Source organism: Gossypium raimondii, chromosome 10 (assembly GCF_025698545.1).
Source record: "Gossypium raimondii isolate GPD5lz chromosome 10, ASM2569854v1, whole genome shotgun sequence".
Lineage (NCBI taxonomy): Eukaryota > Viridiplantae > Streptophyta > Magnoliopsida > Malvales > Malvaceae > Gossypium > Gossypium raimondii.
The window spans coordinates 5,790,611-5,934,789 of record NC_068574.1 but is presented as its reverse complement, the minus strand read 5'-3'; the positions used below and the strand labels follow the sequence as shown (position 1 = coordinate 5,934,789).

The following is a 144,179-nucleotide window of genomic DNA, read 5'->3' as shown; positions in this document are numbered from 1 at the left end:
AGAAGATTCGCTAGTGTGCTGTGAGGAAGCGAAGGATAAGGTGTGAGTCCTAAACTCATAAAATTGTTTGAAAATTTTAAATATCATGTTATATTTGATAAATTAGCTTGATGATTGGATTGACTTACTAGTCGAATTATTGATTTTGCGAGTGGCCGAACCAGGTATGTTTCGAGCATTAAAATATTGACATGTTGACAAAATTGGTAGTTTGATAGTATGAATGTTTGATTAAGTTTGTAATTGCATATTTGAGTTATGAGATATGAGAATGTTTAACTGAATGATATAATGTATTGAGATATTAAGCTTATGTATGATTTAAACGCATGAGATATTTGTAATATTGTGTATTGAAAAGGGTGTTATTTATGCACAATGAAAGTCCGTAAAATATGTGAAATTGAACGATATTGATTGATACCAACACAATGGTAATTTGAATGATTGGAACACTATTTCCATTTACTGAAAATATATGATTATTGAGGACATGCCGAGCATGTCGAAAGAATGTGAAAAGTATTAAGATATGATTATGTATGAGATTGTGTGACATATTGCATATGCATTGGGTTAGGATTTTGTGGTTGACGGAGGAGTTCCGTGGAGTATCGGTGGCATATTAAGTCTGCATTATTCGTAGTCGGAACGCTGCACCTAGAGTACCGAGCAGAATGTCGATTTATCACATTTTTATTGGCAGCTTGTCTGCATTTTTACTAGCAGAATTTTTTGCGTATTGTTATCGGTGGTTTTAACCATAACAAGCTTAAGCCCATAATATTTTAGAGTTCGGATGACGGGTTCTGGGGAACTCGTGGTGTGTAGTGAATGGTATGGGTAGGAACATTTTTGCATTGCATCATGTGTACAACATATTGAAATGGTATTGATTTATGCTACGTATTGTATTTTGTTGCATTTAATGGTATCGAAATAATTGATTGTTACTTAAATGAATGATGACCTATGCTCATACACCGCTTGACATCGATATTGATAATGACTTTGTAATGATATGAAATTCCTATGATGGTTCTGTTTTCTTCTATTAAAGCTAATTTGTTTCACTGTATTCAATATTTATGTTTGTTCAAATAATTGTTCGACTCACATTGAGCTTTTCATAAGCTCACCCCCAATAGTGTTTAACTTTTCAGGTAAACCTTGAAATTAGGACTGGACTCGACATTCAGAGGATCACCTTGGACCTTGAATTATTTTTTTAATAAATATTAACCAATCTCTATTTGTTTTAGTTTGTAATTTTTAATGACTTCTGGTCTGTGGTTTGGAAACTTTTTTTTTGGATTTTTGCATGCATGGATTACTCAAGCATAATAATCGGATAATGCATGATATCGGCCTTAAGTAAAATTTGATATTGTTCTCTAGTTTCCGCTGCATTGCAAATGAACTATTTTTGAAAAACAAATTGATAAGGCAACTAAGTTTTCAAAATGACTTGAAAACTGGTTTTTCCGCTGCATTAGTTTAACATTGAGTTTTTTTAAAAAAGAAGAGTGACTAACAAATGATTTTTCTAAAACAACACCATCAACAATAAAATGAATCCTAAGTATACACAGCCTAATGAATGAATGCTTTTAAGCTAACTCAAAGTACAACTACGGTTTTCTCTTAAATGAGTTATTTTAGGTATTCAAAAGTAACGTAAGTTAGATTAGCCATTTCGGTGGCTAATGTAGCCTTCTCAATCTAGCCATAACATTTAGGCCAGGTTTGGGAGGTCACAACTCGTATAACCGAATTACTGATTGTATGAACCGCATGCTTACTGTTTTGATAATCAAATACAGGACAAACTTGTTCTTTGCTACTGTTGATATAAACGCATGTTAAACATGTTTAATGTTTCTGTACTGTATTGATGCTCATATGTCATACTGCATTTGCATGGGGTGGGACACTTTGAAAGGAGGAAGTACTGGTAGTTTTAACTGCAAACACTGGTGGTTTATCCATAAATCACTGGTAGCTTTTATCTGCAAACCTGTTGTGAATTCACAACTACTGGTAGTGTATTAACTTGCAAGCACTAGTGGTTTATCCACATTTTATACTGGCAATTATTATCTGCAAACCAGTTGTGTATTCATAACTACTAACAGCGTATTAACCTGCAACACTAGTGGTTCATCCACAAAATGGAGTGTCTAGGATATAAGAGTTCTAGGGAAATTTTAATGTGGAGTGTAATGGAAGTGTGGGACCTATCTTTACTGTTAAACTAAACTTGTATTATATTGCATCGACATGCATAAGCATGATCGTTGAACTGCCAAAATACTGTTATATTATATGGTTGTTACTATACTGGATACTGTTATATTTTGCTTGGTTTAATGATTTGCACAAATTTTCTTTTGAAGGAACTCACACTAAGTGTCATAGCTCAGTCATCCTTTAATTTTCATCCTTACAGATAACTCATCAGGTTAAGAAGCGGCCACGACATCTGGAGGTTCTCGACTCGATTTTTTTAATTACAAATTCTTTTTAGGTTCATCATATAATTTATTTTATTATTCTGGGACTCTAATATTTTATTTTGAATTGTGGCATAAAACTTAGGATTTGGGTATTTCTTTATATATATATAGCTTGCATGACATTAAGTTGGTTTTAGGATATCGAAATATGATTATTAAGTTGCTATACATGAACCCCAGTTTTTTATTTTAAACATATAAAATTTCACTTTTCCATTGCTAAGTCGTAATTTTAGGTATAATAAATCGTTATTTAACTAAATTTTTCCACTAAAATTAAACAAATATTTCAAAATAACTATTTTCAAAACTTCAATAGCTTACTGGGTCATTTCGATGGCTAATGTAGTCTTTTGAATCCGGGTCTAACATCTAGGCTGGGTTGGGGAGGTTACAATAATTGTTGTTGATTATTTTTCTTTTTCGAAATTAAACCATCCTCCAATCAATTGTTTTCCTATCGATTTTGGTAATTACTGTCATTAGCATCTCTCGTATTTCCAAGCATGGTAAGTACACCTCATTTTCAATGATTAAATCTTGTATTTCCGCATCCAATGCTAATCTTTTGTTAATTAAACAATCTTTTTCGGTTCTTGTGAAATCTTTGAAAATCTTGTCGAAAACCTGACACCAATTGTTAATTTGTATGTAATGTCGATTGAAGAACCAATTTTAGGTGCACCGAACCAGAATTGAGCATAAGGAATGCCAATCGAACCCTCGGTGAAAGGTGTGTGTCTTTTCCCAAGTGAATTGGTAGCGATCGTGTGTAGGATTAGGGCCACACGGTTTCCCACACGAGCATGTAGACTACATGACCATGTGCCATTGCAAAATCTAGGCTAGTTCGTGAACCACACGGCCATAGCCTTTCCATACGACCTGCCACACAAACGTGTCCTTCTTATAAGGTAAATTTTAGCGTTTGACACACAGCCACAATCTGTTACATGTCTTGGCCACACAACCATGAGACCCTTACACGGCCTGGCCACACAAACGTGTAACCCCTGTCGTATAGTTTTGCCTAGAAATTTATGATAATATATGCAGTTTAGTCCTTGTATATTACCTGAAATGTTTGTAAAGTTTTTATTCGCTCAATTAAATCCTTGATATTGTGTTTATTCAGGAATTTATGATTTAATGACTAAAGTGTTATTGCATATTGTATGAGAAGTGAATCTTACAAGCCTACTGTCAATATAATATTGATAAGTTTTTAGTCTTAATATTGTACCACCGACTGAGTACATGTTATGCATGTCATGGCCAGTGTTGAATTGTATACATGTTTAGCATATCCATTGCTAGTGTTGAACTGAATACATGTTAAGGATATCTACTATTTTTGCATTACTCTGTTACAAAATATGTTATATTGCATTGCATGGGGTGAGACGATATGTATGGAGGAAGAGTGGCCGTTTTATCTGCAAATATGTTGTGCATCCATAACCCAATGACAGTTTTATTTGCAAATATGTTGTGCATCCACCACCTAGTTGCAATTTTATCTACAAATATGTTGTGCATCCACAACCCAGTAGCAATTTTATCTGCAAATGTTTTATCTAAAAATATTGGTGGTTTACCTAAAATTTTTACTAACAAAGTGGCAATTTATCTGTAAATCAGCAGTGGTTTATCCACAACCCGGTGTGTAAGGTTGGATGAGTTCAGGGGAACTCCCAGTGAGGTGTGTAGCGGAGTTGGGTACGATCTTTTGTTTTGATTAACTAAAATTGCATTACCATTCATAAGCATATGCATACTAAAATTGTGAATGCCGAAATATTATAGTGATGTGTCAATCTGGAAAACCGTTATTGTGAACTACTATAAGAACGTAATTGCTCTAAGAACGATTATTCTGCATGCTTTGTCTACTGTTTTACACTGATTTCCATGTGGTTGGATTCACACTGAGCTTCTTAAGCCCACTTCCCTTTTTAATTTACATCTTTACAGATAACTCACCAGGTTAAGACGCGGACATGACATTCAAAAGGCTCAGCTTGGATAATTTTATTTATTAAAAGTATTTTAGACTTTACATTATAATTTTTTTTATTTGGAACTGTATTGATTTATTTAAACTGTGTCATTAGACTTAAGTTCGGGTTTATTTGGCATGCATGACATTTATTTTGATTTAGGTTATTGAAATATGAATTAGTAATTTATCATGCATAAAAATCTAGTTTCCATTAAATTTATGTTAAATATCACTTTTTTCCATTGCATAATTATGTAAATGAGATTTGAAAAGCATATAATAATTGAAAGTCGACTTTTACTAAGTAAACCTTAAATTCCATCGTTTTTTAGATAATTTTGCCTTTTAGTAAAATGAAAATAACACGGTAAGTTTTTCTTAAAAAATAAGCAAATGTCTTAAACAATGGTCTTATCAAACTCCAATCGATACTAGACCATTTCGGTGGTTAATGTAATCTTCTGAATTCGGCCTTAACGTCTAGGCCAAGTTTGGGGAATTACAAATAGAAAAATTGAATTTATTATATAACCTAAATTTTGAGTGAAGCATAAGGAGTAAATTTGAAAATTTACCATTTTCTTATATAATGCAAAAAAAATAAAAAGAGAAGGTAATCATAGTTATATAGATAAGGATTAAAATTTAAAATTTACCATTTTTCTATGTACATACAAAAGAAATGAGAGGCTAATCCACTTGTCAACCAAAGAAGAACTTTTGGACCTTCCTTTTATATATAGTTATCAGTATGGTTTTTACTACGCTTCGTGTTTGGTTAAGTTTTTTTTTATTAATTTATAAAATAAAATTTGAAGGTTAAAATATACTTCAAGTCTATGTACTCTTTGTGCATTTAGAATTTAGCATTCGTACTTTTAATGTTAAGAAGTTAGTCCATTTATTTTTTAATTTAAAATTTAGGTTAAATTGTTAACACCGTTAATTTTTCTATTAAATTTATTGGAATGACATTTTCAAACTTAAAAGAAAGTTACTTACATGTCAACCATGTAACAAAAAAAAACATTGCAATGGAAATAAATTTAATAGATAATTTTAACAGTGTTAACAACTCTTAAAGATTATATCATCAATTTAATCAAAATAAAGTATTTAGGCTAACCAATGACCAAATTATGTCAAAAATGTGAAGTATAAAGATTAAATCTTAAATTTGAGCTTAGTATAGAGACCAAAATTAAAATTCAACCACAGTGAAAAATGGTGCCATACCACTTTGCCACGTTCATAGTCTCTCTTTTTTACCCAAGACGTTCATATATATATAGTTGAAAAAAATCAGCTTTAACAAATAACTTATTTTTCTTAGAGGCTTGTCAGCATACAAAGGATGTGATTGTAAAATAATAAGATAATGATCACATATAAGGACTTAAATTATTTGGATTAACTAATACCATTTTAAAAGTAAATGACCAAATTATATTAAATTAAAATATAAATACTAAATATCAAATGTGAGCATAGTAGAGAAATCAAAACTGAAAATTTACTATTATCTTATAAGTATGACATAGAGAAAAAAATCATGTCATTATTTAGTCCAAATAATTAACCGTTAATAATTTTGGTAATTGATTTAGACTTTTTAAAATAAAAATCCAACTCGTTATATCAAAAGAATTTTTTTCGTTAGAGTAGTATTTTTCTAAGAAATCTATGAAAAAAATCAGAGTAATTAACAATATTAATTATTTGAAAGATTTAATAACCGAAAATATAAAGTTGGTTTCGAATGTAATTTAAAGTTTTAATTGAAAATATAAAATATATGCAAATAAATTGAATACAGTTTAACGATATTGTTTGTTATATAACACAATTGCATAAATATATTAATTTAATAACATTTAAAATAAATAAAGTAATATTATATATTAAAACTATATTTATTTAAAAAGTAAACCTTATTTATACTTAAAATTACTTTATATAGATAGAAACAATTTAGTTAATTTTGTTATGAGGTATACATTAGTGAGTGTAAATTTTTTTTTGAACATCAATTTTAGGTTTTTATAATATTTTCTCTTTTTGATGTAATGCTTAGGATTATTTATAGTCTCTCTCCAACCCTTAAATATCAGGATAATACGTTTCGGCGCACTCAAACTCATGTCCTTCTGCACTGGTAACAATGTCAATGTCAATCGAGTTAAGACTGGATCAACTAAGTGTGAAATTTTGTTAAATGTATAATTTTTTTAAAATATTTATTTATTAAGTTAAAATGTATTATTTTGTTGTTAGAGAAATATTAAATAAAATTAATGCAGATATGTAAAACATTTAAACAACAATGTAAATTAAAATAGTGAATTAATTTTTTAGAGAATTTTAAAAAATAAATGTTTTTAGGAAATTAAATTTAGGATTTTTTTGAAAATGACCATTATTAATATATAAATTATAAATGAAAACTTAGTTAAATAAGTTAGACATTTAATGTGAAATATATAACTCAAACAGCTGTTCCAACAAAGTAAATATATAATTTTATTTATAAAAAAATATATAGTTTTTTTTAAATAAAAACCTTATATATAATATATGATATTAATATTAAAACACGATTAAATTGGTTTTCATATTAATTTTCATATATTTTTATCAATTTACATAAAAATGTTTTTATTTAATGAGTTCGGTGGGCCAAAATTGTATAAAACAGAAGGGTGAAGTCCAGTTCAATTGGACGTTATAGGTCCATGCAAGTCATTTTTATATGAAGGTCTAATTCTACCATTAATGCCTATTCTCTTTACACATTTAAAATTTAATCCCTATACTTTTAATGGCAGGAATTTAATCATTCTAATCTTTTGATTTAAAAATTGAATTCTATTTGTTACCCTTGTTGATAGACTTTTGTTAAATCAAACTATATGGTGTTTTTTTTTGAACAATTTCTTTATAAATTCTGACCATATATGTTTTTTTTTTATAGTGCCTAGAACTACCCATAGTCCTCCCCAACCCATAAATAGAAGGATAATGTGCTTCAGCACACCTGAGCCCACATTCTCTTGCATTGGCAACGATACTCATGCCAATCAAGTTAATACTCAATCGGCATATGTGGTGTTTTAAATATTTCAACTTTTGAATATTATTTTTACGTGTGGAAATCATGTAAGAAAAAGTTTTGTTGAGATAACACTTTGTATTAATATTTTATTTCACCTATAAATAATAGAAAAGTTTTGATTTTATGTAATTATACATGAACTTTGATTTATGTCATACTAAAACCTATCACAAGTGAAGGAGAGACTAGTAATAGTCAATTTTCTTTTCTTTTCTCGATTGTGTGTATCAAAAGATTTTTAGTGACTGTTGCTGATTTTACAACTAGTTATTGTAAAGTGAGTATTTGTATATTTTTAATATTATTAAGCTATTTTTATTAATTTTTTTGATATTTTTATTTAATAAGTTTTTTAAGGTATTTGGATGAAGGAGAGTGAGAAAAGAGTTGGAGAATGAAGAATTGTGCATCACCTTGTAAAGCTGCGGCATGGGATGTTGGCATCGTGACTTGGACCCGAAATCTGCACTTGAGGGCAATGGGATGTTTTCACCTTGAATCACGAATTTTCACTAGAAAACCTTGTATACAGTATTTCTTTAGCTCTAGAAGAGAGGATGCAATGTTTAGATTTTTAGGACAGTTTCTTAATTTTATTTTTCTTTTCATAGTTAGAATTCGCTTGTGGATTGCAATTAGTCTTATTTTCATATCTCTTATGTTAATGACAAATCTACAACGAGCTAAATTGTTAATATGATTGTGAGATAAATAAGTTAATGACTAGTGATTAAAATCTTATCTAAAAATGATGCTTCTGGTTTAATTTCATTTACTTCCATTTTATTAATTGTTGACTTATAGTAATTGGGTCATTCCACACTTTTTATGAATTTGATCTTCAAAATATTTTTCAATAAATTTATTATAAAAATATAGATTAAAAGTTTTAATTGAACACAATGCACTCCTTCATAATGTATATATTTTTAATTCAATTTTTGAACCCAATGCATCCAATTTTGAATCTATGGTCATGCTCCACTGCTTTCAATACAACAATTTCATTGTAAATTCATTTCTCTCTACTCAACTGCCTTATAAAAACATCGATTAACCTACGAAATAGACTCACACAAACACAGAATTCGATCGGGATGTATGCATATTTGATAGTTATTGCAACCAAAATAATAAAAAAAACCTTCTTTTAAGGTTTCCATCACTTTGTTGAAGTAACTAAAGGAACCTTTCTTTCACAATAACCAAAACAAAAAAGCGGTTCACCTCCACAACTACAAGTGAGCATTGCATCTCTTGTGATGAAAATGTTTTGAAAATCTCTAATATTACCGTTTTAATTCGTTAGTATTATACCCGCAACTAAATTTATTCACTTCATCTATATTCATATTTATAAATATTTTTTAAAATGCAAAGATATAACATCAAAAAACATATTGTTGGGTGGAATAGTTACATAAACTCTAAAATTATATCAATTTTTTTTCTCTCTTCTTCGTCACTTCAATTCCTCTCAACGATTTCTTAAGTAGGATTTGAATGAAAAAAATCAATTTTACTAGTCAAGAAATGGAAAATAGAGTTAGAATTAAAAATATAAAATTCAAATATGCGAAATGTAGGTGAAAGATGTTATATAAATCTAGTGTAAGGACATTTTTTGGTTTATCAATGTATTGATTCTTCGATCTGAAGTACGTAAGCAGCAAACCAAACTTTTGATTCTTAATTAAACAAGTTGAATAGACTGATTGAAATCGATATCTTCGATATTCTCCTAAATCAAGTGGAATAACAAAACCAAACAAGGAAACTAAAGTATTGCTGGACACGTACGTTTTTATTCCAAAACCAAGAAGCAGGCATGGGCAGTCATACATCTATCTATAAAAGTGAAAACTCACGCAAGGATAAACTGACTGTACCATGCCCACACTATTCTACTCTCCTTGTAGCAAATGCGTTTCAACAGGTTGGCCAAAGTCACATCCCCTGATTAATCACCTGGTTCGAACAGAGTCATCCAATCCAACCGGTGGTATTAGTTATGCCAAAAGAATAATCTACACTACGAGGAGTTTTTTTAAAGATTAGTAGGTTAGGTTCTTACGGCCTGCCAGATTCCAACATAACTATGAAAATTAAATACCGCATTTCTAACACCTCAAACTTAGCTAGGATATTATAGTTGAATCTGGAAAAATTACACAAACTCGTTTGAAAACCTAAAAAACCTCAGAAACCTAATTTGAAAATGTAAGGTAAAAACAGAGTTTAACTTTGATAATTCATTTCCCGTTTTAAGGAAAATTTTTTGTTAAAGCCATTTATATTATTATTTCGGAAAACCATTTAAGTGATCGTTTCAATTTGTAGCAGATTTTCTTTAAGTTATAAAGCTTTAAAAATTGTGGTTTGATTTGTACACACATTGCAGTTTAAAATATATTTTAGTTCCAAACACGGTAAAACAATTTAAAAACGAGAAATAAAATCCAAAACCATTCACAATCTAGAAGTCTTTTGGGACTAAACAAGCAGGCGTGTGACTTTTGGGACTAAACATGGTTTTGGATTTTATTTCTCGTTTTCGAATTGTTTTACCGTGTTTGGAACTAAAATATATTTTTAACTAAAATGTGGATACAAATCAAATCACAATTTTTAAAGCTTTATAACTTAAAGAAAATCCATTGCAAATCGAAACGATCACTTAAATGATTTTCCGAAATAATGATATAAACGACTTTAATGAGGATTTTTCCTTTAAACTGGAAATGCATTACTAAAGTTAAACTTTGTTTTTACCTTTATTTATTATTTTATTAACTTTCGTGTATATGTAAATAACTCAAATTGAAGGAATTTTTTTTTTTTTTGGAATTGGTTGAGCTTGATATGATAGTATGTCTATAATATGTTTTGATTATGTGTATGTATGATATGTGATATGCATCTAATGTATGTAAGATATGTCAACATTTTATATATGTATGTATGTCATGATATGCATGTAATAGACTTTAATATATATACATGATATGTAACTAACTTTATTAAGTATGTATGATATGTAATATGCATGTAATGTATGTATGATATGTCAATATTTTATATATGTATGTATGTCATGATATGCATGTAATGAGACTTCAATATATATGCATGATATGTAACTAACTTTATTAAGTATGAATATGAATGATATGTGATATGCATAAGATGGATGGATGGATGGATGGATGGATGGATGGATGGATGGATGGATGGATGGATGGATGTATGTATGTATGTATGTATGTATGTATGTATGTATGTATGTATGTATATGTATGTATGTATGTATGTATGTATGTATGTATGTATGTATGTATGTATGTATGTATGTATGTATGTATGTATGTATGTATGTATGTATGTATGTATGTATGTATGTATGTATGTATGTATGTATGTATGTATGTATGTATGTATGTATGTATGTATGTATGTATGTATGTATGTATGTATGTATGTATGTATGTATGTATGTATGTATGTATGTATGTATGTATGTATGTATGTATGTATGTATGTATGTATGTATGTATGTATGTATGTATGTATGTATGTATGTATGTATGTATGTATGTATGTATGTATGTATGTATGTATGTATGTATGTATGTATGTATGTATGTATGTATGTATGTATGTATGTATGTATGTATGTATGTATGTATGTATGTATGTATGTATGTATGTATGTATGTATGTATGTATGTATGTATGTATGTATGTATGTATGTATGTATGTATGTATGTATGTATGTATGTATGTATGTATGTATGTATGTATGTATGTATGTATGTATGTATGTATGTATGTATGTATGTATGTATGTATGTATGTATGTATGTATGTATGTATGTATGTATGTATGTATGTATGTATGTATGTATGTATGTATGTATGTATGTATGTATGTATGTATGTATGTATGTATGTATGTATGTATGTATGTATGTATGTGTATGTATGTATGTATGTATGTATGTATGTATGTATGTATGTATGTATGTATGTATGTATGTATGTATGTATGTATGTATGTATGTATGTATGTATGTATGTATGTATGTATGTATGTATGTATGTATGTATGTATGTATGTATGTATGTATGTATGTATGTATGTATGTATGTATGTATGTATGTATGTATGTATGTATGTATGTATGTATGTATGTATGTATGTATGTATGTATGTATGTATGTATGTATGTATGTATGTATGTATGTATGTATGTGTGTGTGTGTGTGTGTATGTATGTATGTATGTATGTATGTATGTATGTATGTATGTATGTATGTATGTATGTATGTATGTATGTATGTATGTATGTATGTATGTATGTATGTATGTATGTATGTATGTATGTATGTATGTATGTATGTATGTATGTATGTATGTATGTATGTATGTATGTATGTATGTATGTATGTATGTATGTATGTATGTATGTATGTATGTATGTATGTATGTATGTATGTATGTATGTATGTATGTATGTATGTATGTATGTATGTATGTATGTATGTATGTATGTATGTATGTATGTATGTATGTATGTATGTATGTATGTATGTATGTGTATGTATGTATGTATGTATGTATGTATGTGTGTGTGTATGTATGTATGTATGTATGTATGTATGTATGTATGTATGTATGTATGTATGTATGTATGTATGTATGTATGTATGTGTGTATGTATGTATGTATGTATGTATGTATGTATGTATGTATGTATGTATGTATGTATGTATGTATGTATGTATGTATGTATGTATGTATGTATGTATGTATGTATGTATGTATGTATGTATGTATGTATGTATGTATGTATGTATGTATGTATGTATGTATGTATGTATGTATGTATGTATGTATGTATGTATGTATGTATGTATGTATGTATGTATGTATGTATGTATGTATGTATGTATGTATGTATGTATGTATGTATGTATGTATGTATGTATGTATGTATGTATGTATGTATGTATGTATGTATGTATGTATGTATGTATGTATGTATGTATGTATGTATGTATGTATGTATGTATGTATGTATGTATGTATGTATGTATGTATGTATGTATGTATGTATGTGTGTGTATGTATGTATGTATGTATGTATGTATGTATGTATGTATGTATGTATGTATGTATGTATGTATGTATGTATGTATGTATGTATGTATGTATGTATGTATGTATGTATGTATGTATGTGTATGTATGTATGTATGTATGTATGTATGTGTATGTATGTATGTATGTATGTATGTGTGTGTATGTATGTGTATGTATGTATGTATGTATGTGTATGTATGTATGTATGTATGTATGTATGTATGTATGTATGTATGTATGTATGTATGTATGTATGTATGTGTATGTATGTATGTATGTATGTATGTATGTATGTATGTATGTATGTATGTATGTATGTATGTATGTATGTATGTATGTATGTATGTATGTATGTATGTATGTATGTATGTATGTATGTATGTATGTATGTATGTATGTATGTATGTATGTATGTATGTATGTATGTATGTATGTATGTATGTATGTATGTATGTATGTATGTATGTATGTATGTATGTATGTATGTATGTATGTATGTATGTATGTATGTATGTATGTATGTATGTATGTATGTATGTATGTATGTATGTATGTATGTATGTATGTATGTATGTATGTATGTATGTATGTATGTATGTATGTATGTATGTATGTATGTATGTATGTATGTATGTATGTATGTATGTATGTATGTATGTATGTATGTATGTATGTATGTATGTATGTATGTATGTATGTATGTATGTATGTATGTATGTATGTATGTATGTATGTATGTATGTATGTATGTATGTATGTATGTATGTATGTATGTATGTATGTATGTATGTATGTATGTATGTATGTATGTATGTATGTATGTATGTATGTATGTATGTATGTATGTATGTATGTATGTATGTATGTATGTATGTATGTATGTATGTATGTATGTATGTATGTATGTATGTATGTATGTATGTATGTATGTATGTATGTATGTATGTATGTATGTATGTATGTATGTATGTATGTATGTATGTATAGATTTTAGTGAGGGGCTGACGGTCTGCTCTGACAATTCATTATTCATAGAGATGATTAATCACCTTAGAAATCTAGGGTCCACACATGTATATGTTGAATACGAGGTAGACATACTTGAGGTGGTTGATGATATGATGTTACTGCCTAATACTAGGGAAGGGGAATTAGATTACTAAACTGGGGAACCAAGATCTAGTCTAGAAGTAAATATTGGGGTTGGGGAACTATTTAATAAGTTAGGAAGGGAATTTAATGTAGGACCGGAGTTGGGTGGCAATAGTAATGCATATGCTCAGAGTGGGGAACACAACGCTGATATTGGTGGATCCACTGATGTAGACACTCCACTGGACAATGATGAGATTTTAGGCAAATTCTGAGGATGAAGAGGTTAGAAACATTAAGGCTTGGTACAAAAATTATAAAGCTAATAAGAAGAAATAAATACTGGGAGTAGATGAGGTTCACATTAAAGGTTTAAACGTAGGTCAAGGTAGTCAAAGGAAGAAGAAAGGTCATTTTAGGAGAGAAAAATGTTGAGTTATCATATGAATCTAGGGGCACAAATTATATTGATTTATTATATTTTGGGTTTCATGGAAGTGATTCATAAGGTAAGGTAATTTGTAAGAGAGAAGCCAATATGTATTTTTTTTTATCTTACTAACCCAGTCATTCATTTAGAGCTTGGTATGGTGTTTGATGGACCAGAGGAATTCAAGACTGCATTAGTAAAATGTGCAGTAAACAAGAGGTTTGATATCGTCTATAAAAACTTTTATAGGAACCCATGAGTGTTCAATAACCTTTAACAGCAAAAGGAAACTTACAAGTTTATTAGGAAACATTTCTTAAGTAAATTTAGGGTTATTCAAAGAAAAAGTTAATTGAGATCCAAAACCTAGGCAAGGAAGGTTAAAATTTGATCTGAGTAAGGGTCTATGCAATAGGTGTAACAACCCGTTTTTCACCGATGTCAGAAAATTAAATTTTGAGGTCAAATTTTTTAAACCAAGTTGTTTTGAAAAATTAAACCGAGACGTTTTTGAGGCGAGAACAAGTATAAATAGTAGAATCATTAAGTGACTTATTAATGGAATTAGTAAGTTATTAGAGAATTTAGTAATTAATACATAAGGACTACATTGTCAAGTAGCTAATTTAAGTGGAATTAGATGATAGATTAAGAAAAACCCTTAAATGCAATAAAACCATCATTAAAATTTAGTTAATGGAAACCCATGATCTAAGCCATTAGCTTCCATTAACCATCCCATAATCTATTAGTAGCCATTAGATTTATTTTATCAAATTTAATTAAACTTAATTATAAATGAAATATGAAAGAAATATGAAAGAGTTAGTGGTCCTCTTTATCTTTCCCAGATGACAACAAGAGAGAAAGTAAAGAAAATTTTAAGGTTTTCATCATCCATTGTCGTGAGCTATCTTCAAGGATTGGTAAGATTTTAGTTAAATAGATAGGTTAAATTGATAGATTAAATGTAGCCTATTCAATTAGAAGTAGAAATTGTTAAGATTATTTAGATAGTCATTGATAAATGCTTAGGAAGTTAGAGAGAGAATGACAAGGACTTTGAATAATAGGTGTGTTTTTGGATATCTTGAAGTCCTTAGATTATATTTTTAGAGTTGAAATTAAATTTGAACAGGAGAATTGTGAGTTACGTAAAAACCAGACATTAGGGTTTTAAGTGTCAAACATAGGTTAGACATCTCATGTTTAATTTTAGTGATTTTCTTGTTTGAATATGTGTGTGTAACTAAATTCATGTTAATGTTTGAATTATTGAACGTAGCTAAAGGCATGGTTGAGACCTTGAAAGACAATGGAAAAGAAAATGTGATAGACATGTAACGAGTACAGTTTGTTCTAACCTAATTTGTTTTCTTCACATGAGATTATTAAGTAGTTAGGCTTAAGGCATTATCATGGTTGGTTTGATAATTTGAACTTTATTACTTTAATTTAATAATTTCTTAAAATAAATTATATATGTGTTAAACATAAATGTGTTCAAGTAGTTAAGCTTAAAGAATTAAAAGTAATGATTGAAGGTATGAAATGTGTGACTATGCTTTGATTAATTTAAAAATGGTTGGTATGATGTTAAATGTGTATATGTGATTTTTGTTATAATACTATGATAAAAATTATAATGATTTGTGTTTCGATACTAAGATACCAAATTGGTACCAAGTTAGAAACAACATCCTAAGGTGTTTTTCATGTCATCAACATTCCTTGCCCAATCCACATCATTAAAGTCAACCAGTTTCATATTGGTGTCCCTCAAAAACCAAATACCAAGAACAAGAATGCCATTAAAATATTTAAATACACATTTAACTAATTTTAAATGAGACTCTTTAGGTTCAAATTGATACTCGACACACACCCTCGTGTTATAGTGCAAATATGGTCTATTGGCAGTAAGACAAAAGGGATTACCTATAATACTCATGTAGTTGCTAGAGTCAATTACAACTCTCTATGTATTTTTGCATAATTTATTTGAAACTCCATAGGTGTTCTCATTAGCTTTGTTCCATCTAAGCGAAACTTTTTTACTAGGTTTTATGCATACTTTTCTTAAAAGATGATATCCAAGAACTTGGAAATCCTCTCATATCATGACATGGAGCTTATTTCGGTCTATTTAGGGTTTTGGTGAAGTTAAACAAAAGGTTAAGATGCCCTAGATCAATAAAGCCTTTGGTATATTCCACAAAGACTTTTTCATTGATGAAACCAGTCAAAAATGTGTTCTTTAAGTGCATTTTACACGACTTGATGTTCAAGTAACTTGCCACTGCTAGAAGCAATCAAATAGCCTGAAAATAACCTATAACTGCAAAGGTCTTGTCAAAATCTATTTCCTTCATTTGTGTGTAGCCTTGAGCTACAAGTTTGCCCTCATTTCTTGTAATCTACCCATGCTTATCTATTTTGTTCTTTAATATCCATATAGTTTCAATCATATTATTGTATTTGGGCCTAGGAACTTATTATCATACATATTTCCTTTCAAATTAGTTTAATTTCTCCTACATATCTTGATCTAGTGTTCAGCTTTAAAGGTTTCTTCCTCATTTTTTACCTTAATAAAGGATGTGTACCATGTCAACCTAACCATGTCTCTGTAATTTGGTTTTGTATTTTCCCTAGTCGTCACACCGCTATCAATATTGCCAATAGTATTACCTAAAAGATGATTTTATGAACCCTTAAGGATGGTTGGGGCTAACGCAAATCAACATCAGTTTCTCTTCACTTTTCTCTTGCTTAACTATTTAATTAATTGCAACTTCTTCTGTAACTAGTTAGATTACTTCATCTTCTAGAAACTTGTTAGATATGAAGCTTGTTGGTTCATTACATGTCACTACATTGATAAAAAGTTATCATAGGTTTAGTTCCTTTGTTGAATAATTTGTAGGCCCTACTATTTGTAGAATAGCCAAGAAAGATACATTTATCAATACGAGGGTCAAATTTCCCTTATTGACTTCCCTCCCTTTTAAATTTTGTCTTTAAAGACATAAGATAAACTTGCAAACACATTAAAGTAACCATTGTTGACTCCTTCCCTTCTAAATTTTGTAGGGAATCATTATGGATTTTGACCCAAAACCTATGAGAGGTCCTTTTGCATTGAGCTTCACCCGAGACATATCTTGAATGGTTCTATTATTTTTCTTAACAACATCATTTTGTTGTGTCATTTTGGGTGTTGAAATTCATGCTCTATCTTATATTGATCATAGAGCTTTGAGATTTTACCATTTTTAACTTATTTCCACGATTACTCATGATCTTGACAATCTTCCCAATCATATGTCATTTTTCATTCATGATAAGTTTGCAGAGATTCTTAAAAGAATTAAAAGTTTTAGGTTTTTCTTTTAAACTCTAACCTAAGTGTACCTAGAATAATCATCTATACATACAAATACATAAGTTTACCTTTAAGACTCTAGTCTTAATTGGTTGTATCAAGTTCATGTGCAAATGTTCCAAATGACTATTTTTATGAAGAAGTTTTAACTTATGATGTGATTCATGTTATTTTGTTGCCTCTCAAACATTCACCACGATTTTTAGGAATTGTTCCCTCTAACTTGAGTAAACCATGAACAATATTGTATCTTCCATACTTTTATAAGCCTTTGAAATGTACATGCTCGAGATATTCATGTTATAGTTTATGGCGTTATGTATTGGATCTATTGCGATTGAGAAGGTCCACCAATCTATAGCAATTATCAAACATTCTCACACCGTTTATGATTAATTGATTAGTTTGATTTTTCCTTTTGCAATTCTCTTTGGTGAAATTGACTAACATGCCTTAATCATATAATTGACTTATGTTGATTAAATTTGTCTTTAAGCCCTTCGCAAGGAACAATTTTTTTAAGTTTTGACATACCATTAATGTTGAGCACTCTTTCGCCTAGGATCTTGCCCTTTCTCCCATCATAAAAAGTTACTCTGCCCTTACGGTTTTCTTGAAAGTCCTTGCGGTAGCCTTTATTTCTAATCATGTGTCTAAAACATTTTCTAAAAAAGTACCAAATATTATTAGTGGATATCTTTTTAGAGAGTTGTGATAAACTAGATTTTATTTTTTATTTTTTTTTCTACAGACTTATTTCTGTTTGTATCTCGTAGAAGTTGTAAAATAAGTTGCAAATGAAGATACAACTATTTTTTTTCTTTTAATATGCCCTTAAACTCCACAACAGTAGCACACATGTCTTTTTTTGTGCTTATGAATCTTTTCTCAATTTGGACAAGTGCTATTTTCTTGGAACTCTCTGGTTTATCTAAGCTTTCTTTTGCTTTAAAAAGCATAGTAGGATTGACTAGCTCCTCTTCTCTATTAATATAGTCAAGTCCTTCATATCTTGATTCACACCTACCAACAAAAATAATTATGTCTAAATTCTAACTTCTTGATCCCATGTTTTCAGGATAGACTGGATTGCTACAAGATCATTTAAAGCATCACTAAGTTTGGCTTCTTTTTCTTCTAATGGAGAGTCTTTCTCTTCAATATTATCTAATAGTTATATATTTTTCTAATTTCAAATAAAATTTTCATTGACCAATTTTTCATTAATTTTACATACCATATCATATTTTTATAGCATGGTCTTATATGTCTTTATGCAGCCCAATGTTGATCCTGTTTCATTATCACTTCCATTTTTTTAAGTCGATTGTAATTTCTCTCACCTTAGTAGCAAAAACAACATAATTGCTTAGGTGCTCATAATCTTCATTCTTTTCATTTGTTAAGTATTCATCACTATATTTCATGCTAAATGATTTCTGTTTTTTAGTATATTTGTAACACCCTAGGTAAACCCCATATCGATAAAGCAAGAGAGAGACTTGGACTATATAAAGGGGTAGCAACACTTAAGTGGTAAGAGACCTTTTGGGGGAGTATAGGAGCTCCTAAGAATAAAGTCGTGAGGGCCATGTGCGCCCAAAGTGGACAATATCTTACCGGGCTAGGTGTTGGCTATGAGGGGTAGCAACACTTAAGTGGTAAGAGGCCTTTTGGGGGTGTATAGACCCTCCCAAGAACAAGCGAGGATGCTGAGTTCCTAAAGGGATGAATGTAACACCCTAGGCAATTCCCACATCAACAAAACACGAGAGAGACTCGGGATATATAAAGGGGGAGCAATAAGAGACCTTTTGGTGGTGTATGTGTGTTTCCAAAAATAAAGCCGTAAGGGCCATGTGTGCCCAAAGCAGACAAGATCTTACCGGGCTATATATTGGATATGGCATTTATATGTAACACCTTAAGAAAATCTCACATCTGCAAAGCATGGGAGAAACCTTGGCTATATAAAGGGGTAGCTACACTTAAGTGGTAATGGGTCTTTTTGGGGTGTGTAGACGCTCCTAAGAACAAAGTCGTGAAGGCCATGTGCGCCTAAAATGGATAATATCTTACCAGGCTGGGTGTTGGCTATGACATTTATTGATATCAGAGCCACTAGTTGTGCCTCTTAAGCGATGGTGGGGTAAAACCTCAGTGAGGATGCTGAGTCCCTAAGAGGGTGAATGTAACACCCTAGAAAAATCTCACATCGGCAAGCACGGGAGAGACCTGGGCTATAAAAAAGGGTAGCAACACTTAAGTGGTAAGAGGCCTTTTAGGGGTGTATGGACGCTCCCAAGAACAAAGTCGTGATGGCGATGTGCGCCCAAAGTAGACAATATCTTATTGAGATGGGTGTTGACTATGACAGTATTTAAGCAATCAGCTTGTATATGGCCCCACCCCTCGCATTTGTGACATTAAATGCATTTCCTTCTTTTTTTTGGTGTTTTCTTCATTCAAATTAACTTTTCCTTTGCCTTAGTTGAAGTCTTGACGTCTATCGTTTCCCTTGTTTCTTTTTCAAAACTTCTTAAAAAATCCATTGAAATTTTTAGTAAGAAAGGCCATCTACTTTTGTAGATATTTGATAGTAGTCTCTTTATTAATTTCAACTAAAAAAGCAACATTCAAAACAGTTTTTTCTCTAACTTAACTTTATCCCTTCTGGCTCCTTTCAATTTATCTTAAAGGTTTGAAGTGACCCAATCAATTCATTTATCCTCAAAGTATCGACGTCGTCGACCTCCTTAACAGTTGTTACTTTGATAAAAAAACCTTTTTGGGAAGGATCTCAGGACTTTGCAAACCATCTTTACATTAGAAGGCTTTTCCCTAAGGGTAAAAGCTTTCTTAGATATGTCATATAACTTAGTATAACAATAAGAAAGAGTCTCAACTCCATAAATTCTCAAGTTTTTAAATTCAATGGTTAATATTTGGAGTTTTAACTGCTTTAGAGTAATTGCTCCTTCATGTGCGATTTCAAGGATTGTCCAATCTTTATGAGTTGAGACACACTTGAAAATACGTTTGAATTTCTAGAGGTCTACACCATCTAAGATTGCATTCAAAGCCTTTAAAACTAGTTTCTTTATTATCATCAATTGTCTATGTGGTTTCAAATTTGGGAGTGTGAATACAACCAACTTCAGTAATTAGAGGATCCCAACCTGTCAAGACTGCTCTCCATGCCTTCTCATCAATAGACTTTATAAATGCTCACATGCTTGGTTTCTAATAACCATTGTTTGAGCCATTAAGTATTTGGTGGCTTGGAGATTGAGCTTCCCTACATTATTCAGAAATCGACAACAACATCTCACTAAATTTTGTTGTTGTCTAACTCTGATATCAATTGTAAGATTAAAGTTGTTGAGTTAGTTGCTTGTTTAGTTGCAACTTAAGAAATAACTTAAAATTGAAACAATGAACAATGAACACAAATAATTGTTTACATGATTTAGATTCGATCCTACATCTGCAGAGGCTTTCCTGAAAAGAAATTGACTATAATGTTCACAATACAAGAAATTAATTAAGCCCAGCGACACTCACAAATGTTGCAACTCACTATCATAAAATTACAACTAAAACTCTCCCTATAAAAGCTTAGTACAAACAAATGAAATTGTTTAATTACTCAAAATTTCGCACTACGAAAGTTCCTCTCAATAAACGAATAAGTGAACATTCAATTTCACACATTTAGCATAAAATGTAGCTTCAATATATAGAGATTTCAACCTAAATGCATCCATGTAGTATGGTTAGACTAATAGCTTAGATAATATTAGAAATAAATATAATGATTATTCACATCTTTCTCAAACACCTCTCCTTATATATAAAATGATAATCATAATCATATATACTAATTTCTTTTCTATCAACAACAACTCCTTTAAAATAGCTATGTGAGATCACAAAATTTGTTGTAGGGGGTTACTTAATTTGCTACACAAAATCATGTGAAAAAATTCAACATAAAACAAACTAGTCTAAACAAAACTAGTTGCATGATGAGTTGCAATTTAATTTGTGACTTGTTGCACCAACAACTATAAGCACAAACACAAATAATGCATGTTTGAAGAACTACAACTAAAATTAAATTATTATAATGCACAATCATAATATATCCGAATTTAGAAAAAAATCTAAACAAAAGTCTTGTATGGTGGGACTTAAATTTACTTAAGACGGAACTTAAAGTTAATATCTCAAAGTTCTAAAGACATTAACCTTAATATTGAGTCAATACTTCCTGACTTATCAAAATTTATATCAACAAAAATAATTTAAAATTATTATTTTGTCCACTATAAACGAAATAAAGAAAATAGAATTATTATTATTATTTCACCATACACTAAAACAAACTACTATGTGCAAAAAATCCAATAATAAATATATACATGTTATGACTTGAGAGACTATAAACCAACACAAATACAAATACACGTGTAATTGCTATAGCTAATGAAAACTCGTTCACGTAATATTCCTTGGAAAAAGATTAGAAGAAAATAACCCTTTGTTTATTAACTGTTCATTCATTATTCTACACATGCAAATACCCTGTTCTTTTTTTTTTCTCTATATAAGAACCCCTAATTTGTTACGTGACTCTACACCGAAAAACATTTTAGATAGTTCTTGAGCTTTCTTCCATATTTCCCGAAAGCAAGGAACATATATTTCTTTCCTTTGTTTTCCAATCTTGTTTCTTTTTGTACTTTGTTCGGTTTGGTTTGGTTTTATTTCAGAGAGAAATGGCTGGGATTGTTGTGATTTTTGATTTCGACAAAACTATTATTGACTGTGACAGTGATAACTGGGTTCTTGATGAATTGGGTTTCACCGATTTGTTCAACCAACTTCTTCCTACCATGCCTTGGAATCCTCTCATGGTATACCATAACTTAAAATTTAGACAATTTAAAACTAACTAAAACTTCAATGCTTAAACTTTAGACAATTTCGTGTTTTGTTTATGTGGTATAAAATTGCAGGACAAGATGATGAAGGAGCTTCATGCTCAAGGAAAAACCATTGATGACATTGTTGAGGTTCTGAAACGAGCTCCTATCCATCCTAGGATAGTCCCTGCCATTAAAGCAGCTCATGCTTTAGGGTATTTTTTCTTACTATGCTTCTTCTTCTTTTTTCTCGACTATAAAACCATCGTTTGGTGATATAGGAATTTAGAATGGTGATCAAGTTGTTGTTGCAGGTGTGAACTCAGGGTTGTTAGTGATGCAAACATGTTCTTCATTGAAACAATTCTGGAGCACCTTGGATTGAGGGAATATTTCTCAGAGATTGACTCCAATCCTAGCTTTGTCGACGAAGAAGAGAAACTAAGGATCTTCCCTTATCATGATTTCACCAAGAGTTCCCATGGCTGCAATCTCTGCCCCCCAAATATGTGCAAAGTATCATTCTTTTTTTTTTCATCACTAATGGGAATTAATTTCATTCCTAGTTTAAAATTACCTCCAAAACCATCTATCGGACCAAGAGATTAGTTTTAATGGACTCCTGAACTTGCGGGTGTTAAGATTATGCATATGTTCTCTAAAAGAACATAGGATCAACCAACTGAACATAACCTGATTCGTTTTTGGATTTGTTGACACCACTTTATTAAAGTAATGTTCCATATGGAAAACATAATCTTGACATGGTTAAATAAATTTTCTTAATTATGTGATATTCACAAATATGATGCCAAAACTTGTTTTCAACATTTTTTTTCCTGGTTTGTGGTTGGTGAAACAGGGGAGGGTGATTGAAAGGATTCAAGCTTCTTTAGAAGGAAAGAAGAAAATCATATACCTTGGAGATGGCAGCGGAGATTACTGCCCAGGCTTAAAGCTTGGAGAGGCAGACTACATGATGCCAAGGAAGAATTATCCAGTTTGGGATTTAATTTGCAGGAACCCAATGTTGATCAAGGCTGAGATCTATGAATGGACCGATGGTGAAGAGCTAGAGAAGGTTTTGCTGCAACTAATCAACATGATTTCTCTTGAAGAAGACGATGCCAATTCTTCCCAATTCATCTCCGTTGACTGCAAATTGCAGACCATGTCGGCATCCAAAAGTGCCTTCCCTCATGCCCTCCCGGTTCCCCAGTAGATCGTTGCCATTGCTCATATATATTATAGCTGAGTTGGTCGAAAGGGTTTTCATTGTTCGGCTGCTTTTTTTTCTTTTTTTCTTTTTAAATATGAAGTGTGTGTTTTGAGATAACTCTGAATAAACTTTGCGAATATATGATTGCAAAGTGTTGCCAAACTAAAGTTTCTTATTACATGTGCTGGCTGTATCATTGAGTCGAATCGAGGTGTAACTCGTGAAAAGTTATTTGACCCAAAACTTAATATTTGAAGTTTCGTTGGAGTTAGTTAAGTCAATAAGTTGGACTTGTTTTGTAAATAAGATTTGAAATTATTATTAAATAAGTTTTTTTTTCCGAAATAATTTTTTTTCTGATGAATAACAATAACAGGGTAAAGTTTGAGCAACAAATGTGATTAACGAGACTCAAACGCAAGTCACACCTAGAGCAGTCAATACCCTTGATCATCAAGTCATCACATATGAGATTCTTCGGAATAAAATTCAAATCTAAGTATTATGCTTTATGTTTAAAAATATCCATTAAAAATAAAATATAAGTTACTCTATACCCAACATTTTAAACTCAAAACTCAAGCCAGAATTGGTAATGATAAAGTTGAATTCCAAATAGGTGCATGGTTTACACCCTTAAATGTCGATGAAGTGAAATCATGAAACAGCACTGACTAATGCCGGGGGATGCTATAGTGGGACAAGACGATGTGATTAGTATAGGACTACATTAAAAGCAAATTAAGATGATACTTTATTATTTCTTTCTTTTTAAGTAAGATACTTTGTTTTACACTAAAAGTAATAATATATGGACTACAAACCAAAAGGCAACAGCAAGCTTTCCCCACCGTTCTGTGATTATTGATTTTGTAGCACTAGTCGTAGCTTCACATATATGGATAGCAACAGGTCGATTTTTATCCCTTTCACTCAACTTCATTTCCAACCTTAATTTATATAATTCTTTTTACAAAATAAATAAAATTATTATAAAATCTTAAAAGTGTTCAAAGAAAATAATAAAATATATATTTAGTTAAAAATATATATTAATAATAATTTTATTTTTTTGAATTTATATATATTAATAACATTCTGGACAATTTTTTTATAAAATTAAATTTTGAAGATTATTTTGATTATTTTTATTTTTTATAAGGGCCAATTTACATATTTTTAAAACTATCAAGGACACAAGGGTATTTATATCAATTTATTATTTAAATTATTCAAGTTGTAAAATTCAACTCGACTCAAACTCGAAAAATTGAATTATTTATTCAAGATGATTTGAAAAATTGAATGACTAAATTCAACTAACTCGGAATTAAAAAAATCGATTTTTGGAATCAAATCAAGTTTTGTTCATCGCTAATTATAGGACATGAGATAGTGGAATAATGGATTACTTCGGGAGTTTTTTTAACTCAAAAAAGGTGAAAGTTATCTCTTATGTACCAATTGGCCTACTAAACTCTGAGGAAAAAAGAGTTTAGCACTTTTTGAAAGATGGGAATTAGTGTCAAATACAATTACCATATTGTTGTTAACCACTTGCTTTCTACACTCACGAGGAAACTAGTAAAAACCATGAGTCATATGGGAAGCTTTTTGAGGAATTGTGGTAGGTTAAAGGGACTCTTGAACTTTCAAACTTCATTTGGAGGGCTACATACAAAACCCTTGTTACTTTCGAGAATCTTCGACTCTGACATTGTCATTTTCTGTCTAAGTGTGCTCAATATAATTATTGTGAAGAGGCATTAGAGGTTTTTCTTTTCTTTTGCCCTTTTGCTCAAGTTGTGTAAAATGCATATTTTTTTACCTATTGTCCGAGCCTTATTGATTTTTTTAAGCTTTCAGGATTGATGGGTGAAGGCGTGCAAGCTTGTCCTTAATTTAGGGCCTTTTTTGTTATAAGAGTAATTTGGTTTGAGTGTGTTGGCATTTTGGAAGGCTAGAGATAATTTTGTATTTAAGGGTTAAAATATCAATCAAAAACTAAAAAGAGATAACAATGGTGTTTGGCAACTAAGAAAATAACAAATGAAAAGAAAACAACAATAGAAAATGAATAATGAATCATCTTGCATTTGCTTTCTAATAGAAAACACTTATATACAAGCCTTTACAAAATCAATAATTGTTGTGTAACAGCAACTCAACTAAATGGCAACCATTCCAACCACTCTAACCAATAACTCTCTAATTGCACTCTAATAATATACTAACAACACCATAACAACTTCAAATGTTACTGGAGTTTAGTACTCTAACATCCTCATGGTCTTTTGAACCTTGTTGATCTTGATTAACATTAGAATAAGTTAACACTTTAATGTGCATCTTGAAGAAATCAAACCGACTTGGTGTAACAAGTTTAGTAAAAATATTAGCAAACTGTTCTGTGGATCGAATGAAATTCAATTACAAGTTCCATCTAGCAATTTTTCACTGACAAAGTGCAGGTCGATCTCAACATACTTAATCTTAGCATGATGTGTAGGATTAGCAGCCATAGAAGCAGGAGATGTATTTTTCTCATACACAATTGGTACTTATGAAAGTTGCATGTCAATCTCTAATAGTAATTTTTTTAACCCTCAACAACTCAGCCACAACTAAGCCTCGATGCTTTCCTTCTGAGGAAGACCTGGAAACACACATTGTTTCTTAGCACACCAAGCAACATGATTATTGCCAAGATACACACAGTAACCTGATGTAGAGCTCCTAACATCAATAGTCGATGCCTAATTTGCATTCGTATAACAAACTAACCTAGTGGAGCCATGCGTATAATGCAACCCATAGTCCAATGTACCATTGAGATATCTCAAAACGCGTTTTACTGCTTTCCAATGAGTGTCCAATAGGGAGTTCATTTTTTGTGTTGAGTTTATTAATAGAATAAAAGAGATCAGGCCTAGTAAGAAAGATGTACTACAAGGTCCTAACCACACTTTTATAAAGTTGATTGTCTTCAAATAGGCTTCCATCAAACAAGTCAAAAACATATTTTTTTTGTCTAACTAAAAAAGAGACCTTGTGGTAGTAATGAACTTTAACCCTAAGGAAAAAATGAAGGCTACCAAGATATTTCAACAAGAAATTGGCATTGAGTTGTTGAGCAACTTCATTAATCTCATCATAAAGCTTCCAATCAACACAATATTTGTCGAATAAATTTAGTTTGAAAATGATTTTCTTGCACAACCGAAAATAAAATTTTTGAAAATCGAGCTAATTTTCAACCAAACAATCTTCTCTACTATTCTCGTAACATTAATTGCTTCGAATGTGGGCTCGAACAATTCAAATCAAACACATAACTAGAAATAGTTTTATTTACTTCTAGTGTGAGAGCAAAATCTCTCTCAATAGAAACTGGCAGAATTGTTATTCCAAAAAATAAAATTAATACTTAGAGAATAAACTCTCAATATTTTAAGGAAGAATAACAATATCTTAAAGTTGTGTGTCTAGCCCTATAGGTGCCATATATTTATAGAGAGAAAAGGCAAAACCCTTGTTGAATTGTAAAAGTCTATTTCAATAGAAAAACATACTCCTAGTCTAACTAGGAATATGTGGGGCGGCAACCCTAGTTAAACAGATTAAGGTATACGAGTCACACATACATAGCCCGTCATCCATTTAATATTAAGGTATGTCACACTTTGAACGTACAATAAATAAATCCATAAACGGATTCGTGATCTATTTTTCTTGGGTCCAGTTCGATATACTATCAGTGTAGTCAGTCACATCTATGTCTATCTTGGGAATCATCTGCTCCGATGCCCAAGACAAATCATCTTCCCAATTGGACTTAATAGACGGCATATTAGTCTTTCAATCGGTTTGCCATTTCCGATTAATCTATGGAAATGATTAGGTCCGTCTACTAACATAAGTTATCTTTCCGTATTATGATTTGATCACGTAATACCGCTTAGTATTAGTTTAAACATTAGACAACCAGTGAGCCAATATTTTCTTCTACTTTGCTTTGCATCCAAAAATCACATGAGGATATTATGCAAATTATATTCATGTAATTCATGAATTATTTTAACCAATCTGTTCAAAAAAATTACAAGTATACATTGACGAAATTACTACACTTAGGGCACCAGATCCAACAATATCATCTACATATGTCATAATAAGGAGCTTAGAATCTACTAAAGTTCGAACAAACAATGAGGGATCAACCTTAGATGGTTGAAACTAAAGCTTATTTATTAGAAACTCCCTAAGTATATGAAACCAAGCTCAATGAGCTTGGTGAAGGCCATATAAAGCCTTGAGCTTGAAAATTAACTTTTGATTATTGACCCCATAAACCTAAAATCTTGATGGCTGACTTATGTATATCTCCTCAGTCAGTGTGCCATTGAGAAATGTATTGTTGACATCAACTTGCCTTAAGGGCTAGCCATTCATTATAGTAAGAGATAGCATAGTTTGAATGGTGTTGGCTAGAACTACTAGACTAAATGTTTCCGTAAAATCAGAGCCAACATGTTGAGAATACCCTTTAGTGATGAGCCTAGCTTTGTATATCAATCTATCGGGCTTTCCTTTTACCTTGAAGAGTCATTTACATCCAATAGGCTTTTTGGTAGGTGGTAGTGGACAAAGACTTTAAGTTTGATTTTCAAGTAAAGTATGAAGCTCATTATGAATTTTCTCTTGCCAATAAGAGGACTTCATAGCTTCATGAATGTTAGCGAGCACTGAATCAAGAGAACAAGCTATCGTTGCTAAGTAGGTCTTGGGTTTAAAGATGCCAAATTTGGTTCATGCAACCATGGATAAGCATCTGAAGGAGGTAATGGGAAAATATGGGAAGAAGGTATAAAGCAAAAACTTAAAGATGGATTAGGCAATAAGGAATTGATAGAAAAGTTAGAATAGGTGGGCATACACGAAGGCAAATGTGGTGACAAAGAGTGTGACGAAGGTTAGCTAGAGGACGAGACAAATGTGTTAGGGAAAGAAGATGAGCTAAGGATTGAATGGGTAGACACAGTAGGTGACAAATAAGATAAAGTAGGGGGAAAGTTAAGGATGTGAATGTATGAAAATGAGATAAGAAAGATGAATGGTGAGTAGGTAATAGCTTACTAAAAGGAAACACTTACTCATAAAAAGTGACATGTCTTGAAATGTAAACTTTACCTGTGGAATCTAAGCATCTATACCTTTTATGTGTGGGGGAGTAACTAAGGAAGATATACGAGAAAGACCAAAATTGTAATTTATGATTGTTGTAGGGCTTAAGATTAGGAAAACAAAGACAACCAAAAGCCTTAAGAAATTAGGTTTAACTCCATATAGTTTTTTATAAGAAGGCACCATCTAAATTTGTTGTGGGCAACTTGTTCAACAAGTACACAGCACTGCTAAAAGTATCATTCCAATAGTGAAGAGTCATTAAAGCTTGGGTAAGTATAGATAACCCAGTCTTTACGATCTGTCTGTGCTTCCTCTTAACAAGACCATTATGCTCTTAAGTTTAGGAACAAGAGGTACAATGAACAATACTATAAGTGTGCACATATAATCTCAATTCCTGCAACTCACCACCCCTATTAATTTGGAGAACTTTGACTGAACAATCCAACAACCTATCAGCTTGTCAATGAAAATGCACAAAAATAAACAACACTTCTGATTTTTTCTTCAAGAAATATACCCAATTATATCGAGTGTATACATTTATAAAGGCGAGATAATATCGGGAGCAATTAGAGAACAGAGGAGCAAGACTTCATACATCAGCACCTACCAACTGTAAGTGTCACGGGCCACAAATCAAAGCCTATGGCAAATGCAAAAAGAGTGTCTCATAGAGGTCAACTGATTAAATGGGGCTCATTTGACCCACTTGAACTGACTTGGTTCATGGATCATGTAGAAAAACCTATTTGCTTGAAGCCTTAGTGGCCTAGTGAAACACTTAAGGAAAATTAGGGCTACCTTAGTAAATATGGAAAATAATCTTAGAAGATATGTAATTTGATAAGATTTTATTTTGTAATCTTAAGGGATCATGTAAATCCCTTACGAATCTCAAATTGTAGATTGGCTTAATCTCTTCTGTCGATGTAACTAAATTGTATTGTTGGATCTAGGGGAGTTGCACAATAAATAAAGTCATTCCCCTTCATTTGTAATCATCCCATTGTATTTCATTCAAAGTTAGTGAATATACTTTGAGAGCATTTACTCAACAAACACCTTGTGAGCGTTGCTTTCTTACGACTTTTCCATTTTTCCGTTGCTCTTTTGTCTTTGAGTTGCTTTCGCTTTATTTTCGGTGCCTTAGAGAATTTCTATCGAGAATTCTCACTTTACGAGAGCTAGGCTGACTTAGGCGGGTTAGAACCAAAGAAATCGCCTAAGGCCGCACAGGTTGCAAGACTAAAGTTCTAGCCCCATGACATAAGGGTGCAGTGCAAATAGTGAAAGACTTGGTGAAAGCCAACTTATGTCGTTTTCCAAGATGACAGGTAACACAAACAATCTCTGTTTTATTTTTTTGAAAAAAAATATTACAATTGTATAAAGCCTTCAAAAGGACTAACTGACATAGGTGACCTAATCGATTGTGTCATACATCAATTGGAACCAATTTCACAAATGTGTTACCAGCAGCTGAAGAAGCAAACTCAAAAGAAGCATCAAGAGGAGCAATGCCTTGCTTTTTAACAGCAGACAATTTATAGAGACCATTACGAAAGGGGCCTTGCAAGAGAATCTATCTAGTCTACAAATCTCAAACTTGGTAATGAGCGGGCAAAAGCTCAAAGAGAACTTGGTTGTCCCTTATAAACTTAGACACAAACAACAAATTCTTAGTTATTCTAGGAACATGAAATAATGATTTCATGTAAAGAGGCCGTGAGGCTATAAGGAAGACTAGCCAACATGTACAACAGGTAAAGCAGGTCCATTACCAACAAATTTTTTACCTGAATCGCTATACCTTGTACTATGTTTCACTGCAATTGCACTGTTGGTAAGATGGTGAGTAGCACCTAAATTCGGGTACCAAGCATTATGAGCAAGAACCTCAGGTGTAGAAAGAAAAGCCTATAGAGAAAAGGCTTGAACATCCAATAGAGAGGACTGAGAATCTGTAGACAAAGAGTTTGTAGGTTGCACACGCCACATTGACTGTCCTGCAACCTTAATGCACTTCGTGACTTCTAAGACTTCTATGAGAGCAACCACCCCACCCTCGATTGGACAAAGAGGATATACAAGGATAGACTCTTTCTCCCTTAATGTAGTAAAAGAACAATTGTGATACTTCGTATGATAGTTTCAAGAGAAAAGGGAAATTGTTGTTGTAAACACCTAATTTTATTAGAGCTTTATATTTACAATGGTTGGACCTTGAATTCATCAAAAACGAGTTTTTCATATGGGTCTTCATGGCTAAATTGAAATTTTAATTTAATTCAAGGACTAAATTAATTTTTTAAGATTAAATTGAATTTTAAATCTTTAAATAAAGACCAACCAAATTTTATTATGTTTTGATTTAAATTATTTTTTGAATTTGTATCAAATTAATTCATATTTAAATTAATCATGTTACAACGCATTTGAAAAGTCATATAGTAATTGGATCTAATTGTAATTGTTTATAAATATACATTTGTGGCATGTTTGGTTAACCATTGTAATTAGTGGATCTCACTAAATTGAGTGTAATTCTTAAGGGAGGGTGGGAATAGAAGTAATTATACGGGTAATTACAAACAATTACACTTAAATTCAATTACCCTATGACTTTTCAAATATGTCTAGACATGCCATAAATTTAAAAAGTTATTTTTATACAATAATGATGGTCTTTTTAATTTTAGGATATATTTTATTGTTAAAATATAATTATATGTTATTAATGCCTCGTTTGGTTACTAATATAATAATTTGAGGGAAAGTTTATTTATTACAAGAGTTAGACCTAAAAAAAGAATAATTAGTACAAATATGAACTTGAAATTAGAAAGACGAATAATAACTCTTGTTAAAAATAAGACCTCTTCAAAATAAGCAAAAATTTGGCCAAATATTATCAGTTGCATTAATTTATTGCTAACCCATATACTAAAACATATGTAAAAAATAATACTCCTACCAAACGTAATATAAAAGTTTTATTGATGGGAGATAATTTTCTATACATTTTAACCTACAAAATAATTGAATAAATTTAATAATATTTATTAGAAATTATTTATACATGTGAATGACTAATGGATGATAACAAAGAGTATATGTCTAATATTGGGGAGAGAATAACTCATCAAATATGAAATATTAGAGTAATTAAATAAAATTGTATTAGTAACCTGGAGTATTTAATTTTAAGTTTTATTAAAATTCCGTATAAAATGATAATTACATATTCATCCAATTCAATTACTGTATGATATGAAAAAATATTTTCATCGAACTACAGTATGATATCCTAAACCTCACTTAATAGAACCCTTAAAACTCCAGCTTGAAAGAGAGACTAATAACTCATCTTCCAAATAGGAATTAATTTTTTATTTTAAATTGATAATTAGTTAATTGATTTAAGGGTCCAAAATGTACAATTCAAGTCCAACCGGTCCAAGATCCCATATCAACGGGGTCCAATGATAAAGTCCAATAACCCAAAGTCGGGTCTGATCCAAGGTCCGAGTGGGAGTCCATATGTGAGAGCCTGTGTATTTTAAGCTTAGGATTAAGGTTGCTAATGCCATAGGATTTAGTTCTTATTTATTACACATTCATTATTTATTTATTTTCCCAAATAAATAACAGAAAAAAAAAAAGGACAAATCGGGAAAAAATGGGTTGTGGTCGGTTTAGAAGGCGGATTCCTAAAAATACTGAATCTGCAGGAAAGAATAGAAGAATCAGGATTAAATAACCAAAACTTGAAGCACAAAAACAAAAATAGATCTCAAAAGATTTGATTTTTATTATGAGATCCATCGGAAAAGAACACAGAACCAGATCCTGCAAACAAGAAAGGAAAAAGGGGAGCACACATAGCATTCAGAGAGAACACCTAGATTACAACCAAAAACCCAGGCCAAACAAAAGAACGGAAATCCGAACTCTTAACAGTGCACAAACACAAAAACCCATCACATTCAAGATCAAAATAAAGCTATTTTTTTGGTGTTATGCTTTTTCCCATGTTAATTCGAAAACCAAAACAAAGCGAAAAAAAAATCATCTTTCTTTTATCGAAATTTTTACAAAAAAAAGGTGAGGAGAAGAGACTTCGGTGACTTAAGTGTTTTATTAGGTTTTAAATCCCTCACACCGAGAAGACTGACTTCTCCAACCCATTAAAACCCTTATGAACAGTTTTTGGGATTTTGTTTTCCCACAAAGGGAAAGGGAAAGTTTTGCTTAGTTTGAATTTGCTGTGAACGAAAGTTTTAGTCATGGTGTGAGAAGACATGGAAGAGAGCTGGGAAAGTAAAGGGACCTGGAAAAATAATTATGCAGAGAAGCAAATAAGAGAGGCACGGGAGGAAATGAAGGAGAGTGTTCCCAAAATTTTAAGGTTAGAAATGAATTTAAAGAGATTGAGAGAAAGAGTAAAAGGTTTACATCTGTCATTGGTCCTTATACTCTTAAAATTTCAACATTTAGTCCTTATACTTTAATTTAAACAAATTTTACCCTTTGTAGGAGGGTGTTTTATACGTGACAATTATAGAAAATGGTAGAATAAGCTTTTAACTCTCAATATTTGTAGTTATTGTCAAATTGGTCTTTACTCTTTCAAAGCGCATAAAATTTATAAAATAATCAAAAGCTTTTATATTTTTAATAAAAATAAAAATGTTTGAATTATAAATTTGGAAATTTTATAAAATTTATTTTTATGAAAATTGAAAACTTTTCATTTTTAAAATTATTTTATATACTTTTAAAAATTAATGATCAATATTTTTTGACTTGACATCATAGGTGTTTCTATTCTTAGGAAAGTTATAGTATAATTACTTTATATTATAAATTAGCAAAAATAACTAAAAGAATTCTTCTACCACTTTATAATTTCCATGTCAAAAGTACTAATAGTAAAATTAGAAGAAAATATCAATATTTTAAATAAAAATACAAAAAACTTAATCTACAAAACTAAATTCTAAATTTTTAAAGAGAAACCAAACTGCATCGTATTTAAACCAAAATAAAAGGTATAATAATAATAATAATGAATTTTACTAAAAAAATGCAATAATTTTTCATTGGACAAGTGAAAGTTGCCGCCCTGCCAATTCACGTGGGATGGCTTTGTCCTTGGGGGCTGTTGTGGTCATCCTAGAAAATCTGTGGACGCGATTTGGGCGGAGTTGGAAGCCTTGGTTGAAGGCTTAAATTCGGCCTCTGCTAGGCTTGTCAATACGGTCAAAAAGAGAGAGCAGGAGGTCACTATTCTGGCCCAGTGCGTGAAGCAGGAATGCAAAGCCTTTAGAAATTTTGACTCGGTCCAGATAAATTGGATCAACCGTAATAGCAACAATGCTGCTATTAAGAACAGAACTAATTTGTTTTTCAATATGGATTATCTGTTGGAAATCCATAACATTATTATTCATGAAGCAATAAATTGAGGTTGACCTCAGGGTCGTTTTCTATTAAAAAAAAAAGTTTGGTCTAATCCATTCTTTTAGTGTTTTTTCTTTCTTAATGCACACCTTAGCCGCTTAAGAATATCGCTTTCCCACTTTAGTTTTAAAGTATTTTTGCCCCATTTTAGTCTCTTATGTTATTAGACGTTAATGTTATCAAACATTCCTAATTCCATCCTTTTTGGACATTAAAAAATTGGGTTAAGTTATTTATAGTCATAAATTGTCATGTGACATATACTAACATCATCATGATTTCATCAGCAAAAAACCTAAAAAATCATTAAAAATATAAAAATAGTAAATATAAAATATGTATAAATCTATTTTTTTTAAATTAGAAATATGTTAGATTTTTTTAAAATTTGTACAAAAATAATTATTATTAAAAATTTTATAAAATTTATTAGAAATTGTAAAAATTGTAAAAATTATTAAAATTAAAAATAATAAAATTGTTGTATCTTGGAGTAAAGTATACCTTCGCTAATCATAATTAGAATATAAAAAATTGATGTAAAATTGTATTTCATTATACAATCAATTTTCATAAAATTATATTTTAAAATATTTTAATAAAAATTGAATAATTTTTATATCAATTTTTAATGGTGTAAAATACATCAATTTTAGTACTTTATCAATGTTACTGGCAACATGTTTATTTGACTTGACTCCTATTTAATGTCTGAAGTAAGCTTTCTCCATCCATCATGAGCACATGCTTTTTTTTTTTGTATCAAAGTTCTTTATAATGATCAAACACTCGACAATAGTTCTTAAGATATTGGTCTAGAAATAAATAATTTGTCTTGAGTTAGTAAAAATATTTATCATAAATAAAAATATTGTTTAAATTGTTATTTAATTGAAATAACATCATATTTATTATTTAAATAATTTAAATAAAACTTATCCAAATTTATCACCTAAAAAGATCTACCAATTATAAATTTCGATTGATTGAAATAAAATAATTATTGTACATGGTATTCTTCCAATAGACAACAATATCACATTCAAGCTCTAGAAAATGTGATTTATAAAATTTTAAAATAATATTTTTAATATTTTTTAAATTTTACTAAATTTTAAATATATTTTATATTTTTGTACATTTTTATTTTTAAAAGTTTTTTTGAATGATGATTTCACTTTGTCATCATCGTATGACACATTGAAACATATGATTGGTTGGATACCTAATCGTTAATTTTAATGTCCAAAGAACTTAATTAGGAACGTTTGATAACATTAATAAAAATAAACTTCAAGCTCACTTTTCTCTAATTATTCCTAAATACATAATGAATAAAATATAGGTATAAATAATATAATTAAGAACATAAATAGCATAATTCAAAAGGAGAAATGTGACAAATAAATGAGAAATTACACATTTATCACTGTCTTAAAAAGCCAAGAACCATTCTCAAATGATATAAATGATTGTGTCAAATATCTTAATAGACTAAGATATCATCAAAACACTAATAAGACCTCCTTAAAAGCCCTTTCAACATTGAATTCATCAAGGCTTTAAAGTTAGAATGAGCATTTGCCAAACCAAAAGGCATACAAGAAACTCATAATTACCCCATTAGCCTTGAATGTTGTTTTATGGATATTTGGCTCCCACATCTTGGTTTGATGATAGCTAGACTCCAGGTCCAATTTAGAGAAATAGGCAGCTTGTCTCAACTCATCCAACAATTCTTCAATAAAAGGAATGAGAAATTTATCCTTTACAAACTTGATTCAATTGCCTATAGTCCACTCAAAGTCTCCAAGATCCATATTTCTTTTTGACCAATACTATTTGGGAGGCAAAAAAAAAAACTATTATTGCCTATAGATCGCTTGTGCTTCATTTACCAAAATTATCTTATGATGGAGGAGATAGTCTTGTAGGCTTCCTAAACACATTAGCAAACTCTTCCAATAATGTTTGTAAATCCTGATGAAGCTGCAAACTTGTTTCTCCTAACAACTTAGGTTGAGCATCAATGGTCATTACATAAGCACAAGGTTGTTCCCACTCAACTTCAACTGCAGATAAGAGTTTGGAGCTCAGCTTGGCATCAATCAATTGTAAGGAACCTGGGGTCAACCCCTGCAATAGACAAGCTTGATTGCCCCCATTGGAACTTCACGGTAAGAGCATGAAAATCCCACACAATTAGCCCCAATTGTCCCAACCATTGAACACCTAACACCATATCATAAACTTTTAAAGGCAGAACCATAAATTCAATAGAAAAACGAATACCCTAAGACTCCCACTCCAACTGCTTGCACAACCCTTTGGCATACATGAAGCCACCATAAGTTATAACCACTTTCAATTGATATTGCTTCAAACCACAACTCTCGTTGTCTTAATGATGATACTATCCACAAAATTATGGGTACAATTAATAAGGGTTACCTAATTACTCTCGTTGTCTTAATGATGGTACTATCCACAAAATGAGGCCGCATAAGTGAATATTATTATAAAATTTTAAAGTTAAAATATATATTATAATATTAAAACTTAAATGTTAAGTATATATATTATATTATATTATAATAAAACAAAAAGAAATTGAAATAGAAAGAAAGAAACAGAGAAAGCCAAACGAAACAGAATAGAAAAAGGAAAGAAAAAGAAAAAGGGACAAAGAAGAAAGGAGAAAGACGAAGGGCCTTAGGGGTTTCAAAGTTCAAAGCTCAATTGGTGAGTCAATTTAGTCCTTTTTTTGTAATTTTTATGTTTTTAGAATTTCGATATTAAATACTACTCGACCCATGTCAAAATTTTAGAAATTATTGAGTTTTTAAGTGTTTTTTATGTTGAATAATTTTAGTATTAGGGATTAAATTGATAGATTTTTAAGTTAGAAATGAAAAAGGATTGAATTGTAGAATAAATTGTAAATTTTGTGTATTAGGGACTAAATTGTGAAAATTTGAAATTTAGGGATTTAAGTGAAATTAGAGAGTTAAATCTAGTCTAAAGTGGAATTTGTATGAAAATATAAGATTGATTGTAAAGAAATAAAATTAGTCTCAATTTAGGGACTAAATTGAAAATTAGGAAAATATTGAGCAAAATTAAAATATTCAATATGAAATTGAATTGTGTTGTATTGATGAATTTTAATTATTTTAATTCCGTAGCTAACGTTTTACCAGAATCCTCGACTAAAAAGGGAAAAGATAAAGTCGACAATGAATAGCTTGGAATTTCTGGTTTGTATTTTTATAATTGAATCTAATTATTAATTGTTGTATTTTGATTAAATGTTATGGTAAGTGATTAAGGTGAGAATTATTGTGTTTTACAATTGAAATGGATTGATTTAGTATGTGATGAATTTATTGAATTTATATTGATTGAATTGGTATATATATATTGAATATATTGATTATTTGAATTGAAATGAATATTGGTTGTATTTGGAAAGTTAATTGAAACCATATTAATTGTATCGGCTTGAGTCGGATATAGATGAAATGCCATAGGATTGGAAGAGTTCAGAGATTTCTTCGACTTCGAGTCGATGAGACATTGGGTGTCAATTTACTATTTCGAATTAATTCGATGAGGCACTAGGTGCCAATTTACTTCGATTTAGCCGATGAGACACTGGGTGCCAATTTATTACTTCGAATTATCCGATGAGGCATTGGGTGCCAAACTGTTGTGTTTTGGTTGGATCCGTATATCCATCCGAATCTGAGTCGTGTTAATAGGGGTAAATGAATAATAAAGTTTTATAATTGATATTGAAATGGTATGGTATGAGAAATGGAATTGAGATAGCGAACTGAAAATAGAATGTGAAATATGTTGTAAATACATGGAATACACTAGTTATATACTCATGAATTGAATGTGGAATGGATAGTGTCGTTGTTTAAATGATATGTGAACAAATTATGGAAAGCTATTATATATAGCAAGTGATGAAAATTGAGTATTGTATGGTTTTAAATGTTCAATTGTGCTTAACATTTTATTATACATATTATATTGTTTTATTTTTAAATATTTAGATTATAGAAATACCACTGAGTTTTTACTCAGTGTACGGTTTTATTTTCCATGCGCAGGTTAGGTACTTAATTTTGATCACCGATTCAGCATCCAACTACGGTCCCGAACTCAAACATTGTGATGTTTACTCTTTTGTGTCGGCATGTACCTAGGATGTCTAATTAATAATTATTTTGTGAATTGATTTTAAATAAGATTATAAGTTAATATTGGTTGGTTATATACATATAAATATGTATTTATATTTGAGGTCATATTATGGTATGTTTAAGTTAATGTTTAAATGAATATGAAATAGGCAAAATAGATTGAAATTGGCATGTTTGCATATTGGAATTATGATGATTGATCGGTAATATTTTGTTATCTTTGCAATTGAGTCTTGATCTTTATGTTATCCAATTGAAGTCCCTAAATGATATGGAATGACTTCAAAATTTGCATGATTAAGTATTATTTGGATAATTCCATAATTTTACTCTCGATTTCACAAAAGGTTTTAATAAAATTACGATTTAGTCCTTAAACTTTGCTTTAAAAATTAAATAAGTTTTACTTATCGGTTCTAGAATTTTTTAATTATTGCCCTTATTAAATTGTTTTATCTTGTACATATGATTTGATTGTTGAATTACTGAATGTTACTTATGTTGTGTGTTAAATAAGAAATGAATTTTAAGTTTGATGGTTTCCGTGTACCTAAGTCGTTTTATTAGAGTTTACTAAGGGTGAAATGAATTAAAATATTAATATTGAGACTTGACTATGAGTATTAATTTTATTATATATACTAAGATGGAATAAGTTAATAACTTTAATAATTATAAAACAAAGTCAAAATTCATGTTCCCACCGTCCACTAAAATTAAAAAGTGGTAAATTGTCACTTAAAACTTTAAAAATTTATAATTAAGTATTTTAGCTAATAAATTTCAATAGCGATTAACTTTTGTTGTTTTTATAATTTAGTCCTTGTACCTTAATTAATCATCCAGTCACTAAAATTTTTGAACAAAATTCAATTCACTTATATAACAATTCGTAAATATTATTTAAATATTTATGGGCTCGATTCTGAAAATGTCGAAACCTCATTTTTCATAACCACTGACTTTAAGGTCAAACCACTTATACTTTAACTAACTATCTAATTAGCAAATTTATTAGATCAAAATTCAATATAACTTTATGATAGACTTGTAAATATTATTAAATAATATTTACTGGCTCGATCATCAGAATACAGGGTTCCAAAATCATCATTTTCGACACCACTAGCTTTTGGGTCATTACAAATTACGCATAACAAAGCCCACTTTTGTTTCTTCAGTCAAAATATATATCCATACACCCCAAGAAAAATCATCGAAAATGGTTAAAAAATACGAGGCACCACAAGAAGCATTAACATGATAAGGTCCCAACAAATCACAATGAATTAATTAAAAAATTCAATTTGCTTTAGTGTCACTAGAAACAAAAACTGCTCTTGTTTGCTTAGCTCTTAAACAAAAGTCGCATGGTTTATTATTCACGAAGCTATTACTAAGTTTAATATGAAGAAGAGATTTTACTATTTTTGCAGACAGATGCCCCATCCTCCTATGCCATAATTCAAAGGAATCTACATAACTAGCCTTGCATGCTTAGATTAATATTGCCGACTTCAGACAGTAAAGCCCCTTGCATTGTTCACCCGCTCCAATCACCATCCTCGAGGTGTGGTCCTGTATAACACAAATTTTATTAGTAAAATGGACATCAAAATTAGAGCCATCAAACTGTGACACATATATCAAATTGCAATTCAAATTTGGAACATAAAGAATATTGTCTAGTTTGATATGTTTTCCCAAACAAACTGATCCCTCATTTAACGCCATTACCTTTTCCCCGTTAGGCAATCCAATTTAACATGCCTTAATTTCTTTTAAATTTTTTAAACATTCTAAAGTACCTATCATATGTTGGGAGGCACCCGAATCAATTATCCAACTCAGATTACTATCCAACTTTTCACTAGTACCCGATTTGTACGTGTTCAACAAATTGAGAAAGAGTGTTCATTGTTCAGCTGTCAAGGCACCAAAAGTTATACTTTCTCTTGTTATCATCATAGATGATGATGGTTGCCCAATTACATGTTAGGATCATCGGTATGCCCCGTGGCACAGCGGAAAAATATTATGGCGATCCTTAGCCATGAGTCCATGTACGAGGAACGAAATGTGTTGTAATAAGGTTAAAGATATACCTTCTTAATTGAATAACAATGAAAGGATGTTGATTTGATGTCGATTCAAAGCCACAATGAAAATGTCCTGGCCTCTACATAGTCCACCTGGTATTAAAAAGAACGGCAAAAACTCTCTTGTAACTTTTCTAGAGAAGAATCTCCCAAAAAAGGCTACTGGACCTTTTTCTTATTTTTCTTTTAAAACACACTTAACCTTAATTTTGGATTTTGGGTATCTATATATTAAAACAAAATCAACCTATAGAGAATATATGAAAAGCATTAAAAACATTATATTATTTCCAAAAAGAATTAGAACTAACATGTTTCAGTGTTTGACCGAAATCTTAATTATAATAATTTTGGTAAACTATATCCTATAAAAATTTTATATGAATCAAGTTCATATATTAATTTTAACTATGTTCTCTATTTGTGTACAACAAGCTTGTACATTTAATTCGTTTAATATTTAATTGTCAATAATTAATTTAATTCATGTGGCAGCTAAACACAATATCAACTGTGTTTGGATTTTGTTCGTTTTAACCATAGGGTGTGACCCTGTATGTTCTTGTAACATTAGTAGTAATATTAGAAGATTTCTAATAATACAAGTAATAAGTGGCATCTAGCAATGCATCATTACTACCTAAGTTACAAGAAGTCGTAATTTGACATAACATTTCTATGATAAACCTTTCATGTATTACATCCTTTTGTCCTTTATATCTAGATTGGACACAAGTCATCGAACAGTCACACTTGCATAATCCAATCTCATGTTTATTGATATCTCGAGTAGACTATAATAAATAAATAAGTATGATATCTTATATCAACTTATTCGAGCATGACCATGCATTTTTAGTCTCACTCAATCAAGTGGCCTAAGATATTGCTCTAATTATGTAGAAGAGACAAATCCTATATTGGTCAACCATATCCCACTACATAGATTGTGGCATATCTAACATCAATCTTTTTAGTACATAGATTGTGGCATATCTAACATCAATCTTTTTAGTACAACATGTTACAAAAGACATTTGACTGTATCAAAATATACGACTCACAATGTTGGGATAATGATGATCTCAAGTATGAGAATCATATACATAGTTACCACTATGAGTAATGTTGTGACTATTACATAATAATCCAAGAAAAACATACTCATAGCGGGTTAGTCCAATATGTTGTTCTCTAGCACATACTCATGTATTGATTTTGACGTCCCTATGTCAATGACAACACTTTGTCATCAATCAACTACATATTAGTCTTAATGCGTTATTGTTTCTTAAGCCCGCAATAATACTTTATTAAGGACCTTTTAAGAATAATCATATTTTTCTTAGGATTTTATTACAATTCAGTTTATTTATACTCAGAAAAAAACTAAAATAATAATGACAATGCCTTATATTAATAAACAAGGTAAAACAAGTATGTAATTACAATCATCTCATGATTGGTCTTTGGGCATACTATAACATTACATGAGCTGTATTCCCCTTTGGTGCATTACTATGGTCTCGCATTGCACTCTATCCCACTTGTCCATGTCCAGTCCATTTGGATCGATCACCCTGCCATTCCGGATAACCAACAAGCTGGAAATAAGTTTCAAAATCATGTCTATTTTTTTTGCAATGTGAGCAAACAGTTTATTTGTCTCTTGTTTCTGTTTTATACTTCTAGCCTCCCGTATTGACATGCACCGCAAAACTCACAACTTCTCCATGTTCCTCCTTCCCTCATGAAATTTTTTTAATGCATTCTTCTTCGCACACCAACGAGTATGCCTTGTTTAATTTTGACAATGGATTTGTGCTTTAAATCTTGGAGTGAACAACTCCATACAATGCATCTTCCAACCTCATCAAAAATTGATGAAGCCTCTCTTCTTCTTATTTCTTGCTGAGTTCAACTGCAATGCTACAATTGCATTTTACACAGTGGCAGATGGGAATTTGCTCATAATTCGCAAGTTCTTCCCATTGTTGTTTCAATTTCCCATAATAAGCCACAATTGAAAAACCTCTCTGTTTGCAATTGGCAAGTTCTGCCTTGACCTGCTGAACATAAGGTCCATTAGCAATAGAGAATCATTCTTTGATATCCTTCCATTTCCAATCTCCATATGAGTTATGGTAGATCGCAAGGTTGCCTCGATTGTGTTGAGCATCCATGAAACCAACATAGAATTTACAGTCTACCAATCCTCTAATTCAGAGGAATCATCATCAGGTTGTTCAATCGTTCCATCAATAAATCTGAATTCCTTCTTGGCTTTTAACGAAGTTCCCGTTGCTCGAGCCCATTCCTCGTAGTTGTCTTCTTTCAATTGCACCTGAGTAATTATATTACCAGGATTATCACTCGAAGTCAACACGTAGGGGGAAGTAGGTTTCTTTCCCTCGCTATTCATGACTTTTTTGTTTTTCTCTTGCTCTGGTACCATGTAAAAACTTTTGAGACGAATGTCTATTTTCTCTTGTGTTAACAGGCCAAAAAGAGTCATATATATACATGATAGGCGTGGAAGATAAACTGCCCAATAAATCTATGTAAATCCCCGATTTCTAAAACAAAACTTGACTTTTATGACAAATTTCCTAACTTCGTTCCTAATAAATTTCCTAAATATATTATTTACATATTTGACAAATATTTGCATATCATAATATATTCCTTGACTTCTTTCCTAATAAAATTAATAGCGAATTTAGCTTAACGAATTTAATTGCCACAGTTTTATCAAGATTAAAATTTTAAAATTAAAAAACACATAATCTAAAATTCATTAATAAAAAATAAAAGTTGTATTTGACCCAAATGAAATACAAAGAGTAAATGTACCATTTATGTAAAATACAAAAACTAATAAAAATTTTGACATAGAGAAAAAATCATTTCAAGTTGTTATCACTAACATGCAGTTTGCTTTTAATAATACTCAGAAACCTAAGTAATATATCTGTTTTGCTAAAACAACAATGTTGATGATGGCTAATTTAATAATCTAATTTTGTGAAAGGTGCAATTACAAAAGAAATTATTTATTTATTTATTTATTTAATTATTTAAACCAATTAAGTAAAAGTTTGGTATGAAACGACATTGACTAATAATAGTCAATGTTATATTGGGACAAGACGAGAGGATGTAATGGGTACAAGACGATATCAAAAGCAAATTCACATGTTACTATTACCATTATTATTTAGAAATCATAACGAATGGACTATATGCGTTTGCCACAAACACATGGCAAGAGCTAGCCTTCCCCCACTACCTTCTCAAATGATTTTACTTTTATAACACTAATAGTCGCTTTAGAGGCAGATACAGGGGAATGGCAGGCCCCCTAAAATGGAAAATTTCTATTTAGGCCTTTAAATTTTTTTAAAAATTTTAAATTAGTAAAGGTAAAATTGTACTTTGGCCCCCTTAAAATTATAAAAATTTAATTTAATCCTTTAAAAATTATAAAGATATAGACTATACAAAATTAAAATTTCATTCGGCCCCCCTAAAAATTTGTTCTGGCTTCGCCCCTGCGTCGCTTCACACTAAATATGGTAACGGGACAGAACGGAACGAATTTTTACCCATTTTGAATTTTACAACCATTTTTCAACCCTGACATGTTTCACTATTTTAACCATATTTAAGTTATACAACTCCAATTTAAGCTTATAGAAAGGAGAAGGGATTGTATGAAACTGTAATTCCATGCCATCTCTATCCCTTTTCAATAGGTGTATGATAAATCAAATTTTTTTTCTGATATTTATCATTTTTAGTTGGATTTGAATTTTGTCAGGAGTAAAAATCTGATTTGTTATACTCCTATTATAAAGAGATAGGGATAACGTGAAATTATAATTTCATACAATCATTTTTATATAGAAAGATCATTGAAGGTTGTAATCAAACAAAATCCTCAATCTGATAGGAAAATGTAAAAAACCACATTGAAAAATGTTGTGCAAAAGTTAAAAAGGGGTACTTGAGTGTTGAAGCAATTGTGGATTTTGACATATACCAATCTGCTTCAATTTTGCGAAGCCTGTTTAGATTATTTTTGTCATATAGATCAAACCCTAATCTTAAAAATCATCCAAGGATACTTATATATAGTTAGTTTTATAAGAATTAAAGATATTGTGTTTCTCTCAACATTTGAATCTTAATTACATCATTTACGATGAAATTGGAGTTTGTGGAATATTAATGTTTTGAGGCTATCATTCATATATATGGTTGCAAAACTTTATTTCAGTGTTTGGGGTTGTTAACTAGTTAAATTAACAAGGGTTAGATGGTGAGTAAGGCGGAAAGCCACTATCAGTAGTATTTTAATTGTGAGGTTTAAGAAAAGGAATATGAGAGATGGAAAGGAGTCCCATGGGAACTTGGTTGAAGAGAGGGAGAACCCTTCTGTCGTTATTCTTGTATGATACCCTATTATTAGTGCAGGTCATGTGGATGCAATGGAAATAAACATGTGTAATGGAGATAGACATATGTGTAACGATTGCCTCATTTTAGTGCTTCTTTAAAGTGGCTGCAAACCTCACACCTCTTTAAGGTGGACTTAAACATAATACTCACCTTTTTAAAGGTGAGCTTTGCCATAACATGTACATATATTTAATGTGAACCTCGCCAATTACTAGTAAATATATCCGTCTATATAGAAAGAAAATTAAAGTTTATAATTATGACGAGGCATTACCAATTTTAGCGAGGCATTAATCTTGTTTCGTCTTACTGATGCCGTCGAAGCATGTCACACTATACTCGTCCCTGCAACAATATTGTTTTATTTTTATTTTATTATTTTTACACAACCAATACATAATATGCACTGGTACAAGTTTAACTTAAAAATATATATATTTAAAATGACTAATAAAATTACGTCACTTCATGCATTTAGCAAATTATTAATATATAGTTGTAGATAACGTGACTCACATTAAATTTATTTTAAGTGTGAAAATTAAATTATAAATTTTAGGGTTAAAGTATAATTTTACTTATCATCACAGAAATTTTTAAAGAGGTTAAATTAAAAATTTATGATTTTGGAACTTAACTTAAATTTTACTATTATATTAACTTATATTTTTTACAATTTTTAAAAAATAAAAAATTAAACATTTTAGAGGAACCTATGCTGAAAAAAATTATATAAAATAAGCCCTAACATCAAGTATTGAACCTACATAAACAGGCTTGTTATAAAAGTAGGGGGTAGGCGGATTGTGTTTAGCTTTGGAGATGGGCTTTGCAGGCCCTTTCGTTTGTATTGGGTCCTGCCATCACTTTGCCTTTGTTGTCTTCGTTTTCGCCTTTTTAGGTATCTGCTTGCTTGGGAGAGTAAGGATCGGGAATGACTTCAAGAAACTTTGCGTTTTAACCCCTGACCTTGGCTCTGTTTCCTACTTGCTATGCCTGATTTGGTGAAGGTGATGACCCTCTTCCTTGTAGAGGTGAGAATGGAGGGGTTTGGATTTTTTAACTAGTGGACTCTGACGAATTTAAATAATTTTAAATTTTGTAAGTTTTAAATATTTAAATTTAAATGTAATAATTTATTTTATTTTTATACAATGATAATGAAATTTAAATTTATCTTATAAAAACATAAATTAGAGATATTTAATATAGTTATTTTATATGAAATTATTAAATTGCTAATTATATGTAAAATTTATTATACGATGCGTATATTAATTGACGACAATATTTTTTATTGTTCATTATAATATATTGATAATTAAATAGTTTTATCGTTCTTATTAAATTTATAAACCTAATACTGTATTCTAAAATAATTAATTATACTAAGCTCAAACTCAAAGAATATACCCATTATTACCCAAAGTCAAAATAAACTAATCATAAACTAAATCTTAACTCTAAAATAAAAAGAAATTAAACCCAATACCCAAATACAATTTGTAAAAATTAAAACTCAATTTAAAATCTAATTTAATAAAAATAATATTTTATTAATATATTAAAATTTTAATAATATGTTAATGTATTACTAGTTATAAATATGTATTGTAATATACTAAATTACACATAACTATTGATGTCTTTTATTATAATCTATAATTAATAATAGTTATATTTATATGTATTAATAGTTTTAAAACTTATCATTGCATTATGTAATATTATATCGCATGGTGTAATAGTAATACATAATACATAATATATTAATTATTATATATTATTATATTGATTGAAATATGTTCTAATTTCCCATATTCTTCACACATTGAAAGTTAGCCCTTCTATTATGTTATATAATATTATAGTATATAATATAACATACGTATAATAGTTTTAGTAATAGCTATACACTATGGGCAGAATCCACTTACATCGGTGTAAGACTAAAGTAGTTTTACACCTTTTGTATTTCTTTGTATGATTAATATTTTAACGATTCAACTATCACATTTTATATTTCATTCATATGGATCAAGCATGTCAATTTTCATACTCTTTGTTTTATGTAAAAAGAATTTCAACGTTTAATAAATATTGATATATATATATATATATATATATATATATTTTAGATCAATATGATAGAGATATTAGATCTATTAAAAATTTACATGCATTACAATTATATTGATAGATTAAACTGTTAGATTGTTAAAATATTAATTGTACAAAGAGATAACAATGGTATAAGTGGATCTCTCCATATACTATATTATTATATTACACAATAGTATATCATCTATTATAGTTAGTGATTTAAACCAAATTAACCAACCAAATTGAGTCAATTCAAGCAAATCGATTGGCAAATTCGATTTTTATTTTGGACCACTTAATAGTAATATATATTAAAATTTTTAAAATATATTATTACATAATGTAATACTATCACTACACCAAAATAGGCTTTTAGCGGCGTTTGGATAAAAAAACGCCACTAAAAATCAAGCATTAGCGGCACTTTTACAAAAATGTCGCTACAGATCGAGCATTAGAGCGCATTTTGGAAAACGCCGCTAAAATTAAGCATTAGCGGCGTTTTTGAAAAAGCGCCGCTAATGCTCGATCCTTTAGCGGCGTTTTTGGAAAAGTGCCGCTAATGCTCGGGCCTTTAGCGGCGTTTTTGGAAAAGCGCCGCTAATGCTCGTACCTTTAAAAAGCGCCGCCAATGCTCGGGCCTTTAATGGCGTTTTTGGAAAATCGCCGCTAATGCTCGTACCTTTAGCGGCGTTTTTGGGAAAGCGCCGCTAATGCTCGTACCTTTAGCGGCGTTTTTGAAAAAGCACTGCTAATTCTTGGGCCTTTAGCAGCATTTTTAGAAAAGCGCCGCTAATGCTCGTACCTTTAGCGGCGTTTTTGAAAAAGCGCCGCTAATAATAAAATCTCCATTTCAATTATCTCATTTTTTGATATATTCTCAAGTAATGTTTCAATTATATTTTTTATTATAAGTTGAAAAAATTAATATTTCGTTGTATTTATTATATATTGGTTAAATTTACATTTAAATGATAACAAATAATATTGTTTAATACAAAATGTTTTTATTAAAGAGAAGTCCTAACTCCTAACTATTTATTATTTTTTTTCAATCACAGTTTATTTAAACTACTAATTTACTAGTAAAATATATTAAATTATGAGTAAAATAAAATATCATAAAGCTTAAATTGTTGTGTTGTAAAGAATAAAAATAGAATAAATTTTTATAAGAATAATAAATTTTGATAGTTCGACTAAATAAATAATCAAAGAAAGTAATATAAAACACCAAATATCGTGATAAATAATATTATATATTGATAATTTTATTACCAAAATAATTTTATATTTAGTTAATCAAACATGAACATAACAATGACCTATTAGTACCTACTCAAGAGTAAGAACTGAAAATGAATGAAAAGGGACAAATGAGGTTGTTACTTGGTCTAATACCCACTAGAAATTAATACTAGGTTTTTTAGGCTAAGAAAGGGTTATAGGAAAATATTATAAATATTGAAATTCGAATAAAATTTATTAAATATTAAATTTTAGAAAATAATTAAGTGAAGTTGGGATTCAATTTAGCTAGTAGAGTCGGTGGGGTTAGTTGGACGATTTGCTCCCGAAAAGAAAAAGCTGTTTGTTTTTTCTTGATAACAAAAAGTGTTAGCTAGGTCTCGAGTCTAGAGCCGAATGCTGCTTCAGGCGGTATAGTGGTAGTGGTGGACAAGTAGGTCTAATTTATCTGAATATCCCAATTGCAAAAGAAAGCAAATATCTTATATTTGCAATCATTAATCGAATTACGTTGGGTACTTCGTTAGGGTGGGTGAGTGGCGAGTGCTGAGGTCCAGGGTTGGGAAAACAAAATGAGTAAAGCAGGGTAGGGTTTGCGTTTGGATTTGGGTGGGGTTAGTGGATAATGATGAATAAATATATCATCATAATGTTTATTATTTTAGGATTACAGTTTTGAGTTCAGGGTTTAAGGTTTAGGTTTAAGGCTTGGGGATTGGGGTTTAAGGTTTAGAGTTTACATTTTAGTGTTAATATGAGGTTAGTGTTTACGGCTTATAAGATAATGATCAAATTTACTGTTTTAGGGCTTGATGTTTATGGTTTACGGTTTAGCGTTAATGATTTGACTGTTACAATGCATGGTTTAGAGTTTAAGGTTTAGGTGTTACCATTTTAAGGTTTTATGGATTAGGTGTTACCAATGCCCAATTTTAAAAACTTTTCCCACTTCAAGCTTGTTTTACCCGAATCACCCATTTCATTGTTTAAAAACAATAAAAAATATAAATCTAATCCTAACCATATTTTGGACTAGGTGGGTTGTATGGGTAGTGAACATTTCTAATTATCATTTAAAGAGTAAATAATATATATTTTCTAAATTTTGAAAGGTTTTATATTTTTCGTGATTTAAAATTTTAAAATGAATTTTAAAAGATTTTAAACTTTTATTTTATAATATTTATATACTTTTAAAGAAAAGACCAAATTAATAAAAATTACAAACATTAAAGACTACAAATTTATTTTATCATTTTCTAATTGCTACATTGATAATTAATTACAACCATTTAATCATTTTTTCTTATTAAAATATACGATATTTATTTTGAGAGTACTTGATTTTTTAAAAAATTCAATTTATAAAAATAATAATAAATATTTTATAAAATCACTTAACTAATAAATTTTAACAGATTTAAAATGAAATAATTTTTTATGGCGTTTTTATGAAAAATGCTGCAAAAGATAAGCAATAGAGACGTTTTTATAAAAAACGCCACAGAAAATAATTTTACTTTAAAATAATTTTTAGCAAAAAAAATATAAGATTTTTAACATAGCAAAACGGCGTCGTTTTGTACATAAGATATTCAAAATCCCGCTCACTCCCAAAAACAAAATTTTTGGTTACCCGCTAATTACTCCCTCTTCTCCTCATCTCCATCGCGCGGCCTAAATACCCCAAATTTTGTACTTAATTCTTTTTCCCTTTTAATTTCAAAATTCCATGAGTTCCTTTGCCCCCAATATCTCGAAATACCGTTCAAATCCCTAAACCTTTTCTTTTTCTCTCCATGAATTTATATATATATGCATATAACAAATGATTCATTGATTTGGGGTTTTGTTTCTTTCTGAATCAGGACAAATGGGTTTTCCGATCTATACCAAAAGACCACAGGGATTGATCTATAGAATTCCCAGTATGAGGTTTACAATTTAGTTTTTAAGCTTTGTGGGGTTCTGTTTGTTGTTTTTCTTTATTCCATTTTTGTGTGTGTTTTTGCAGAGAATGGAAGAAAATTACAGGAGGTTGAAGGAGATAAACAAGAAGGGTTCATGCTTTTTTTTTGTTGTTGATTAAGGGAACAAGGTTTTTTTATTTATTTACAGGCAGAGAATGGGTGGAGACTTGAATGAACTTAACATTAATGAACTGCAAGCCCTTGAAGCTATACGTGAGAGAAAGGTTTGAAATTATTGAAACTCTTTCTTTGTACCAAAAGGGTGTGTATATATATATATGTTGTGTGTATGTGTGCATTATTATATATATTGGGTTTTTGTTTCTTGGTTGTTAAATATGAAATTAGGCATAGGGTTCAAATTTTGGCGATGGTACTTTTAGTTGTTTGAAACTTCTTTGGTTTTACTCGACTTGCATTCTTTTTACAGTCATCAATATATTTTTTACATTTCTTCCATGCAGCATGGAGTCACAAGAAGTAATTGATGCAGAACTCTCAGCTAGTGTTCTGCAGTTGATAAATGTCACTGATAGTGGATTACACAGTCAAGTACACTGAGCATGGTAGCTCGGTTTTGATGATATTTATTTTTAATATATATATGTAGTATGATTTTAATGTTGAAATCTTCATTTTCCTTGATTTATAATTTTATAACTGTTGCCTGGACTTGTCAAAATTGATCATCTTTGTTGTCAGGAGGATTTAGGATGTATTTCTGGGATAGTGAAAACCCAAGATTTGTCTTGTGGATGATAGACAAGATCTCTAGATTGTCGGTGCCATATGGGATAAGGATAGAAAAAGTTTAACTATTTCAATGAGAGAAGAAAACAAAAGAAAAGTTCAAAGAGGGGAGATATATATGCATGATATCATCTTTGCATCCCTCTGCTATCAGAAAGATGACTAACGATGAGTAGGAGCTATTGTGTTTGAGTGTTCTAATGTGGGAGGGGAGAATGAATAAGGTTTAATGTGATACCTGGGTTATGGATTTGGTATTGAAATAATTATTCAGGGATGTAGAGTTTTTTTTTTAATCTTAATGTTTGTGAGTTTGTGTAGGAAGACCAGATTGGTAAATTACTAAAGCAATGTCTTGAAGATCAACAATTGTTAGAAGAATCTCAAAAGTTTGTTAGCAATAAAGTTCAAGTATTTTTCTAGAAACCCATGATTGTCTAACATACAATTAATTTGATTATGGGGCTGAATTAGCCTATCTACTAGCTTGTTGGATGCCAATTTCACAAGATTAGATTAAAAACTTGATCGAAGCAAAATCTGTTGTGCTTGTCTAGTCTTGCTCCTATGAGCCATGATTCATGGAGGATATGTGGTTACATCAAATGTTGCTTTCCGTGTTTAAGAAATAAATTCAGTTAGTTACAGATTATATGTTGTTCTTTAAATCTGATCAATGAAGCTAATACAAACCATGCTAAGCAGTGGAATAAATTCAGTTAGCCTTGTGCAGACCTTTTAACCTTCTTTTTTCTTTTTTACTTTGTTGTTTAATACAGTTTATAGGACTAATGGTTTTGGGTTTGATGCAGTTTTTCCACTTGCAAAGCTTATGAATGTCAGTGAAGATGAGAGTCAACTTTCTGTTATAGCTAGGTATGGCCTTTTTTACTTATAGAGATGCAAGAATTTTAGTTGTAATTCAATTGATGATTTATTGATTTTTTAAAAATATTTTGTAGGCAAGGTTCAGGCAGTGCTTGTCGGAGTTTGTTTAGTGGATTCATTAAGTGGATTATGGGAAAAGTAAGTTCTTTCTGTATGTGTTGAACGGTTCATTTCTGCATGTATTTAACAGTTCATCTTTCATCAAGAAGGGTATTACCTTTGAGTTAGTCATCTTTATTGCCGTATATGGATAAATTCGATATAGTGCAGAATATAAGTATGGATGTCAATGGTTGTTTTAGTGGTTTTTTTAAGTAAAAGCTAAGAGAATGACTTGCAGGAGAGGTGCAGAGGGATAGAGCTGCAGAGCTTTTGGGTTTGCGTGCATGCAATTTTCGGCCACGACATTCAAGCAAACTTGGAAATGAGTTTCGGGTGTTCACAAACTATGACCCTGAGGAGAGATTAGGAGGATGAGAGCAAGAATAATAGGTGCCTTTTTCTTGCCATCGTTTGCTAGGAATATTTTCTCATGCACGAGCTTCATGCAACCTAATTTTTATCCATTATCAAGGCATTTCCAACACTTACCCTTGGAAAAGTTAACTAGCTTTTCTGCTAATTTTCCCAGAGAAAACATGCAGATGAGAAAACTTCCAAGCAAGTTCATCCTCATATTATGCATTTTGGTCTACTTTTTTAAACTAGTGCAATTTTCCTCACTTGTGTAGATTTCGTAATACATAAAACTATTTAAGGTTGTTTAAAGTTGTACTGACTCATGCCTACTCATTGTCATTTTGAAATGTAATTAGGAAGTTGTTCCAAAACGCACAATATAGATGGAAGAAGACATACAAGTTTCTCATATGTATTATTTATTTTAGTTTTGATTCTAAATTTTTATTTTTACTTTAATATTTACGGCAACTTGAGTTCTAACTTTTGGATTTTAATTGTGTTATTAATTTATTATTTTAAATTCTAAAACTAAATTCATTAATTTTTATATTTAGTTTTAAAGTTAAAATTTTCATAGAAAATTTAATTTAAATAATATTTTTTTATTTATCCTTAAAAGTATATTTAAAGTTCAAATTTAGAAAATAAAACATAATATAATATTTATCATAAAAATAAATACAATTTGATTAAAATAATTTTTTTAAAGGTTATATTTTTAGCGGCGTTTTTGCGAGAAGCGTCGCTAAAGGTTTGATTTATAGCGGCGTTTGTGGGAAAAGCGCCGCTAAAGGTCTAAAGTTAGCGACGTTGTTATTAGCGGCGTTTTTCGCGGCGCTTCTCAAAGTGCCGCAAATACTTTTAGCGGCCCTTTTTAGCGCCGCTAAAAGCCTATTTTGGTGTAGTGTATATCACATACTATAATAGTAGTACATAATATATTAATTATTAATTATTATTGTTCATTATTATATTGGTTAAAATAAGTTCTTAGTCTTTATACTTGTACATTCAAAATTAATTCTCCTACTACATTATATAATTCTATATCATATATAATTATTAATAGTATATATATGCATTAAGGTTAGGTTAAATAATCGGTTGATTTGATATTTTCAATTCGGTTTTCAAAACTGTTTAAACAAAATTAATTAACTTTGCATCTATTAAATGTAAAATATATTTAAATCCAAACCCTAATCCAACACCAACTGAACACAAGCATAAGCACAATTTAAACTTTATTTAAAATCCAATTTACATAAAAATAAACCCATTTAATTAAAAATTATTAATAAAAATATTAAAATTAATAAAAAAACTAAAAGTAAATCTTAAATTTTCAAACCACAAGAAAAAGCTAAAACTAAAACTTAAATTCCAAAATCATTAAAATTAAATTTATTAGTAACTTTATAAGTATTGCATAATAAATCATATTTAATTATTTGTAGTAAATATAACACTGGTCAATATATTATGTTATTATATATTTTACATTATGATTAAATTTAAATTTTACATATATAAATAAATATTTATTTTATATATTTATTATACATAAATAATTATAGTATAAAAAATATTTTATATTCCATTAATGTTTTTAAAATTTATTTCGCTTTATAATTTCACATAAAAGTTTATTATAATTACTTTTGCTATTAATAAAATTTTAAAATGAATATGTAATACTTATGAATATATTTTCATAAAATAAATAATTATCATTTATTTTTATGTTAAAATTATATTAATTATGATTGTTCAATTATAAATTCGGGGTTGGATTGGATTTATCTCGAGTTTAGACTAAATTAGTATCGAATTTGAATTCTTATGAACTTGGGCTTTTTCAAGTTGAGATTTTGTCATGCTCGAATTTTTCGATCTCGGATCGTTACAAGCTCGAATTGACACGAACCAACTTCCGAGCTCAAACTTATTTTGTCAACTGTAGCTCCTTGTCATGTTCTTTTCCTAAATAAAGTTTTGTTTAATTAAGAAAAAGAGTTTATGACTAAGGGTGGGTTTGGATAGGCGATTGGGTGCGGTGCGGTGCAGTGCATTTAGCTTACTTTTTGTCTCACGCTACAGTATTGTTACAGTATCTAATCTCACCGCCACCGCTATTTTTACACTAACCACAGGTAAACGAGGATAAAAAGAAAGAAATTGATTTAGAAAATTAAAAAATGTAAAACTTTTATAAAAATAGAATATTCTATACCAATTGGTATTGATATATGTGAATATGATTGGTACAAAGACTAAACTAAAAGCAAATTAACATGATACTACATTATTTCGTTTTACATGCATTACATATATTGACTTCCTAATCACAGGACGACACGGAATTCAAGCATGGAATCCTAATAGTGTGATCAACAATTTATTTATTGGACATACTTTTGGCTTTACCTAACCTTTTACTTGCCCCAATTCCAAAATGCGCGTCAGAGACTGCTATCTTTATTGACGATGAGGATATCGTCGGGGACTGGACTGCCTCTTTTCCCCGCGTGGGGCTGTGGCAGCCAATCTTATTCCTCCATTAACATAATAATAACTAGATTATAAAAATTAATATAATAATCACTTTGATTAATATGATAAAGTAGAGATTAAAAATTATAATTTTTTGAATTTGTATATAATTATTTTAATTATTTTTCTATTCTTTTTATAAAAAAGTTGTTTTAAAATAATATTTATTATTTTATAAAATAAGTATTTTTGGTAATTTTATAATTGAATTTATACCGGCTTGAAGAGTGAAATTAACTCAATCAAAATCTTAACAAAGTTTTAATAAGATTTTATATTTAAAATTATCTTAAAATTTTTCTTTTAAGCATACTGTAAATTTATGTCGCTTCAAACATTTTACTTTCATTTTAAATCTTAAACCCTAAATATTAACTAATGGTGTATTTTGGATAAGGAAAGTTGGAGGAGAATTTTATTTATGTCAATGTTTTCAAAATTTTAAAAATAAATTTAATTCTTGGTGTAAAAGTTTTGGGGTGCGCATTGCATTTATTAAATATGTTGTAAGCACTTAAGACGAGAAACCAAAAAGGAGCAGAAAGCCATGCGATGTCCTTGACAGCCAAGCAAGGCTACGACATTATGATGAGCAGGTAGGCCACGTCATGACTAGGCAAAATTTCTGCTCAAATATAACCACGTTTTTTACTCTCAACAAGACTTCTTCTCCTAGTCAAACTCTATTTCCTACAAGGTTATTTTAGTCATATTGGACCCACATCCCAAGCCTATTTAAAGGGCCTTTGGAACCCTATTTAAAAACATTAGATTCAAAGAATCAAATTTGCGTTAAATATCTATTGTATGGGATTTGTTAAAGAGCTTTTGAAAGAGATTTTGTATTTGGGATATTTGAGTTTCTTTCAGGATTTGCTCTTTGTATTCGGGTTTTGGATACTCTCTATTGTACTATTTGTTTGCTTCCGCAGATTGATTCGTTCAAGATGGTTGATTCGTTCAGGATGGCAACAATGAGATTCTATAACCTCCCCAACTCGACCTAGATGTTAGACCCGAGTTCGAAAGATTACATTAGCCACCAAAATAACCTAGTAAACTAATGGTGTTTCATAGAACAATTATTTTAAAATATTTGTTTATCTTTGGAAGAATCTTAGTTAATTACCAATTTATTTACAACTCAAAGTTCTTGATTATAATTTAGTAGCGGAAAAGTGATATCTATTTATGTTTTTGATAAAAACTGAGTTTCATACATAACTAATAAATAATTGTAATTAGATATCCTAAAATCAAATTAAATGTCATGCAAGCTATAAATAAATAAACAACAAACCCAATTTCCCATGCCATAGTTCAAAATAATAAAGTTTCTAAAAGATAAAATATCGAATAATATATCTAAAATATTTTAACAAAATCGAGCTGAGACTTTACGAATGTCGCATTTGTGTCCTAACCTATTGGGTTATCTGTATGGATGAAAATTAAAAGAAGAGTAAGCTATGACATCCAATGTGAGTTCAATCATAAGAAAATCAGTGCAAACGATTTAAGCATACTGAAGTATGTCACACAGAAATAATTTACAGAACCAATATCTACATATCGATGTTTCAGATCATTCAAAATTCATGTATGTATATGTCATATAAAAAATTCTAATTTTGTATGCACATGTTTTTATGGATTCCTTACAATTTCGATTTTAACAGAAACGATCCTACCTCACCGCTACACACCATAATGGGAGTTCCCCTGAACTCCACCCACCAACACACTGGATTGTGGCTTAGCCACTAATGGTTTGCAGATAAACTGCTAATGGTTGTGAGCACACAACAAAAATTCCGCAGATGGAATATACCTCTAGCTATGGGTACACAACAAAATCTTACAGATGAAATCTGCCTTTGACTGTGGATTACACAACATTTAACCAGTAAATGGAATCTGCCTTTGGTTGCGGATACACAACAAATAACACGCAGATGGAACTGCCTCTGGCAGTGAGTACATAACAATTTTTTGTAAATAAACTGCCAATACTTCCTTCGTACATATTGTCCCACCCCATGCAATGCAATATGTTTTGCTCAAAATAGATCAATACGGTAGCATTTAATATGCTTTTATCAGAACATTACGGTGGCAATCAATATGCTTATAACAGTTCGATATAATAAAAAAATAGTGTGCTTATAACAAATCAATTTAGTAACAAAAACATGCTTATTATATGTTCGGTTTAACGATAACATAAGGAATGATGAATGTACAATTTCAAATGTAGATACAATAAACATATGTATTAATCACAATTCAAGAAAATATATATAATATTAATTCAGTCAATCAGATAATGGATTCTAACATTAATCATATGATCAGGGACTTAATTGAATAAATTAAAACAAAAAGTAGTTCGGTAACCATTCAGGGATTAAACTGAACAAATCATAAAATTCTAGGAAAAATTGTAAAATCTGAAAAATAGGGGCACATGGTTGTGTGGCCAGGCCGAGTAACAGACTGTGCCTATGTGGAAATTACAAAATTAAGTACAAGGTAGACATGGTCCTGTGGCAGGCCGTGTGGAAGGGTCTTAGCCGTGTAAGATTCAAACTATCCTAGGGTTTCAAAGACATATGGTCATGTGAAGGGCTGTGTGGTCTACACGTGTGGCCCACATGCCCGTGTGGCCCTATTTTTAGACACGATTTGCTCTGATTCACTTTTAAAAGAACACACACCTTTCACCGGAAGCCCGAATGTCATCCTTCACGTTTCAGTTTGATTCGATAAACCTAAAATGGGTTCTTTAAACGACATTTATACACGGGTTAACATTTGTTTTCAAGATTTATTAAGATTACCGAGAATTTTGGCAAAATTCATAAAAGATTCGTAAAAGATTCATTAATTTAAACGAAAGATTGGCATCAGATGTAAATAATACAAGAATTCAGGTTTAATTATTGAGATTGAATTGTATTTACTGATTTTTGGCAAAGATCAGAATTCTATTGATGATAACTCTAAAATCGATGGACAAAATGATCGAATGGATGATATTTTAATCCAGAATAGCAAAATATTCAGCAGCAAAGTGCGTAAATTTTGATGTAAAAGAGAGGAAAGAAAAGATAAGATAAGATAAGATAAAAGAAATAGAGAAAAGAAAGAAAGTCCTATTTTGATTTGAAGAGAAAACAAAATCCTAGTTTAATTGGGGAAAGTTTGATTAAATATCTAGGGTTTGGGAACCCTAGGGCGGCAAAAGTAATTTTTCCAAAGTTTTAGGCTGAAATTTAAAAAAAATTAAGAGAAAAATAAAATGGACGATTTTGAGGATATGGTTGCTTGAACTTGCGTATGAAAAGGAAAGGATAAAGTCTAGGTCAAGGTCGAAATCTAGGAATCGTGACAAAATATGCAACTACTGTAAAAAGCTGAGTCACATAAAAGCAAAATGTTATAGTTTGAAAAATAAAAATAGAAGGGCTACTGAGAGAGACGAGGATGAAGAACAGAATGCTGAGGTAGCCAATGCTACTATGGCTATAGAAAAGGGTGATGATTTCTTATTGGTGTCAACAAGCGAAAGCTCTAAACTTACGTTCGAATGGATCTTAGATTTGGGGTGTTCTTTTCACATATGTCCCAATAAGAACTGATTCTCCACATACAATCTAGTTGAAGGTGGAGTTGTGCATATGGGGAATGACTCATCTTGTAAGGTAATTGATATTGGTACCGTTCAAACTAATATGCACGATAAGATAATCAGGACACTATCAGATGTCGAGCATGTTCCTGATTTAAAGAGAAATCTCATCTCCTTGGAGATTTGGACTCGAAAGATTATAGAATCAACATCGAGTCAAATGATATTAAGGTACCTCATGGTGCTCTCATTTTGATGAGAGGTTGAAAAAATGACAGTCTTTATGTTCTATAAGGATCAATGGTAAGGATAAAATCGCAAGTTCCTTGTTGGTTAAAGAGTTAGATTCAACTTAGTTGAGGCATAAACAACTTGGTCATACAAACGAAAAAGGTATGACTATTTTGGACAAGAGAAGTTCTTTTTCGTATGCAGAAGTTAGAAAAACAGAACACTGCATTCATAAGAAGAAAAATCAAGTCAATTTTGATTTGGCAGTTCATAAGAAAAAGGCTAGAAGCCTTTCGGTTTCAAAGTTCAAGTAGAGCTTAAACTCAGTTAGAATCTTACAAAGTTCGAGATAGGTCCGTGGTGGGCTTTGGAAAATGAAGTATGATAAATATAAGTCAATGTGGAGATTTGTGAGATGTACCTTGTATTTATCGGATACGTTGCAAGCACTTAAGATGAGAATCAATGAGAAACTAAAAAGGAGCAGAAAGTCATGCGACATCGGGATGACACGACGTCCTTGGCAGCCAATCAAGGCTGTGACATCGTGACGAGCAAGTAGGCCACATCATGACGATGCGATGTTTTCTGTTCAAATATAAACACTTTTTTTACTCTCAACAGGACTTCTTCTCCTAGTCGAACTCTATTTCCTATAGGGCTATTTTAGTCATATTGGACCCACGTCCTAAGTCTATTTAAAGGGCCTTTGGAACACTGTTAAATAATTGTAACGCCCCAAAAATTTAATTTTTTTAATTTTTGCATGATATGGCACAAGTTACTTGTTTGCCTTAATGGCTAAGTGATTAGGGTGTGTATAGGAGTGTTTGAGACGCCTGGGTTAAAGTCTTGGCTTTTGCAAAATTTTTTAGTTTTGCTCTTAAATGAATTCAGACACTGGCATATAGGCTTTATTAATAATAGTGCTTATTTTATGACACACGAAGAGCTTATTGGTCTAGTGGTAAGTAGCTTGTGAAGTATCCTTGAGGTCTGAGGTTCGAGTCCGGTGCTGCACTATAGAGTGTTTATTTTTATCACATGTGCTGTGAGGTGGTGAAGTATGACTGAAATGCTGTGGAATTTGAATGGGGGAGTAAATCATAGAGAGAATAGTGGGATTGTGATGTGGTGGAGTGATTTTAGGAGAAAATCGTGGAAGTTGAGGTGATGAGTAGGGTTTGTGTCGAATTTGGTCACTAGGCACTAAGGTAACTGATTTTAGAGTTTTTGGGTTGTTTTCTCTCTGAATGTTTCAGTTTTAGTCAGCATTCTTTTCACTTTTTTTTACTTTTGGTGCCGAATTTTTGCTAAGACTCCGAGTACCTCTTGGGTTTGTTCTTTTTCTTTTTCTGCTCTTCCATTTAATTCCCTTTTTATTTTGGTCGAATAGCTCTTTGGTTCTCTTCTCCACCGAATCCTCTTTTCTCTTCCCCTATTCTCTTTGTTGTTTCTTTTCTCTCCTCTACTTTCCCAAAATTGACCGAATAGTGTTGAGTAGTTTTGTGTTGCATCTTTCTTCTGATTTACTCTTCTTCTTCTACCCCTTTTTAGTCAACTGTTTGTCGAATATTTCTTTTCTCTCCCTATTTATCTCTTCAATTTTGTTTTCGGCTTAACAACTATTCTCTGACGATTCGAATTCCTTGAGGAGTGAAGGAGTATCAAGTGATATTAAAGTCGTTGAAACCTTTCTCTCATCACTCGATAAAAGGTAAGTATGTAGGCTAACATTCTAAAGTGTAGGTCGAGTGTTTTCTGTGGTTCCGTAAGTTATCATGTGTGGATTTAAACCACATGAATAAATAATCCTGTTTAATAAAATTCATTTATAATGCAGATAATTGTCAAAGAGATTGTAGTCAACCTTCGTCAGTGGTATAAATGGGTTGAGCCACATTAGACAATCGAGGCAAGTGTTAATTTTAGTTTTGGTTAAGGGTGTAAAAGGGGGAGATTAACCCTATTGTTCAGTGACTAATGAAAGCCTTGTATGAATGTAGGCTTTGGTTCTCGTGGATCTTAGTGCGTTTTCACAATCAGGTGTGTAAACACCCCACTGTAACTGTAATACAGTAAAAGCCGAAAAGTTAAAAATACGGCGTTTGAGACCATACAGGTGTGCGATCGCTCGTATGGTAAGCCAAACCCGCTAATCATGGGCGATAGACTGTAGAGGCCTCCATGGGCATTTTCATAGTTTTAAGCCGTAATGGGCCACGTTGGGCCGTAATGGACTGTATAGACTCAATAGGCTCGTGGGCCCTAAACGGATGAAATCTACGATTTGTGGTAAATATCGGATTGGATTATATAGATCCCATAGCCGTGGTAAAATCTGGGCTGAACGGGCCGCACAAGCGTGTGGGCCCACTTAGGCCGAATCATGCGCCTTGGGCCCAATTACACTGTTATGACTATTTAGGTTACGTGAGTCGTTCGAGGTGACTGCAGACCTTTCAAGAGGTTGATATCTGCACCAAGACCTCAAAATAGGTAAAATAACCAAAATACCCCTAAAGAGTGAAATGACTGTTTTACCCCTAATAGATAGAAATAACCATTATACCTTTAGAGGTAGGTTGACTGACGTGTTCACGATTTGTATATGACTGTTACTGAGTATGAAATTCTGCATACACGTATTATTTATGACATGACATACTGCATAGGGTTGGGAAACTGTTATGGAGAAAGTATACTGTTACTAGCAGCTTTGCTGCGATACTATTACTGACAGTTTTACTGCAATATTGGTGTGTTGGCTGGGTGGTTCGATTTTATCCTCACGTGGTGTGTTGGTGGTACGGAGAGGTGTGTTGGCTGGATTGGGATGGGTTACATTATTACCTTTGTCTTTATTCTTGAATAGGGCTCACGCACGGTATTCTTGCATGTTGTATCTTGATTGGTGATAAAGGATTACACACTGAGTTTTCGTAAACTCACTCTTTCTTTTTAACTATACAGGTAATCCTCAGCCATAGACAATTTGGCGCTGCGAGGGACTCGGAGGTGGCCACACAACTACAACTATTTTACACTTACTTTTATTTAAATTTAAAGTTTTTGTTAGGTTTTGTTTATGTAATAAGGCCATTTATGTTTGTTTAAATTTTTAATTGGCCTTTTGCTTACTTATTTTAAACTGATAGTTTAGGAGGTGACGAATTTTCAAAATAATTACTGTTTTCAAAGACACAAAATTTAAACATTAAAGTTTTCAAAAGCTTCCTTAATTTTAGATCAACCTATTATAACAATAGCAGATAACAAGGGAAACATTTTGATTAGTTGATTCGTTAAATAATAACAAAGGGGCTTTTAAACTTAGAAACGAAATTATTACCAATAAGTCTAATTTTCGAAAGACACTTCAATGTGACACGTCAGATTCAACCATAATGTCTAGGCCGGGTTTGGGGTGTTACATTTAGTGGTATCAGAACTTAGTTGTAAAACTCGGCTGTGGAATTGGTTTTGAAAATATTCAGAATTTCTAGAAAATTATTCTTGAAGTGTTTTGGAAGGTTTACAAGTGTGGCACACTGAGTCTCCAACGCCGAATCAATAAGTTTTCTTTATAATATAGACTGTTTGAACTGAAATAAATTGAGAGACTAATATAGATAGTAGGACTGTACTGAAACTCTTAAGTGAGAGTAAACTGAAACTATAGGGAGACCTGGATTTGCGAAAACAAAACTCTGATTATTGCTTTTCATAAGACATCTGTTAATAATTACTGGAATTACAAACTAATTCATAAAAATTTGTAAACAGATAACACGTTACTTGATATGAGAACTAGAGGTACTCGCAGAAGGGGTACACGAGGCCGCGGTAGAGGTCGAGGAAGTGCTAGGGCTGGGTCTTTGGCATCAGGCCACATGCCTAATGTTGAGGCTAAGGAGGCACCAGCTTCACCGGTGACTGAGACGGGATCATAAGATCGAGCGGTTGGGGATGATGCACTATCACAAGCTATGCTCCGTATTTTGAAAAGGGTCACAATGACCAGTACCGGTGCTGTGGGCTGTGGGTCGATTTCAGAATGACTTCGGTCGAATGGAGTGGAAATATTCAAGGGTATTTCTAGAGTTGCCCCTAATGTGGCTGAATACTGGTTGGAAGCCACAGAGAGAATAATGGACGATCTCGACTGTACTTCTGAGTAAAAACTAAAAGGTGCAGTGTCTTTACTGTGAAATGAGGCCTATCAGTGGTGGCTTACCGTGAGAGAGGGTACTCAAGTAGACCGGTTAACATGGGATTTCTTTAAGTCGGTATTCTAAAGAAAGTATATGGGCGTAAGTTATGTGGATGCCCGAAGAAGGGAATTTCTAAGCTTGACCCAAGGGAATAAAATTGTAGCAGAATATGAGGCAGAGTTCCTGCGACTTAGTCACTATGCTCATGGGATAGTGGCGACTGAATATGAACACTGTGTGCGATTCGAGGACAGCCTCCAAGATGAGTTACAGAGGGAGCGAGATTTCGCTGCCCTAGTAGAAAAGGCGAAAATCGCTGAGGACGTGGAACGCTTTGAGCGCCAGAACCGTGAGAAGGATAAGGGCAGATATAAGAGGGATTCAGAGCCCTCGAGTTCTTTTAGAAGGCCTAAAAAGAAGGCTATGTTTGATGGGCCAGTCCGAGCTGGGGTTCCTATTGCAAGACCACAGCCTTATGTTGATTGTGAGAGGCATCCACTGGGTGAGTGTTGGAAGAAGATTGGGGCATGTTTCAGATATGGATCTATGGAACATCAAGTCAAAAATTATCCTTAGAGGCCTGTTCAGATGTAAGTTGTAAGTCAGGGTTATGTTCAGCCAGCGAGAGGTGGTCAGCAGCTACCGAGAGGCCGTGGGCAGGCCAAAGGTGGAAATGGTGTGGGACGAGGTCATGGAGTGCCAGACAAAGGTGCTGGTAACATTTAGGTGAGACAACCAGTACTGGTCTATGCTGCTTATCCCTGAGAGGATGGTGTCGCTCCAGATGTTATAACTGGTACATTCCTAATTCATAATGTACCTTACACTACTCTGATTGATATAGGGTTTACGTATTCATACATTACATGCACTATGTCTGGCACCTTGGGTATCATGTCTGAGAGTACTGGTAATGAGATGACTGTGTTAAGTCCACTGGGACAGTCAAGAAAGGTAGATAAGTTGTTCAGAGATGTGTCCCTAAAGGTTCAAGGAGTTATATTTTCAGCGGATTTGATGGAGCTACCGTTTGGTGAATTCGACCTAATCTTGGGGATGGATTGGCTCGTAAAACACCGTGCAAGTTTGTATTGTGCTGCTAAGCGTATAGTGTTGAAGACTACTGAGGATGAGGAGGTGGCTGTGATTGGGGAGCGAAGAGACTTTCTGTCTAATGTGATCTTTACATTATGGGCTGAAAAACTAGTTCACAAGGGTTGTGAGGCGTTTCTAGCCTATATTGGTGTATCTGATTCTGAGGGTCATTCCGTTGGAGATATCAGAACAGTTAAGAATTTTTCTAATGTATTTTCTGATGAGCTCCCTAGGTTGCCTCCAAGCCGTGAAGTTGAATAGGGTATTGAGCTCCTGCCTGGAGCAGCTCCAGTGTCTATCGCTCCTTATAAGATGGCACTGAATGAGTTAGTGGAGTTAAAAGCTCAAATCTAAGAACTGTTAAATCGAAGATTCATTCGACCTAGCGTGTCTCTATGGGGAGCACTAGTGTTGTTCGTAAAGAAGAATGATGGGTCCATACGCATGTGCATCGACTATCGACAATTGAATAAACTGACTATCAAGAATAATTATCCTTTGTTGAGGATAGATGATTTATTTGATCAACTGCGATGAGCTTTGATTTTTTCCAAAATAGATCTTCATTCTAGGTACCATCAGCTGAGAGTTAAGGAGGCTGACATGTATAAGACTGCGTTGAAGACTCGTTATAGTCATTACGAGTTCCTAGTGATGCCGTTTGGGCTGACGAATGCATCAGTTGCCTTCATGAACCTGATGAACCGAGTATTCTAGCCCTACCTAGATCGATTCGTGGTGGTATTTATAGACGATATCTTGGTGTATTTGAGAATCGAGGATGAACATGATGCACATCTTTGAATTATTCTGCAGATTTTAAGGGAGAAACAACTATACGCTAAGTTCAGCAAGTGTGAGTTCTAGCTGCGAGAAGTGACATTTCTAGGTCATGTGGTATCTGCCGAGGGGATTAGGGTAGATCCTCGAAAAAATAAAGTTGTACTGGATTGGAAACCATCTAAGATCGTATCTGAGATTTGAAGCTGTTTGGGTCCGCAGGTATTACGACGCGTTTTTTGAGGGTTTTCCTTGATTCTTTGCACATCGACTAAGTTCTTTGCGTAAAGGGGTACCGTTTAACTGGATTGATAAGCAGTAAGAAAGTTTTGAGAAATTGAAGAAAGTTCTAACCGAGGCCTCTGTCTTGATACAGCCAGAGTCTGAGAAGGAATTAATTGTCTATAGTGATGCATCACACGTTGGTTTGGTTTGTGTGCTGATGTAGAAGGGTAAGGTGGTTGCTTATACGTCTCGTCAACTTAAGTCTCACGAGGTAAATTACCCTACTCGTGACTTGGAGTTAGCCGCGGTGGTATTTGCACTGAAAATTTAGAGGTACTATTTATACGGTGAAAAGTGTACTATCTACACAGATCACAAGAGCCTTAAGTACCTCATCACTCAGAAGGAGCTGAATCTTAGGTAGCGAAGATGGATAGAGCTGCTTAAGGATTATGATTGCTCAATTGAGTACCACCCTGGTAAGGCTAATGTGGTATCTAACGCACTAAGCCGCAGGGCTGTATCTGATTTGAGAGCAATGTTTGCTTGTCTCAGCTTGTTTGATGATGATAGCTTGTTGGCTGAGCTGCAAGTTAGACCGACGTGGACTAAATAGATTAAGGGTAAACAATTGTTGGATGAGTCACTGGTTCCTCGTTTCTGACAGGTTGAGCATGGGGAAACTTTAGATTTTTGGCTGAATAGTGAATGAGTACTGTGTTTCCGTGGAAGAGTCTGTGTATCGAGGGATTCTGATCTGAGGCAGTCTATATTGCAGGACACGCATAGTAGTCTATAAGCTATGCATCCTGGCAGAAACAAGTTATATTGAGATCTTCGTAAGCTGTACTGGTGGCCAAGACTAAAACGCAAAGTTACTAATTTTGTGAGTAAGTGTTTGACGTGCCAGCAAGTTAAGGCTGAGCATCAGCCGCCTTCAGTGTTATTGCAGCCAGTTAAGATTCGACTTTGGAAGTGGGAGAGGGTAACCATGGATTTTGTGAGTGGGCTACCCTTAACGCCTACTAAGAAGGATTCGGTATGGGTTATTGTAGACCGATTGGCTAAATCTGCCCATTTTATACCAGTCCGTTCTAATTACTCATTGCAAAAGCTGACAGTGTTGTATGTGGCAGAGATTGGGAGACTGCATGGGGTACCGATTTCCATCATATTTGACAGAAACCCCTGATTCACATCTCGGTTCTAGAAGAAATTACACGAGGCTTTAGGTACTAGGCTATACTTCAGTACTGTGTTCCATCCTCAGACAGATGGTCAGTCAGAGAAGGTGATTCAGATGCTGGAAGACATGTTAAGAAGTTGTGTAATAGATTTCCGAGGTAGCTGGGAAGACTATTTACCGTTAGCAGAGTTCGTGTATAATAATAGCTACTAGTCCAGTATTCAAATGGCGCTGTACGAGACGTTATATGGTCGTAGGTGTCGTACTCCTACCTGTTAGACTGAGTTGGGCAAGCGGCGAGTTCTGGGGCCAGAGTTAGTTTTTGATACTGAAGAGAAGGTAAAACTGATTCGAGACTGGTTGAAGGAAGCATCTAATAGGCAGAAGTCTTACGCGGATCTTAAACACTGAGAGATTGAGTATTCTGTGGGGGACTTCGTATTTTTCAAGGTCTCCCCATAAAAGAGTTATTGAGGTTTGGGCAAAAGGGTAAGCTTAGCCCTAGGTTCATCGGGCCTTACCGTATACTAAAACGTGTGGGACCAGTCGCATATCAACTTGAGTTACTTTCAGAATTAGACCGGATTCACGATGTGTTCCATATCTCCATACTTAGGCGTTATCGCACTGATCCCACACATATAGTACCCGTTGAGAAGATCGATGTTAGGCCAGATCTGACCTTCGAGGAGGAGCTAGTGCAGATATTGTACCGTAGGGTTAAGGTACTGAGGAAGAAATCTATTCATCTAGTCAAAGTACTTTGGAGTAATCACAGTTCAGAAGAAGCCACGTGGGAGTTTGAGGAGATGATGCGTCAACAATACCTTCAGCTATTCTGACCAGGTAAATTTCGAGGCTGGAATTTCGTTAAGGGAAGTAGAGTTGTAACGCCCCAAAAATTTAAGTCTTTAATTTTTACATGATATGGCACAAATTGCTTGTTTGGCTTAATGGCTAAGTGATTAGGGTGTGTATGGGAGTGTTTGAGAAGCTTGAGTTCAAGTTTTGGCTTTTGCAGAATTTTTTAGTTTTGCTCTTAAATGAATCCGGACACTAGCATACAGGCTTTATTAATAATAGTGCTTGTTTTATGACACACAAAGAGCCTATTAGTCCAGTGGTAGGTGGCGTGTAAAGTATTTTTGAGGTCTGAGGTTCGAATCTGGTGCTGCACTATGGAGTGTTTATTTTTATCACCTGTGCTGTGAGGTGGTGGAGTTTGACTGAAATGCTGTGGAATTTGAATGGGGGAGTGAATCATAGAGAGAATACACTGTGATGTGGTAGAGTGATTTTAGGAGAAAATCGTGGAAGTTGAGGTGATGAGTAGTGTTTGTGTCAAATTTGGTCACTAGGCACTAAGGTAACTGATTTTGGGGTTTTTAGGTTGTTTTCTCTCTGAATGTTTCGGTTTTAGTCAGCATTCTTTTCACTTTTTTTACTTTTGGTGCCGAATTTTTGCTAAGACTCCGAGTACCTCTTGGGTTTGTTCTTTTTCTTTTTCTGCTCTTCCATTTAATTCCCTTTTTATTTTGGCCGAATAGCTCTTTGGTTCTCTTCTCCACTGAATCCTCTTTGCTCTTCCCCTATTATCTTTGTTGTTTCTTTTCTCTCCTCTACTTTCCCAAAACTTGACAGAATAGTGTTGAGTAGTTTTGTGTTGCATCTTTCTTCTGATTTGCTCTTCTTCTTCCACCCCTTTTTGGTCAACTGTTTGTCGAATATTGCTTTTCTCTCCCTTTTTATCTCTTCAATTTTGTTTTCGGCTTGACAACTATTCTTTGACGATTCGAATTCCTTGAGGAGTGAAGGAGTATCAAGTGATATTAAAGTCGTTGAAACCTTTCTCTCATCACTCGATCAAAAAAAAGTATGTAGGCTAACATTCTAAAGAGTAGGTCGAGTGCTTTCTGTGGTTCCGTAAGTTATCATATGTGGATTTAAACCATATGAATAAACAATCTTGTTTAATAAAATTTGTTTGTAATTCAAATATCCGTCAAAGAGATTGTAGTCAACCTTTGTCAGTGGTATAAGTGGGTTGAGCCACATTTGACAATCGAGGCAAGTGTTAATTTTAGTTTTGGTTAAGGGTGTAAAAGGGGGAGATTAACCCTATTGTTCAGTGACTAATGGAAAGCTTTGTATGAATGTAGGCTTTGGTGCTCGTGGATCTCAGTGCGTTTTCACAATCAAGTGTGTAAACACCCCACTGTAACTGTAATACGGTAAAAGTCGAAAAGCTGAAAATACGACGTTTGAAACCACACAGGCGTGCGATCGTTTATGTGGTAAGCCAAACTTGCAAATCATGGGTGATAGACTGTAAACACCTTTATGGGCATTTTCATGGGCTTAGGCCGTAATGGGCCACGTTGGGCCAAAATGGGCCGTGTGGACTCAATGAGCTTGTGGGCCCCACACAGATGAAATCCATGATTTGTGGAAAATACTGGATTGGGCTATGTAGATCCCATAGTTGTGGCAAAATCTGGGTTGAACGTGCCGCACGAGCGTGTGGGCCAACTTAGGGCCGAATCATGTGCTTTGGACCCATTTACACTGTTATGACCATTTAAGTTACCTGAGTCGCTCGAGGCGATTGCGGACCTTTCGAAAGGTCGATATCTGCACTGAGATCCCAAAATAGGTAAAATAACCAAAATACCCCTAAAGAGTAAAATGACTATTTTACCCCTAATAAATGGAAATGACCATTATACCCCTAGAGGTAGGTTGACTGATGTGTTCATGATTTGTATATGACTGTTACTGAGTATGACATTCTGCATACACGTATGATTTATGACATGACATACTGCATGGGTTTGGGATACTGTTATGGAGGAAGTATACTACTACTGCAGCTTTGCTGCGATACTATTACTGGCAGTTTTGCTGCGATATTGGTGTGTTGGCTGGGTGGGTCGATTTTATCCCCATGTGGTGTGTTGGTGGTACGGAGAGGTGTGTTGGTTGGATTGGGATGAGTTGCATTATTGTCTTTGTCTTCATTCTTGAATAGGCTCAAGCACGCATTTATCGCATGTTGTATCTTGATTGGTGATAGGGATTACACTGAGTTTTCGTAAACTCACCCTTTCTTTTTAACTGTACAGATAATCTTCAGCCATAGACGATTTGGCACTGCGAGGGACTCGGAGGTGGCTACACAGTCGTAGCTGTTCTACACTTGCTTTTATTTAAATTTAAAGTTTGTGTTAGGTTTTGTTTATGTAATAAGGCCATTTATGTTTGTTTAAATTTTTAATTGGGCTTTTGCTTACTTATTTTAAACTGCTAGTTTAGGAGGAGATGAATTTTCAAAATAATTATTGTTTTCAAAGACACGAAATTTAAATATTAGAGTTTTCAAAAGCTTCCGCGATTTTAGATCAACTTATTATAACAATAGCAGATAACAAGACAAACGTTTTGATTAGTTGATTCGTTAAATAATAACAAAGAGGTTTTTAAACTTAGAAACGAAATTATTACCAATAAGTCTAGTTTTCGAAAGACACTTCAATGTGACACGGCAGATTCGACCATAACGTCTAGGCCGGGTTCGGGGTGTTACAATAGTTTTTGGGGAGAGTTTTTTAGAGAGCTTTTGTATTTTGGATATCTGGGTTTCTTTCAGGATTTGCTATTTGTACTTGGGTTTTAGATACTCTCCATCGTTGTACACTTCATTTATTGTTTAGTGAAAAGTCGAAGTCTCCTTTACCTGTAGTTTTTTATCCCTTAATGAGGGTTTTCCATATAAGTACTTGTATTCTTTCTTCTTTTACTTTTACTATCTCGTTGTTCATATGTGTCAATCCCCAACAAAAATAATAAATAAATTGAAAATTTAAAAGAATTTAAAGAAAGATTTAAGTTGCTCAATTTCATATTTCAAATCCACCAGAATAAATTTTCAAAAGTACTCATTATTTTATTTTTAATACACATGATCTCACAACAAAATAAATTTTAAACTTCAAAAAGAACATTTTACTTAATTTTAATATAGATTTTAAAAAGTATTTTATTAAAAATATTTATAAAATTTTACAAGTCTAACAATATCCATATAGAATATTTTCACTAAATTATTTATTTTAATATCATTATTTTTCTTTTATAATTATTTTTAATTCATAAAATTCCAATAATCCAAGTTCTCTTAACACAATTATTTATTCAAATCAAACAATTATAATTACTAATTTTATTTTGAGAGTTCCAAAATACTAACATTTTAAAATATTAAAAATTTGAAAATAAAATTATAAAATATAGATTAAAGTTAAGTAAAAATGTTTATAAAACTCTTAACTCTAAAGATTCTAAAATTTTAAAACTTATGGTATTGATATCAATATTTAAAATCTTTTAAAAATATAAAATATTTTTATTTAACAGAGACGTAAAAACTAAAAACTAATATAATTTATAATCCACTCCTTATATAATTAGGAAAACGAGTTTAATTTATAATCTACTCCTTATATAATTAGGAAAAGGATTTTCTAGTAAAATTATACTTGTTCTCAGAAGCCCATCATTCCCTATAAACACCCTCTTCGTTCTAAGCCCCATCACCCTGAAAAAGAATAGCGTAAACCTCAGTCTAATTACCTTCCTTCTCTTTCCCACTATATTTTTTCTACCGTGTTTCGTCGTCTCTCTGATAGCTTTTTCTTTCGATTCACCTTCTAAAATGGCTGCTTCAGACGTCGTTGTGGTTATGGATTTCGATAAAACGATTATCGATTGTGATAGCGATAACTGGGTGGTGGATGAGTTGGGTGCTACCGAGTTGTTCAACCAGCTCTTACCTACTATGCCTTGGAACTCTCTTATGGTAATCTCTTTTTTTTCTTTTGTTTAGGTTTTTTTTTCTTTCTGAATTTGGGTTTAGTATTTCTTTTTACAAAATATATATTTCAGGATCGAATGATGAAAGAACTTCATTCACAAGGAACCAAAATCGAAGACATTGTAGCTGTTTTGAAAAGAACTCCAATTCATTCCCGAATCATCCAAGCCATTAAATCTGCTTATGCTTTAGGGTATGTAATATTTCTCACTTGGTTTTATTTAATTCTTTTTATTGGTTTTTTCGTTAGAAAAATACTTAAAAGTTTTGGTGTGCAATGGCATTATTTTGCAGATGTGATTTGAAGATTGTTAGCGACGCGAATGTGTTTTTCATCGACACAATCTTAAAGCATCATGGTTTGAAAGAATGCTTTTCAGAAATTAATACAAACCCAAGCTTTGTTGATGAAGAAGGCAGGTTAAGGATTTTCCCTTACCATGATTTCACTGAACATCCCCATGGATGTCCTCATCCGTGCCCTCCAAACATGTGCAAGGTACCCATACCCTCTAATCGTTTTCTTTAATAATTTTAAAAGCTCCCAACATGTTTTTGGACATAAGCAAATGCATCATTTAAATAGATTGTCACCCACCCACATTTTTATAGTATTTTAATAAGAATTATGACAAATCACATAACTTGTGGGAAAATGTACGTGTAATCAGATACAAAGCATGATTAGCTGTTAGGTACGTGGAGCTTTGTCATCTTTCATGTTATCTAATTGACTATGTTATGATTCCTTTTGAATAGGGTATCGTGATTGAAAGGATCCAAGCATCTTTATCCGCCATGGAGGAGAAGAAAACAATCATCTACATGGGGGATGGACTGGGTGATTTCTGCCCCAGTTTGAAGCTTGGAGATGGAGACTATATGTTGCCAAGGAAAGATTTCCCAGTTTGGGACTTGGTTTGCAAAAACAGGAGCCTAATAAAAGCTGAAGTTTGCGAATGGAGCAATGGGGAGGAGTTTGAGCATGCTTTACTCCACTTCATCACCAAGATTACCATTGACAAAAGCAACACTAATGGCAACAATGCTGCTCAGCTATATTCAGATTGCAAAGTACAGACAATGCCAGGCTCTTCCCATCAAGCCTTTTCCCAAACCCTTTATGTTCCTCATTAGAATACAAAACTTGCTGAGGTTAAAAATAAAACATAGCTGATGCCCTTGGTCTTGCTATTCTTTTATTGAAATAACATTTGTATAATTGTATTAGTTTCAAAATGTACGAGAATCATATTTAACTTGAATTAATTTCTAGAATTAATTTCTAAAGTATAATAATAGTATATTATCTTTCTTTACACTATGAAACTCTCAACATGATGTGGAAATATGGTTTGTAACTCAAAAGCCGAAATGGGTGGAAAATGGTCATTAATTCATCATAATGTTTTCATACCAAACAAGGAAAGTATGAGGAAACTCTAGTCCAACATCTCACATGCTTTTAGAAAATAAAATTTGGATCTTAAAAAGCAGCAATATTATATGTTTAGATCTTATTGTCGCTTTCAACATTTGTGAACTTCATTATTAAAAGCTGGTGTCTTGGTTGCATGATCTGCAAGCTTTTTCTGTAAGGTCAATTTCACTACAGTATCCGTGAAAAATTGTCTGTTTTGATTCAATTTTATTCTATAAAAAAGCATTTCATGCGAGTATCACAGGTTAAATGAAATATTTGCCTCTAAGATACTAATACATAAAAAAAAAACTGAAATAATTATAATAATGCACCATTTATTGAATTGATGTTCCAAAAGCATGCTGTAGTTTATTGAAATCTCACTATAACATCATTGATAGCTACTAAAAGCTTGGGAAGAACCCTTTCTGCAACTTGACCAGTACTCAGCTACAAGCTTGGAAAAACCGGACTCTATTCCCATTAGTCTTGCAGGCTTATCATACTCTATCAACTTCCCTGCAAATCAAAGCAATAACATGATTTCCACCAATAAACTGTAATATTTGCCTGGAGAAAGCTAAAAGCATACCATAGGAAAGGACCATGACCATGTCACTGTCTATTACAGTTGGAACTGTATGAGCCACTGTTATCACTGTGCATTCTGAGAACTCTTGTCTGATAATTCGCTGCAAAATAGCATCCGTCGCAGAGTTAATCGAAGCCGTTGCTTCGTCTAATATGTTAAACTTCGGCCTGCAATGCAACATGGGACCAGCAGCCAACTCACAGCAAGACCAGCAACAGCAAAACAGTTTGAAGGGCAGCATTGGAGCTGAACTGGATGCAACAAGTTATTTTGTTTATTTTGTTCACATGTAACTTTGTTAGTTTACTTGTAACATGTTCAACAAAGTTAGTAGGGGTGAGTTTGGATGGGCGGTGCGTTTACCTGCGGTTAGTGTAAAAACAGTGGTGGCGGTGAGATTAGATACTATAACGATACTGAAGCGTGAGACAAAAAGTAAGCTAAACGCACCGCACCGCACCGCACCTCACCCAATCGTCCATCCAAACTCACCCTAGGATTAGTTTATGATGTAATGGCTGATATGTCAGCTTATTTTGTGTGTAATTTAAGTAAGCATTAGTCTTGTATTAGTGGGGGCAGTTAAGCCATTAGGTAACTGTCAAATTAACATTGTAACTCTCATATATTTCAAATTTTGAATTAAAATTAGTGTGGTTCTTCAGTTACATTCTTGGCTGCTGTTCCTCCTTTCTGTTTTGCTTTTGATTTCATTGCTTTTGTTTGCTGTTTTGCTTTTGTTTAATGCCAATGTTCCAACAGAAGCTAGATAGTACCCCTTTTTGTTTAAGCAAAAAAAGAGAATATTTTGTGATCAGCAAAAGTTGAAAAATCAATAAAAGGAACAGATGAGAAGCAAAGGACACACCTGAATGTATGTTACTGCTATCATTACAAGAATGGCTACAATGAGAACTTCCCAAGTGACAAAGGCGATGACTCCAATAGCCGCTACAAGTTCAATACTACCAGCTGCTACAAATCCAATGGACAGAGGCAGATCAAAATCCAGAATACTTAAATCTGATGAAGCCTGAAAGAGCAATGTACAGAGGATAATAAGAAACCTGTTATGTAACATAAAGCTGATAGGTAAAACGAAGTGTTTCAAATGTGCTTAGTATAAGGAACATTGGATCGTCTTACTCGGGTCAAGATCCTCCCAACAGGTGTAGAGTCAAAGAAAAGCATGGGAGCTTTAAAAATGGAATTGATGAAACCATAGAAGAAGGCCTTAGAAGCCTTTAATCCCAAATGAGCAGAATAAATAGACCTAAGATGCACAAAAACAGCACTAAGTGTTGAAATTCCTGTATAAACTCCTATTAGCAAGCCACTACTTATTTCAGGAATTTGAATGGCAATTGCTAGCCAATAAGTAGCTGCAGCCTGGAAAATCACGAAACCAAACTGAGATAGTATGGCTAAAGATAGAAAAAGATATCCTTTGGACACTACAATATAATCAAGGAAAGGTCTCCATCCGAAATCACCAGTCCCTTTTTTTTCTTCTTCAGTGAGCTGCACTCCTGGTAGTCCCAAAGCAGAAATCTCCCCCTCACTTTTCTGTTGAGTAGAGTAACACTTATTGTACTCCTCAGCCTGAAGGGTGTCTGTGTCTTCTTGTTTTCCTTTGTTTTCATTACTCAAAGGATCCAGTACTGTCATTGCATCTCTGTGAGCATTGACAAGCTCCTGACATGCCGTCCCCGACATCAATAGTTCTGTATAGCTTCCTATTTGAGTAATACTGCCACCATCCATGACCTGAGTAATAACCAAATCATTCTCCTGAAATAAAAGTGTAAAAATGGTTTTAACTTAACAGACTTTTACTAGAATTGTATCAATTTCAGAGAGAAACTCCACTTGATGAGGTACAAGGATGACAGTTTTGTTTCTTAGTGCAGCCATTACACAGTCCTGCAATTATAGAACATAAATTCAACTTAATAAACAGCTAACTTTTTGTTTTCAATGTTTGAGTACTGAGGTGTTTGTCTTACATTGAATAGAACCGCAGCTGTTTGAGCATCTACGGCACTGAAAGGATCATCAAGAAGATAGATATCGGCGTCATTGTAGACAGCTCGTGTTGATCCCTCTCTGACCTATTTCCGTGAGATCACCATGAGCAAAGTTATCAATGTCCTTATCTACTGCACATGACTTAATAGCCCTTTTGTATCTTTCCTCATCCATTGGCTTTCCATAGAGTATGTTGTCTCGAATAGTCCCACTCTGGATCCAAGATGTTTGAGAAACATACGCTATGGATCCAGATACATACACCTGTTTGCAAGAATTAAGAGAGAAACATCAGTGATATAGCAGCAAAACCAGTGTTTGATACTAAATAAAAATTACTAGCTTTGAATACCTCACAGTTCCTGAAATTTTCGGTATTTCTCCAAGCATCACATGCAAGATTGATGATTTCCCAGCTCCTACTGGTCCACAAACTGCGATTTTCTGTCCCTTTTTCATTTCCAGGTTGACATCTCTAAGAGTTGCAACTGTTAATTCAGTGTCCCAACTAAAGTTGCCTGCCTGTATTACAACACTTTTATCAGAACTCTGCATTGAAATTAATGGTTCTTCACTATTCAGTTCATCACCAAGCAGGAATGCATTGATCCTTTCAGTAGAGACTTTGACTTGCATCATAACTGAAAGAGCTCCCGGTATCATTGTGATCGGTTCCCCCATGCTTCTCAGTGTTGCAAGAACTGTGAAAATGGTGCTAGCATTCAACGCTGCACTCCCCAAATAGGCACACCCCAGGAAGATAACTGAAGAAATGATGGTGGGGCTGATCCAAAATAGAACAATACCATAAGCTTTGCTTATCTGTTCTTTTTCCAGCCACTTGAATTCATTTTCACGTCGGGTTTCAATCATGTTCTTGAATTTCTCTTCCCAAGACTGCAACTTTATGATTTTCATATTGTTTAGGACCTCTGATGTGAGTCTTAGTCTCTCATCTTGAGCAACCATGAATTGAGATTGGCACTTTTGCAGTACATTTGCAAATGGCACATTGAGGACTCCACAAATGAGCAAAGGGACTAAACCGGGAAGAGCACCGAGTCCGACAACATAGAAAAGTATTCCAATGGACATAAAAAGTTGCAGTACAAGACTCCATGCTGAATGAAGCCACCAAGGAAACTCCCCTAGTCTGTAGGCATCTACTGCAATATAATTCAAAATCTCTCCAGTTGAATGCCTTCTCCTTCCAATGCACGAAAGTACAACTGTTTCCGATAAACTGCAGCCATCAAAGCCGATCGCATCCTCATTCCGGACCTCCTAGAACTAAAGAACCGACACCTCTGAGACAACGATTCAACTACTTTGCAAATGACTAGACATCCCAATATGGTGAGACCTTCATACCTATTCTCCTCACTATGGTTTGAATAGTCTACAAAAGCATAGCAAAGATACTACAGAAACTATCCTTAGGAAAGCAAAGATACCTATCAATACGTTTTCTTTGAAATACACTTTTGCTAAGGCCCGAAGAACCAAGTTTTTTGAGTTGCTCAAGCTGTTCCCTCTCACGAGGGATTCCCATGCTTGAGCAAATCTTTCATAGGCCAAGCTAGCTTCATCTTCATCAACTAAAGAAGGGATATCTTCAAGAGTTAATAGCTTTGAATGGCCTAAAGAAAACAAGGTATTAATCCAAGAAAAAGTTAGTTTGCTCAAGAAGCTAGCTCTCCCTATGCCTACTTGAGCTTTCTTTGCCTTAGAAGCAAATAGAGGTTCATATAGAACCTGATGATCTTCACTACATTTAGTATCTGAAGAACTAATTGAGTTTCTAAATCCAAAAACGAGGAGCATGATGTTTACTGGCCATTGAATTAAGTCAAAAAATGGAAGATTATGAGTTTGAAACAGAAGCTTAATGTTAATAGCTGAAACCAGTAAAGAGAAGGACTTCCGCCAGACAGAGATGACAATTTTGATCGATTTCGATGTTTGAACAAGTAAGGAAACTGACACAGACATCCAAATTACTCCTCTAACAAGGTAAACCAACCACTCCAAATCATTCAATCCCTCATCTCTGGTTATAATATCCCATAAAGCAGTGCCGAAATAGACTAAGCTGATAAAAGCAGAACATATTGAAACAAGTATAGAGATCAAGTCCTCCCTATTGCTCTCCCCCATGTGAGATTTATTGACTGAAAGCAGCAAAAGAAAGTAAAAAGATAAAGGAATAACACGTTTGTGACATCTAAGATGATTCTTTGAATGCAAGAGGAACCAAGATCAAGTTCTCCCCCACAAATCCAGGAGACTTTGTCTGCATATACATCAGATGGTAGAACATCAGAAGCAGCAAGATATATAATATATATAAGAATGACAAATATGCAAACTCAACGCGACAATATTGATCCATTAAGGTTTGGATATGAAGCTTCTAATATATCATCTTGTATTGAAAATATTCCCAGCAAGACATGTATGCATAAACAAGAACAACATGCACCAGTGTTTTATCACCATTGATGGTTCAGTGTTCATGGTGCAAACCGTGCAATATCCAAACATCTGGTAGTGTCAATGAAGCAGAAAAAGAAACGAAAATTCAATAGACTTACAAAGACAATTAACTAGCATGCATGCAGTTTGAAATAAAATGAGACATTACCAAGTGAGTACCCCAAGGAGGTCATTATTGAAAAGATTTCTTCGATCATTGTTTGAACTCTTTCTAGCTACACCAGACCAGTATTTCGTTGAATGAGCAGTGAAACCCAAAGTGACTTGCAGAACCCTTTCAGCTCACCTATTTATCACCCTTGTCCTGTTGTTAGATCTTGAAATCTTGGATATGATATGAAAATATAACACCAACATGACACTCAACACAACACATTTAACTTCGTTTAATATTTTGGCATGTTTAATAATTTTTATTGTGTTTATCTTTACACAAATGATATATGCATATTCATATGGTTTCTTGGCCACTCATAATACTTTAGATCTCTGTATTTACTTATAGTAATTAATTGTCATTTTGCAAATCATGACAGCAATTTGCTTTTGAAAATAGAAGTAAGATATCAATATTGCAGTTAATGTAGGCCATGTAGTCCTTTGTCATGTAATGACAAAATTAAAATAATTTAAGGTTATTATAATTTCTGGAAACAGTTTTGATAGAAAATTAGTTTCTTAATTTTTATGTATACAATTTCAATCAATCATAGAAGAATCTTCAGAGATGGCTTATTTTATAAGGATTTGTTTTTAATTTTATTGACGTATAGATATAAATATTTTGCTTTCTTTGCCAGCTTCTTGTCAGTTAATTGATTCATTTTTTGTCTATATCCTTGTAATTTTTGGCAGCAAATTTGTGTTTTTGCTACAATTTAGTTAACTCATCCCTTTGTCTCATGATAAGTTCATTGATGCAGGCGAATGGGACTAACTAATCCCTATCACGACTCTTAATTTCTTTCTTTTTTCCATTTACTTCGACTAGTTTAGCAAATGTTGTATTATAATTACTTATTCCAACTTGTTAAGTCCCTTGTGTATATTATAATTACTTATTTGAGTAGTTACGTGAGCAGTACCTCACGGAGTGCTGATTGCTTTTGGCAATCTTTTGAAACAAAAATATTGAGCTATAATTGTTGCCCATATTTTGAACATGTGATATGTTAGGAAGCATGGACACAGCTCATTCTTTTTCGTATCGGTGTTATACGCGTGTCTGACATGGACATTCATCGAACACATCGAAATACGTACGGAATACGTCAAAATACGTAAAAGAAAAGGTTGGACACAAGTTTCTAAAAACGGACATGTGACAAACATGGGAAAAGCTGACGGATGACAGCTGAAATTTTGGCTTTCAAATGTAGCAGATGAAGAATTAGCGGAGGGAAGAAAATGATGTAAAGAAGAAATGTGAAGTTTAAGGTTTCCAATTAATCGAATGCTAAGTTTTATTATGAGCCTATGTAAAGGTTAGAAAGATTTAAAAGTTAAAACATTAAATAGTCGATAAAAATAGTAAAATAAAAACTAAAAAAAATTAGCTTATTTGAGAAGCTTTCGAGCTATGTACTTGCTTTGTTGTCTTTGACGTTTCCATTTTTCACATTCCAATCAATATTTTCATTTACATTAAGTATTTTAACATAAGGATATACATAAAAATATTAAATCTATTTTTTATTGCTGTGTCCGTATCGTGTTGTACACGTATTGCGTGTTTGTGTCCATGCTTCATAGGTGATATCTTATTTTTGAACATCGATCTATTTGAAGCAATATGTCTTGAAAATTGGATCAAATTATTAAATAATAAGATCCTTTATTAGATTGGATCGTATCTATTTTGAAGATTAATCTTTATTATCTCCATAGTATATTGGACTTTATTAGTATATTATATAAGCTACTTTAACTTCTACTTTAATAGGAGTGTAATAACAGATTTTGCCCGGGTAAAAAAAGGGCCCCAAAAGAAACAGTCCATTTACAAGTAGACCCGTATGGCCCAATTAATAAAACAAATAAGGGCCCAATCTACGGTGGCCCAAATTACAGACAGAAACCCTAGGGTTTCAATAGCGCCGCAACCATCGCCAAAGGCCGAATCTCCATGCAATCGCCTGCAAACACAAAGAAGGAAAGAAAAATCAAGGAATCAAGATCAAATCAAATCAATATGACAGATTTATTTCCTCATTTTCATTTTTATTATGGCTATAAAATAGCCCTGAATACACTGTAACAAGGGCCGGATTTTCGAAACCAGAAATAAAAAGCTATTACTTTCGCAATATAGAGAACAAAATCGAATCAAAAGGTTGTTATTTGTAATTTTTATTTATTTATTTTCTATTGTTTTTTTTACCATTATATACATACGAATAAAGTAAATAGGGAAAAGGGAAGACACAACCTGTGTTTCGAAGCCCAGAACGCCGTGAATGATGGAGGTTGTCGTCTCCGATGAAAGACGACCGGAAGTCGAAAGGTTTTAGTGCTTTTAGGGGTTCTTTCGTTAATATTTCACGAGATTTAAGCCCAGATTTGGGTAAAGGAGGTTGAGAAGGCTAAAGAAGATTTTTTTTCCTTTTCCTGGCCACCGCAGACGGTGGTGCCGGCGCCGGAGATCGGCGGCCGGCGTGGTGGCCGTTGACTGTCCGATGATCGGCCCGTGGCTGGAGGACAGACAGGTTGAGAGAATTTTTAAAGGTTTTTTTTGTTTTTTTTTAAAATGTTTTGAAATAAAATTTTTTGGTTTTATTTTGGCTTAAATAGCTAATTGAAAACGACGCCGTTTTGAGGGGAGGATCCGCGCGTCAACCCGACCCGAACCCAGGATCCGCGTGTTTTTATGCGGAGGGGAAAATTTCGCTTTTAGCCCCTCCGCCTTTTAACATTTTTGCAATTAAGTTTATATTTCTTTAAAAATTAGGCCTTTTATTTATTTTAAATTCCAATTCAATCCTGATGGAACGACGCCGTTTAGGGAAATAGGAAATTTTCTTTTCTGGTCCCTCTACGTAATATGCGCGTTCAATTTGGTCCCTCAGTCTCCATCTATTTACAGATTTGCCTAAAGATTTTTTTTTACAATTCAAATTAACCCTTTTTTTATTTTCTTTATTTTTTTAAATTTAGTTTTTATATATTTTTTATATATTAATTTGTTTTAATATATATAATACATAAGCATATTTTGTTTTAACATAATGTAATTATTTTTTTATGTGATTATTTTTATAATTTATACATGCATGCCTATTCTCGTATATATATATATATATATATATATATATGTATATATATATTAGTATTTTTGACCATTGTTTTATATTTATATATATATATATAAATATTTTTTAAAAATATGCGAATACATGTTTTTTTACATACTTTTTTTTCTTATGTTTGCAAATATGTTATATTTTGTTTATAAAATTTTAACCCAAAATTTCATATGTAAGTTAAGTGAATGTCTTTAAATTTCAATTAATACATTAGGTGCTGTTTTATTATTATTATTATTTGTTTATTAAGTTGTGCTTTCATTTATATTATCATTTATATTATGTTGCTCGTTTATGTGATGCTTTACATGACATTGTTTGTTTTATTTGTATCCATTATTTCTATTTATTATTGTATTGTATATTTAATGTAGCATTACATCATTTTTTACTTGATTTTCAAACTTTTCAAAATTGAGAGAATGCTTGTATTTAGGTTTTCAAGGAAATTGAGCCCTAACGTATTGGGTTCGATTTTCTTCGTTAAATCTAACAATCGAGCATTCCTCTTTAATCAAAAATAAATAAGAACTCATTATTGGGAATTCAACACGTTGTGTCCTAACGTATTGGATGTGACGCATTGGTTTCTCAAAATGAAGATTTTTTCTAAATAATAAAGGAAATATTCCGAGTTTGGGATTTTAAAAGAATCGTGCCCTAACGTATTGAGTGTGATTTCTTAAATCTTGGATAAGTGGATGTTCTTTTGAAGTTTTAACGCACTTGTATTTTGGCCCAATTCATTTTGGAGGAAATTAGAATGTTGTGCCCTAACATATTGGGTGTGGCATTTTTGCTTCTCTAAATAGAGAAAGGTCTTAATACACAACGTTTAAGTTTCTTAAAGATTACATTTTTTTTTAAAATTTTCGACATTAAGACATTAATCAATTAACTAGGTACCAATTTTTGGGCGTAATGAGGGTGCTAATCCTTCCTCATACGTAACCGACTCCCGGACCCGTTTTTCTAAAATTTATAGACCAAAGTCATTTTTAGGTGACCCAATCACACCTTAATAAAAGATTGGTGGCGACTCCTAATTTTTTTTTTAAAGTCGACAACCTAAAAACAAAAATTTTTGTTTTTCAAAAAAAAAAGGTTTCGACAGCTTGACGACTCCGCTGGGGACTTTTTTTTAAAAAAATAAGAGAGTCGAGCCACAAAGTTAATTAATTTTTGTCTTATGGTCGAGAAAATATTTTTTTTAAAACTCATGACATCCTTTTGCATTCATTATCTTCTTGTTTAAATATTGTTTGCATTATACATTTCATGAGTTGAACAATTTTACCTTTTTAAGTGGGAGTGAGAAGCTATGCCTTCATGAGGTTTTCACCTCCGTATAGGATAGTGGATCGCTTTCGGGATACATCGGTACTTATGCCTTCGTGAGAGTTTCGTCTCCGTATAGTCATAAGGAAAATGTGTCCCCCTGAACCGAACTTGATCTATATGAGCCTATAATGGGTGAGGATTAAGGAATCTGCTGGTTCGGGTACCTTTACTTTAGAACTGAACCGCATATAATGAGCCTTAGGAGCTTACCTTAGGTAGAACCGCACTAAATTTTGGTAGATATCCTAATAGGTGTTTTATTATTTCTTGATTGTTTTCTATGTTTATATATGTTACTGACCTTTTGTGTTTTATTTTGATTGCATGACATGTCATTTCATTTCATCATAAAAGGCGTGTAATACCCTGAAAATTTCTACAGTAAGGAAAGTAAGATAATATCTCTGATATAGTAAAATAAGAAAATAAAGTGCTAAAAAGGGGTAATTTTGAGTTATGGCAATATTGGGAAGTATATTATAACATATTAATTCAAGAAATGATTAAATCGCAAAAGTGAGAAAAGTTTTGTTATCCAAGAGTAAATACTCAAAAGTTAAGGGGTTAAAGTCTAAATATGAAAAAGTTGAAGGACCAATGGTGTAAATATTTTAAGGGTGGAATAATCTAGAAACTAAGAAAAATGGATGGATTGGGACCAAATTGAAAAAGGTGAAGAAGTTTGAGGGACTAAATCACAATTTTACCAAATTAAGTGGTGACTCAAGGATGGAATTTTAAAAGATCATTAGGGGCAAAATGGTCAATTAGAAGAGAGAGAAATCTAGAAGATAATGATGATGTTGGAGATATTTTAGATTAATAAATAAATAAATAAATAAATAAATATTAGTTTATTAATATTTTAATTTGATTTTTTTTAAATGATATTATTTTATGATTATTAATTTATTTAGTATATATATGTGTGGAAAGAAGGATGAAAAGCCAGCCATTCCCCCCATTTTTGCATGCATTAACGTGAGAAGAAGAGGGGAAGAAAGAAAGCTTTGTTTTCTTTACAATTTGGTCCTTTCACAAAAAAATCCACCATTTTCACTTAGAAATCAAAGGAATTTCCATAGCCACCAAGAGATAAAATTGACAAGGAGACTATGGGGAGCTAGAATATCAAGTTAGATTCAAGAAATAGGGGCTGGAGGAGAGAGAAAATCAAGTTAAAGATTGAAGTCAATTAAGCAAGGTAAGAACATCATGATTTCAATATATTTTTGAGTTTGATATTATTGAAAAAGTATGAGATTGATATTAATGTAGGGTTTTATTATATAAGGTTATATGTTCTTGATATGTTAGTGAAGAGAAAATAAGAGAAAGTGTTGAGAAATAGTGTAGAGAAGGAAAATAAGAGTGTTATAGACTTAGTAATCAACATTTTACACTAAAATAGTTTTGAAACAGCAGCAGTAGTCTGACTTTGAAAATCTACCAAAAATCGTATAAATTGAATTAGAGGATGAAAAAATATTAAATTAAAGCTTATTAAGTCTAGTTTCTCATAGAAGAAACGGTGTAAGCAATGTAATTGTAAATTATGAGATATAATAGGTTTTGTGAGATGAGGTCAGAATAATTTCGTGTTCCCCTGTTCTGACTTTGGAAAATCATCAAAAATTGGAGAAAAATAATTAGAGTCTTAAATTTATATGTTTAAATCCTTAAATAGTATATTTTCAATACAAACAAACGGTAACATCATTTGAATTCTGTATGAAGAGATAATTAAATTTTAGTGAAGAAGGGTCGGAACTGTCAGACAGCAGAACAGGGATTATTTTAGAGAACAAACTGTACTTATTTGCTAAACCAAAAATTCTGAAAATTTTATGGTAAGAAGATATGTGAGTCTAGTTTCATATAAAATTTATGGATCTCAATTTGGAGTTCTTTAGCTTAAGATATAAATAATTTAGTGACTGTGACTCAAGTGGACAGCTTTGAATGAATATAAATAAATGTGAAATTATAGATTATACTACATATAAGCATGTTATATATATTAAGGATGTGGAATGGAGAGGAGGAGGAGGAAAATATATGATTACTCAAATAGCATGAATTTTCATTAAAATGGCCAATTTACATGTTTTAGGTACAGGGACTAAATTGAACAAATGTGAAACTTTAAGGGTAAATTTGTAAAAATGTCAAAAAGTGACCAAATTGCATGAAATGAATTGTTTTATTATTTAAATTACTTAATTGAATGAAATATTAATTTAGATCAAGATTGGGTGGAAATTAGAGAAAATAGAAATTTTCTAAAATGTCCGAATTTTGGTATTTACGCAATTTAGCTTGATAAGTTCGTATGAACTATATTTTGTATAATTTTAATTGAACTGAATGCTATTTGGTAATGAACATTATATATATGTGTGTGTTTTATTGTTGAAATTGAATTATTATTATTAGTAATATGTATAATTATTAGATGTTTTGAAATGATTATCGGAAGCTCGATTGGGTTGAAAGCTTGTGGGAGATATATCACATTATCTATTAGTTCTATCAGTAATTTTGGATGATTTGATTTTAGTTATAATGACTTGTATAGTTAAATTGGTTAATGTTAACTTATAAATGTTCTGATTTTGATTGGTTATAAATATGAATGCTTGATGAAATGAAATGTCTGAAAATTAATTTGTAAACTCCGGTAATGCTCTATAACCCTATTCTGGAGAAGGATACGGGTTAGAGGTGTTACAAGGCGTCAGTTCAGATTTGGTTGCTAGATAGAAAGCTTAACATGGAAAAATGGTTTCTTGATAAAGTGGAGGACAATGCAGCTGTCCGAACTTGGTCTGAAACAATGCAACAAGAAAAGGGTGACAGTCTGGCCAATGGGTATGTATCGAAATTATGGGATTTTACTCGCATCAGTGTGACTCAAAACAATTTGCAGGAGCTGAAAGAAATTTGAGATCAGTGGAATAATGAGGTTAGGCAGTTATTTTACGACAATTATGGGGATTTGCCTTATTTGCTTGATGTGAAGGTGGACAAACATTTGTTTCGAGCCCTCGCCCAGTTTTGGAATCCTGCTTACAGTTGCTTCACGTTGGGGAATGTTGATTTGGTACCTACGATAGAGGAGTACGTGGCTTTACTCCGATGTTCAAAGTTCCAAGTGGATAGGGTCTACTCGAGAGCGGTGAATGTGCCAACTTTTTCAAAGAAATTGATAGGTATAACAGGGATGAGTGAGCAGTGGGTCGCTGCACGAGTTAAGCAAAAGGGGGACAGCAAGTGCATTCCTTGGAGGAGCTTGAAGGATGACATTCTCACACACCCAAACATAAGAAAGAGGTTAGATATTTTTGCCTTAAGTATATACGGCTTGGTTGTCTTCCCTAAGGCCTTGGGGCATGTGGACGAAGCAGTCACCGATTTATTTGATCGACTTGATAAAAGGGTTACATCAATTCCGGCAATTTTGGCGGAAACCTTCAGGTTATTGAGTGCATGTCGAAAGACCGGTGATGGTAGATTTATTGGATGCACGCAGCTTCTACTTGCATGGTTTCACAGTCACTTTTGGAATGTGGATAAAGTTTCGTATCGAGTTTTCTCTGAAAATTATTCACCACTAAAGGAGATAGTTGCTACACCGAGGAGAGATGGCATTTCTGAGGAAAAGTGGATGGCTATTCTTCAAAATCTTCAAGAGGAAGATGTTGAGTGGAGAGCTCCTTGGTTACTACCAGATGAGATCCTATATAGGTGTGGAGATTTCAATTGGGTACCTTTATTGGGCATTTGGGGTACTGTCAGATATGCCCCATTGTTGGTGCTAAGGCAATATAGGTCGAGACAGTTTATACCTGCGACTCAAGGGATAGCTGATTGTGAATTTTCATATAAAGAGAATGGTTATAGAAAGAAGATTCAAGAAATGTCCAAGGCGTGGAAACAGACTCGCCGAATGAAGAGGTTAGCTGTAGGGCCAATGACGACTCCTGAGTATTATGGATGGTGGGCTAGGAGGATTAATGATAATACACCCAAGATAAATCATGGGGACGGCCAGTCAATAGAAGAGCATTTGCAAGTCATCCCTTCGGAATTGGAAATGGTAAGACAAGATTTTGAGAGGAAGAACGTGGATTTGGAGAAAAGGATAGAGCAAATGGAGACGGAAAAAACAAACTTGAGATTGGACATAGACGTTCAGAAGCTTGACAATGAGAGATTGAAGAAAGAGAAAAACAAGGCTGATGAGGAACTGGGCAGTCTAAAGACAGATTATAAAAAGTTGCGTTTGTCAATAAGAACTGCTGGGCTAGGAAAGACGTCAGAATAGTGGTGAGCAGAAATCCAAGAAGAAAAGGACAAGGCTGATAGATGGGAGCAGAGATTTCAAGAGATGCAAAGGTGAAATGAGGCCTTAGAAAAGAGTTTGTCAGAAAGCCAGAAGGAAAAGGGCGAGTTAAAGGAAAAGGTGATTATGTTGGAAAGGTCTCTTCGTCAGTATCGAAACCGAAATTCTACGATAGAGTTGAAAGTAAGCTTGAGCAAGATTGACGAAATGAAGGGAAGAACCGAAGAGCTAGAAACGGTGCTGCAAAATTGTGAGATTCAGATCAATCACTTGAAGGCAAATGAAAGTCGAAATAATGAACAGCTTCACCACTTTCAGAGTCAAGTTAGAAGCAGAGATCATTTTAAGGAGGAAGCTGTGGTCCAGATTCGAGAAGTAGCTGATCATATGCAGACTTTAGCAGTATAGGCTGACACGCTGAGTGTGAAGTATGAATTAGAATCGGATCGGGGGCAAGAATTAGCTTTGTTACTTAGGAAGATTAGAGTTCTGGGTACTAGGGCAAAGTCTTACTTGTAATTCACTTTATGTAAAGAAATTTACTTTCTAGTAAGGTTTTCTTATATGGAATTGAATCAAAATTGACGTCTTTTTGCATTCATGCATTGCATTACTTCATATGCATTTAAAAACATTAAAAGATTCTAATTAATTTAAGTCATTCCTCAGTTAATCTGGAAACCAATCAAGCTACTCAGCACCACTACGGTACTCGATCGAAAACTAGAGATATGGACCAAAGGCTAGAACAGTTCCAGAAAGAAATGCAAGAGCAAATGAATGAGCAATTAGAGAAGATCCAACAAAAGATGATGGAAAAAATAATAGAATCTCAATGGAGTATGATGGCTAAGTTGACTCAGTTATTGGCTGGAGGAGTTGACAAAGGAAAGGGTTTGGTGCTCAATAATGAAGAAGGAGACAACGAGGGACCTGTTTATTCCTCAGGACTTACTTCTCAACAAGCGGGGATATATCCGCGCAAATCCTCTGTTACTATCAAGCCTCATGACGGTACTGAAACACCGATAAACTTCCAAGCTAGAGACAATCTTGCTAATCCTGTTATCCCAGACTTCGATGAGACAATCGAGAAAATGAATGATGAATTGCCAAAACAACTCGAGGAAAAGTATAAATGGCTAGAGGAAAAACTTAGAGTGATAGAAGGTACTGAGAGTTACCATGGAATTGATGCTAGAGAATTGAGCTTGGTTCCAAGTCTGGTACTTCCTCACAAGTTTAAAATGCCAGAGTTCGAGAAATACAATGGGACTAGTAGCCCCGAAGCCCATATTACTATGTTCTGTAGGAGGATGACTGGATATGTTAATAATGACTAGTTGCTGATACATTACTTCCAGGATAGCCTCGCAGGGGCAGCATCCAAATGGTACAATCAACTAAGTCGTACCCAGATTAATTCATGGAGAGATTTAGCACAGGCATTTTTAAAACAGTACAACCATGTGACTGACATGGTACCTGGTAGAATTACTCTGCAGAACATGGAGCAGAAGCCTGGTGAAAGTTTCAGGCAATACGCACAAAGATGGAGGAAGGTTGCTGTCCAAGTTCAGCCATCTCTTTTAGAGAGAGAAATGACGATGCTTTTTGTTAATACATTGAAGGCCCCATTTATTATGCATCTGTTAGGGAGTGCTTCCAAAAGATTTTCTGACATAATTATGAATGGGGAAATGATAGAAAATGCTATCAGAAGCGGGAAAATAGAAGTTGGGGAAGGTAGCAGAAGGTCAGCTTCGAAGAAGAAGGAGAACGAGGTTAACAACACGAGTTCATATTCGAAGACAGTTACAGTGAATCAGTCGGGAAAAGTGGCTGTTAATCAGCAGGGATCATTAAAACAAAGATCTGACACAAGACAAAACACAGAGAAGCTTCAATTTACGCCAATCCCAATGTCGTATAGGGAGCTATATCAGAATCTATTCAATGCACATGTGGTTGCCCCTCACCATTTAAAACCCCTGCAACTTCCATATCCCAAGTGGTACGATGCGAACGCACAGTGCGATTATCACGCGGGAATTGTGGGGCATTCTATAGAACATTGTACAGCATTCAAGAAGTTGGTAGAAAGGCTTATAAGCATGGGCGTGGTAAAATTGGATGATTCACCCAATACAGAAAATCCATTACCTGATCACAACGGAGTGAACATGATAGGTGAGAGCATGGGTAGAAAGATCAAGGAAGACATATCAGAAGTGAAAATTCCTTTGAGGTGGATCTGGGAAAATATGGTGAAAAGGGGATTGATCATCTCGAGTTCAGAGAGAAGTGTTGAAGGGGTGGAAAATTACTGTGAGTTCCATCATGAGGAGGGACATAAAATCCAGGAATGTGCAGAATTTAGAGCCTTGGTTCAAGAACTGATGGATAACAAGGAGATGGAATTTTATGAAGAAGTTAAGGAGGAGGGGAGCATTTGCACATCAGAGGCTTCGAAGGTTCCAAGAATAGTGCAGCCTGTGGTCATTATCTCGCGACCCAAGAAAGATGAGGTGAGAGCACCAGCAATGCCAAAAATCATAATAGAGAAACCTGTAACCTTTCCTTACCAAAACAGTAAGAAGGTCCCATGGAACTACGAGTGTAATACGACTGTCCCAGGAAGTGAGGCGGCAAAGAGCCGGTGTGTGAGTACCGATCCAAAGTCTATGAAAGAGGCTATAATAGGGGAGCAAAAAGGGAAAGTAGTTGAGCCAGTGAAGGAGGAAGAAGCTGTGGAATTCCTTAAATTTTTAAAACATAGCGAGTATAATGTCGTTGAGCAGTTGCATAAACAACCGACCCGCATATCTGTACTGTCTTTACTCTTGAACTCTGAAGTGCATCAAAATACGTTGATGAAGATGCTAAATGAAACCTATGTGTCCAAGGATAATTCTGTCAGTAAGCTAGATTGGTTGGTCAATAATATCAGTGCTGATAATTTCATATTTTTCAATGATGATGAAATACCTTCGGGGGGCATGGGATCTACCAAAGCTTTGCATATCACTGCACGATGTAAGGGGCGTATTTTGCCAGGAGTACTGATTGACAATGGATCAGCTTTGAACATTTTGCCGTTATTCACACTGAACAGGCTACCTATAGACAGTTCGCACATGAAAACGTGTCAAAATGTAGTGAGGGTATTTGACGGTACAGAAAGGAAGGTCATAGGAAGAATTGAGGTACCCTTACTGATTGGTCCAACAGTTTATGAGGTAGATTTTATTGTGATGGATATCAAACCTTCCTATAACTGTTTATTAGGAAGACCATGGATACATTCGGCGAGGCGATTCGTCATCATTACATCAGATGTTGAAGTTAGTGTCAGATGGTCGGCTAGTGACAATAAAAGCCGAAGAGGATATAATACCAACTGTATCCAATGAGATACCGTACGTGGAGACCAATGACGAGTCAGTTGAATGCTCATTTCGATCTTTGGAGTTTGTAAATGCGGCATTTGTTCTTGAAGGGAGCAAAATTATGGCTCCAAAATTATCCAAAACCACAAAGATGGATTTACAATTGCTGGTAGGAAAATGAGCTTTACCCGGAAGAGGGCTGAGGAGATATCTGCAAGGGAAGACTGAGGCTCTAATGCTAAAAGAAAAGCAAGATCATTTTGGCTTAGGATACAAGTCGGATAGAGGACAAATAAGGAAGGAGATAGAAAAAAGGCAGGAAAGAAGAAGGGCGCGTTTGAAAGGGGAGGAAGCTAAGTGGGAGCCAATGATAATTCCCCACATATCCAACACTTTCGTATCCGGAGGGATTATTCATCAGGAGGGAAAGAAATCGGTTGAGGAAAGCATCGAGGAGACATTGGGAAATATGTACATTAACGCCATTCATGAGCTTGGGAATGAAGAGAGAAGTTGGCTAGACATTCGTCCTTATGAGCCTGGGAGTGTTCTAGACAATTGGACTGCGGAAGAAATACCTAAAGTCTTTAGAACTATCTCAGAGTAATATTCAGAACAAACTTGTTGTTTTAGCCTAGAAATAACAAGAATTCTTTTGTGAAATAGGATTATGTTTAAAAATCATTATTTTAATAAAATACAGCTTTGCAATTGTTTCGAGTAAATATTCTTTCCTTCTTCTCATACGCGTAAATATATTCTTTCATTACATAAATAATTGTACATAAATTCATACATTCTTTTGTAACCATAATAGGTCTCTGTGTATCAATGACGTGAATGACACTGCTACGAGCTCAGAGTGCCCTTTTGAACGAAATGTGTGTTTAGAGGGATTGCACGACTTTGAAGGTGATGAAGATGGTGGTTTATCTTTGGACTTGTTGAGGATGGTAGAACAAGAGGAAAAGCAAATCCTACCTCACAAAGAGTCAGTAGAAGTTGTGAGCCTGGAAGAAGGGAAGAAGGTGAAAATTGGAACCGAAATTCTCGCAAAGACAAGACGATGCCTCATTGAATTAATCCATGAATTCAAGGATGTCTTCGCATGGTCGTACCAGGATATGCCTGGATTGAGTGCTAACATTGTAGTGCATCGCTTACCCATAAAAGAGGATTGCAAACCAATACAACAGAAGCTTAGAAGAATGAGACCGGATATAGTGCTCAAAATAAAAGAGGAAGTTAAGAAACAGTTTGATCTTTGGTTTTTGCAGGAGGTCAAATATTCTGAGTGGGTAGCCAATATCGTCCCAGTCTATAAAAAAGATGGAAAAGTACGAATGTGCGTAGATTACAGGGATTTGAACAAAGCAAGCCCGAAAGACAATTTCCCATTGCCACATATTGATACTCTGGTGGATAATACGGCGGGATTTTCGCTGTTTTCTTTCATGGATGGGTTCTCAGGGTACAATCAGATAAAGATGCATCCGGAAGATATGGGAAAGACTACGTTCATTACTTTATGGGGAATATTTTGCTATAAGGTGATGCCATTCGGATTGAAGAACGCAGGAGCAACATATCAGAGAGCCATGGTAGCCTTGTTCCGTGACATGATGCACAAAGAAATTGAGGTGTATGTCGATGATATGATTGCCAAATCCAGAACAGAGGAGGAACATGTGCAAGTCTTGAGAAAATTGTTCTTAAGATTAAGGAAATTTCAGCTCAAGCTTAATTCGACAAAATGCACTTTTGGAACCAGGTCAGGAAAGCTGTTAGGTTTCGTAGTCAGCGAAAAGGGAATTGAGATTGATCCAGACAAAGTTAAGGCAATACGAGAGTTATTGCCACCATGTACCCAGAAAGAAGTTTGAGGTTTCTTGGGAAGACTGAATTACATTGCTCGGTTCATTTCACAATTGACCGAGAAATGTGATCCCATATTTCGCCTTTTGAAGAAACATAATCCTGATGTTTGGAATGAAGAATGTCAGAAAACCTTTGAAAAGATAAAACAATACTTATCCAATACCCCAATTCTGTCACCACCTAGCCCAGATAGACCCTTGATTTTGTATTTAACGGTGTTCAACAACTCCATGGGATGCGTGCTGGGTCAACATGATGCGACTGGAAAGAAGGAAAAGGCTATTTACTATCTCAGCAAGAAATTCACTGATTGTGAGATGAGATATTCGCCTATTGAAAAATTGTGTTGCGCCCTGATTTGGACGACCAAGAGGTTGAGGCAATACTTACTCTATCATACGACTTGGCTAATCTCAAAATTAGACCCTTTGAAGTATATGATGGAGTCAACAGCATTGAATGGAAGAATGGCTAGATGGCAGATTTTGCTCTCTGGGTTTGATATCGTATATGTAAGTCAGAAGGCCATCAAGGGGAGTGCGATAGCAGATTTCTTGGCTAGCAGAGCTCTGGAAGATTATGAGCCTCTAGATTTTGATTTCCCAAATGAAGATTTAATGTATGTGGCGAATGCTGAAGAGGATTCCCAAGAAAATCACTCTTGGAGATTGAACTTTGACGGAGCATCGAATGCACTAGGCAATGGGATTGGAGCAGTCCTAGTATCTTCGAATGGAGATTTTTATCCTTTCACCAGTAAACTAGACTTTGATTGCACTAATAATATGGCTGAGTATGAAGCTTGCATCATGGGTATACGGGCAGCCATAGAGCGGAAAATCAAAACATTAGAGGTGTACGGAGACTCAGCATTGGTGATATTCCAGCTAAGAGGAGAATGGGAGACAAGAGATCCTAAATTGATCCGTTACCGGATATTGGTTTCGGGATTGATCGAAGAGTTTGACGACATTACATTCTGTTATCTCCCACGGGAAGAAAATCAGATGGCTGATGCTCTTGCTACTCTAGCTTCCATGATTAAAGTGAATCAGTTAGAGGATATGAAGCCCATTCAAATTAGTATTTATGAGATCCCAGCTCACTGTTACAGTATTGAAGAAGTAGAGAATAATAATAGTCCCTAGTACCAAGATATTTTGCTATATGTGAAGAATCGCGAATATCCTGATCAAGCAACAGAGAATGATAAGAGGACATTGAGAAGACTAGCGATTGACTATGTCTTAGATGGGGAGATCTTATACAAAGGGAAAGGATCGAAATCTTGTTAAGATGTGTAGTATTTGTTGAGGCTAAGGAAATTTTAGAAGAAGTCCGTGAGGGTGTTTGTGGAACGCACGCTAATGGATTCACAATGGCCAGACAGATTATGAGATTCGGGTATTACTGGTCTACTATGGAAGGAGATTGCATCAATCATGCCAAGAAATGCCATAAATGCCAAATTTATGGGGATAAGATGCACGCGCCTCCTTCTCATCTTCATGTTATGACTTCTTCATGGCCTTTCTCTATGTGGGGTATGAACGTCATTGGACCAATATCACCGAAGGCTTCTAATGGACATCGTTTCATTTTTGTGGTTATTGACTACTTCACTAAGTGGGTAGAGGCAGCCTCATATGCCAATGTCACGAAGTTAGCAGTCAGTAAGTTTTTGAAGAAGGAAATCATATATCGATATGGAATGCCTGAAAGGATCATATCTGACAATGCGCTAAATTTGAATAACAGCACAATAGCAGAAGTCTGTGAACAGTTCAATATTAGACACCATAATTCGTCACCGTATCGTCCAAAAATGAATGGTGCAGTGGAAGCGGCGAATAAAAATATCAAGAAAATTGTGGCGAAAATGGCTGAAACTTACAAAAATTGGCATGAGAAGTTACCTTTCGCTCTTCTTGCTTACCGGACATCGATCAGGACTTCTACTGGGGCAACCCCTTTCTCGTTGGTTTATGGAATGAAGGCAGTTTTACCCATTGAGGTTGAAATTCCTTCCCTCCGGGTATTGGCTGAGTTAAAATTGGATGAAGCCGAATGGATCCAATCTCGGTATGATCAACTAAACTTGATTGAAGAGAAAAGATTAAAAGCCATTCGTCATGGCTAAATGTATCAGAAGCGAATGATGCGAGCTTATAATAAGAAAGTTCGTCCCAGAGAATTTCATGAAGGGGATTTGGTTTTGAAAAAGATCCTCCCTTTACAAAAGGATTTCAGAGGGAAATGGATGCCAAACTGGGAAGGACCTTATGTCGTGAAAAAGGCTTTTTCCGGAGGTGCCTTGATTTTGAGTGAAATGGATGGCAAAAATCTTCTGAATCCTGTCAATTCAGATTCGGTTAAGAAATATTTCACTTGAAAGAAGAGAGGAATCTAGGTGAAAACCCGTAAAGGGCACTTTGATTTCCTAAAAAAAAAAGGGAGAGGCCAAGGTGAAAACTCGAAAAGGGCACCTTGAGACCAAAGGGGGTTTGAGTTGAAAACCTGAAAAGGGCGGCTCAAACATGGTCAGATTTGGGGCATATGGTAATCTTGCTTCGCTTAAGTCAACAAGGATATACGACATCTTGAGGCATCGACAGAATCCTGTAGATCTCCTAAACACATGTTAAATTCAGAATGGTTCTTGGCTTGCACGGAAAAGTTCAAGCGGCGATATCTAGAGCACCTAGTCTTCATATTATTTGTACCAAGTTTGTTGTAAATAATTCATTCTTTGCTGTTCTTGAATATTTTTCTTTTCAAGACACTTACTATTAATAAATTCCTGAATTAATTCATCTCTTACTCAGTATTTTTGATCTTTGCGCAAGCATGTCGCATTAAAATAATGATTGATGGACTAATTAACTTTTACAAAAGAAGTTTGGTATATTACTCTGGGAATTTCTAAATAATTTAGTAACCTAAAACAGGACTATTGTTTGGAACACCTCGAGGACAAAAGATAAAAAGTCTAAGGAGGAAAAAGTTTAAAATAAGACTGCTTCGATTGTCTAAATAGCGATTGAGACAGCAAGAAGTTTTGATGGGGTAGGAAGAAGTTCCCTATGGATAGAACGCTCCTCATTTGGGCATAAGCTTTTGATAGGACACCCTGAGAGTGGTGTATACAAATTTCATAATCTATATCCTTGAATTGTGATAGGAGAGGATTGAAGAAAAGTCATATACCCTTGGGTTACCATGGTAGATCGATGGTATGAATTTTTACGTCCTAATGGATTAAACTTTGAGGTTTACAGTGGGGGCAACTTGGCTAAATGTTTCTTCAGAAAAGCCAGTCAAGTAAGAAGACGTTGTAGCACGTCAGTCACAAAACCTTAATAAACTTTGAGTAATGACAACTTAAGTGGGATCATTCTCGAAAAAAAATAAAATTTTGCATTCATGCAAACATCATTCATACATACCTAGTTAGGAGCATTTGACTCATTCTGATCATGACATCCTAATCACTAGGCATATTTAGGTTCATAAAATGAATTATACAGGTCATGTTCCCCAGAGGACAAACCAGTGAAACACCAAGCCTTGTCTCTCTGAGTAGTAGTGGAGAAGGTTGAAGATTGAAGATCTTATCTCCCTAAGCAGTAGTGGAGCAGATCGAAGACGGCGAATCTTATCTTTCCAAGATAGTGGGAAGCAGATTTAGGCCACCAAGCCCTGTCTCCCTGAGTAGTAGCGGAGAAGGTTGAAGATTGAAGATCTTGTCTCCCTAAGCAATAGTGGAGCAGATCGAAGACGGCGAATCTTATCTTTCCAAGATAGTGGGAAGCAGATTTAAGCCACCAAGCCTTGTCCCCCTGAGTAGTAGCGGAGAAGGTTGAAGATTGAAGATCTTATCTCCCTAAGTAGTAGTGGAGCAGATCGAAGACAGAATCTTATCTTTCCAAGATAGTGAGAAGCAGATTTAAGCCACCAAGCCTTGTCTCCCTGAGCAGCAGTGGAAAAGTTTGAAGATTGAAGATCTTATCTCCCTAAGCAGTAGTGGAGCAGATCGAAGACGGAAAATCTTATCTTTCCAAGATAGTGGGAAGCAGATTTAAGCCACCAAGCCTTGTCTCCCTGAGAAGCAGCGGAGAAGGTTGAAGATTGTAGATCTTATCTCCCTAAGCAGTAGTGGAATAGATCGAAGACAGAATCTTATCTTTCCAAGATAGTGGGAAGCAAATTTAAGCTACCAAGCCTTGTCTCCCTGAGCAGCAGTGGAAAATGTTGAAGAATGTAGATATTATCTCCCTAAGCAGTAGTGGAGCAGATCGAAGACGGCGAATCTTATCTTTCCAAGATAGTGAGAAGTAGATTTAAGCCACTAAGCCTTGTCTCCCTAAGCAGTAGCGGAGAAGGTTGAAGATTATAGATCTTATCTCCCTAAAGCAGTAGTGGAGCAGATCGAAGACAGTGAATCTTATCTTTCCAAGATAGTGGGAAGCAGATTAAAGCCGACAATCCTATCTCCCTGAAGTTGCAGTGGAGTGAATTAAAATCATAGATTTTATCTCTCTGAAGTTGCAGAGAGCAGATCGCATCTAGTCTTATCTCCCTGAAATTGCAGTGAGAGATTGAAGATGGCATTAATTCCCATACTTTTGAAAAATACTAAAATCCAGTATGACCGGGCAAAATTGTTTTTGGTCTTTGCTCTGTTCTCGTTACTCGACAACAAGCAAAGAGGGGCAGCTGTAATAACAGATTTTGCCCGGGTAAAAAAAGGGCCCCAAAAGAAACAGTCCATTTACAAGTAGACCCGTATGGCCCAATTAATAAAACAAATAAGGGCCCAATCTACGGTGGCCCAAATTACGCATGAAACCCTAGGGTTTCAATAGCGCATAACCATCGCCAAAGGTAGAATCTCCATGCAATCGCTGCAAACACAAAGAAGGAAAGAAAAATTAAGGAATCAAGATCAAATCAAATCAATATGATAGATTTATTTCCTCATTTTCATTTTTATTATGGCTATAAAATAGCCCCGAATACACTGTAACAAGGGCCGGATTTTGAAACCGAAATAAAAAGCTATTACTTTCGCAATATAGAGAACAAAATCGAATCAAAAGGTTGTTATTTGTAATTTTATTTATTTATTTTCTATTGTTTTTTTACCATTATATACATACGAATAAAGTAAATAGGGAAAAGGAAAGACACAACTTGTGTTTGAAGCCCGAACGCCGTGAATGATGGAGGTTGTCGTCTCCGATGAAAGACGATAGGAAGCGAAAGGTTTTAGTGCTTTTAGGGGTTCTTTCGTTAATATTTCACAGATTTAAGCCCAGATTTGGGTAAAGGAGGTTGAGAAGGCTAAAGAAGATTTTTTCCTTTTCCGCCACCATGAGCGGTGGTGCTTGCTACTGAGATCGGGCCGGCGTGGTGGCTGCTGATTTGTCAGATGATCGGCCGTGGCGAGGACGAACGAGTTGAAGAAATTTTAAAGGTTTTTTGTTTTTTTTAAATGTTTTGAAATAAAATTTTTGGTTTTATTTTGGCTTAAATAGCTAATTGAAAACGGCGCCGTTTTGAGGGAGGATCCAAGATCGACCCGACCCGGACCGAGATCCGCGTGTTTTTATGCGGAGGAAAATTTCGCTTTAGCCCTTCGCCTTTTAACATTTTTGCAATTAAGTTTATATTTCTTTAAAATTAGGCCTTTTATTTATTTTAAATTCCAATTCAATCTGATGGAGCAGCGCGTTTAGGGAAATAGGAAAATTTTCTTTTCGGTCCCTCTACGTAATATCTTGCGTTCAATTTGGTCCTCAGTCTCCATCTATTTACTGAGTTTGCCTAAAGATTTTTTTACAATTCAAATTAACCCTTTTTTATTTTCTTTATTTTTTAAATTTATTTTTTATATATTTTTATATATTAATTTGTTTTAATATATATAATACATATATATTTTATTTTAACATAATGTAATTATTTTTTATGTGATTATTTTTATAATTTATACATGCATGCCTATTCTAGTATATATATATATATATATATATATATATGTATATATATATATATATTAGTATTTTTGACCATTGTTTTATATTTATATATATATATATAAATATTTTTTAAAAATATGCGAATACATGTTTTTTTAGATACTTTTTTTCTTATGTTTGCAAATATGTTATATTTTGTTTATAAGAATTTTAACCCAAAATTTCATATGTAAGTTAAGTGAATGTCTTTAAATTTCAATTAATATATTAGGTGCTGTTTTTATTATTAGTATTTGTTTATTAATTTGTGCTTTCATTTATATTATCATTCATATTATGTTGCTCGTTTATGTGATGCTTTACATGACATTGTTTGTTTTTATTTGTATGCATTATTTCTATTTATTATTGTATTGTATATTTAATGTAGCATTACATCATTTTTTACTTGATTTTTAAACTTTTCAAAATTGAGAGAATGCTTGTATTTAGGGTTTTCAAGGAAATTGAGCCCTAACGTATTGGGTTCGATTTTCTTCGTTAAATCTAACAATCAAGCATTCCTCTTTAATCAAAAATAAATAAGAACTCATTATTGGGAATTCAACACGTTGTGTCCTAACGTATTGGATGTGACGCATTGGTTTCTCGAAATGAAGATTTTTTCTAAATAATAAAGGAAATATTCCGAGTTTGGGATTTTAAAGGAATCGTGCCCTAACGTATTGGGTGTGATTTCTTAAATCTTAGATAAGTGGATGTTCTTTTGAAGTTTTAACGCACTTGTATTTTGGCCATATTCATTTTGGAGGAAATTAGAATGTTGTGCCCTAACGTATTGAGTGTGGCATTTTTGCTTCTCTAAATAGAGAAAGGTCTTAATACACAACGTTTAAGTTTCTTAAAGATTACGTTTTTTTTTTAATTTTCGACATTAAGACATTAATCAATTAATTAGGTACCAATTTTTGGGCGTAATGAGGGTGCTAATCCTTCCTCATACGTAACCGACTCCCGGACCCGTTTTTCTAAAATTTGTAGACCAAAGTCATTTTTAGGTGACCCAATCACACCTTAATAAAAAATTGGTGGCGACTCCCAATTTTTTTTTTAAAGTCGACAACCTGAAAACCAAAATTTTTGTTTTTCAAAAAAAAAAGGTTTCGACAAGGAGAATTGACTGTATTTAATCTGGTATCTTAGCGAGTTGAAAGTAGTTTATTTGCTTGAGACTTTTATAAGTTATAAATAGAGTGTTTTAGCACTTATTTGTTATTATAAATTTATGTTTAAGATTGCATTTTTATAAATAAATAGGTGAGTCACTTGGTATACCGTGTTTTCAGGCAAAAACTTAGGGAAGAGTGATATAGATTTCTAAGTTAAACTATTTTAAGGGTGGGGGGAACTCTTTAGGTAAGGGCAAAGGTAAGGTTGTTAAACCGGTAACTTTTAGGGGAGGAAAACTTGAAGGAGAGTGATAAAACTTAGAGAAGAATGATTTAGAACTTTAGAAGTAAAAGTGAGATTGTTAAATATGTAAAACTTAGAGAAGAGCAATCTAAATTTTTAGATGAAAAAATGAGATTACTAAACCGGTGAGTATAGTTAACAAAACCGAACTGTATAAACATGCTTGTGTTAATATTTGTTATATCACAGTTCTACACCCAGTAACATTGCTCGTGGCACTACTCCAAGCACCGTTTGCAATTATATATTCTCTTCACAACTAAATTCATTGATTTGGGAAATAATGTTTGTTAAAAAGGATATGGAAATTAAGCTAGTAGTTTGTTGGAAGTGCATTAAGATAATTACTCAGAAATGAGTTTTTTAGATTTTATAAATGGGATCGGTAAAATCATAGAACTTTGACCTATTTACGAGTTTAAAAACATTTCTCTATCCCTGTATAAAATGATTAGTATATTCGAGTATATATGAGAAACTTATTATAGTTTTCCTTTATTCATATGGAAATAATGGGTACAAAGAGCTTGAATCCCTACAAGTTATCGTTCATTGTCTACCTTCCCATAGATCAATAAGAACAACTCTTGGAATTTGGAAGTCTTCGAAAACTTTCTATTCAAGATAATAACACTAAATGTTTGATCTCATTTTCATGCCAATGTTCGTTCTAGTCATTGATAACTGCTAAAATTTTGATATGGATTTCTCCTGCAACTTGACCAATATTCAGCTACTAGCTTAGAAAAGGAAGAGTTTGTTGCCATAAGGTTTGAAGGCTCATCATATTCCAGCAATTTACCTGCTCATATAATAATCAATCAACATTGGATATATTTAATTGGCTGCAGTCTCGTAATATGAGAAAGAGTTGCAGGGATCTGAAATACATGTTGCAGTAATGTGATTATAACTTGGATAAATTGATTGATATTAGTATTAGGAAAGAAGAGCTTTACCATAGGAGAGGACCATGACCATGTCACTGTCTATAACAGTTGGAACTCTATGAGCCACTGTTATGACGGTGCAATTTGAGAACTCTTCTCTTATAATTCTTTGCAAAATGGCATCGGTTGCAGAGTCTATGGAAGCAGTGGCTTCATCCAGCACTAGGATTCGGTTCCGTTTCAAGAGAACTCTTCCAAGGCAAAAGAGTTGTCGCTGCCCCACACTCCAATTCTCACCTTCATCACTCACTGTCAATCCAACAACAGTGGCAGAACAACCATGTTTGATCCAGTTAACCGAGAAAAGATAGTCTATCACAAGGAATTTAGTACATAGTCACTAAAATTCAACTCACCAGATGAATCTAGCTTGTTTGGCAGCGCACTGATTGTTGTTTTAAGTTGACACTTCTCCAAAGCCTGCCACGGGAATACAAAGGTAAGTTCCAAAAGCTCATTTTTGGAAATTTTTTTATGTTAATATTCATGATTAGTTGGTTCACCTTCCATATTTCATCATCTGAATAGAGGCCTAGGGGGTCTAAGTTAGTTCGAATGCTGCCTCTAAATAGAGTTGGCTCTTGAGGAATGATGCTAAGCTTCATTCTCAAATCTTTCAGTCCCATAGAGCATATATCAAGTCCATCTATAAGAATTTTCCCACTTGCAGGTTCTACTAGGCGAAACAAGGTGCTTATGAGCGTAGTTTTTCCACTTCCAGTCCTTCCAACAACTCCTACTCTGGTCCCTTCTTGGAAAGTGCAAGTGATTCCTTTGAGAACTAAAGGAGCATTCGAGCTATATCTTATCTAAACAAAGCATTGAATCAAATAACATGAATTAAGACATAGATTTGGTTCAAAGAAAACAAGTTCATCACACTTTCATCACCCTTCAAACCATTTTCCAGTTTAGATTCCTTAATTTACCTTCAGTTCTTGCAATTCAATCCTACCCTTAGAGGGCCATGAAGATGGGGGCCTGTTGTCTTCTATAATCGCTGGAGGTTCTTCAGGTATGTGCATGAATTGTTTTATCCTTTCAACCGAAATCATGTAGTTCCATAAGCTGCAGTACCAACGGGATGCAGGAATTTGCGTACCGGTCAGTGATAAAGCGTAAGAAAGAGAGAGCCCAACAAGCCCTGCAGTTAGAAATTTTCGAGATTAATGGACTTGAACATTCTCTACATGTCAAGAAGATTATTCAGTACAAATTATAATATACCGGGGGTGACTTGGTTTTTGGGAAGCAGAAGCAGGAAAAATGCAGCAGTGAATAGAGTAAGGTTTTGAAGTGTTTCAATCCGTAGAACTAGCCATTCCATGGCTGCATTAGAAAGAAAGAAAAGTGTGGCATCTGTGTCAACAAGCTTCAGGTTATTTCTAAAGAACATATCCACCATGTTAAAAGCTCTTATGGTGACCACTCCAAGCGATGTCTCGGCTGCATAATTAATAACGGGAGCTTTAGTCGTTCCATTAATTCTTATGAGCTCCCTTGCAGAGGACATATAATACCCCTGCAGTATGATGACACAGAGATTTTAGCCCTTTCAACTTGGTTGCAAATGAGATTTGAGCAAAGCAAGTGAAAAGAAAATGCATCCACCTGAATGTACTTTACTCCTACCATAGCAAGAATCGCGACAATGAGAACTTGCCATGTAATAAAGGCCATGATTCCGATTGTTGCTAAGACTTCAGTTACACCGGCTGCCACAAAGACAAAGGCAAATGGAATGTCGAAATCAAGAATACTCATATCTGATGAAGCCTGCAAGAGTTTAAATAAAACATGTTTTAGTACCTTGGGAAAAGACTCAAACGGTACGTGAAACATTACATTAACTCCTAGCTCATTGCCAAGCAAAAAAAAAAAAAAAGAAGAAAAAAAAAACTCCTTGCTTATTGGTAAATTTGATCTTACTCGGGTTAGAATCCTGCCAACAGGAGTAGAATCGAAAAAAAGCATTGGAGCTTTGAAAATGGCATTGGTGAGACCAGAGTGGAAGGCTTTAGAAGCTTTTAATCCTAGATAAGCAGCATAAAGGGATCTAAAAAACACAAAAACTGCACTAAGGGTGGCAACTCCGGTGTAAACTCCTATCAACATGCTGTTGGTCATGTTAGGAATTTGAATGGCAAATGCCAGCCAATAGGTCGAAGTGGCCTGAAGAACAACAAAGGTAAGCTGAGTTAAAATGCTTAAAGATAGATAAACGGATCCTTTTGAGATAGAAACATAATCCATGAATGGCTTCCATCCAACATCGCCGATCTCCACTTCTTCATCTTGTGTTAATTGTATTCCAGGCGGACCCTTCACCGAGATCTCCCCTTCACTGTTATGTTTAGTTGGAGAACATCCGTTAAACATCACGGGAGCTATCCCTCTTGATTCTCCTTCACCTTGACCATTCAAAGAACCTAATGCTGTTATGGAATCTCTATGAGCATTCACAAGCTGCTCAAATGCTGTCCCAGCCATCAATAGCTCTTCATAGCTTCCTGATTGAGTAATTTGTCCACCATCCATAACCTAAGGAAAAAACGGGAGAAATTATCCTTCTGACGAACCAGAAAAACACATGGATGGATAAATAAATTATGAACATAAATTCGAACTTCGTGTTTACCAAAATTCTATCAACTTCTGAGAGAAACTCTACTTGATGAGTTGCCAGGACAACAGTTTTCTTCGCTAGAGCAGTCATAACACAATCCTGCAATCATAAAAAGCTAACTTTTATCATACTGCAAAGAAAATAAATAATAGTATTATACACCAGAGTTCTATACTGAAATGAAGCTTTCTCACATTGAACAAAACAGAAGCTGTATGTGCATCAACGGCACTGAAAGGGTCATCAAGAAGATAGATGTCGGCATCATTATAGATCGCTCGAGCGAGTTGAATCCTTTGCTTCTGCCCTCCACTCATGTTAATCCCTCTTTGACCTATTTCCGTGAGGTCACCATGATCAAAAGTATTGATATCTTTATCCAGAGCACAAGCGTTAATGGCCTTGTCATATTTGTCTGCATCCATCGGCTTTCCATAGAGTATGTTGTCACGAATTGTCCCACTCTGGATCCATGAAACTTGAGAAACATAGGCAATGGATCCAAACACGCTAACCTAAAACAAGCATTAAGGGAAAAAGAACTATAACCAGTGACAAGAAGACATAATGCTTAATGCATGTGCATGTAGGAATACTTGTTTTGCAACTCACCGTTCCTGAAAGTTTCGGTATCTCTCCCAGCATTGCATACAAGATTGAGGATTTTCCAGCCCCGACCGGTCCACAAACAGCTATCTTCTGCCCTCTTTTTATTTCCAACTCCACATTTCTAAGTGTTGGAATTGCAATTTCAGGAACCCAACTGAAATTTCCTGCTTCTACCGTCACAATTTTATCAGAATTCTGCAGGGGAAATCCCCTTACTTCATCATTCCTAAGTTCATCATCAAGAAGAAAAGTGTTGATTCTGTCAAAAGAAACTTTGACTTGTATAGGAATCGAAAGTGCCTCGGGTAACATTCTAACAGGTTCTGCCATGCTTCTTAGAGTTGCAAGAACTGTAAAAATGGTTCCAGCATTCAATGGGGCACTCCCAAATAGAGCACATCCCAAGAAGACAACTGAAGAAACAATAGTTGGAGAGATCCAATACAAGACAGTACCGTAAGGCCTCAAAAACTGCTGTTTAGAAAGCCATTTGAACTCCTTGCCACGTAAGGACTTGATCAAGCTCTTGAATTTATCCTCCCAGGACTGCAACTTGATGATCTTCATGCTGTTTAAGATCTCAGAAATGGCTCTCAATCTCTCATCTTGTGAGATCATGACTTCAGATTGGCATTTTTGTATGATCTTCGCAACTGGCATATTAAGGAATCCACATATGACAAGAGGGACTATACCGGGTATAGCACCGAGACCAACAACTGAGAAAAGCACTCCCATAGACATGAAAAGCTGCAACACAAGACTCCAAGTCGAATGAAACCACCATGGAAACTCCCCCATTCTATAGGCATCTACTGCTATGTAATTCACAATTTCCCCAGTCGAATGTCTCCGCCTTCCTAAACTCGAAAGCTTCAGCTGCTTCTGATAGACTGCCACCATTAATGCCGATCGCATCCTCATTCCACACCTCCTCGAAGCATAATACCAATACCTCTGCGACAATGACTCGACAACCTTCAAAACAATAAGGAATCCTAGTAAAACAAGACCCTTTTGCAGGTTTTCCTCTTCCTGGTTCGAATAATTTACAAAGGCATAGAGCAATAATGGAAGTGCTACGACAGAAATCGTCCTAAGAATTGCACAAACTGCTATAACTATATTTTCCTTAAAGTACACTTTTGTTAAGGCCCGAAGAACCAAGTTTCGCCTATCAATTGAGCTTTTCTCTCTTATTAGTGTCTCCCATGCATTAGCAAACTTTTGGTATGCCAAACTGGATTCATCTTCTGCACTAATAGAAGGGATGTCTTCAAGAGCTAAGGGTCTCAAATAACCCCTGGAAAGCAAAGGATTAATCCAAGAAAATGACAATTTGCTAAAGAAATTGGCCTCACAAACTTCTATCTGGTATGTTTCTTCCTTTTCCTCTAATAGAGGTTCTGAAAGACTCTCATGTTCCTTAGTCAAATCAATGAAGTTTCTAAAAGCACAAAACAGCATCAAGATGTTCACAGGCCATGGAAGAACGTCGAATATTTCAATCCGGTGTGTTCTAAATAAAATTTCAATATGAAGAACCGAAACCAATAATGCGAACGACACCCACCACGCGGAGATGAAAATTTTCACTGGTTGTGATGCATGAACAAGCAATGAAACTGATAACGAAATCCAAATTAATCCTCTTACAAGCTCAATCAACCAGCTCAAGCCATTAAATTCACCATTTCTTGCTATTAGATTCCATAAACCAACACTAAGATACGATATACTAATAAGAGCACAACAGATGGAAACAACAATGGAGATCCTATCCCTTTTGTTAACAACACTACGTTGCAGTTTTCTTACCGAACATACAAACAAAAGTAGATAGAAAACAAAGAGGAACACCAGGTTTATGACATCTATGATGGTTCGTTGAATGCAAAAAGAACCAAAATCAAGTTTTCCTTCACAAATTAAAGTGAACCCCCCTGCATATCCATCACAAGATTTAGAATTAGCATAATAACAAAAGTCAGTCCAACAGGAAGACACTGATATAGATTACAAACATATTGTCTGCATTACAAAAGTCAGTCCATTACGTTGCCTTACACTAGTCTTTTCAATAATCACTGATGGTTTTAAGAACATCTTAATCAAAATCACATAAAACGCGATATATATTCATGCAAGATGAAAAAGTATTAATCAAACAGGTGAATGAAAACGAGCAAATAAGGGTGTACCAAGTAAGGTCTGAAGGAAGCCATAGTTGAATAGTCATCGGCAAATCACACTGCACAATAGTTCGAGTTGAATGAGTTTTGCCAAAAACACTTGAGTGGATGAAGTGAAACAAACGCTACTCTCATTCACTTCAGCTATTCCATACAAGATGCCATCAAAGAAACTCCCACGCTCCACCGATTTATTGCCTCTTATTTTGGTGTTCGCTGATTGGTTTTTTGGTCGCTTTCGTTTAGTAGACTGCTTCCACATGTACACTACACAATTTGTGCAGATACGCTGTAAGGAGATAATAAAAGAATATTTAATACATAATTATTCCCTTTCTGTTAAGTTTAGTTCCCATGCAAAGGTGGCCATGCAGGAGATGCAAAGGTGGTCATGCTCGAAGAAATAGCGACAGCGGTGATGCCATGGTGTGCAAAGAAGCGAAGTTTGAAGTCGCCAATCCACTTGCTGCTTTTTAGTTCCATTTTGATTGTTTTGTAATCTAGTTCATGTTGAACTAAATAGGTAAATGTTTTGATATTGATTGGTGAAAAGTCGAGAATGCAAGTTGTACAAGCTAATCTTGTAAGTTTCAATGCAAATTAGTGGAGTTAGGTAGTTGATTAGGTGATCACTTGTTTGTTTTACTTGTTGGTGAAATATGTAATGGCTTAATGCCTTGTTAGAGTGTTAATGAAAATATCACTCATTTTCATTCAATCTTCTTCTCTCTTTTCTCATTATTCACTAGCTAGTTTCATTTTCATTTTTTGCTTACGAGTTTGTTTCTTCACCAAGGCTCGAGGCTTGCTATTCAAGCAAGATACAAAACGACTGTTATTGTCTCTTTGTTCCAACAATTGGTATCTAGAGCTTCATTCTTAGTGGACTGTTGTATTAAACTAAGAAAGTGAATGTCTTCCTCAAGTTTTTCACCAGACCCCACCGGTCTTCAATGGAGATGGCTTCCACATATGGTGGTCAAGATGAAGACTTACCTGCGGGCCTTTGATCGTGGGAAGTTGTTAACACAGATCTTGAGCCAGCACCACCGAGGCTAATCCCACAGTAGCTCGAGATAAAGGCGACATCTTGATGAGAGGACCAAAAGGCATAAAGCCATGTCTCGCATCCGTAATCGTGTATCGATGTCATCTTCACTAGAATTATGGCTGTGAGACTCCAAAAGCAGCTGGGATAAGCTTAAGGAGGAGTTTCAAGGCTTTGAGAGAACAAGGCAACAACAACTATTAAATTTGAGAAGGATTTGAGAATCTAAAGATGAAGGAAGAAGAAAGCAGTGAAGCGATGATGAGCAGAATCATAGCGATGGTTAACAATATAAGGCTCCTTGGTGAGCACTTTGATGAGGCAAGAATTGTGGAAAAGGTCCTCTCCACTTTGCACGAGAGATATGAGGCCAAGATATCCTCCTTAGAGGACTCAAGAGACCTTGCTACCATCTCTTTGGTGAGCTAATCAACACTTTCTATGCTCGGGAACAAAGGAGAGCTAGCAGAGTGAAGATCACCGGAAGGTGCATTCAATGCCAAGGCGGAGAAGCCTCGAGCTTCAATGCTCTAAGAGGCAAAGGCCTTGGAAAAACAGCCTAAGGCGTCTGCAGAGGAGTAATGACCAGCCCTGCAGACATTGCAAGAGGCCAGTCATCCAGAAGATAGATCTTGGTTTAGGCGGATCAGATGCCAACACTTGCAAGAAGAAGGGCCATGTTGAAAGGGTGCGTAAAAGGAGTAAGCCAAGGCGAGAATCAATTTCAGCAGATCAAAGGTTGAAGCTCGAGTAGGCGAGGGCAGAGTGACCAAGAAGAATGTGTCTTTCTTTGTTTCTGCTTGTTGAGAAGAAATGCTCAAAAGGTGGTTGTTGGACGATGGTTGCACTAACCACATGTCACCAGATGCCTCCTTGTTTAAAACCTTGGATGAAGTTATAAAACCAAGGTCAAGGTTGGAAATGGTCGGTTTATAAGGATGAAGGAAGAGGAGAAGTCTTGATATGTACTCCACAGCAACAAGATCATTCCAAATGTCTTTGTTGGTGCGAGATTGATGAAACCTTCTCAAAGATAGCTCAACCGCCGAGAAAGGTTATTCATTGTGTTCAAGGACAAACAATGCCACATTCTTGATCCAAGTGGATCAAGCCTTATGATGATCACAATGAGTGATAAATGCTTTGAGGTTCACTGGGCAAATGACTCAAACTCAAAGATACACGACCTCTGTTGATGACTCCAAGCTTTGGCATCAAAGGCTTGGACATGCCAACTTCGGATCAATGGCTCGAATGGCCAAAGAGGGTTTGGCAGAGAACTTCACCATTTCGATGGAGCATGATGATGTATGTGAAGTTTGCGGATGGGGAAACAGCAAGAGCGCCATTTCTTACAAATTGACTTGGAGAGCTCTTGAAAAGCGCGGTGGTGCACTCGATGTATGTGGCGATGAGGATCGAATCACTCAAAGCAAAAGCAGTATTTCATCCTCTTCATTGATGATCTTACAAGGTTTTTTGGATTTTCTTCTTAAAACACAAGTCCGAGGTAGCTCAAGTGTTTGTGAAGTTTAAAAGCTGCTGAAGAGATGTAAACAAAGTTGCAAGTGAAATCGATAAGACGGCACAATGGCATCGAGTACACTTCATTTCGGTTTCAAGCCATTTGCAATGATCTTTGGTATCAAACATCGACTTACAAATGTCTACACACCTCGCAGAATGGGGTAGCTGAAAGAAAGAACGAAGCTCGATGGATATGGCGGATGTCTCTGTTTGAAAAAAAGCGCCCAAAACCATGTGGGTGAGGCGATAAACACTTCTTGTTTACCTTGAGCAGGCTTCCTACCAAAGCTTTTGCATCAAGAGACACCTTCGAGGCTTGGTTCGATTCAAGCCTTCCTTGGCACATCGAAGGTGTTTGGTTGCTGTGTTATGCACAAATACCAGTGAGAAAAGAGACAAGCTCTCTAAAAGGGCTCAACCAGTGTTCTAGTAGGCTACATTTCGGTCAAGAAGGGCTGAGGTTCGGATCCCTTGACAAACAAAGTCCAGTGAGCGAGATGTCATCTTTGATGAAAAAGCCTCTTTGGAATTGGAAGAAAAATGAGCGAAGCGGTTTGAAGACCTAGTGCCTAATCAAGTTGAACTTGAGCGACTAGGACTGAAATGGATGTTGATGATGTGCTGTGAGAGGCACAAGGCCCTAGATGATATTTATGAAAGGGCACAGGTTGCAATAGCGAACCTAGCGATTTTGAAGAGGTCGAGGCGGATGAAGGTGGAAACTAGCTATGGTCAATGAAATCAACATGATTGTGAAGAACCGGACATGGGAGCTAGTTGATAAACTCTTTGGAAAGAAGACCATTGGAGTAAAATGGGTCTATCGAGTAAAAGCAGAATGCGGATGGCGGTCTGAACAAGCTAAAAGCCGGGCTTGTTGTCAAAGGATTTAGCCAAAGGTATGGTCTGGACTACTGCAGACATTTGCACCGAGAGCGGGCTTGACACAGTTAGAATGATAGTTGCCTTGGCTGCTCAACATCAGTGGATCATTCATCAGCTTGATGTTAAGTCTGCATTTCTCAATGGTTTCCTGGAAGAAGAGATCTACATCGAAGCGACCTCAAGGATTTGTGATCACCGGCAAAGAACACATGGTGTCTGGTGAAAAAGGCTTTATATGGCACGAACAGCTCCTCGAGCTGGTATGCTCGAATTGACTCTTACTTGCTCGGTTTGGAATTTGAGAGAAGTCCCGGTGAACCAACATCGTATGTGAAGAAGAACCAAGTGAAACTCACTTATCCTGTCACTCTATGTTGATGATTTATTGGTAAGCGGAGGAGATAGAAGAATCTTTGGAAGATTTCAAAAGAAAATGATGGAAATGTTTGAAATGTCCGATTTAGGCGAGAATGAACTACTTCCTTGGAATGGAAGTGAAGCAAGCGAAAAGGAATCTTTCTTAGTCGAGTTCTTTTACTATGAAGATCTGGATAAGTTCTCTATGAAGAAGCGCAAGCCAACAAGCACACCAATGGTGTTGGAGTGAAGCTTTCGAGGCAAGGGAGTGGTGAACCAATTTGCGAGACTATGTACAAGAGTCTCATTGGTAGTCTGTTGTATTTGATCGCAACAAGACCCGATATCATGTTTCTTTGTTAGTGTGCTATCGAGATACATGAATTGCTACAATGATCGGCACTTTCAAGCGACTAAAGAGTGCTAAGATACATCAAAGGCACCATTGATCATGGTGTATTGTTCAAAAAAGTTTGAAAACATGAAGGCGATAGGCTATGTTGATAGTGGTGAAATTTGGATCGAGTGATGACATGAGGAGCACATCCGGATATGCATTTAGTCTTGGCTCGGGCATGTTTTCTTTGGAGTTCTAAGAAACAAAGTCGGTGGCACAATCAATGCAGGTTTGAATATGTTCTTCTTGCATCTCATTGTGAATCAAGCCATATGGCTTAGAAAAATCTTGGTGATTTAAACCAAAACCAAAAGAGGCAACAGAGATTTATTGTGACAACAAATCTGCATTGCAATTGCAAAAATCCCATTTTCATGGTAGAACCAAGCACTTCAATATTAAGTTGCATGTTATAAGGAGATGGAACAAGCTCATGAAATCGGTGATTCATTGCAATTCGAAGTGCAAATTGCGATATCTTCACAAAGGCACTCAATGTGTCTAAATTTGTTAAGTTCAAAAGGGAATTAGGTGTTACTAGCATGGAAACTAAGGAGGAGTGTTAAGTTTAGTTCCCATGCAAAGGTGGCCATGCGGGGAGATGCAAAGGTGGTCATGCTCGAAGAAATAGCGAGAAGCGGTGATGCCATGGTGTGCAAAGAATCAAGTTTGAAGTCGCCAATCCACTTCGCATTTTAGTTCCATTTTGATTGTTTTGTAATCTAGTTCATGTTGAACTAAGTAGGTAAATGTTTTGATATTGATTGACTGAAAAGTCAGCAATGCAAGTTGTACAAGCTAATCTTGTAAGTTTCAATGCAAATTAGTGGAGTTAGGTAGTTGATTAGGTGATCACTTGTTTGTTTTACTTGTTGATTGAAATATGTAATGGCTTAATGCCTTGTTAGAGTGTTAATGAAAAATATCAGCTCATTTTTCATTCAATCTTCTTCTCTCTTTTCTGTTATTCACTAGCTAGTTTCATTTTCTGTTTTTGCTTCTGAGTTTGTTTCTTCACCAAGGCTCGAGGCTTGCTATTCAAGCAAGATACAAAACAGCCTGTTATTGTCTCTTTGTTCCAACACTTTCAATATCAGATTCTCGTCCACAAATTTGTTTTTTCTTCATAATTACAAACATATTGTCTGCATTACAAAAGTCAGTCCATTACGTTGCCTTACACTAGTCTTTTCAATAATCACTGATTGTTTTAAGAACAGCTTAATCAAAATCACATAAAACGCGATATATATTCATGCAAGATGAAAAAGTATTAATCAAACAGGTGAATGAAAACGAGCAAATAAGGGTGTACCAAGTAAGGTCCTGAAGGAAGCCATAGTTGAATAGATGTCGGCAAATCACACTGTACAATAGTTCAGAGTTGAATGAGTTTTGCCAAAAACACTTGAGTGGATGAAGTGAAACAAACCCTACTCTCATTCACTTCTGCTATTCCATACAAGATGCCATCAAAGAAACTCCCACGCTCCACCGATTTATTGCCTCTTTGTTGGTGTTAAAGGCAGTAGCAAGCTGGTTTAGCCTTGCTTGAGCAGCAAGCCTCGTGGCTTGGAGAAGAAACAAAAGCAAAAAATGATTTGCAAGTGGAAAAACAGAAAAGAAAGAGAGAGTTTTTAATGAGATTCAAGCTGAATTTTTCATTAACAACAAAGATAAGGCATTAAGCCATTACATATATCAGTCAACTTGAACAATAAACAAGTTATCACCTAATCAACTACCTAACACCACTAATTTGCATTGAAACTTGGAAGATTAACTTGTACATGTTGCTTTGCTGATTTTTAAGTCAATCAACATCAAAACATTTACCTACTAAGTTCAAAATGAACTACATTACAAAAGGATTAAAAACAACTAAATGTAACAAACAAAACAGCAACTTTAAGCTTCAGTTGCTGCACAGTTAGGCTCGACTGCTTGCTGACCCTTCTCGTGCATGGCCACCTTTGAAGTCCAGCTTGTTGCATGGGAACTAACTTCAACACTCTTATTTTGGTGTTCGTTGACTGCTTCCACATGTACACTACACAATTTGTGCAGACACGGTTGTAAGGAGATAATAAAAGAATATTTAATACATAATTATTCCCTTTCAATATCAGATTCTTGTCCACAAATTTGTTTTTTCTTCATAATTTCATAAATATCCATCAGTCAATTGTACATCACATGTCATGCATAAACCAATTGGCAATTAAGACGGTCAGTGAATAAAAATACTGCTATATAAATCTTTGTCTGCTCAATATTTTATACACAGCTGCAATATTCATAATCACATAAAATGCAAGATGAAAAAGTATTAATCAAACAGGTGAATGAAAACGAGCAAATAAGGGTGTACCAAGTAAGGTCCTGAAGGAAGCCATAGTTGAATAGCTGTCGGCAAATCACACTGTACAATAGTTCAGAGTTGAATGAGTTTTGCCAAAAACACTTGAGTGGATGAAGTGAAACTGTTAGGATTGTCCTGATTAAGCAACGAACAAGTAAAAATAGCAGAAGAAATTAAGAAGATGAAGACACAAATTTAACGGGAAAAACCCCTCCAAAGAGGATAAAAAAACCACGGGCAAAGATAATTTTACTATAATGGCAAAAAAATGAAGAGTATAAAAGATGGAGATAAAGCTAAACCCCGAAAACCCGAAAAACAAAGAACCTTCAAAACGTAAACACAAAATTCTCTGAATGTGTTATGAGTTCTAATCTAATGGGTATCATATTTCTAAGATTGTAAAAGAGCCTATTTATAGGCTAAATTAGTAAGTCAAATAAACTATACTAATAAATGCATATTATACTAATAAATACTAAATCTTCTAGAAAGAAAATATATTTTTGTTTAACTTGACTTGAAAGCAATCTCTTAGAATTTAGGTCACACAACTCTAACAATCTCCACCTTGACACGAATTCTTTCAACGCCATCTTTGCCAAAACCAGCCACGGGCCTATCTTGAACTATGCAGGGAATTAACTGAGTCGAATCTATACTTAGAAGCTGGAAGACTTCTAGCCTTCGACTTGTGCACTGCCAAATCAAAACTAACCCGGGTCTGATTTTCACGAACACAGTGCCCTAACTTTTTAAAACCTGCATCCAAAAGAGAACCTCTCTTCAACGAAACGGTCATACCTTTTTCCCTCCTATGACCATGTTGCCTCTGCTCCAAACGAGTTGACTTTGACTCCGTAACGGACGAGGGACGTCCGATTTCACCGGTCACTGTAAAACCTTCCAGAATATAAAGACTGCCAGTTCTTTTACCTTTCAACAAAACGAGAGCTCCACGAGATACTTTAATGTCGCTCGACTCGATGTTCATTTTGCATCCTTTCAAGTCTAAAATACTCAAGGAGATGAAATTCTTTCGTAAATCAGGTACATACCTTACATCTGAGAGTGTTATAATCGTCCCATCGTGTATCCTAATTTTAACAGTACCAATACCAATTATCTTACTAGATGAATCGTTTCTCATGTGCACAACTCCACTTTCAACTGAACTGTATGTGGAGAACCATTCTCTATTGGGACACATGTGAAAAGAACATCCTGAATCTAGGATCCACTCAGACTTAAGCTTGGAGTTGTCGCTCGTTGACACTAACAAGAAATCATCACCACCTTCATCGACCAAATTAGCACCAACTACATCTTCCTCGTTACTCTCAGCAGCTCTTTTATTTCGCAGTTTAAAACAATATGCTTTGACGTGACCTAACTTTTTACAATAGCGACACCTTTTGTCTCGTTTCTTTGATGCTACCAAAACGGAAGTTTGTCTATCTACTTTGCTATTCAAACCAAACTCATTGTCGAGTTTGTCTCTACTCAACAAATAACCCTTCACATCTTCGAACGAGAGTTTGTCTCTACTATAAATCAGGGTCTCCCTGAAAGACTTGTATGAAGAGGGTAAAGAGCACAATAATAGCATAGCTTGATCTTCATCGTCAATCTGAACCTCAATGTTCTTTAAATCATTTAAAAGAGTAATGAAATGACTGATGTGATCTTTAAGAAGCTCACCTTCGTTCATGCTAAACGTAAATAGACGTTGTTTCAACACTAAACGGTTAGCTAGAGACTTAGTCGCATAAAGAGTTTCTAACCTTTTCCACAAGGCGAATGAGGTCTTCTCCATCAACACCTCCTGCAATACTGTATTCGCAAGGCACAACTAGATTGCAAACAATGTCTTTTCATTAAGCTCTTCCATCCTGTTTGATTTAGATTCTCAGGTTTTTTTCCTGTAACAACCTTTTTCAAGCCGTTTTGAACTAGAATTGTCATTATCTGAACTTGCCATAAATTGAAATTTGTCTTACCATCGAACTTCTCAATTTCAAACCTTGTTGCTGCCATCTCTGAATGAGCTGATCTATGAAAATTGAACTAACTCTGATACCACTTGTTAGGATTGTCCCGATTAAGCAACGAACAAGTAAAAATAGCAGAAAAATTAAGAAGATGAAACACAAATTTAACGGGAAAAACCCCTCCAAAGAGGATTAAAAAACCACAGGCAAAGATAATTTTACTATAATGGCAAAAGAATGAAGAGTACAAAAGATGGAGATAAAGCTAAACCCCGAAAACCCGAAAAACAAAGAACCCTCAAAATGTAAACACAAAATTCTCTGAATGTGTTATGAGTTCTAAACTAATGGGTATCATATTTCTAAGATTGTAAAAGAGCCTATTTATAGGCTAAATTAGTAAGTCAAATAAACTATACTAATAAATGTTAAATATATTATACTAATAAATACTAAATCTTCTAGAAAGAAAATATATTTTTGTTTAACTTGACTTGCAAGCAATCTCTTAGAATTTGGGTCACACAATTCTAACAGAAACAAACGCTACTCTCATTCACTTCAGCTATTCCATACAAGATGCCATCAAAGAAACTCCCACGCTCCACCGATTTATTGCATCTTATTTGTTGGATTTTTCAGCAAAAAAAATAAGAGACCGAATGAAGCAAAGAAAAGGAAACTTGAAACTGAAAAAACTCAGCAAAATGTAACTGAAAGTCATGTAAATTTTCATTAAAATTTTGAATATATGTAAGTTACAAAAGGTTTGTACAGTTACCTACTTGTTAACTACTCCCATTAAAATCATACTAAAAATATTACAACTTGCATACAAAAGAAAGTTGGCATACCAGCTATTATATCAACATAAATCAATCAATCTATCCTACTAACTTTGCTATCAAAATACAAAAGATTTGGACAAAGTTACATAGGAACAAATCATCCAAAATAAGTTGCTTCAATCGAACCAGCTCCATTTCTTCACTTCAAAACAATATAACAGCTTGACATTGCTCAATTTGCTGCTGCTGGTCTTTTGTTGCAATGTAGGCCAAAGTTCAAAACTCCTCCTTAGACTGTATGCAACAAACACCAATCTTTTCTTTCAAGACATCAAACCTGTTAGCTCCTAATGGCTTAGTCAGAATGTCAGCCAATTGAGTTTCTGAACTGCAATGGACTAGACTGACCTCCTTCGATTGCTCAACTTCTCTAATAAAATGAAATTTAAATTTGAAATGTTTAGTCTTTCCATGGAAGACTAGATTTTTGGCTATTGTCACAGCTGATTGATTATCAACTTTGATTTCAGTAGGCTGAGCTTGCTCTTCATTCAAATCACATAAAATTTTTCTAAGCCAAATGGCTTGATTAACTGCTGCTGCAGCTGAAGTGTACTCTGCCTCTACTATGGATTGAGCAACAGCTTTTTGCTTCTTTGAACTCCAGCTAAAAACACTCGAGCCTAGAGTAAAGAAGTAACCTGATGTGCTCTTCATGTCATCAACTGACCCTGCCTAATCACTATCAGAGTAGCCAGCAAGTTTTAGCTCCTTTGCCTTCCAAAACTTCACACCAGAATTGATGGTTCCTTTGACATATCTTAACACCCTTTTTGCTGCCTTTAAATGTGCCACATTACAACAATGCATAAACCTCGAAAGAAAACTGACAGCATAGACAATGTCTAGTCTTGTTGCTGTCAAATAAAGTAAGCAACCAATTAGGCTTCTAAAGGCTTTTTCATCCACTCGATCATGCTCACTGATGCTTGACAACTTCTCTCCCAATGCAACAGGTGTGGTAACAGATTTGCAATTCGACATACAAAATTTCTCCAGCACCTTGGATGCAAATGTTTGCTAACTTATGAAGATACCATCACTTGTTTTATTTCCATACCAAGAAAGTAGGTCATTAGACCAAGATCAGTCATTTCAAAGACTTCTTGCGTCTATTTCTTGAAGTCCACAATAAGCTCATTTTTGCAGCCAATAACCAACAGGTCATCAACATATAAATAAATAATTAACAAAGTTTCCTTCAAATCTTTCTTAACATAAAGTGTAGGCTCACTAACACTTTTTGTGAACCTGAGCCTTGCTAAGTAGCCATCAATCCTTTCATACCAAGCCCTTGGAGCCTGTTTTAGGCCATACAAGGCATTCTTCAACTTGTAGACTTTGTGTTCTTCACCAGGGATCTTAAAACCTTCAGGCTGTTCTATAAAAATTTTCTCATTAAGAAAACCATTTAGAAAGGCTGACTTAACATCTAAATGGTGCACCCTCCAGTGCTTTTGAGCTGCCAAAGCAAGCAACAGTCTGATGGTGTCTAGCCTTGCAACAGGTGTAAAAGTTTCAGAAAAATCAACCCCTTGCTGCTGACTATACCCTTTTACAACCAATCTGGCTTTGTGTCTATTTAGGGAACCATCAGCATTATTTTTAGTTCTAAAGACCCATTTGACACCAATAATCCTTCTGTTTTCAGGCCTATTTACAAGCTCCCAAGTATCATTCTTCTTAATCATCCTTAGTTCAGCTTCCATAGCCTCTTGCAAACATCTTTCTCTTGCAGCTTCATCATAGCATGAAGGTTCCACCAAGGTTACAGAACATCTTTCATAGATGTTTGCTAGAGTCCTGGTGCCTCGAACAGGTTCATCATCGCCATCTTCAACCACTTCTTCATTTCAGCTTGTTGCATATCAATGTTATTCTGATCTACATCAAGTAAACTTGCCTCAACTCCATCCTATTTCCAACTATTTGCTTCACTAAACTTGACATATCTACTCACTACAACCTTCTTGGTTAGTGGATCAAAGACTTTATATCCCTTTTTTACACTGCTATAGCCAACAAACACCCCTGGCATAGACCTCCTATCCAACTTGGTTCTTTTCTCTAGTGGTACCAATACATAACACAAACAACCAAACACTTTCACATGAGAGACAAATGATTTTTGTCCAAACCAGGCTTCAAAGGGTGTTTTACCCTTGACTGCATTAGTTGGTAACCTATTTAGCAGGTAAACAGCTGTGTTGATAGCTTCAGCCCAAAAAATGTTAGACATTTTAGCCTCAAACAAAAGACACCTGGCCATATCAATGACTGTTCTATTTTTTTCTCTCACAGACACCATTTTACTGTGGTGTATACACAGTAGTTAACTGGTGTTGAATTCCAGCATCATCACATATCTTTTGAAATATTTGAGATACATACTCAGATCCATTGTCAGACCTCAAACATTTCAGTTTTCAGCTAGCTTAAGTTTCAACCAAAGCTTTAAATTTGCAAAAAGAATCATAAACATCTGACTTATGCTTTAAAAATTTTACCCAACAGAACCTAGAGTAATCATCAATGAAAAGTACAAAGTACCTGCTGCCATTTAAGGAGATGGTCTTCATATGTCCACAGATGTCTGTATGAACCAGCTGAAGCTTTCCTTGTGCTCTCCATGCTTTGTTGACAGGAAAGGGTAATCTGGTCTATTTGCCTAGCTGACAGACCTCACACACAACCTCCCTTGGCTCAATTTTAGACATGCCACTGACCAAATTCATCTTCTGCAACATACTAAGAGAGTTGTAGTTTACATGTCCCATCCTCTTATGCCACAAGCCTGCTTCATCAGACTGAGATGCATATGCCCTTTCCTGTAGCTGATTCACATCCACAATGAAGGTTCTGTCTTGCATAGCCACTGTAGTTAACACTTCACCGGCAGCATTTTTGATCAAACAATTCTTGCCTTCAAAAATCAGAGAGTAGCCCTTCTCCAATAACTGGCCAACACTCAGCAAGTTTTGATCAATATCAGGTACGTAGAGAACCTCAGAAATGGTTTTATTACCTGACTTAGTGCTTATCAAAGCCTTGCCTTTGCCTTTTACCTCTAGCAGCTCACCATTGCCAATTCTGACGTTGGACTTGTAAGTGGTGTCAAGCTCCTTAAATATACTCTTCTCAGAAGCCATGTGGTGAGTACATCCACTATCAATTAGCCAAATTTTGCCAACCTTGCTCAAGCTTGCAAAGCATGATGCTGAAAAAACATGCTCTCTTGTATTTCAACATCTTCTGCAGCCTGAGCTTGATTCTGATATTGAGGTTATGCTTTTGACTTGTTTTTACAGACCTTTTTAATGTGGCCAAATTGTTTGCAGCGTCTACATTAAATGTATGGTCTGTACCAGCAGTATTTTTCAAGGTGAGTAGTCTTCTTACAATGAATATAAGGTGGAAACTTCTTCTTGATAGGCTCTTTCTTCTTCTTTTCTATCCAAGGCTTCTTGCCTTTGGTATTCGAGTTTGAACCTGAGCTTTCTTTGCTTCTAGCTTGAAAGGCTCCTTCATAGTGATCTTCCATTCTGTTTGCCCTTCTTTGCTCTTGAGCATAAAGAGCATTTATAAGCTCTGTCAAAGGGATTGTTGACAAGTCCCTTGAATCTTCCAGAGAAGAAATTTTTGCTTCATACTTCTCTGGCAAGGTTGTTATGACCTTCTCAACCACTCTTTGGTCACTAAATTCTTCCCCAAGCAATCTTATATTGTTGACAGTAGCCATAATTCTACCAGCATACTGCTTAATAGTTTCCGAGTCCTTCATTTTCAGGTTCTCAAAGTCCCTTCTCAAGTTGATCAGCTGTTGTTGCCTGGTCTTATCAGACCCTTGAAACTCCTCATTGAGTTTGTCCCAGGCCTACTTTGGTGTGTCACGGGCCATTATCCTCGTGAAAATAATATCAGAAACTCCACTTTGAAGGCATGACATGGCCTTGTACTTCTTGGCACAGTCTTCACTATGCTGCCTAACCAGAGCTATGGTCGGGTTGGCTCTTAGTGGTGGTGGCTCAGTGTCATTGAGAACAACATTCCACAGGTCATGCGCCTGCAGGTATGTCCTCATTTTCACTGCCCAAATGTTGTAATTTTCTCCAGCAAAGACAGGTGGAGGAGGTGGTGTAAAACTCATTTTCACAGCAACCAAAAAACAACCTCTGCTTCTTTTGTTTTAAGCACAACTTGCTTAGTGACAGTGTACAACCAAGGCCCTCAAAGACAACGAGCTCTTGATACCATTTGTTGGATTTTTCAGCAAAGAAAATAAGAGACCGAATGAAGCAAAGAAAAGGAAACTTGAAACTGAAAAAACTCAGCAAAATGTAACTGAAAGTCATTTAAATTTTCATTAAAATTTTGAATATATGTAAGTTACAAAAGGTTTGTACAGTTACCTACTTGTTAACTGCTCCCATTAAAATCATACTAAAAATATAACAACTTGCATACAAAAGAAAGCTGGCATACCAGCTATTACATCAAAGTAAATCAATCAATCTATCCTACTAACTTTGCTATCAAAATATAAAAGATTTGGACAAAGTTACATAGGAACAAATCATCCAAAATAAGTTGCTTCAATCGAACCAGCTCCATTTCTTCACTTCAGAACAGTATAATAGCTTGACATTGCTCAATTTGCTGCTGCTGGTCTTTTGTTGCAATGCAGGCTAAAGTTTAACATTATTTTGGTGTTCGTTGATTGGTTTTTTGGTCGCTTTCGTTTAGTAGACTGCTTCCACATGTACACTACACAATTTGTGCTGACACGATTCTAAGGAGATAATAAAAGAATATTTAATACATAATTATTCCCTTTCAATATCAGATTCTGGTCCACAAATTTGTTTTTTCTTCATAATTTCATAAATATCCATCAGTCAATTGTACATCACATGTCATGCATAAACCAATTGGCAATTAAGACGGTCAGTGAATAAAAATTACTATATATATAAATCTTTGTCTGCTCAATATTTTATACACAGCTGCAATATTCTTCACCTATTAGCAGCCAAATTTAGGTGAAATAGTAATGGTAGGAAATTAGAGAAGTGTGAATACTATAATACATCTCTTTACGTACTACAGCCAAACATTTTGATTCCAAATGATAAAAAAGGTTCATTTTCGGTGTTGAAGCCATGAAACCAAGACCGGTTTAGGGTTAACAGAAGTGGACCTCTAAAGCTATACAAATACTTGAAGAATCAAAACACCACCTCAAAGAGAAAAAGAAGATATATAATTGGAGTTAAACCATGAAAAGAAGAGTGAATTTTACAACCCATTTTGATGTTTTTTTCTCATCGAATACGAATAACGACAATAAATATTACCACTTTCATTAAAAAAAAAAACCTATGCAGACAAATTACAGAAAAGAAATATTTTCTTGGTTGAAATCAATCCACATTTTAACTAATCGAGTAGAACATGAAGTTGATGCGACAGGCAATAGAAAGGACAACATATAAAACTGCTTTTCATTAGTCTTTGCTAAGAGTGGGGTCGTATCTCTGTCGTCACATTCACAGCCGATTCATATCAAACACGTAATTCCAATTGAAAAGGTTGCATCCCTCTTTCATTTTATAGTATGGATTTTTTGTTCTGTTGTGTTGATTATTTTGCCCAGATTACAATAATAATTTAATGTTGGTTCTGCTTCTAAATCAAGTAAATAATTCCCAAAACAAATCATTAACAAATCCAAGTTTCAAAGCACAAATTTATTGCATGAAATGACACAAAGGAAAAAGATAGGAAAAATGATTGTACCTTAGCGATTAATTGATGTTTGTTTTCTTCTCTCTCTGAGATTTAGGTTGGAATCTTGCTTTATACATATATATACAAATAAGTTTGTCTATGATGAATGTTGACACCATTTTTTGAATAAAATGGGGTTAACTTAGATTTTAAAAATAAAAACGAAAATGAGAGTCGCCACCAATCCTTTTTGATGAGGTGTGATCGGATCATCTTGAAAAGTGGTTGTTTTTAATAAACGATTTGATTTTATCAAAACAACGATTTTGGTCTACGAAATTTAGAAAACGGGTCGGAGTCGATTCACATACGAGGAAGGGTTAGCACCTCGATCGCCCAAAATTGGTACCTTAGTTGATTATTTAATGTCTTTATGTCGAAAGTGAAAGTTTGAAAAGATTTAAAATCGATCCTCTTTTATTAATGTTGATTTTAAAATGCCTTAATTAAATCAAAAATGGAAAATGAGTAAAAAATTAATAGAATTATTTAATGAAAATATTTTTTAAAATAAAAATAGAAATAATAAATAAGCAATAAATAAAAAAATAAAAAGGGAAATAATACAAACAAGTCATGGACCGAATTGAAATCAGGCTAAAAATCGGAGTTTAAATTGCAAATAAATAAAACAGATTGCTAGGGGGCTGAAATAAAATGCGCTGAGGACATGGGGGACCGATTGTGCAATATTCCCACCCCTTATGCGCGTCGTTTTGCACAGGACTAAACTGAGACGAGCAGAAAATTCGCAGGACAAAATAAAAAAGAATAAATAAACAAGCAGAAGGATGAAATCAAAACAAATTAATAATGAGGAGGGACCAAGGGCATAAATAGCCCATTTAACAGAAATGCGCGGATCCTTAACGCCACTAGGTCGGGTCAGGGCCAAAACGACGTTGTTTTGGCTTCTGAACCCACACTCCAAAACAGCGTCGTTTCCTTGTTGCTATTTAAACCAATTTTTTTAAAAAAACTTCATTTCTCCTCTTTCATTTTAAAAAAAAAATCAGAAATCTCCCTCCCCCTCTCTCATCATTTCTAGAAACCGGCCACATCTGCCGCCGTAGCGCCACCGTGTCCGGTGGCCGGCGTCGCACGAAGACGCTTCCTTGACCAGTGCTTTGAAGCGCGTTCAAAGGCCGAGTCCTTGAAGCCAGAAATCGGAGAAAAAAGGGGTCCTTAGCCCTCCCCCGTGTTCGGATCCCACGGCGGCGAAGAGACACAGACGGCGGGGCTACCGGTCGGTTCAGGTAACCCCTCTTCTCCCTTTTATCTTATATTTATTAATAGTTTTTTTTTAAAAACGATTTGTAAAAAACAATAATAATAAAATAAAATAAAATAAAATAAACAAATGAATCGACCAGAAAAAAACAAGAACAACAACCTTTTTATTTGATTTCTGATTTTTTTCGTCAAAAGTCCAGAAGAGATAACTATTGTTCATTGTGACTTTTTATAGCCATTTTACAACTTTTTGTTTCTATTTTCTTGTTTTTTTCTGTTGTATGCTTCTGTTGTCTTCTTGTGCTTGCGTGTTTATTGCTCTCTGCAGGTGTCAGAGGCGTGACGATGGCGTACGAGGAGATGGAACGGCGCGCATAGGCAGAGGCGGCGAGGAGTTGGAGCGGCGCGCACTACTGAAGGTGTGCATGCGGCTAGGGTTCTCTCATCCTTTGCTGCTGCTGAAAGTTTTTGTTGTGGGCTAGTTTTTTTCTTTTGGGCCTGTTGGGTTTATTTAATTTTGGGTCTGGTTTTTTTTTTTTTGGTTTGTAAATGAACTGTTAACATTTTGGGTTTTATTTTGTAATTGGACTGTTTTGAGTGTGTTGGGCCCGGGCAGATTTTGGGCTTTACAATGAATTATGAAAACTTTGTAGACCTTCACTTGGGTTTTTTACCCAAATAGTATAAAAAAAAATACTGAAATAGGATGTCAGAAATTTTTTTTACCAAAATAGGTTACTTTTTCATTGGAGCCTATTAGATAGGCGCCAATGAATAAAATAATAATAAATTTTTTTTAATAAAATATAATTTTATACTTTTCCGGGTTAGTATATAACCCGTATAATACATAGTATTGGCGCCTATCTGGGAGGTGCCAATGGTGGTGCCTACTTGGGAGGCGCCAATGGTGGTGCCATTCTGAGAGGCGTCAATGCTGTTATTTTTCCCTATAAATACCGCCAACACAGACATAAATTTTACTCCAAAAACGAAAGAAATAAGAAGGAATGAAGCAGAAGAAAAGAAGGAAGGAAAAGAAGAAAAAAATTAGGTATTTTGGTTTTTCTTTTTAAATAGAATGTAGAGTATTGTTAGTAATTTTATTATTTGAAAGTTATTTTGTCATGTTATTAATTTTGTTAGCTTCTGAATGAAAAATTTTGCATTAAAATTATTATGTAATTTGTTTACATTTTGAAACTGTTTTAAGAAATTTGAAATTCTTTTTCTGATCTAGTATTGAAAATGGAGAATCAGTTTTTTGTATGCGTTTATTTCGATTGAGAAATTTTGACAACAACTGTGAGATGTATATTTGAATGTCGCAAACAAGTAGCAATGAGATTTGATAGAAATATCTCGTTTGATGATATGAAGGAAAAAATTAGTGAAAAAATTTATAGACGTTGTGGGAGAAGGATAACAAAAGTTTTCTACAAGTTTCCAGTTTCAACAGATCCAATAAAATTTACCGAAATGGAACTTGTAGACGATGAAGACGTGGAGACAATGGTCGCTCTTTATTGTAGGACTGCGAGTAACAAAAATGCACCGATTTAGTTATTTGCTGAGTTAGCCAGTGTGGAGGCAACTGAAGATCCCACTCCATTAGGTGAAGAAGATGGAGTTGAAGCACCGTGTATGGTGGTTCCGGTATCGTATGTTGATAGTCAATCACCTATACATGGGATAAATATTGATCTTAATCTTTGCGGTAGACCGATGTGGTTGGTGATGATGTATACTATAGTAATGATCCTGTTGATTACGAAGTGGATAGTGAGAGTGATCCCGACGCAGACGAGGTCCCGGATGATATTGACGACGAATGCGTGAATGAGGATGGAAACTTTAATGCGTCTTCAGTCGGAAGCCAGATTCATCGTATTGTGATACACAATAATCTTGGGGCACACATGTCTCGGATAGACCCGATGCAAAGAGCGGTGAGTTTTGAGTACTGAAATACCACATGCTTACCGAATGGGCGTATATTCTGATCCAGATGAGTTACGTGTGGGCCAGAGATTTGAAAGTAAGGAAGAATACATGTTTGCGATTAAGCGGTATAGCATGAATATATCAGTAGATTACAAAGTCATCGAGTCTAAACCAACATTATATATTGGAGAGTGTTAGAGGTCGGTAGAAGGCTGCAATTGGCGCATACGAGCTGCATTCATGCAGAAGTCGCAGATGTGGGAGATACGAAAATTTGTTGGGCCCCACACATGCACTTCAACACGTATGACAGAAGATCATCGAAAACTTGACTCCAAAACTATCTGTACATGTATCATGCCAATGGTGAAAGACATGCCGACCATTAAAGTTTCAGTACTGATTGCTGAAATACAAGCACGATTCCAGTATCGAGTATCATACCAGAAGGAATGGATAGCTAAACAGATGGCAATGGACCAATTGTACGGAGATTTCGATGTATCGTACAATGAATTACAGGGATGGATAGCCGCCATGAGGGAACACGTACCGGGGACTCTAATTGAGTTGCAGACACGATCTTATTACGGGCCAAATGACCAACTACAATCGAGAAAAAGAATTTTCCATCGGATGTTCTGGACTTTTGATCAATGTGTGCGCACATTTCCCCACTGCAAACCATTTGTGCAAGTAGATGGAACCTGGCTATATGGAAAATACACACAGATCTTACTTCTTGCAGTTGCTCAAGACGGCAACAGGAACGTACTCCCAATAGCATTTGCCATCGTCGATAAGGAGAACATGGAATCGTGGGAGTTCTTTCTTACCAACTTGCGGAGGTATGTAATTAGCAATGATAATATTTGCATCATTTCCGATAGATGGAAATGATTAATTACAGCTATTAGGCGTTCTGGTGTACCGTGGAGATCTGTTTACTGGATCCGGCACATCGCGGCTAACTTTCAGCGAGATTATAAGAATGCAGACTGGAAGAGACAAGTTGTGAGAATTGGTAAAGAATTACCTCATCTTTTAAATATAAGTTTTAATGTTTTAGAGCAATACTGTAACTTAAATTTTTTTAATACATATGCAGCGTACGAGCTAGAGCCACACATTTTTCGCCAAAGAATGGCCCGACTTGAGAGTGACATGGAGGGTCAAACCAACACATCTTTCCGGCAGTGGCTGGGTACCATGGAGCCGTGGCAATGGGCTCAATGTTTTGACGAGGGCTTTCGTTATGGTCAAATGACTATAAACTTAGTGGATAGGATCAACGCTGTGTTATTAAAAACACGACATCTTCTAATTTCATCTGTCTTCTAGGCAACATTCTACAGGTTGGCTACCTTGATGCCAAGAATGGGTCAGCAGCAAGTGAACCAGATGGAGGTGGGACATGTCTTTGTCGAAGGCATTAGGGATGCAATAGTTGTAAACCGTCAAATGGTGAGGTCGATGACAGTAGAAATATATTCACGACATAATGAAACATTTCGAGTTACAGAGACCATCGGTTGTCGACCCAGTATACCATCTAGGTCCTACGGAGTTGATCTCCGAAATAGACAGTGCGATTGTAGGAGGTTTCAAACACTTCATTTTCCATGTGCACACGCCGTGGCAGCTTGTGCTAAAGTTGGGCTCAATGTAGAACAATTTATCGATGAAGTGTACACCTATCTACTTTGAAGGTACCTCCGACGACCTTCGAGCTAGTCCCAGACATAAGGTTGCGTAAAAACCTGAAAGGTCGTCCGCAATCATCCAGAATCCATAACGAAATGGACATTAGAGAGAAATCTGATGGGAATTTGTGTGGCCTATGCAGATTACCCGGTCATAATCGGAGTAAATGCCCTCTCCGAAACTACCATGTTGGACAATCGTCTCAATCGGGTAGAAATTAATATGTACTTCATTACATAAATATGGTTTGAATCACAAAATTGTCTACAATTTGTTACAGTTATGGAGACATTTTTAAACCATTATAATTTTATTTAGATAAGAACTATCATTACATAAATATGAGGTTGTTTATTACAAAAGCCCCTAAAATTAATGGTTTGATGGTGTGGTTCTAGGGGTATATTTTTGTGGAGCTCGACGCTCACGTTGTGGGCGATTACGATTATCAACATTCTCCTCGACAGTATGTTGAGGTGTGTGAAACATAGATGAATAATCATATGTCTCAAATGCCATCGATGAACTTGATCCGGGAGGAGAGGAGTACGACAGTGGATATTGGCCGGAAGGAGCGGAGTACTGAGGTGGATACGAGGCCACGAAATAGTCATCGCCCCCTAATTCTGGATGATAAGAACTATCCCTAGAATGTAGTTCAGGTGCAGGTCCGCTCGGCTCGCTCGCTCGCTCGGTGCATGATGCAGATCTCGAAGGGGTTGCGTAATTCGTGTCGTATACGGAGGGACTACAATCGACCGCCCACCAAACAGAAATGGTTTCCCTGTCTCACAGTACCACTGTATATACTCTAACGAGGGCTGCAAATCCGGAGCACGATCCATCTGAGGTACCCTCCCGAACCGGTTGTTCCATATCGTAATGTATTCTTCGTGCACTTCTTCCCAATTATCTCCATACCTCCCCTTCTTGCTCATCCCATGGATCTCCCCTAATTGTACTGGTAGTGTCGGGATATACTGTATGCAACCGAACTGCCGGAGTACTCGATTGCCATGATACCACTCCACTACGTTAAAATTGATAATGGGTGCGCTAATGCACCATAGGTTTGAGTGGACGTGGGCAGATGATGGGATAACTGCCATAATTTCTGGAGCAGAATATGACATCCAAATGAACTGCATAGTTAATAACGTTGTTATATTAACGCGGGTCGAGTGAGATAAAATAATAAAATTAAGTTTATATTCGAAAAATTTACCCCCTCTCCAGCATGATTCTCAATCATTAGACGATATATCGGAACCGTCTGTGACTTTTCGATACCCGGATTACTACTCCACCTATGAAAACAAAAATGTTAGAATAATATAATATAGAAAAAGTCAACTAATTATTATAATGAGTAAAAATTCATCACCTATTAACGAGTGGAAATACATATGATTGATGACTAATGGGTGCCAAGAATGGCATCCGGTAAAGTGCCCACGACTGCAGCAGTATGAGGCATCCGCCCATGTCAACCGCAGAAGGAGCTGTTGTCCGACAAAGTTCGCGATACAACATGGCTAAAACTGCGGACCCCCAACTGTATGAACGAGTGTTATGCAAATTGGATAATAAGGGTAAGTACATCAAGTGGACCTTACTGCCGTTTGCATTCGGCATGAGTACACCCCCTATAAGGTGCATAATGTAAGCTCGAACAACCTGCATCACGTTCCATTCATTAGCAGTACTTGGCAAATGCTCAAAATTGGCATGTAGCCATGAAAATCTCCAACTGGTAAATTTCCCCTAACTTGGCGAGCGTCCAAGTAGTTCATTGCAAAGGGTAGCCAGCCTAGAGATTGAACTTACGCCCGTGACCGCATTCTCGTCTATGGGAAGCCCGAGCTGTACTGCAACATCCTCTATAGTGACGGTACACTCTCTGCACGGCAGATGAAATGTGTGGGTCTCCGGACGCCATCGCTCGACTAAAGCGTAAATCAAGTCGTATCGTAGATCAAAAGTCCGAATCAATGCCGCTGATCCGAACCCGGCTAACTCTAAGTATGGTATTAGGCGTTCATCTGGCTGAAACCCTACACTATTAACACGGCCCCTCAATGCGCTGTACGGACCCTGACATTATTAAATTAGCAAAATAGTTAATACAATATAATTTAATTCAACAAATAACATGAATATCAAAAATAAATTTTATTACCATCTCATTAATAGTATTTGATATGTGATTATTATTATTAATTAGAGAACCCATTTCCTACAAATTTGCAATAAAAAAATGAATTGATTAATTTGTTTCAAAAATCAATAATTGTTGTTAAATAAATACAAAATCAAATAAAATTTAATTATATAAAAGTTACATTATATAAAAATTAAATGAGTTAACAACAACTATATGATTAAAAAAGTCATTATAATTAAACTTTTAATAAAATGATTTTTAATTTTTTATAATTAAACTTTTAATGAAATGATTTTAATTTTTTTATAAACTTTATATGTTAAACTCACCAAATACTAAACTAAACACAACAACTTATAGCTTAATCCTAAATTACTAATAAATTAAATTTTAAATAATTACAAACACAAAATATTGTGAATTTTTCCCAAATTACTAACAAATTAATTATAAAATAATTACAATATTCATACAAAAATTACAATATTACAATATATCCCCACATTACAATATTCATACAAAATTACAAAATTACAATATTCATACAAAAAATTGCAATATTCATACAAAATTATAATATTACAATATTCATACAAAAAATATAATATTCATACAAAATTACAAAATTACAATATTCATACAAAAAATTGCAATATTCATACAAAACTATAATATTACAATATTCATACAAAAATTTATAATATTCATAAAAATTACAATATTCATACAAAAATTACTAATCCAAAACTATAAATACAAATTTAATTATAAAATAATTACAATATTCATACAACATTACAATATTCATAAAAAATTATAATATTCATACAAAAATTTAAAATATTCATACAAAATTCTAATCTAAACTATAAACACTAAATATAGATAATTAATAACAAAAAATTCACAATATTTTCTAAAATATATCCTAAAAATTCACAAACTATAAACTTTTAAATTATAAACAAAATTATTTATTAAAAAATACATTACCTTTTTTTTCTTTCTTCTTCTTCTTCTCCTTCTCTTATTCTCCTTTCTCTTTTTTTTTTCTCTACCGTGTGGAGTTTGGGACCATTTGCTATTACTTATAGCCAAAATAAAAGGTTTATAAAGGGACAATTCAATGGCAGCAGCAGTAGCAGCATGCAGGGGGGGCAGAGGCACCATTGGCGCCTCTCCATCAGGCTCCTTCATTGGCGCCTACTTGACAGGCGCCTACTTGACAGGCGCCACCCGACCCGACCCGACCCGACCATATTTTGACCTGTATTTTTTAAAAAAAATATTAAAAAAATATAAAATTATATTTTATTAAAAAAATTTTTATTATTATTTTATTCATTAGCGCCTATCTAATAGGCTCCAATGAAAAAGTAACCTATTTTGGTAAAATTTTTTTCTGACATCCTATTTCAGTATTTTTTTTCTATACTATTTGGGTAAAAAAACCCCCTTCACTTCCAGGCTTTTTTATTTAAATAATACAAAAAAAAAAGATAAAATTAATAACTAAAATAATATGCACATTAAATTGTTTATCAAAATAGTATAATTTTATTGAAGTGTAATGATTTAAAGTATTTAGGGACTGACTGCTGAAAGAAAATGCAAGAGTGTCCCGGTGTGGCGGCACCAAATCTTAAATATAGCTAATTGCCTTGTAAGCCCTTCTTATTTATTATTTTATTTTTATTCTCCTTTAACTCACTATATTGTGTGTAAACAAACCATTAACCTATTTTTGTAGTTAAATAAGCTCATAAGTTAAAGACTTGTTTAAACCATATCATTTTGATAAATAAATTCAATTATTAATTTTAATTTTATATTATTTAGATAATAAAAAAGCCTCACTTCCACCTATTCTTTTATATATAAAAAAAAGTTAATATTTGATGCATGGGGATGAACCATATTAATGAATAAAATAATAAAATATTTAAAAGTTTATAAATAGATAAAGTAAACCTTCCAAGTTACAATAGGAATGGGAATGGGAATGGGAATGGGAATGGGAAGATGGATACTAACACTGATAATGACAGCCCACAAAAGTTGAAAAAAATAAACCCTAGGTAAAATAACGATGATATACATGGGTATTTTGGTAATAATTTGGGATGTTTTTTCCTTAAGTCAAAACCTACTATTTTTAAACAATATCTTCTTTGTCAGCCTCGAAACTGACTTTTATTAAATAATGAAAATTTATATTTATATTATATTTGGTTTGATAAAAGAATTATTTTTAATGTATATTTTAAGTATATCAGTTAATTTAATTGGTAATATTAAATTACTTTTATGATTTATTTTAGTACAAAGAGAATTTTAGATTATTTTAAAAGAATATATTTTATAAGAGTTTTACTTAATTTTTAAGTTAAAATTATATTAATTATTTTTTATATTTCATTATTGTAATATAATAAATAAGTAATTTTCTTATATTATTGCACTTTAACCAAATGAAACATTAATATATTAATTGTAAACTTGATTAAATTGGAATTCACGGTTTGGGTTGAATACTCATTTCTTAAAAAATAATATTTGCTCTATCCTACCATAATAGATCCTAGAATTGGGATTTGCCATTTGGATTTTTTGTCATCATGTTGCTACATTTTCCTCCTAAATTATAGTTTAATTGTATTTTTTTACATTAAAAAGGATAAAATCATAACTAAATTCGACCATCATTTGATGAACCAGTATCATCTCCACATAGCAAGTATTTAAAGTCTTGAAAATTGAGCCCACCACAGCTGCTTTGAAGAAAATGTTCAAGCACCCCAAGACGGTCAACGTAATAGGTGAGGCCGTATCTACACTATACCGACAGAAGCACGACTTCGAGGGTCTCTAACTTTGTAACCGTAGAGTATCACGCAAGATACGACGGCATTCAAAAACGGCCACTCCCGGTCTATAAGAAAATTGATCTTTACACTCTTCATATGCTTAATATACATTATGTTGTATTGAACTATTTTGATGCTATTGGTTGGAGTTCATTTGCAAATATTTCATGTATTGCTTATTATGAACTAGTCTATGAGTTCTATGCAACATTTAGCTTTAATATTAATGCATTATAACTGTTGAAACTCGGATATTATGCATTTTTGATTACTTGGTAGAGATTTTAGGATGTTGATTTTAGATTTTAACCTTGCCATGGGTTTCACTAACCCTGACGATGTTCAAACTGATTCATACCATACTACTTTATTGGATATACCATGTAATTTCGATGCTAATGATGCTTATTCTGCTTTAAATCAATCTAGGAATCATCATTACAATCCTAAAATCTCTAAGGATTTGTCAGTGCATGAACCATCTTTAAGATATATTCATCAGTTTTTAGCTTTTAGTTATTAATGCCAAAATGATTCATCATATGTTTTAACCAAAACAAAGTTATTCTTCTTGTGGTGTATGCATTCTGGATATAAGCTTAATTTAGGATATTGGTTTGCACTAAATTTTCATGATGTTTTACACTTTAATCTACCTCTCATACTTGGGCCTTATATTACAAATTTAATCTTCCAACTTTTTCCTTCTGAAGTCGATTTTTTCTCCTTTACATGTGCTCGCAGTAATAGGTTCTTTCACCAACGTCATAATTTCGCTACAAGGGAGCCAGAGAAGCAGCCTACTTCATCTGTAGAGCAACGTTTAAGCTGCATCGAAGCTCGCCTTGAAACAACGGAAACCCAAGTCTCCACGATTATCGCCATCTTGCAAAGTAGTCACTCCCAACGCCGACCACTATGTTAGATATACATGAGGGGTATACTTGACATTTCTCTCTACTTACTTTAATTATTATATAATATGCTTGAGGACAAGCATAGGTTAAGTAGGGGTGTAAGTATGTGTAAGTATGCATGATTGTTTCTCTTTCGCATGAGTTAATTCTTATGATGGGATTATTTTTTAATTTATTTGACATTGAGCCTCTAATTCCAATGCTTAGTTAATTTAGAAAGTTGGGTGGTTCTTGAATTAAAGTGTTCATTATCTAGTTTAACCGACGTGTGTGTTAAAAATTAAAATATTGTAATTAGATTGTTTCATGAAAATTGGTTGTTTATAAATTTGCTTAGTAAGAATATCATTCTTAATGGTTTAATTTTAAATGTATTTTCTTTCTTTTAAAAAAATAAAAAATATAACAATAAAATACTTCGTTGATGGCTTAAATTATGAGTGGAGATTTCAGGAATGTGACCGAATTTAGTAATCGAGATGAGGTACTTGGGTTGTCATCTCATTTCGCGTAAAAAGGTTTGAGTGACGAACCAGAAACTTGCAAACACTTTGCTAATCGAGCCGCCATGAGTAAGGAAAAATGGTCCATTTGGAGACGTGTCAAATTGAGTAACCAAGGTAAGGTGCTTAGGTTGTCATCTCACTTCGCGTAATAATTTGGCTATGTCCCAAATTTACTGTATAATTATTTGAGAATAAATACCTTGCAAATTTTGGTTCAAATGCAATTTAGTGAAGCAATTGAATTTACATGTTTGAATTTTAATGACTCTTATTGATTAAACTATGTATTTGAAAACTTATTCATTTTTTGCCTAAATTATTTATATTAATCATGGTTGCGGAAGAGAGGCTTGATTTTCGATAAATTATTGGATAGTTTCTAATGTAGAAATATACAATATGCTTGAGGACAAACATAAGCTAAGTAGGGGGATTTGATAACATGTTTATTTTGCATATTTTACGTGTTCAAATCAATTAATTCTTGAAATAAGTCTTGCTAAATTGGTGATTTTATGTTTAATTTTTGTCAGGAACGAAATCCAGATGCTTTAATTCAAAGACAAGCAGGAAAGGATTAAATTGGAGCATAAGCAATAAAATCTAATATTTTATTTCATGTAATTAGTGGGTAGGTGGGTTAGCCTAATTTTAGTATATGGTTTGTGTATAAATAGGGTGTATGGTAGCCTTTGAAAGACACACCTTTAATACTTGGAAATTGAATAGTTGATTTCTTTTTTTTTTCTTTCATGCTTTAAGTGCATGCATTCTGCCAACTTTTATTTCCATTTCAATATTTTGACTTACTTGCTCCCAAGTCCCTTTTTCCTTTCCATCCATTTTCCACCATTTCTATTTAAACCATTTCCATGCACCAATCAAGTATGATTAATTTCATGCTTCACTAAATTTCTAACTTAGCTTTAGGTCGATATTCTTTCTGGTCAAGAATTGTGAGAAATGAATCCGTACTAAAAATATTTCATAACAGTATTCACCATCTCTACGAAATATGAGATAGTACAAATTTGACCCTTAAAGTTAGTTCAATTTCAACACAAAGTGCACGTTCTATTGGAGTCGTTTTGGCGTACAGTTGGGAAGATGAGTTGGTCGTGCTGTATTCGTATTCCCGCAAACAAATTGGCATGTCCTGGTGGGGTCATACTAGTGGGATTTTCGTGAAGAGAGATAGTGGTCGGATTTAAATGTCCCGCGCGGTTGAGGCCGTTAATCCGAGTTGGGTTCTTTAGAACGCGCAAGGTTGTTGGGGTCTTGAATTGTGAACATGTGTATCGTGGTTAGACAATCAGTAAGGGTTGATTTGTATGTCGTACCAGAATCAACTACGAAAGGAAGAATTGACAGTTAGGATGTTCTTGATTGTTATAACTAACTTATGATTTAGAAGAGAAAATCTATTTTCGAGGATCGATTCAGAAATCGAAATTCACCTAGTCTAAAGCCAAGGCTTTATATTTCTGTTTACAAAATTCAAATCACTTTTTCAAATCACTTTCTTATTTTATCTTATTTTTAATTAATATAATTGCATATTTCTGCTATCTCACTTATTTAATTTCTAAACATTTTCAACTCCCCTAATTTATTTTGTTTGTTTATTTTTCAGCGAGTTCGTTTTGAGTCGCGGACACGACTATTGCCATGAAAGAAATCATGTTCATAAGGAAAAATAAAATTGGATAACAATAACCAATCCCTATGAGTTCATCCCTACTACTCTTTACTACTATTTAGAGTTAATTTGTCGTAGGAATTTTTATTTGGTGGTTTTGACGCCCATCATCAATAAACTAAAAAACAATAGTTAACTACAAATAGGAAAATACAACAAATTAAAGAATATCCTAAACAAATAATAGTATTCAGAACCACCCATTGTCATTTTTTTAATACTTGCATGTCATTACAGTCACAAAAGCCCAATGTAGGAAAGGTATATCACTAAACTGTTAATATCAAAAACTACCATAGATGCACCACTGTGATCAATTGCTAATAATAGCATCCCCGCCCTACCATCATCAAACTGTGTTGATAATGAAATCTGATTGACAATGACAATGCTAAATGTCCCCACAAAGACTTTTCAACATTGGTGATACATAAAGACTTTCCAACATTGATAATGAAAATTTATATTTATATTATATTTGGTTGATAAAAGAATTATTTTTTAATGTATATTTTAAGTATATCAGTTAATTTAATTGGTAATATTAAATTACTTTTATGATTTATTTTTAGTACAAAGAGAATTTTAGATTATTTTAAAAAGAATATATTTTATAAGAGTTTTTACTTAATTTTTAAGTTAAAATTATATTAATTATTTTTTATATTTCATTATTGTAATATAATAAATAAGTAATTTTCTTATATTATTACACTTTAACCAAATGAAACATTAATATATTAATTGTAAACTTGATTAAATTGGAATTCACCGATTTCGGGTTGAATACTCATTTCTTAAAAAAATAATATTTGCTCTATCCTACCATAATAGATCCTAGAATTGGGATTTGCCATTTGGATTTTTTGTCATCATGTTGCTACATTTTCCTCCTAAATTATAGTTTAATTGTATTTTTTTTACATTAAAAAGGATAAAATCATAACTAAATTCGACCATCATTTGATGAACCAGTATCATCTCCACATAGCAGTACTAAAGCTGCTGAAAATTCGAGCCCACCACCTGGCTCGCCTGAAGAAAATGTTCAAGCACCCCAAGACGGTCAACGTAATAGGTGAGGCCGTATCTACACTATACCGGCAGAAGCACGACTTCGAGGGTCTCTAACTTTGTAACCGTAGAGTATCACGCAAGATACGACGGCATTCAAAAACGGCCACTCCCGGTCTATAAGAAAATTGATCTTTACACTCTTGATATGCTAATATACATTATGTTGTATTGAACTATTTTGATGCTATTGGTTGGAGTTCATTTGCAAATATTTCATGTATTGCTTATTATGAACTAGTCTATGAGTTCTATGCAACATTTAGCTTTAATATTAATGCATTGCGAACTGTTGAAACTCGGATATTGTCTGTTTTTGATTACTTGGTAGAGATTTTAGGATGTTGATTTTAGATTTTAACCTTGCCATGGGTTTCACTAACCCTGACGATGTTCAAACTGATTCATACCATACTACTTTATTGGATATACCATGTAATTTCGATGCTAATGATGCTTATTCTGCTTTAACTCAATCTAGGAATCATCATTACATAAAAGAATTGATATAATCATAACTAAATTCGACCATCATTTGATGAACTAGTATCATCTTCACATAGCAGTACTAAAGCTGCTGAAAATTCGAGCCCACCACCTGGCTCGCCTGAAGAAAATGTTCAACCACCCCGAGACGGTCAACATAATAGGCGAGGCCGTATCTACACTATACCGACAGAAGCACGACTTCGAGGGTCCCTGAACTTTGTAATCGTAGAGCATCTGTAATGACCCAAAATTCACAAGCATCGGAAAAGTACATTATCGGGCCTCCGTCTTAGTAAACTGAGTCATAAAAAAAATTATTTGAAATAATTATGAGTTTAGTTGAGTGCTTAATTAGGTATTAATTGGGTGAATTTAGTTTAATTAAGAGAAATTAGAAAAAAGGATTAAATTGAATTAGGGGTAAAAGTTAAATTATAGATTAATAGAAAATAAAAAGGATTAAAATGGTAATTAAGCCATTAACAAGAAATGAGGCAGCATAAGTGATAAAAATCTTAGATTTTTATGTTTTATATATATTATTTTATTATATAATATAATATATTATGTTATATTATATTATATTAAATAAACTAAATAGATGACAAATGTATGGTAAAGATTAAATACAAGTGTGATAGTAATAATTATATAGGTACACTTGTAATAAAAATAAATATATGCTTAAATAATAAGTGAAAGATTTTTTATATAATATATTATTATTAATATTATTAGTTAAAATAAAAGAAATAAAGTAAAGTAAGTAAAATAAAAGACAAAGAAACAAAAGAAGAACAGAAAAGAAACAGAGAAAGAGACGAAAATAGGGAAAGAAAAGAAAAGGGAAAATTGGGATTTTAAAACTTCAAATTTAATTGGTAAGCTAAATTTAGCACTCTTCTCTTAATTTTAATGTTTTAGAAGCTTTAAAACAAAGTTTTGTTGAAATTAAGTGGAGGTTATGGAAGTTCATAAGTTTTTGAACATGATTCATTTTGACCAAGTTGTTAAATTAGGGGTTTAGTTGATAGAATTTCTAGTTAGAATAGATAAAAGATTGAATTGTAAACTAAGTTATAAGTTTTACATAGTTGGGATTAAGTTATAAAAAAAGCCTTAAATTAGGGTTTAATTATGAATATTGAATAGTTGAGTTAAATATGGCAAGAAATTAAGTAGAAAAGAAGTATGAATTAAGTTAGAAAAGTAAGTAAGTTTAGTTAGAATTAAATTGGGAATAAGTAGGAATTGAATAAAGTTTAATTATAATTTTTTTAATGCTGTAATTAATAGTGAAAATAATTATTATTTTCATAGCTAACAAAGAAAACGAGGCATCGGCATCCAAAGGAAAAGAAAAGATCGTTGAGGAGTAAAAGCGTATTCCGGGTTTGTATTACTATAACTTAATCTATTTAATAAATGCTATATTGAAATTGTAATCATGAGACATTTTAAGTAAGGTAAGTAATAACATTTGAAATTAAGTAAGAATATGTGTGAATATTTAATTATATGTGAATTGAAATAAGAGATGTTTTGAATTGATTGAATATTTGGAATTTGTTGTGGAAATGAATTCGAAGTTTGAAAAGTAAAATAATACCCTATTAACTTATCGGACTAGATTGGATACAAATGGCATGCCATAGGATTTGTGATGTGATGAGGAGATTTGTAGTTCGGCCGAGAAGATGATTATGTTATTATATGCTTTGGTTTATCCAAAGAGGCATTTAATGCCTTATTGATGTGTTTGGGAGGATATAATATACTGGTGTGTTTGGGAGGATATAATATACTGGTGTGTTTGGGAGGATTTTTATTATTCTGGGTGTGTTTATGTTGGATATTCTGGTGTGTTTGGGTGGAATCCGCGTATCTGTCAGAGTCCTAGCCTTGTTAATAGGGTAAATAATTGAAATGAAAATTTGAAAATGAAATTGATTGATTTGGCACTATTGAAAAGTACGAGAAAGAATGTATGAGTTAAATTATGAATTGAATTAGTATGAAATATATATATATATATGAATTTAAGATTTATGAAATGATATATAAATATGTATATTTAGTTTAAGTGATTTATAAAGTTTATGGTCGATGTTTGAAATTTTATTATTATTAAATAGTTTAATATAGTAATACCACTGAGTATGAAATACTCAGCGTACGGTTGTTTCCGTGCGCAGGTTGTAGAAGTCAAGTACTGAACCAACATCCAAAACCAGACCTGACTTTAGCAAATTTTGGTGATGTATATTTTCTTTTGGTAATGTGGCATGTACATAGGATGTGTATAAATGTTATTATGTTTTGAATATAAATAGTTAAAAATGTTAGTATTATAAGTCTAAGAATTATAATGAAAGAAGTTTATCCATTTCAATTTAATTAGTACATTGATAAATTTAAATTGATATTAAGTTGATTGGGTTTGATTAGAAGGTATTTAGAATAGAAAATGAGAATGTGAAATGAATTGGTTGAATTGGTTATGTTTGGAAATGATATGGTTTTAATTGTAGGGGGTTTTATGTAAAAAAATAAGCAGAAATACTGTTGAAATTTATAAAAAAAAAATTTCGGAGTATTTGAACGAGTCCCATTTCACTTTTAATACATGTTTTAGACTTCGAAAGTTCATTACAGGGACTTGGTTTTTTTTTCAATTATATTACGAATGTTATTTTATTTATGAATTATTCGTAAGTTGTCTGATATGTTCGGTAATACCTCGTAACCCTGTTCCGACGATGGTTTGGGGTTAGGGGGTGTTATAAGAAAATTGATCTTTACACTCTTGATATGCTTAATATACGTGATGTTGTATTGAACTATTTTGATGCTATTGGTTGGAGTTCATTTGCAAATATTTCATGTATTGCATAGTATGAACTAGTCTATGAGTTCTATGCAACATTTAGGGTACGTTTGGTTCACTGTAATGAAATAGGGCTGTAATTGAATAGGGCTGTAATTGAATAGAGCTGTAATGGAATAGAGCTGTAATCAGTAATTCAATTGTTTGGTTGAATGGAATGGAATAGAACTGTAATAGTATTCTTGTGTTTGGTTGAATGGAACGATGTTGTAATAACATAAGGAAAAAAACTAAAATGGCTTGAATATCCTTAGCAGAATTTTTTTAGGTAGATGATTATTTTTAGTGTTATTAAATTTTAATAATATTATTATTAAAGATAATTTAATAAAAATAATAAATAATTTAACCATATTTAAACATAATTATTATTAAATATAATTTAATAAAATAATATATAATTTAATAAAATTCTTAATAAAATTATTATATGAATTTACTAAAATCATAAAATATAATACTATAAAAATAATATATAATCTACTTTATTATTTTTAAACGCAATACATATTTAATGTGCTAAAATATCATTAGTGAAACAAATAATTTAATTATTCTACAATAAAAAATAAAATATTAGAAATAATAAATAACTTGAGAATTATATTTCACACCCAAACATAATATTCATATATTAACAAAAAGGTAAATGATTTCATTAGTTTATATGTTATAATCTATATGTCAAAGCATTTTAACTTTGAGATCCAACACTACCATACATTCATGGTTTTCTTCATTGCAAAAGCCAATTAAGTTCACATACAACAACATTGACTGGATGAGGTTTCAACTGCCCACCATGTATATATGGTTCTTTTCATACATCTAGCTCATTTTTACAAAAACTGTACAAAGGATACCTAAAGTTAATTAGAAAATGGTGTCATCACCACCACCGCCATCAAGAGTACTTAAATTTATCGTGGTGCCCCCTAGTGCTTCTGCTAGTGACACCCTTTTGTTGACAATAAGATCATTTCCATCTCTTTTGTAAAGATCATAGGGTTTCTCATCAATTACAAATACAAGGTCTGCTGGAAGCTGATTTGGCTGCTCATTTCCTTTATCTGGGAAAGTAATCTTTGTTCCTTTCTCCCATCCTGGCTTCACATCAATGGTTAATATTTTTGATTCATGTGCTTGCCGCCTGTAAGGATCCAAAGTATTGTCCTATCAGCAAGATAAAAAATATAAAGATACCAATAATGATGCCATCATCATAACAGTGTAATTAAGGTGAGAATATCTCAGTTGAGTTCATAGTTTTCAGAATGAAAACAATATGCAAGCATAGAAAACACAATATCAAAGAAGATGAAAGAAATAAACTCGTCCACCACCATTCGATCGAAAATATAATTTATTGTCTTTATTTTCCTCCATTGAGTTCATTAAAAAATGTATGTTGTGATGGTCAACTTGCAGGAACTAAAAAGTATATCAAAATAAAACTTCAGTCAAGCAAATGCAATAGAGGATCATGTACTAAATTTATGTTTAAGAGTGCATTTTTGTTGAGATTAGTTCCCATGCAAAGGTGGCCATGCAGGAAGAAATGGCAACAGGCAATCGAGCCATAGTGTGCAGCAGCTGAAGCTTGAAGTTGTTGATTTACTTGCTGCATTTAGTCCTCTTTTAATCCTTTTGTAATTTAGTTCATATTGAACTAAGTAGGTAAATGTTTTGATGTAATTTTGATGTTGATTGATTGAAAAATCAGCATAGCAATATGTGGAAGATAATTTTGTAAGTTTCAAGGCAGATTAGTTGAGGTGGGTAGTTGATTAGGTGATTACTTGTTTGTTTTACATGTTAGCTGATATATGTAATGGCTTAATGCCTTATTCTCTAATATTAATGAAAAATTTCATTTTTTTTCATTCAAATTCTCTATTTTCTTTTCTGTTTTCCATTCGCAAGCTTTATTTTCTGTTTCTTTCTTCAATTGTTTCTTCTGCAAGCCTCGAGGCTTGCTGTCCAAGCAAAGCAAATCAACTTGCTGCTGCCATTAAACACCAATAATTGGTATCTAGAGCCCTTCTCTTAGTGGACCTGCTGTATCAAACCAAGGAACCTGAATGGCTTCTTCAGGATTTTCACCAGCAGCCCTACCAGTCTTCAATGGAGAAGGCTTCCACATATGGCTGGTCAAGATGAAGACTTACCTGCAAGCCTTTGATCTGTGGGAAGTTGTCAACACAAATGCTGAGCCAGCACCATTGAGGGCCAATCCCACAGTAGCTCAGATTAGACAACATGTTGATGAGAGGACCAAAAGGCACAAAGCTATGTCCTGTATTCAGAACTGTGTATCAGATGTCATCTTCACTAGGGATATGGCCTGTGAGACTCCAAAATAGGCCTGGGATAAGTTGAAGGAGGAGTTTCAAGGCACAGAAAGAACAAGGCAACAACATTTGTTGAATTTGAGAAGGGATTTCGAGAATCTGAAGATGAGGGAAGAAGAAACAGTGAAGCAGTATGCAGATAGAATCATGGCAATGGTTAACAGCATAAGGCTCCTAGGTGAGCACTTTGATGAGGCAAGAATTATGGAGAAAGTCCTCTCCACTCTGCCTGAGAGATATGAGGCCAAGATATCCTCTCTAGAGGACTCAAGAGATCTAGCTAGCATCTCTTTAACTGAGCTAATCAACACTTTCTATGCTCAGGAACAAAGGAGAGCTAGCAGGGTTGAAGACCACCAGGAAGGTGCATTTCAAGCCAGAGCCAAAGAAGCCTGGAGCACCAATGCTCATAGAGGCAAAAAGCCCTGGAAAAATAGGCCTAAGCCTGATGCTGCAAGAAGTAGTGACCAGCCCTGCAGATATTGCAAGAGGCCAGGTCATCTAGAAGACAAATGCTAGTTCAGACCAGATGCTATATGCCAGCATTGCAAAAAGAAGGGTCATGTTGAAAAGGTTTGTAAAAACAAAACCAAACCAAGGTAGAGACAATTTCCACAACTAAAGGCTGAAGCTCGAGTGGCTGAAGATAGTAGTGACCAAGAGGAGTAGGTCTTTGCTGTGTCCTGCTCAGCTGCTGAGAAGAAATGTTCAAAAGGCTGGCTATTGGACAGTGGCTGCACTAACCACATGTCACCAGATGCATCCTTGTTCAAAACCTTGGACAGAAGCTGCAAAACCAAGGTCAAGGTTGGAAATTGTCAGTTTATAAAGGCTGGAGGAAAAAGGAGATGTGTTGATATGCACTCCTATAGGAAACAAAGTCATCTCGAATGTGCTATTGGTGCCTGAGATTGACAAAAACCTTCTCAGCATATCTCAACTACTCGAGAAAGGCTATTCAGTTGTGTTCAATGACAAACAGTGCCAGATTGCTGATCCAAGTGGATCAAGCCTTACGACAGTCACAATGACTGACAAATGCTTTGAGGTTCATTAGCCAAATGACTCAAAGTCAGCATACACAACCTCTACAGATGATTCCAAGCTCTGGCATCAAAGGCTTGGACATGCCAACTTCAGGTCGATGGCTCGAATGGCTAGAGAGGGCTTGGCTGAGAACTTCACCAACTCAGTGGAGCATGATGATGTGTGTAAAATGTGCCAGATGGGAAAACAGGCAAGACTGCCATTTCCCACAAACTCAGCATGGAGAGCCACTGAAAGACTGCAGCTGGTGCACTCTGATGTATGTGGACCTATGAGAACTGAATCACTTAGCAAAAACAAGCATTTTATCCTCTTCATTGATGATTTTACAAGGTTTTGTTGGATTTTCTTCTTGAAACACAAGTCTGAGGTAGCTCAAGTGTTTGTAAAGTTTAAAATTGCTGTTGAGATAGAAACAGGCTGCAAGCTGAAATCGGTAAGGATAAACAATGGGACTGAGTACACTTCAGCTCAGTTTCAAGCCATTTGCAATGATGCTGGCATCAAACACTAGCTAACAAATGTGTACACACCTCAGCAAAATGGGGTATCTGAAAGGAAGAACAGAAGCCTGATGGATATGGCCAGATGCTTACTGTTTGAGAAGAAACTGCCCAAAACCATGTGGGCTGAGGTAGTAAACACTGCTGTCTACCTTCAGAATAGGCTTCCTACCAAAGCTCTTGCTTCCAAGACACCTTTTGAGGCTTAGTTTGGATTCAAGCCTTCCTTGGCACATCTGAAGGTGTTTAGTTGTCTGTGCTATGCACAAATACCAGCAGTAAAGAGGGATAAACTTTCAAAGAGAGCTCAGGATGGTATTATTGTAGGCTATAGCTCAGTCAAGAAGGGCTATAGGGTTCTGGATCCCTTAACAAGCAAAATTCAAGTAAGCAGAGATGTTACCTTTGATGAAAAGGCATGCTGGAATTGGGAGAAGAATGAACCAGAAGCTATTTCAGAAGACCTGGTGCCTAATCAAGCTGAACTCGAGCAGCTTAGTCCTGAAATGGACATCGATGATGTGCCTGTGAGAGGCACTAGGTCCCTAGATGAAATTTATGAAAGAGCACAGGTTGCTAGAGCAGAACTTACCAGTTTTGAAGAGGCTGAGGCAGATAAAGGCTGGAAACAGGCTATGGTTGATGAAATCAACATGATTCAGAAGAATCAGACATGGGAATTAGTTGATAAGCCTGCTAGAAAGAAGACCATTAGAGTGAAATGGGTCTATCGAGCAAAACAAAATGCTGATGACAGTCTTAACAAGCTAAAAGCCAGGCTTGTTGTCAAAGGATTTAGTCAGAGATATGGCCTGGACTACCTGGAGGCTTTTGCACCAGTAGCCAGGCTTGACACAGTCAGAATGATAGTTGCCTTGGCTACTCAAAATCAGTGGACCATTCATCAGCTGAATGTGAAGTCTGCATTTCTCAATGGCTTCCTAGAAGAAGAAATCTACATTGAACAGCCTCTATGTTTTATAATGCCAGGCAAAGAACACATGGTGTACAGGCTGAAAAAGGCCTTGTATGACCTGAAGTAGTCCCTTCGAGCCTGGTATGCTCGAATTGACTCTTACATGATTAGTTTGGAATTCGAGAGAAGTGTCAGTGAACCAACACTGTATGTGAAGAAAAATCAAGCTGAAACTCAGCTTATCCTATCACTTTATGTTGATGATCTATTGGTTACTGGAGGAGACAAGAATATGCTGCATGACTTCAAGAGAAAAATGATGAAAATGTTTGAGATGACTGATCTAGGCAGAATGAATTACTTCCTAGGAATGGAAGTGAAACAGACTGCAAATGGAATCTTTCTCAGCCAGAGTTCCTTTGCTATGAAGGTCTTAAACAAGTTCTCTATGAAGAACTGCAAGCCAACAAGCACACCAATGGCTGTTGCAATGAAGCTATCGAGACAGGAAAGTGGTGAACCAGTTTGTGAGACTATGTACAAGAGTCTCATTGGTAGTCTACTGTATTTGACTGCAACAAGGCCGGATAT

The 144,179-nt window shown here is 34.0% G+C and overlaps 5 protein-coding genes, 1 long non-coding RNA gene and 1 pseudogene across 10 annotated transcripts; 3 read left to right on the top strand and 4 right to left on the bottom strand.

Annotated features, from left to right (window-relative positions):
* The first annotated feature begins 22,313 nt into the window (after positions 1 to 22,313).
* LOC105777856 (inorganic pyrophosphatase 1) lies at positions 22,314 to 24,175 on the top strand. Its single transcript, XM_012601351.2, has 4 exons — positions 22,314 to 22,599; positions 22,702 to 22,823; positions 22,923 to 23,124; positions 23,471 to 24,175. Exons 1-4 carry the CDS (start codon positions 22,462 to 22,464, stop codon positions 23,828 to 23,830), a joined length of 822 nt encoding a protein of 273 aa, XP_012456805.1. The 5' UTR covers positions 22,314 to 22,461; the 3' UTR covers positions 23,831 to 24,175.
* A 26,058-nt stretch (positions 24,176 to 50,233) lies between these two features.
* Positions 50,234 to 53,131, top strand: LOC105778468 (hypothetical protein). Of its 4 annotated transcripts, none has more exons than XM_052621783.1 (6): positions 50,234 to 50,533; positions 50,620 to 50,799; positions 51,040 to 51,141; positions 52,138 to 52,201; positions 52,288 to 52,351; positions 52,565 to 53,131. In XM_052621783.1, the coding sequence occupies exons 3-6, from the start codon at positions 51,099 to 51,101 to the stop codon at positions 52,688 to 52,690; spliced, it is 297 nt and encodes a 98-aa protein (XP_052477743.1). In that variant the 5' UTR covers positions 50,234 to 50,533; positions 50,620 to 50,799; positions 51,040 to 51,098; the 3' UTR covers positions 52,691 to 53,131. The 4 variants fall into 4 exon arrangements, 3 of the variants coding, with proteins under 3 accessions (XP_052477743.1, XP_052477742.1, XP_012457635.1); XM_052621782.1 differs by having other exon boundaries at positions 50,235 to 50,533; positions 52,554 to 53,131; XM_012602181.2 differs by having other exon boundaries at positions 50,235 to 50,540; positions 52,554 to 53,131.
* An 18,007-nt stretch (positions 53,132 to 71,138) lies between these two features.
* LOC105777740 (inorganic pyrophosphatase 2) lies at positions 71,139 to 72,769 on the top strand. The gene is made up of 4 exons (XM_012601139.2): positions 71,139 to 71,445; positions 71,532 to 71,653; positions 71,755 to 71,959; positions 72,220 to 72,769. Exons 1-4 carry the CDS (start codon positions 71,302 to 71,304, stop codon positions 72,595 to 72,597), a joined length of 849 nt encoding a protein of 282 aa, XP_012456593.1. The 5' UTR covers positions 71,139 to 71,301; the 3' UTR covers positions 72,598 to 72,769.
* Positions 72,770 to 73,181: 412 nt separating this feature from the next.
* Positions 73,182 to 78,342, bottom strand: LOC105777739 (ABC transporter C family member 8-like; annotated as a pseudogene).
* Positions 78,343 to 79,927: 1,585 nt separating this feature from the next.
* LOC105775035 (uncharacterized) lies at positions 79,928 to 80,751 on the bottom strand. Its single transcript, XR_001127642.2, has 2 exons — positions 80,428 to 80,751; positions 79,928 to 80,134 (listed from the first exon to the last, which is right to left on the bottom strand). It is a non-coding gene; the product is annotated as an uncharacterized LOC105775035 (long non-coding RNA).
* A 19,426-nt stretch (positions 80,752 to 100,177) lies between these two features.
* On the bottom strand, positions 100,178 to 112,783 carry LOC105777635 (ABC transporter C family member 8-like). Of its 2 annotated transcripts, none has more exons than XM_052622860.1 (12): positions 112,671 to 112,783; positions 103,897 to 105,836; positions 103,479 to 103,799; positions 103,297 to 103,383; positions 102,588 to 103,199; positions 102,270 to 102,434; positions 101,886 to 102,180; positions 101,588 to 101,802; positions 101,162 to 101,467; positions 101,015 to 101,078; positions 100,668 to 100,907; positions 100,178 to 100,510 (listed from the first exon to the last, which is right to left on the bottom strand). In XM_052622860.1, exons 1-12 carry the CDS (start codon positions 112,693 to 112,695, stop codon positions 100,383 to 100,385), a joined length of 4,398 nt encoding a protein of 1,465 aa, XP_052478820.1. In that variant the 5' UTR covers positions 112,696 to 112,783; the 3' UTR covers positions 100,178 to 100,382. The 2 variants fall into 2 exon arrangements, with proteins under 2 accessions (XP_052478820.1, XP_052478821.1); XM_052622861.1 differs by lacking the exon at positions 112,671 to 112,783 and adding an exon at positions 111,615 to 111,738.
* Positions 112,784 to 126,788: 14,005 nt separating this feature from the next.
* LOC128033833 (serine/threonine-protein phosphatase 7 long form homolog) lies at positions 126,789 to 132,084 on the bottom strand. Its single transcript, XM_052622066.1, has 5 exons — positions 132,004 to 132,084; positions 127,996 to 128,262; positions 127,553 to 127,845; positions 127,394 to 127,475; positions 126,789 to 127,310 (listed from the first exon to the last, which is right to left on the bottom strand). Exons 1-5 carry the CDS (start codon positions 132,082 to 132,084, stop codon positions 126,789 to 126,791), a joined length of 1,245 nt encoding a protein of 414 aa, XP_052478026.1.
* Between the last annotated feature and the right edge of the window lie 12,095 nt (positions 132,085 to 144,179).

Excerpts from the sequence above, each read along its gene's own strand:
- LOC105777740 (XM_012601139.2), top strand. The coding sequence starts at position 71,302 with ATGGCTGCTTCAGACGTCGTTGTGGTTATGGATTTCGATAAAACGATT. Across the intron at positions 71,654-71,754 it reads AAATCTGCTTATGCTTTAGG|ATGTGATTTGAAGATTGTTA; the intron begins GTATGTAATATT and ends ATTATTTTGCAG. Across the intron at positions 71,960-72,219 it reads GCCCTCCAAACATGTGCAAG|GGTATCGTGATTGAAAGGAT; the intron begins GTACCCATACCC and ends CCTTTTGAATAG.
- LOC105777856 (XM_012601351.2), top strand. The coding sequence starts at position 22,462 with ATGGCTGGGATTGTTGTGATTTTTGATTTCGACAAAACTATTATTGAC. Across the intron at positions 22,600-22,701 it reads TGCCTTGGAATCCTCTCATG|GACAAGATGATGAAGGAGCT; the intron begins GTATACCATAAC and ends ATAAAATTGCAG. Across the intron at positions 22,824-22,922 it reads AAAGCAGCTCATGCTTTAGG|GTGTGAACTCAGGGTTGTTA; the intron begins GTATTTTTTCTT and ends TTGTTGTTGCAG.
- LOC105777635 (XM_052622860.1), bottom strand. The coding sequence starts at position 112,695 with ATGGCTTCCTTCAGGACCTTACTTG. Across the intron at positions 100,908-101,014 it reads AAACAAGCTAGATTCATCTG|TGAGTGATGAAGGTGAGAAT; the intron begins GTGAGTTGAATT and ends TTGGATTGACAG. Across the intron at positions 100,511-100,667 it reads GGTCATGGTCCTCTCCTATG|GTAAATTGCTGGAATATGAT; the intron begins GTAAAGCTCTTC and ends TTATATGAGCAG.
- LOC128033833 (XM_052622066.1), bottom strand. The coding sequence starts at position 132,084 with ATGGCGATAATCGTGGAGACTTGGGTTTCCGTTGTTTCAAGGCGAGCT. Across the intron at positions 128,263-132,003 it reads AACGTTGCTCTACAGATGAA|GGTCCGTACAGCGCATTGAG; the intron begins GTAGGCTGCTTC and ends TAATAATGTCAG. Across the intron at positions 127,476-127,552 it reads GTATTTCCACTCGTTAATAG|GTGGAGTAGTAATCCGGGTA; the intron begins GTGATGAATTTT and ends TTGTTTTCATAG.
- LOC105778468 (XM_052621782.1), top strand. The coding sequence starts at position 51,099 with ATGTCACTGATAGTGGATTACACAGTCAAGTACACTGAGCATG. Across the intron at positions 51,142-52,137 it reads AGTCAAGTACACTGAGCATG|TTTTTCCACTTGCAAAGCTT; the intron begins GTAGCTCGGTTT and ends GGTTTGATGCAG. Across the intron at positions 52,352-52,553 it reads TTAAGTGGATTATGGGAAAA|GAGAGGTGCAGAGGGATAGA; the intron begins GTAAGTTCTTTC and ends AATGACTTGCAG.